General features: G+C 36.6%; 5 protein-coding genes across 33 annotated transcripts; 3 read left to right on the top strand and 2 right to left on the bottom strand.

Moving 5' to 3' along the window:
- Positions 1–2,930: 2,930 nt before the first annotated feature.
- Positions 2,931–6,763, bottom strand: LOC18446517 (uncharacterized). 3 transcript variants are annotated; one of them, XM_088851502.1, is made up of 4 exons: positions 6,240–6,763; positions 4,564–4,770; positions 4,280–4,471; positions 2,931–3,491 (listed from the first exon to the last, which is right to left on the bottom strand). In XM_088851502.1, exons 2-4 carry the CDS (start codon positions 4,738–4,740, stop codon positions 3,423–3,425), a joined length of 438 nt encoding a protein of 145 aa, XP_088707628.1. In that variant the 5' UTR covers positions 4,741–4,770; positions 6,240–6,763; the 3' UTR covers positions 2,931–3,422. The 3 variants fall into 3 exon arrangements, with proteins under 3 accessions (XP_088707628.1, XP_088707627.1, XP_088707626.1); XM_088851501.1 differs by having other exon boundaries at positions 6,283–6,762; XM_088851500.1 differs by having other exon boundaries at positions 4,564–6,762.
- A 3,325-nt stretch (positions 6,764–10,088) lies between these two features.
- LOC110006355 (receptor-like protein EIX1) lies at positions 10,089–13,448 on the top strand. The gene is given in 3 exon segments (XM_088851703.1): positions 10,089–10,638; positions 10,640–11,195; positions 11,198–13,448. Coding segments are annotated over 3 exon segments (2,112 nt in total). The 5' UTR covers positions 10,089–10,209; the 3' UTR covers positions 12,325–13,448.
- LOC148779812 (receptor-like protein 41) lies at positions 12,505–13,290 on the top strand. Its single transcript, XM_088850610.1, has one exon. The coding sequence runs from the start codon at positions 12,505–12,507 to the stop codon at positions 13,288–13,290; it is 786 nt and encodes a 261-aa protein (XP_088706736.1).
- An 11,530-nt stretch (positions 13,449–24,978) lies between the features above and the next one.
- On the top strand, positions 24,979–27,933 carry LOC18446520 (aspartic proteinase Asp1). 4 transcript variants are annotated; one of them, XM_020675019.2, is made up of 9 exons: positions 24,979–25,240; positions 25,762–25,879; positions 25,952–26,181; positions 26,394–26,624; positions 26,780–26,834; positions 26,940–27,140; positions 27,235–27,307; positions 27,453–27,540; positions 27,632–27,933. In XM_020675019.2, exons 1-9 carry the CDS (start codon positions 25,065–25,067, stop codon positions 27,771–27,773), a joined length of 1,314 nt encoding a protein of 437 aa, XP_020530678.1. In that variant the 5' UTR covers positions 24,979–25,064; the 3' UTR covers positions 27,774–27,933. The 4 variants fall into 4 exon arrangements, with proteins under 4 accessions (XP_020530678.1, XP_006856698.2, XP_088707828.1 ...); XM_006856636.4 differs by having other exon boundaries at positions 26,696–26,834; XM_088851702.1 differs by having other exon boundaries at positions 25,952–26,185.
- Positions 27,934–32,790: 4,857 nt separating this feature from the next.
- LOC18446524 (P-loop containing nucleoside triphosphate hydrolases superfamily protein) lies at positions 32,791–116,419 on the bottom strand. Of its 24 annotated transcripts, none has more exons than XR_016044250.1 (26): positions 115,706–116,419; positions 115,328–115,425; positions 111,027–111,116; positions 109,099–109,151; positions 99,873–99,938; positions 99,713–99,766; positions 92,268–92,327; positions 85,491–85,569; positions 83,815–83,882; positions 82,712–82,771; positions 82,376–82,480; positions 79,506–79,610; positions 79,213–79,320; positions 78,959–79,105; positions 77,653–77,835; positions 77,274–77,444; positions 75,485–75,727; positions 67,630–67,770; positions 67,402–67,530; positions 66,837–66,887; positions 66,691–66,738; positions 66,316–66,606; positions 65,441–66,181; positions 64,663–64,752; positions 62,320–62,398; positions 32,791–33,025 (listed from the first exon to the last, which is right to left on the bottom strand). XR_016044250.1 is itself a non-coding variant. In XM_088851691.1 (26 exons), exons 1-25 carry the CDS (start codon positions 115,933–115,935, stop codon positions 62,360–62,362), a joined length of 3,420 nt encoding a protein of 1,139 aa, XP_088707817.1. In that variant the 5' UTR covers positions 115,936–116,419; the 3' UTR covers positions 32,791–33,025; positions 62,320–62,359. The 24 variants fall into 24 exon arrangements, 11 of the variants coding, with proteins under 11 accessions (XP_088707817.1, XP_020530675.1, XP_006856702.2 ...); XM_088851691.1 differs by having other exon boundaries at positions 62,320–62,368; XR_016044251.1 differs by lacking the exon at positions 32,791–33,025 and adding an exon at positions 51,738–52,160 and having other exon boundaries at positions 62,320–62,527.
- Between the last annotated feature and the right edge of the window lie 27,760 nt (positions 116,420–144,179).

Here is a 144,179-nt window from a genome sequence, read left to right as displayed (position 1 = left end):
TAGGTGCGACTTACTAAGATGTACACATAGTCCAAATTTTAGATCATTACGATGTAGACGAAATCACTGTTCATTTTCACCTATAGGCACTGGGAAATATATATATATATATAGAAAAAGGTCATGTCAGCCCACGGGCTGATAGGTACAGTGTCAACCAATGGCCCAGATTGAATCTGAGTCGATCTGACCGTCACGTTATGTTGAAATTTTAATTATTTTTCTACAAATCCAAATCATTTGAAATTTGGATCGTCTATTCTTCAAAAATAGAAAAATCTAATAAAAATATTAAAAAACTAATTCGTAAAACATAAATTGAACAAAATTCCCCCCAAATTATTTTAAGGGTATTTTGATCAATTTATATTATACAAATTATTTATTTTATAATTTTAATAAGTGCATCTTGATGAGAAGAATGAACGTCTAAAATTTTAAAGGATTTTTATTTGTATAAAAAAAATGAAAATTCAAATACAAAAGGAGATTGTAACCGTCAGATGAATCCAGATTAAATCTGGGCCATTAGCTGACACTGTAGCAGTAAGCCCGTGGATTGACAGAATCCACTATATATATATATATATATATATATATATATATATATATATATATATATATATATATATATATATATATATATATATAAATAGAGAGAAAGAGAGAGAGAGAGAGAGAAAGAGAGAGACAGAGACAGAAAGAGAGAAATGGTCCTATAAGACCTTCCCTCACCCATGTGTGTAGGACCCCAAAGGATCAACATAAAATTTTGCACGGATCTATACAAAAGAGGACTTCAGATCACCAATAAAAAAGAGGACTTCAGATCACCAGTAAACTCAGAAGCTCCAAATAGCCAAATCAATATGGCTCAAGAACCCCAAATAAATCAAGGTTTTTGGTGTAGAATGTGCATTTGGCTCCAAATAGCCGCTTTTAGTGTAGAAGGTGCGATTTTTCTGTAGTTTTTTTGTATTTTTTCTCTTCTTGAATTAATAAATAGTGAAGATGGTGGGGAATTTGTTCTTTAATTTCATTTATTTATGTAGAGATGGCTTGTGAACAGCTCCAAAGAAAATAATTAATTGGAGATAAGGGGGAAACCTATTGTTTCTTCGCACTGTAAAATGAAACTCTTAAAGCATAAGGAGAATGGAGGAAATGTGAACTTGATAGAATGGTTTTTTGATATTATATTATTGTAGTATTTATTGGTTTTATTGAAGATGTAATTTTCTCCGCTTGCTTTTTTCTTGATATTGTCTTTTCTTTATTGGCGGGAATGCTTGAAATTAAGTGGTGCTGAGAAAAGAACGAAGAATTCTAGAGGATCTAACTATGCTCGTTAAAGACTCAAAATGAAGATGAACCAAACATTGAAAAGGTCAAAAAGGACAATGAAAAGGGATTTTACCTAGAAAATCTATAGAAGTTTGCAAAAAAGTCATTTTGTATTATTGTGTTTTGTTTACTCAAAAATATTGAGGTTAGGTTTGCTAGAGAGAGAAAGAAAGGTAGCTGGTATTTTTTGCTAGGATTTGCTAGAGCGAGAGAGGAACCTATTTTTGGATTAGGATTTGCTATAGGGAGAGAGAGGTACCTGGTTTCTTGGGCTGAGTTTTGCTTTCCTTTGGTTCATGGTTCATGGTGCTTGTGCTTTACACTTTGGGTGTTATGGTGCTTGTGATGGACTGGTTTTTTGCCAAAAGATTTTCACATTTCCCTTCACTTTGATAATTTTTTGAAAGCCATGTCAAGTTGATATTCTCTTAAAACTTATTATCTCTCTCTACAACCTCTAGTCATATATGTGTTTGGAAAATTTAAAAACTGCAAATTCCTCAATGGAATGATTTTTCCTGCACAGGTTATTTTTGCATATATATTGTCATGGATATTGACAAAGATCAGAGTCATACCCTCACCAATGTTATTGATGAATTCTTGGGACATTACTCCTATTGTAGGTGAAGATGAGTATCGAGCGTAAAATCCAATTGCATGTGTACAGGAAGTTGCTCTTTTGGTGATATCTTGGTCTCATGATAGTCAACTTATCAAGAAGAACGGAAAGATATCTCATTAGCACCATTTCTTGTTCTCAAGAAATTGCTCTTTTGATGGAATTTGTGATCTCTCATTAACACCACTTTTTGTAAAGAATGCTACCTCAAGCTTTTTTTTTGTACATGTTGCCCTTTTCTAGAAGGTACTTTATTTTATATAGAATGTTGCCTCTAGCACCATTTTTTGTATATGTAGCCTTTTTCCATGAGGCCTCCAACAAATATAATTTTGGACTAAATAGAATACAATCCAAGGTTTACTTCATTGAATAGTTTCTCTACAGTTGCTGGTAAACTTTTAATAAGTCAGTTACATTGAATCAATAGATGAGAAGCTTGTCAGTTACTTTGAGTTATCATTCAATACAGTCAGATGATATGCGATCCATTAAATTTATGATAAGATCTCTCTCTCTCTCTCTCTCTCTCTCTCTCTCTCTCTCTCTCTCTCTCTCTCTCTCTCTCTCTCTCTCTCCATATTGTGTAGAGCATCATTCTGTTTTATGTCTAGAACAACCTTCTCTCTCTCTTGCTTTCTCTATTCATATTGTGTAAAGCATCATCCTATTTTATATATAGAACAAATATCCTAATTTATTCAAATCATTAGCTAAATCAGATTTTTTTTATATTGAATTGTATTTAACCTAACCCCAACAATATAATGAAATATGGTTTGTCACATGTAGGGACCACACAATGAATTTACACTTCATGAAATGGCAATTTTATTTTAATCAAAGCCACAAAGTACACAATTAGAGAGAGAGGGTGGTTCATTATGGAAGCCATGTGAAATTGAAACTTGGATAGTCACATGTAGGGACCACACAATTGCATGAATGAAATTCAAGTTGTACAGAACAAAATAATCCGAATGACAATATATTCATAAGAAACTTCTTTACAATGAAGTACTGAAACATAATTTAGGCTGATTACTGCTAACTTGGATGAAATACAAGAAAAGAAAGGGCAAATTGTTTAGTCATTTCTCTCAAATGCTGCAAATGTCGATTTTCAGGACATGCTTCCTAGAATCCTCCATTAAAGAAGCTTGTGTGCATGTGCCCTCTTTCCTTTTCAACACATGCTTCTTAGAAACCCCTTACAAAGCCTTGCTCTAATATTGACAAAATTCCTTAAGATACTTGCTTGATGGATTGGTTTGGAAGAGAACCAACAACCCCTATCTTTTGATGGTGGGTAAACATCGTGGAGATTTGCAGGTCTTGCCTCTATGAAAGAATGTGTAGGGACCAGAGAATTTAGGGCTTCTTATTTCTCTTGACCAGTTTCGATCTTTTGTAACATTGAAATATTGCAATTTCACATGGATTTTGGTGCCTCCACCTATAGGCTTACGGTCTTCATCACAAATTTCAGACCATGTATTGACTTCATTACTATTGGCGCCTCCAACTATTTTGAGTGCAGAAAGAAAATCAAGACAAAAAATGAACTAAATATGTACAGGAGTGACAACTATCATAACATGTATAGCAAATACCAAAAGTGATGTCCATTTCAAATATAGTGGCATTTTTACCTAACTTAAACTACAAGTTGAGTGAACATGATTATCCCACAAACACCATGGGACGACATGTGGAGAGAATGGAAGGAAAAAGGGCAACCAAGTCAACTAATATCATGCAAATCTCAACAAACAGATCACTCTTTCCCATAGGTAATTTCTTATCTTTCGATCAATATATGTTGTTTACTCATGAATAAAAAGCATTTCGATCAATATATGTTGTTTACTCATGAATAAAAAGCATTTCGATCAATATATGTTGTTTACTCATGAATAAAAAGCAAAAGCAATTGCACAACCTAGAACTAAAGTCAAATACTAGGCAATCATTAACATAGAAATGGAGCTAACAACAATAAGCTCTATTTTGAAGGGCCTTGGCATATCAATTATAAAGATAAAAGGGGAACTTGGAACATCGCTTGGAAAACTTTATACCACAACAGTGAAATTAGCCTTACCTTGAGCTCAACAAATGCATATAGTTAGTGGCCAGGTTTTCAGTTTTGCAACTCTTGCAGAAAGCATTTAAATTATCATGAAGTTGTCTTTTCAATGATGATATAAACACCACAAATTGACAAAAATAAACATAAGTTTATGTGAACAACAAAATGTGTCACCATAAAGCAAATCAACAGCAAGACATACTAAAAGGAGTCATGCAAACCTGCAGACCATAGCATATTATTCCATGCAGGTCAGGCTCTTTATAAAGTGCATCATTCAAGGACTTTGCTAGACCCTTAAAGCTATTAGCAGTGTTGGCAAGATAGTTGCAAAAGGCAGGCAACAGGGACCATAAACGATACACAAGTGCTTTTGCAGTCCTTGATGCAACGATGCGACTTTCATTCTCAAGCTGCAAATGATGAAAGATAAGATGGTACCAAACCTCACAAAATGAAATGAAATCAAATAAATTTGGTTAACTCCATAAAGAAAACTGCCTACCACTTGAGCTCTCTGCTTCAAGGATGTGACCAAACCCAAAATATGGGATGTAAAAAAACTTAAGCGAACACCAACTATATGTTGTTTCAGAATTGGAATCAACCAAACATTAGCCAGGGATAAATCCTCAACATGTAAATTCAGAGCCAGGAGACTCAAGAAATTCTGAGGTCCCATTGCGGCAGTTGCAGAACCAACACAATTTTGCTGTTGAGCGTATCAAAAATATCAACATCAGTAAAAGCAAAAGCACTAAGGACACTCCGATTAATAGAAATATACAAGGGGAACATGCCAATAAAAGTTGAGAGGGTTGATAGCCAGGGATAAATCCTCTCAACTTTTATTACTTATTTGATCAAATTAGGCATTTTCCTGGAGGACTAATCCTTAAATGTAAGCCCAAATGATCTTCTTTTTTTTGTGTATATAGGGAAGTGATTTCATGCAACTGTCTTATAATAATATAAAGAAACATACATTCAAAAACCATGTTAGAAGCACTTGTTTAATCCTAAGTTTTGAACATAGAAGCAGTTCACTATGAAGAAGAATCTCAAAAAAAAAAAAAAAAAAATGCATAATAAAAATTGCTTTGTTTAGCTCAATAAACACATGTCATTCATTTGATGGGTTGATTAGATTTAGTCATTAGAAGGATTCTTTTCTTTATCCCAATTTTTGAAGATGATCTTATGGAAATTGGATGAACAATTCCAAGAAATAAAAAAAATGATTTTTAGTTCAGCAGTAAGATTCTATGAATTCTAAGTCTCTCTTCCGCTGTGCAACCAAATAAGGCCATCATAGTGGATCACTTGACTGGATATGTCATGGGGGTATTATGTCCAAAGCCTGATTGCATCGTGGAAGATCAAGTAAGGGGGTGTTAAATACCTCAAAGACAATGACACCACTGAGTACCTCCAGGCCTAGAAAAAACATCTGCATGATATTGAGCTTAAAGATTTATGTTCCCCAATTGCTACTTTGAGCTTAAAACATGATTTTCCTCATTTGCTACCTTGAGCTTAAAACTCGTTTTTCCAGTTTCTAATTTGAGTTTCAAGCTCAATTTTCTCATATTGCTACTTTGTGCTTAATGCAGGTTTTTTCCGAATTGGTAGCTTCAGCTAAAATCTTGTTATCACAAATTACACATTGAGCTCAATGCTCTTACTTTGACGTTAAACCTTGATTATCTCAAAGTTTCAAAGGACACAAAACCCACATATTCAACCAATATGTTGTCAAAAAATCTCAACTACAAGAAAAGGAGCCACTTATTATTCATAGCATTGGGAGGATTGGTTGTTAGGCACACAATTACTAAAAAATCAACAAGAAACTCCAAAAATTTCAAAAGACATTAAGAGACTTGTACATAAAACCCCAAAATTAAGCAAAAATCAGACATTCGATTTATCTATACATAATCAAAATAAATAAAAGGACTCATCAAGAAAAGATAGAACAACAAATTACCATAAAGAAGAACGAGAAAATCCCATAATTAGCAACCCATCCACAAATAAGCTTTTCTTCTACGTGATATGATATATTACTAAATAAAACCACAGAAACCATAAGAAAAGAAACAAAAACAATGAGATCTTTATACAAACCAGCGCATGAACCTTTTACTGATATTCAAGCAGAAGAAAACAAAACCCTACCAAAAAGAGAAAAAGAAGAGCTAAATTCCATCAAGATCATAACCTATCACAAATCACATTGAGTTCTCTCCTTCTGCTTCCGAAGATTAGAAGACCAGGGCCAAAAAGAAAAAAACCAAAGATCAGCCGCACAAAAATGCAGCAAAATCCACCATTGCCTTGAAAAACAGGAGCTGCTTTTTACAATTGTAAATTAGAAAAGAAAACACCCTTAAGTCCCTCTCTCTCTCTAAGGGGACCAATGCTATGAGCTTTTTTGGGAGCCTTGAGAGAGATGGAAGAAGAAAATGAGTGAGGACAGAAGAGAGAGAAGGCTTGGAGAGGGAAGAAGAGAGAAAGAGAGGATCTGGGGAGAGAAAGATAGACGAGAGAGGGACAGGAGGAGAAGTCGAGAGGAGGAGAGTGAGAGGAAAGCGTGCTGGTAGAGAGACAAAGGTGGAAAAAGATGTGAGAGAGGCAGTAGTGAGGAGAGAAGAGCAGGAGATAGCGGCACACAGATTTTGGGGTTTTCAAATTCGTACAAATAGGTCTTAATCTTACCTATTGGATTGCTCAAGAATCCAATGGCCAAAATTTGGCCAACTCACGTTTTCATCATAGTATGATACAACGGTTGCACCAAATCTCATCTCTATATATATATGGAAAAGTCTTCCCAGCACCTATAAGTGAAAATAAACAGTGATTTCACTTACTCTCATTACCGTCAAAAGTCCATACGGTCACGATTATCCGATAGTGTTGTATTTTTCATTTTTTTTTTTTTACAAATCAGAATGACTTGAAATTTGGAACATTATACATCTTAGTGAGGCGCACTTAATAAAAATATATAAAAAAATAATTCGAAAAATAATATTGACCAAAATACCCCCGAAATGTTTTGGGGGTATTTTGATCAATTGTTTCATGTAAAATATTTTTTTGATATTTTTCATAGATTCGTCTAGTTTTTATGAACATACGCTCCAAATTTCAAGTTATTCCGATTTGTAGAAAATAAATGAAAAATTAAACACTATTAGATAATCGTGACCATGCAATGAACTTTAGATGGTGATGCGGGCAGGTGAAATCACTGTTCATTTTCGCCTATAGGCGTTTTGTAGTATCTTCATATATATATATATATATATATAATACTGGAAATATTTGACAAGCCCTAAAATATATTTTAATATTTAATTATAAAATTTAAAGCTTAAAAAATAGTGTAGATCAAGCATATCTATGAAAACTTGAATAACTTAATAATTAACGATCCAAAAATACGTTACAATATGCACTATTTCCAACACTTGAAATCCATTTTTTTCTCAAACATATGCATCTTGATGTCGGGATGATCAATTTGAAGATATTTGGGCATCAAAACAACCTCTTCTAGTGAAATTTTTGAGGTAGGCTCTAAGTTGATTGTTTAGAGTCTAGGCTCTCTCTCTCTCTCTCTCTCTCTCTCTCTCTCTCTCTCTCCAGATATATATATATATATATATATATATATATATCAAGGAAAATAATCATTTGAGCCAGTGGGCTCACAAGAAAAAACGACCCAACGGCCCAGATTGAATCTGGGCCGATCTGACGATCATAGATGTCTAGTAGTGTTTGAATTTTAATTTTTTTTTTTACATATCCAGATCACTTGAAATTTTAAGTGTGTGTTCTTCTCATCAAGCCCAACCTAATAAAAATACAAAAACAATAATCCATAGAAAACAAATTGATCAAAATACCCTCAAAATTTTATGGGGGTTTTAGGTAAAATATTTTTTTTATATTTTTGAATATTCACCTATTTTGTACGAACACATGTCTAAAATTTCAAGTTATTTGGCTTTGTAGAAAACAAATTAAAATGCAAACACTATCGGGCATCTGTGATCGTTAGATTGGCCCAAATTCAATATGGGCTGTTGGGCTCATTTTTACTTGTGGGCCCACTGGCTCACAGAATCACTTTCCATATATATATATATATATATATATATATATATATGGGTTTTTTTAGGCTACACCACTTGTGGCGCATACCTTAAAGTCCCCAACATTTTCGGACACTTAGATACCCTTATCCTTTAGTGTAGGAACTTGTTGTCTAAGGGTATTTTAAGTAATTAGTCAAATGTAAAGTAGAAATTTCTAATAGAAACAAAAGCATTTATTAACAACAGTGGACAGCGGCATCAGTCACATGATGCATTAACTATTTCTTAACTATTAATAGAATTTCACTATTTTTTTATATAAATATCCATTCTACCATTCTAAATGACAAAAAATTCCCCTATTTGAAAATTTCGTATTACAATTCAAAGGTATTTACGTGTTTAAAAATGTTGAGGACTTTAAGGGTATACACCACCAAGTGGTGTAGCTTAACAAAACCTAATAAAAAAAGTATATTTTTTTGATGAAAATATCCTTTTTTGTATATAAAAATTTAATTTTGGTCGGACATTTACATGGGCTCACATGGGCTGCCGGACCGCTCTTTGACATTGCCAGACCTTGTTAAACTATGAAAAGTGTCGGACTGCTTTTTGACATTGCCAGACCACACTTCAGATCTGTTGCAAGACCGCACTTTGGGTCTGTTGTTGGACCGCATGGGCCTGTAGCCGGGCTACATGGGCCTATTGTCGAACCGCTTTGTCAGTGTCGGACCGCCACTTGTACTGTCGGACTGCCTCTGTTATTTACCATTCCGACATTACACTATCAGACCGCCCTAAGAATTTGTCGGACCGCCTTTTCGTGGGGAAAAAAGAGAGAGAGGCGTGAGTAAAAATAAGGGAGGGTAGTTTAGAATTTTTTATTATTTTTAGATTGGGGATATTTGTTAAGAAAGTGTATTTTGGGGAAAACAAGTAAGAAAAAAGTTTGATTGGGGTAACTTACATGCAAAGTCTAGTTTGTAATTTTCCTTGATTCATTTCCAACATGTATCCTATGCTCCCTTACGAGCATACTGTGGTACTGCTCCCTCATGCAAAACATCAATTTAGGAAGATTATTTTAGTTTAAAATTCTGGGAACCATATAAGAATTGCTAGATGATTATTTTCAAAAGAAAAAAAAATTGGATTTTGAGTTTTGAAACACTTAGATCTAGCCCTTCAAAAATAGAATTTGAGTTTTGAATTTTATTTTCATTCTTGAAGTTTTGTTTTTTTGGTATAAAAATAGTTTACCTAGGAATTGTTTTTATTAAGATTGATTTGTAGAATACATCCCCAAAATTTGAGATCTAAAAAAAAAGTACTCTTAGCATGTGTTATACCCAAACAATAAAGGAATAGTATACTCCCTCTAAAGTAGGAAATCTTTTAGCATTTATAAATGAGGCGAGTCAACAAAAGCGCTAATAATATGAACTCTCAAATGAGCCAATTGGAAGATGGCGCCCTAATAAATTTAAAATGGAAAAAAGGATGAAGGCAGAGGGTGTCGTTGACTATATAGCTCCTCATTCTTTGTCTTTACTGTTCCATCTTAACCATAAATAATAATAATAACTTTATAATGCAAATCCATTCAACGTTCAAGCTTCATTGCCATATTCTTAATCTAAATTCTTTAAATAATTAAACATAGATGGTCCTTCCGCATTTTCCGTGAGGCCAGTCTCTTTTACCGATCACTGTTTAGAGTTTGTTGCCGAATTTCATTTCTCCTGTTTTATTTCATGATTTGATCACTGTTCAGCGTTCCTTGCGAAACTTCATTTGTCTCGCTTTATTTCATGATTTGTCCCGAGGGTTAAATAAAAAATAAAAATAAAAACCTTCAACCGTCTTTATTTTAAAATATTACCACAAAAACGGTTAGGGAGCTTCTCCTTTATTGACTTACCAAACAAAAAATTCTTCAAGGTTACTTCCTGTGTAAGCAATTAGAAATGCAATATTGATCTCTTATCAACCTCTATGATCAGAAGTGTTTACTCTGTGAATTTGGGGAGCTAATGGGGAAGTTTTGTGGGTGCAAACTCCATGCTCTGCTCATTGGGCTTATCTGTGCAATTTGCATAGAAATTTCATTTTGCAGAGCAGATACAGAGGTGGGTTGTTTGAAAGTAGAGAGAGAAGCACTTATCAGATTCAGAGATGGCCTTAACGACCCCGAGAATCGGCTTTCTTCTTGGCAAGGACCCGATTGTTGCAGATGGAGAGGATTGAGCTGTGATAATCGATCAGGAAATGTCATCAAACTTGACCTTCGTAACCCATATCCAAACGATGCTGAAACTCACGGGTTTTGGAACTTGAGTGGGCAGGTAAATTCTTCATTACTGGAACTGAAATTTCTTAGACATTTGGATTTGAGTCTTAACACATTTGAAGACATCCCCATACCAGAATTCATTGGTTCTTTAAGAGAATTGGGGTACTTAAAATCTTTCTAGAGCTGGGTTCAGTGGAACCATACCATGGCAGCTGGGAAACCTCTCTAGTTTGTGGTCTCTCGATCTCATGCGGGGTTTCTCTTTCTTGACAGTGGATAGCTTTGAGTGGATTGGAGGTCTTTCTAGCCTTAATCAACTTCTGATGAGTGGGATGGACCTTTCAATTGTGGACAAGGACTCGGTAAAATTCATCAGCAGGCTTCCCCATCTTATTGAGTTACAGTTATCAGGTTGTAACCCAACTGACATAAACCAGGCTCTACCCATCCTTAATTTGACCTCTCTTAACATCCTTGATCTTAGTTTAAACAGCTTGAATTCAAAGATACCAATTTGGTTGGGCAATATTAGTGGACTTGTATCATTAAATATCAGTAGTAGTGGTTTGTTTGGTCCCATTCCAGGTGGATTATCTGAACTTCCACATTTAGAAGAGCTAAATCTAGCTCTTAATAACAATCTTACTGCTGATTCTTCTGAGCTTTTGAGAGGAACCTGGGGAAAGATTGTAACTCTGAATCTTGCGTCAAATTTAGTGTATGGAAGCAACCCCAACGAATCGGTAATTTGACTTCAGTTGTTGAGCTGGACTTTTCAGATAATCAAATTGAAGGTGGGATCCCAAGAACCATAGGGAAACTCTGCAACTTGAGAAGACTTGATTTATCCGGGAATAGCATGAGTGGAGAAATAGCTGAATTCCTTAAAATAGGTGTGTGTGATAAGTCCCAGAATCCGATGCCAAGTCTTATGTACTTGTGGTTGAGTAATAATCAGCTTCATGGGAAATTACCTGAATGGATCTTTCAGATTGAGACTCTGGTGGATCTTGAGGTGAGCCATAATAAGCTGCAAGGCCAAATTCCCTTATCTATGGGGAGATTGACAGCCCTAGAAACTTTGGGGCTTGGTGGGAATGACCTTAATGGTTATGTGCCATCTAGTTTGGGGCAGCTTTCCAAGCTGGCTGTTTTGGATATCTCTTCAAATCATTTAACAGGCTTAATTTCTGAAACCCATTTTAGAGACCTACTCAACCTGAAAATATTGGACATGTCTTCCAATTCATTGGTTTTCAATTTGAGCTTAAAGTGGGTGCCTCCATTTCGTGTTACAAAGCTTAACATGAGATCGCGCAATTTGGGTAGCCAGTTTCCAAATTGGGTTAAAAACCAAAGAGAGGTCATGTACTTGGATCTTTCGAACACCAGCATTTTTTATACAATTCCCAACTGGTTTTGGGATATTTCTACAAATCTTTCTCTGTTGAACCTTTCAAACAACCAGATTGAAGGGCAGCTGCCAAACCCCTTCATGATCCATGCATTTGCAGATGTTGATCTGAGCTTTAACCTTTTTGAAGGTCTCATTCCTATCCCATCATCGGATCTTACAATGTTTGACCTCTCTAGCAATCATTTCCATGGTCCAATCCCCTCTAGCATTGGAGAATCAGCGCCTAGTAATATTTTCCTCTCCCTCTCTAACAATCGTATTACAGGCCCCATTCCAATGTCTATTGGTGGCATGATGTATCTTCAAGTTCTTGATCTTTCACGGTATAATTTGACAGGCAATATCCCTCCAAGCATTGGGAATTGCTCGTATCTTAAAGTTATAGATATGTCAAGCAACAAACTTTCTGGAGGCATTCCTTTGTCATTCATTCATTAAGTCCAGCTTAAAAGTTTGCACCTGGATGCTAACAATCTTTCAAGGGGTTTCCCTTTACCATTGAAGAATTGTTCTGCTTTGGAAACTCTAGATCTTGGCAAAAATAAGTTTTCAGGAAGTATTCCATCATGGATAGAACAGAGCATTACAGGCCTAAGAATACTGCGCTTGAGATTGAACATGTTTACGGGAGAAACCCCCCCAGAACTCTTCTTTCTAAGTTCTCTTCAGGTCTTCGATCTTGCTGACAACAAACTCTCAGGCAGCATTCCTTCAAGTATTGGAAATCTCAAGGCCAGTATGCAAACACAGAGGAGCAACCATTATCTCTTGTATGGGCGGTACAGGGGAGTCTACTATGAGGAGAGCTTATTTGTGTCTATGAAAGGGGAATCACTCGAATATAACCGGACTCTTTCCCTTGTAACAAGCATTGATCTTTCTCGCAATGGTTTAACAGGTGAGATTCCTGAAGACCTACTGAACTTGAGGGGACTTCTTGTTCTAAACTTATCTGGGAATCTCTTAACTGGTAAGCTGCCTGAAAAGATAACATATTTGCGAGGTTTGATGTCCTTGGATGTCTCAGAAAATGGACTTTCAGGTGTCATACCACCTGGGATGGTAAGATTGACTTCTTTGAGCTATTTGAACTTATCATTTAACAACTTCTCAGGGGAAGTCCCCAGTGGAGGTCAACTAACAACTTTTGAAGAATCATCCTTTGCTGAGAATCCAAATTTATGTGTACCTTGGGTTCAAATAACTTGCAAATTCAATGTTCCATCTAACCATCCCATTGGTGAACAAGAAACTGTTGAAAATCCATGGTTTGGTCTGAGTGTAGACCTGGGGTTTGGTTTTGGTTTCTTGGGAGTTTATGTAGTTTTGTTGATCAGAAGGCCATGGAGTGATGCTTACTTTCGGTTCATGGATAAAGTTATTGGATTATGCTGTCGCAAATAGTTAAGATCATTGTGATGCTTGTATGATGATATTGGAAACTTTTAACTCTTTCTGATTGTAGAAATGCATTCAATCTGAAAAAAATCCCAGTGTTTCATGGTTTTCGTGGGATCTTGTTCTGTAGATTTTTAGAAATTAACAACTATTAGAGACTTGAATACGTATTGTGGTCGTCTGAATCATTTTCTTTCCTTATTTCTGCTGGCAGGTATTTTCTAACATCAGTTTCATTGCCATGATTTCTCTATTCATTAGTTAAGTGAGGCTTGGCTCAATCTCCCCAATATGATACTAACTAAATAGAATACACATACACATAGAAAAAGGAACTGTGGTTCACAAGGTGAATGATAAGTCCCTTCCTTTAAAAGAAAATAGAACCATTGTACTATTGTTGTATTTGACCGTAAACAAAATCAAGAGGACTTTATAAAAGATAATCCATAATACCACAAATAGATTATCAATACTCAAATACATGCAAAACATAAAAAGTTAAGTCTGATATTCTTTTATTATCCTAAAACAGAAACAATGGTTAATTAATATGTGTGGGATCCAAGTCCCCATGATTTCATATCCCTGTGTACAAATTCAGTGAAGTTTTGGATTACCCTTTTCTTTGAGTTTAGAAGAGGCAGTTAGGATGGTGAATCAAGGATGCCTCTTTTCTTCCTACCTGAAAAAGAAAAGGTAGAAATATGAGATAGTTGCTCGAGGAGGTGATTGTTTTGCAAGTCACAGTTGTTGTAAACCGTTGAATAATGACCAGACTGTTTCTTAAGTTGAACTTTTTCTTCTCAATTTCTTCAGCTTGGTCCTATAGATTGGAAATGACTTATGCAAGACCATATATTGCCTTTATGTGGTCAATTTCTTTGTTTGGTTCCCCTGATCCATAAGTATACGGCCTTCTGATGGTTGAACCTAGGGATCAAGCCTACTCCTTCTAGCCTTAGATTCACGTGTTCCTTTTCAACTAGGGGAAAGGCTCCAAGAATTATGTGTATTTATAGCCATGATTTACATGATTTCGATAATGAAGTAACAATTTTGGAAAGTATTTTCCAGATGTGACTTGAGTATATGATACAAATTGTTTAGGACTTAAAGCAACAAAATGAACATGTCTGTAATCTTTACATCTGCCAGTTTGTATATCTACCTATTTAGTGTAACTAAAGATAGGTTCAAGGTGGCTGGTACGGAGAGTGGTTTTCAATTTTGGATATTCAGTTTGCTCCTCAAAGAATGTGCATTGCGGGGCTAGCCAAGAATGAGCATTGCAGATCCTGCCTTTGTTTAATCAGATGGTCAACCTTCACAAAATGAACAACGTTATCAAGGTTTGTGGAAGCACTTGAAAATATGTAGGTGTTTTTTATTTCGTCTAACCTTGATGGCGTTAATGACCCAACAAACAAGAAATCCATTCTTTCAACTAGGACATAGACATGAGAAAAATAACTAGATGGCTATAAAATTGTGCATTTATTTTCTTCATGATCATTCTCTAAGGGGGATTTCAGAGTTCTTCTGAGGAAATTTAGGGAGTCAGTTGGACAGTCGATAAGGTCAGCATCCTAATTCTCTTGTTAATTTGGTTTCAACATGTATGAATAATAAATGTTACATTATCAGATATAATCAGTGAGTATGGAAATGTCATTACGAACTAATTCTCAAACAAATACAGTATTATAGACTAATGACGAACTAATTCTCAAACAAATACAGTATTATAGACTATGTACCTAATTAGATTATAATAGAAACTAGTAGAGTCTTAACTATTGCTACTTCTTTTAGTTGCATGTCGCTTGAAAGATGAGTGCATTGTGTTATGATGTTTAAGGTGCCATAGTTATTGGTCAACACATTGTAAAATACACTTGCATTATGTTGGTTTAGAGGGAGTCTGCCCAAGTGGATGGACTGACTAGCAGTTGCCAATTGGATTAACTACGAAAGAGAGAAGTTAATCCTTAATTTTTAGGATTGTTATGGGAGAGAAATATAACTGGATAAGGATTTTTGAAGTTCTAATCCAGTATGCATATCCTAATCCAATTCTAGTTTAGGATAGGGAAGATCAACTCTAATCAAACTAGAAGTATTTGAATGATTGTTGGTTTAGGTGGTCCACCCCTTATGGGTGACGAATTATATGGTATTTTGAATATTGCCATTGGAAGATTGGAAGAGGTTTAGAATTGATAACGAGAGAGAAAAGATTTGAATAGGGATTTTGGAAATTCTGATTCAATTCTAAATTTAAGGAGATTGATGATAATTCTCATTTAAATTGAGGAGAACTAAGACCAGGGACCTAGAGCATTTTCAAATTAAAAAGGAAGAGAAATCCAATCAAATTCAGAAAGCTGACAAAAGGGTAAGGGTCTTTATTATGAAATGGAGGAGGGATATGCCCTTCTCTCACCAATCCTGTCTCTTTCTCTTAAAAATGGGAGAAAAAGCGATCTGATATTTGGCTTTCGGGTTAGGAGCTCTCGAAGGCTCGGGGATTTGCGCTATTTATACTAAAGTTTTGGATCTACTAATCAAATGACCGGCCTACAGTCGGATGCATTGATCTCTCATTTCTGAAAAGAAATATATGAGCCTGTGAAGGGCAGAAAAGTCCCTAGGAATGGTGATGAGACTTTGAAAAGTATGTAATCTCTATAACATTCATTTATGATTGTTCCGTTAATTTTGTATTTCTTCTGTGTCATGACTCGCGTAGCAAGCAAGTATTAGTATCAGAGCCTCTTATATAGATTCAGCTCTCAACCATGAGGAAATCATTTTTGGATCTCTTCATAGAGGTGCGCCTCTTGACGATACAAAAAAACATCTCTTAGATCTCACTGTTGTCATGACGAATGTGAAAAATCACTCTCTTCGATTGTCCCCTTTAAGATAGCCTTTTGTTTACGTTTCAGCACGAACACATATGGTCACTGGTGCTTGCGTTGGCCTAAATGGGGGCACATGTGCCATAGAGTGCGCCTCTTGACGATGCAAAAACCGATCTCTTAGATCTCACTGTTGTTGTGACGAATTTGAAAAATCACTCTCTCCTATTGTCCCCTTTAAGATAGCCTTTTGTTTATGTTTCAATTACTTAGGATGCACAAACACATATGGTCACTAGTGCTTGCGCTGGCCTAAATGGGGACACATGTGCAGGGCCAAATACCTATCTTGCACACAGGCAGCACCGGCCCAGACCCATAGTATGAGCGCCACCATGAAGACGGAAGTGAGTGCAACAGTACGTGGCCACATAGCATGGGCACAGTTATGCGTAGTCAGGTAGCAACTAAAAGTTGGACTTATGTGATCTAGCCAAAGTGTATATATATATATATATATATATATATATATATTTATTTATTTATTTATTTATTTATTTATTTATTTATTTATTTATTTATATATTTGTTTATTTATTATTTTTTCTTATTATTTTCTTTTTGTTTTTTCTTTTTTGGCTTAGAACACTCGCAAGTAGTCCATTACAATAAATTGACTTAAAAAACAAGTAGTCTATTACAATAAATTGAATTGAAAAACAATAAAAAAAAGCAAATCTAGGATCTAAGACTTGATGCCACTAAAACCACTATTTTATCGATAAAAGAAAGCCGCAATAATATCTTCGAGAATAACAAAAGATATATCGATAAAAAAAAACAACAATAATATGCTCAAGAATAACAAAAGATATAATAAATAAACATGGCAAGAAATAAGAAACAGAGTACCAGAGATTACATCAACCAGGCTTATTACACCCCACACTGAGTCACTACCTTCCAATGGAGCGGGATCATTAATCAATCTTCAATCTCAAATACGGGAAAGCAATTAGGTTAAACCCTCCAATGGAGCAAGAACTCGTTTCAAAACTTAGATCTCAAACTAAGGCTTAACCATTTGATAACCTAGTTGAGAGAGATAGTATCTTTTTACTAAACCCTTAACCCTTTAGGCCATGAGAGATGGGAGATGAGAGATAATCATAAGTGGGGTGAGCCCCCTTTTCAATACAAGAGAGGTATTTTCAAGAGGTGGGGCATTCCTCCCTTAATATAATCTAGAGAAGAGACGTGCCCCACTTTTAGCTTATGGGAGAGAGAGAGGGAGAAAAAAATTAGGTGTAGGAGATATGGGTATGGGGCACCCTTTTTTATAGTGCTTCAATAGGTTTGGGGTTTTTTGGGGTTTTCCATGGTTTGCCTCTTCTAGTGAGATTGAATATGCACTATTGATCTTGGGTGACTTTTGAGGTGAGAGATATGGGCCCTCCATTCCATAGATAAACCATTAATATGGAATGTGCTAAAACCTTTATCCCCTATTTTTTAAACTATTTTTTCATCAATTATTCAAATATAAAAATATCAATAATAATATTATACTTGCCAATTTCATGTGCAAGCCTCCTCATACTTTCTATAGTTTGATTTAAACACTCCATAAAATCAAACTTTCCAAAATACAATATCGTTTCCGTCAAGCCACCAAACTTGGTTCAATAAAATAGAAAGTGAATGAGGTGGGGCATGCCACCATATGATGGCTTCCATGGGCCCACCAAATTGCCATGGCAGGCCCATATGTACTATTGGGCCTCCCATGCAATATTAAATTATGATTTTTAGAATTTCATAAAATCTCATTTGAATATTTAAATCAATATAAAATCAATAACTCTGCTTTTATAAATCTAAATTTTATAAATAAAATACCGAGATATTTAAACAAAAGGAAATAACAATTCTAAAAATCAAATATCATTAAAACAAATATAATAAAATAGTTTTGATGGGAAACAGATCCATGTAGTCTTGGAATAAATAAATAAACATTGGGGCACTCCACCTTCTACTATGGACTACGATTCACACTTGCTTTCTTAAATCAACTTAGTGTTGCCCATGACCCATAAACTATGCAGGGGCTCATTAGTGGGTCAACAAAGTATAACCAATGAGTAAGGGATCGTAATCACAGTTTGTGGATTTCAGGTTCTCTCTTGGAGATGTATCAATGTTATTTAGACCTGATGCAACCACAACTCTATGGTGCATAGGGGTAAGCTCTCGCACATGCACAAGCTTCACCCATACAGGTGGGTCGATTTTCTGAAATAGCTATCATATGTGCATGTTGTTTGATGGTACGCAGATGAGGCTTTGGCTCCCGTCTTTGACGGCCTCCATCACATATAAGGCCCATACAATCCCTCGGCTCACTCATTCAGTTCATACTCTGTCCTCATCAAGGGAAGACTCATTATAACGCTTATCGGTTTAATCTCTATGCCTAGTTAACATGGGATTTTTCTAACCGAATGACCTACCTCGTAAAGCTCAGTCCGGTATTAGCAAACATCATTTTCTTAGTATGGTCCACATAGGACCGCACTCCCATTGAGTTCATGTTCTATTATATCAAAAACTCAATTTCAAGCACTTATAAAGCCTTTAATGGCTACACATACCAAATATCTCTCACTTGGCCTTTGAAGGCCTTACATTTTCTCTTCCTCACTTTTTTTCATCTACATCTCTCTTCCTTATTTTCTCTCATCCCCATCTCTCTCACATGCCTCACAAAGACATTAGGCGCAAGCCCCTTTGTAAGAGGGTATGATATCATTACCTTTGTGGGTATATAGCTAATCTCGATCGCTCACAATCTTACATCATTTCACATGTGATAGAAGCAATGCTTCATGTGCTTGGAGTTCTTATGAAAACGTGGCTCTTTTGACACACAAATTGCAGTCGTATTGTCGCAAAAAATCCTCACTGCCTCACAATGCACGAGGTCAAAGTCTAGTCGATTAAGAAGTTTCTTAATCCATATGGTCTCCTTAGCCGCCAAACAACATGCTACGTACTTAGCCTCCATAGTGGACAGTGTTACCACATCTTATTTCTTTGACTTCTAAGAAACAGTTCCTCCTTCAAGTAGGAACATATATCCAGATGTGGACTTCACATCATCTGGATCTCCTAGGTAACTTGCATCCGAGTAACCTTGAATTGCAATTTCAGATCCTCCTCTAATTACAATCTCTCTCTCAAGCATTTTAACTTATTCTCTCTCATTACATTAATCATGACTTTCACCATCAATCTTTTCACAAATGATTTATGGAGGCAATGCCTCTTTCTCTTTGCTGCTCGAATTTCATCACGAGAGTGGTCATAGTCAATCTTTCATGTCGCATCGTGAATCATAGACATGTTGTCATAGAAGATCATCACATACCACCATCACATAGGATCGTATCTTCAAGGGCTCAAAGGAGTTCTTCAATCAAGTTGTTTCCTTTTGTAGTCATACAACTAGCATCACCTATTCGGAGTTCACGGGTGAACATCATTATAGTCTATTGTTCCAGCTGGCCTGTCAAACACTAGCAGGTACTCCTACTGGAATAATTAGTTTATCTGGATCTTTCATGATAAAGTACTTGTATATCTGAATACCAAGCAGCTAAAAAGAATCGTGGGACTGTATGAGCTCTTACTCAATTATTGCACATATAACATATACATTCTCAACATTATTATGCTTGCATCATGAAGTAGTACAGCAAGTCTTATGCAATAAGTAATTCAATGCCCATTGGTTTCACAATATGCAAAACCTTCCTGAACCACAAAGGTTCAGCCACACTAGCTAGTCTTCTTAGTAGTAAATATATACAAATCAAGTTATTTAATCAACATAATATATGTCAAGAAAACCTACCAAGATGGACTTCCTATGATATTTCCTATTGTTCATCGTATTATGTAATCGAGGATTCTAAATAACTGAAAGCATAGGTCAAGGCATATGGCTATTTAAAAACCAGTGCATGAATAAATGACAGTTTTATCCCAAGTTTATAAATACCTTCAAGACTCAATATTTTTCCTTTTTATCAAAAAGCTATTGACTTGGTATATATATTTTCACAAGCAATAGTTAGATAATAATATGGCAGATTAGAATGATTTTTCATGAGGGTTTTCTCAAAACCATATTCATAGACTTAGGTTTCTCTCAAATTTAATTATTAAAAATACATACTTAATCTTCATAAATCATTTTACTACATTCACCTTTAATTACCTACCAAGTCATGTTTATGGCCACAAAAACAAATCATAAAGTCCATATTATAATTTTATCCAAAATAAAATATGACTAAATAATGGTTATCAAAATCTGACAAAACAATTTCTTTTTGGCAAATATGGAGACTTTATCATGAGATCATCATCACATGCAATACATTATATTACTGGGCATTATTAGGAGGATGGTCACTATGACTAAGTTCCATCGGAATACTCCCTTCGTGCATACAAATTTAAATGAGCCACACCCATCTCTTGTGTTTCATACTAAAGCTTATAGTCCATGATCAAACCATATCTCCATATTTATCCCTACCTTAAGTAGTTCTTACTCAAGCACAAGCAGGCACAAAAACATACGGTAGTAAAAAACTGGCTCTTTCAAATTTGTTAGCACTTATCACCTAATGTTCATACACTCCATACATATTCATAAACGTACAGCCAAAATATAATCAAAGAAGTGTATAAAACATAAAAAGTAATAATTATTGAATCCTCTTTTCTTGTGTGATTGGTCGATCCGAAATGTGGATGCGTTAAAAGAAATGTGGAATGTTTAAACAAACATTAGACTCCAGATGGAAAACCAAAGGACATCACATTCAGGGTCAAATTCACATGTGCACTTCATATCAGAAACACATGCTTTCTTATTTATATTATGTACTGAGAAAATCCAGTGGTTTAATCCTTTATTACATTTACATCGACTTTGAGGAATTAAAATAAGCATAACACCTTTGATTTTGACTTTGAAATATATACATTCGTTTCTAATGAAGATAATACAGACATGTTAAAGAGAAAAGATAACGTCGAGGGCATATCGGCCTATATACCTGTAGAAATAAGCAGGTACTTGTTATCCTTCAAGTCTGGTATTCAAAAGCGAACTAGTCTCAAGTGAATCGTAGGAGATGATTATCTCTCTCATTCGTTTTGAATATTACTCTCTTTTCTACTCTTGATTCTTACTGAGACACAACCTCTGAAGAACTATTTATCTCTCTACGAGACTGTGTCTGACCTCCTCAACAACCAAGAAGTACATCTTTTTATAGTGCTAAATTATGGTTATTTACGGATAACCACACACTTCGCATCTCCAAATCTTCACCCTACATCCTCATTTGAGTTTATCCACTCATTTGAATCATAAATCTTGCAGGGCACGATCTTTATCTTCATAACGCGGTTTACCTTTTCGTGTTTATCTTTGGTTTACCTCTTGTGTTTATCTTCTTACGCTGTTGATCTCGCTGCTAGCTTTTTCTCACAGATACAATCGCTGACGCTTCTCGAACCTTTGAACCCCTTTGATCTTTCAAGAGTAAATCAAAGATTCATCATTATCATCAATGTTTGTGCTAGTGGGCTGTAGCCACTTTTGTTGTTCAACTCAATCCATGCTAACCTTTTAAGGGTGATAAGGCAAGGAGTCTAGAGTTCAACGGTATTGATTAAATGAGAGAATTTCTTACGCCCGAAGAAACAATCCCCTTCTTGCGATAACCAATTGGCCGCATAATCCGTAAACCTTTTAAGGCTTGAATTGTCAGTCAATAATACTGATGATGGGTTAAGCCATTGTCGGGCAGTTCATGACTTTTGTTTGCAAACGGAGATGGGTTAAACCATCTCTGGACAGCTTTAGACTATCGTTGAAACTGAGATGGGTTAAGCCATCTTTGGGCAACTTGAGATTGTCGTTGAGACTAAGATGTGTTAACCCATTTCTGGGTAGCTTCAGACTGTCGTTGGGACTGAGATGGGTTAAGTCATCGCTGGGCAGCTTCAGACTGCCATTGAGACTGAGATGGGTTAAGCCATCTCTGGGCAGCTTCAGACTACTATTGAGACTGAGATGGGTTAAGCCATCTATGGGTAGCTTCATACTGCAGTTGAGACTGAGATGGGTTAAGCCATCTCTGGGCAACTTTAGACTGCCGTTGAGATTAAGATGGGTTAATCCATCTGTGGGCAGCTTTAGACTGCCGTTGAAACTGAGATGGGTGAAGCCATCTCTAGGCTACTTTAAACTGTTGTTGAAACAATCCTTGGCCTATTCTTGAAATCTATAGACTAAGTCATGCTTCGATCATAGTCAAACATGGGACACTTGAATGATGAGAACCATACTTATCTTCCGTAAGTTCACTGCATCTCTCCAAATGGTTTTATTCTTAATCTTTCATTAGGAGTAAGTATCCATGCTTTCCAAAGGAAAAGTATGAGTCATTAACAACTCGATCAGTGTACCTAGTCTTGTTTGTGAGAAAAGTACACCCAACAAAACCACCCCAGACGCTTCACACATGAGAGAGGAAAACCTCGAAAGGGGAGTAGTGTTTGGCCAATCTCAGGTGGACTTCTAATCATCATACAACTTACACCTTCTTCATTAAGGTAGCGCATGTGCACGCTTGAATGGATAACCATCTCATACATCACTTCCTGATACAGCCGTCATCATTTCGGGGAAAAGATCTTCGGCTATCCTGGTAGTCAGTCCATCCTCCTAACGGTATTCAACTCTTCATTTTCTTCTAAAATTTCTTCCCTAGTTCTTCCTAGGCATTTCTCCATCTCTCTATATTGAGAATTTACTGTCGCTATTCATGGTAGTGAGAGCCAAGAGGGGCAACATACTAATACTTATATGGCTGCTGGCCTAGCTGATGGTGAAAAAGAATACTCCACAACTTTTACTGTTGTGGGTCTATCTTGTTCTTCTGAGGAAGCTATTGACATTGCCTCCATGCCCGTGAAGGAGGTTCTTAATTTCGAGCTTATACTGGACCCAAAGTCTAGGAAAATTGAAGCCCTCAAGCGAATGGTGGTTCATCTCCGCAGAGAGGTGGAACATCACCAGAATATGTCCGACTTCTATCGACTAGAAGTCGAACGAGTTAAAGAGCTTTTGGCCTCTGTGAAGCTGAAGCTGACGAGGGTCAACAAGGCAATCCGCCTAGGGAATAATGCCCCAAAGTGTAGACAAGTGGAGCTTCTCTTTCTTCTTGCTTTTCCTCTTGTATGGACTGACTATCCTGGTAGTCAGTCCATCTTCGGTTATTCTGGTAGTCAGTCCATCCTCTGGGGTTCAGCACACCTTTACTGCAGAATGTTCTGGGTATTCTCATTCATCTCTAGTTTCCGTGGTTGCCTAAGATCGACAAAGCTATTTGAAAAATTACCTCGGGAGTTAACTTGTGGGAGATTTGGCTGGAACGTAATAGGCGCATCTTCGAAGGTCAGAGCTTACCCTTTGAGAGAGTACTTGCTAAGATCAAGCATACGTTGTGGTGTTGGCTTGGCTACAACAAAAGAGGGATGGGGCATCTTAGAGATTGATGTGATGCTTCATCTTCATAACATGTTTGATCTAGATTTAGCCCGATTGAGGTCTCGAAGTGCTTGGTTTCGCCCCCCATTAAGGTGTGCTAAAGTTGAATTTTGATGAGAGTTCTCAAGGTAATCCTGGGGTTGCAAGGGTTGGGGGTGTTTTTCGAGATTCCAATGGTTCTATGATTCTCTCCTTCGCAAGAACTATTGGAGAAGCATATGCAAACTTTGCAGAGATGGTTGTTATCCTTCAGGGTATTAAGCTTTTTCATAGTCATAACTTGGGGCAAGCGCGTACCATGAGAACTTAAATCTCTATTGCATATCCTTGATTTGGTGATAGGTTTCAGGGTTTCTTTTCAGCACGTCTTTAGGGAAGCCAATTTTATAGGGGACTCTCTTGCCAAAAATGGCGCTTCCTTATCTTCTATTTTTGTGTCTTCTCTTAATGTAATCCCTCTTGGGTAACTTCCTTTATCAATAAATCCTTTGCTATTTGTCAAAAAAAAAAGAAAAAGAAATTGGGTTGTCTGCACTTTTTAATGACATTGATCCTTGAGCTTAATAAATTTGGGTTTTTGAGGTGCCATCAGGACTCCTTAAGTCCTAACCAGGATGTCGTTTTGGGCCTTCTAATGTAACGCCCATGTATTTAAACTTCATTAAAGTATTCCGACCTTTTAAAGATCCTCTCTGATGCAAAGGCCTTTTAAGCAAGGAATTTACCAATGAAAAATGCAAAAGAAACTTTGGGGCATCTTATATTGAATCGCTTGCCTTTCACCCCATCTTTAGCCTTACAATGCCTTGGAATAAAGAAACCGACCAAGACACCTCTTTTGAGCTTTATACCACCCCCTTTCCCCCCTAAGTCTCTCTCTCTTGGATTGACTCCAGCCTGCCTTGAAGTGGAAAAAACCTCATATTATTCTCTCTTCTTCCTTCACCGAGAATAACATTAGTCCCAAGCATCCCTCTCTTTCTCAAAGTCTTAACTTTGGCTACTTCATTACTCTCTGCCTATTTCAGCACTACTGTTGTTTGTTACCGAGAATAACATCCTATTCTTTTTATTCCTCATTCTTGGCCCCTTGTTTCACCGTATTTTAATTACTCTCCCTTCCTTTCCCGAGAACAAAAGCACGTTGCCCCACTCTCAACTCCTCATGTTTTGGGGTTAGATTCTGAACTCTCTAAGACTGAATTCGTCTCTATATTGAGAGAGAGAGAGAGAGAGAGTGTGTGTGGGTGTGGGAGGAGCTCTCTGGTAGGTGGCTAGTGATGGGGTTGTGGGGACTGCTGGTTTTGGTGGGCATCCTCCATGTCCATGGCTGCCTCGCTGCTCTCAAGGGAGGAGGAAATCTCGACCTTGGCCCTAACTCCCAACGCAACCAGCGCACACTCTCCTCCACTACCACCCTCCTCTTCCCCCTCGTCGGCGATGTTCATCCTACTGGGTAACTCTCTGCTTTCTCTCTCTCTCTCTCTCTCTCTCTCTCTATCTCTCTCTCTGTCATTACAACTTCTCTTCCCCCCACCCCTTGCCTCCTCCATGTCTGTTTCTCACTCGAACTTGTATTGCCCCGCCTGTATTTTCTCCTTCCCCTCGTCTTTCTCTTTCTAATCTCTCCTTCCCCTCGCAGTTCTTTTGTAGTTTCTCTGAAATTCTGCTTTTAAGGAAACCCATTTCACTTCGCCTCCTTCTGCAATCCCCCGTTCTCTCTCTATCTTCTCATTCCTTAGCGTCTCTTTCGCCCTTAATTGCATATGTTGTAACCCACCATTTTCAATTTCTTTACTATTCTACTTTTCAGCCACTCTAATCCATTCTACTACTTTTTGTGGTGCAATTTCTTTATTTCTTGGTTCTGAAAAATTCTCTTCAAGTTTTGAACTGTTGGTTGGGGTTCACTCACGAGAGTGAGAAAAAGAGAGAGAAGAGAGAGTTGAGTTTGTAAGTTAACCTTGAATTTTGTAGGGTCTATTATGTCTCTATTGACATTGGGAATCCTCCAAAGCCATATTTCCTCCATGTGGACACTGGAAGCGATCTCACATGGCTCCAATGTGATGCCCCCTGTCGCAGCTGCTCCAAGGTACCCCACAAGCCCCCTTTTTCTTCCCCATCCTTGATCTTACTGACTCTCTCTCTCTCTCTTTGCTTTCAGGGGCCACACCCATTTTACAGGCCAACAAAGAACAAGTTGGTCTCCTGCAAGGACCCACTCTGCATATCTCTAAAGTCCCTACGCAGTTATCCATGCGATGACCCTACCCAACAATGTGATTATGAGATCGAATATGCAGATCATGGCTCCTCTCTTGGTGTTCTTGTTCGTGATTCTTTCCACATACGCATCACCAATGGCTCCCTCATCCATCGCCATCTTGCATTTGGGTTTGTGCGCATTCCTCCCCTCCTTTCCTCTCTACTACACAAATTATCAATAATTATTGAGTTCCATCTTTTCTGTGTGTCTCGCCGTTATAGATCATCAACAATTCAATTCAACTGAAGCTTTATTTTTTCTCTCTCATCACTTTGTCGACCATCAATAATTCAATTTAACCTCTCTCTGTCTCCCTCTCACTCTCTCATCGCTTTTGCAGGTGTGGATATGATCAGCAAGGTTCCCAGGCTACTTCCACCACTGATGGAATTCTCGGCCTTCGTAATAGCGATTCAGGCATTGTTTCGCAGTTTTGGAATCAGGGTGTAATCAGAAATGTCATAGGCCATTGCATCGATGGCCAACTTGGGAGGGGGTACCTCTTCTTAGGGGATGATCTGGTTCCTTCTTCGGGAATGACATGGGTCCCCATGACTCAGAGTTATCTAAGGTAAGATAGGAGTCTCTCTCTCTCTCTCTCTCTCTCTCCACATTTCTCACTTCTCCTTGATTCATTTACAGGAAATACTACTCCCCGGGATGTGCAAACATTCTATTTGGTAGGGATGTCCTAAGTGACAGATATTTTGATGTTATTTTCGACAGTGGAACCTCCTTCACATACTTCACTTCTCTGGCTTACCAAGCTCTCATATCAAGAGTGAGTAAAAGGATAACAAAAACAGATATTCCTAAGAACACTCATACGCTCTCCATGAATTATCACCTCTCAATCCTTTGAACTGATTTGAATTATTATTATCAGTTGAGGAAGGATCTTGCCAAAACATCTTTGAAAGAACTCCCCATCGGCCCACATTCAACGCTTCCCCTATGTTGGCGAGGAACCAAAGCTTTCAAGTCTCTTTCTGAGATCAAGGGCTACTTCAAACCTCTTGTAATGAACTTCAAAAATGGCAAGAGAGCTCGATTTGAAATATCCCCTGAAGGTTTCCTTATCATTACGGTGATCACCTGAATTCTTTAAAACTCAGTAAACTTCATTGACCTGAATCCCCTCTCATGGAAACTATACCTAACAATCTCCTTTTGTTTTGTAGTCACAAGGTAACGTATGCTTGGGGATATTGAATGGCAGTGAAGTTGGGTTGCTAGATCATATTTTAATTGGAGGTAAAACACCATGACTCATGATCATAACAAATGAGAAATAAAAAACTGCCTTAGTTTTACTTGATTCAGGTTCCTGATTCAGGTTCCTGTTCTTCCTATTCGTGAAAGAAAGAGAAGTGAAACTTGTTTTTTAATTGCTTGGCAGACATATCTCTGCATGGATACCTGGTAGTTTACGACAATGAAAATCATCAGATTGGCTGGGTTCCTCAAAACTGCAACAGGCTTCCGAAGTTGGATTCTTTCCTTCTAAGGATTTCTTTGTGTTTTTTGTATTAGTATTTGAAATTTTGAATATTATGTTATTCTATGCTTTATTTACAGGTTGGAGGGAAATGGCTTTGGGGATCTATTCTCTAGGCCTTATGCCTCCGATATGGGGATCTTCAGTGGAGACCAACTGCAATGCCCTGCCACTCCTACTCGTGAAAGATCAAATACAAGTAGGAGGAAATCAGAAGGATAATTGTAGGGAACTTGCAGATTCATGTTTTTTTTTTTGTCTTCTTATGTACACATGTCAACACCAAAAATGAGGCAAAAGAAAGCTCTCAATATATTGCAAAATACGCAATCCATAGTGTAAAACAATGTTGTAGGAATAAAAGCTATGTGAGTTCTACAGACTTGGATTTATTGAAGCTTTCTGAGTTGTTGTGAGACTTTAATTTTATGTGCAAAATATCTGTATTCTGTAATTCTGACCTGCCAGACTGTCACCCTTCATGATCTTACCTCTTTATACTGATCAAATTCTCCTCGGAATGTATCTAATTAGAGTCTATGCCACATCAGAGACGCAACTGGTTGTATTATTGGAACTCCATAAGTAAATCTTCCTAGTCATAGTTAGCACTGTGAAATCGGCATTGGAATCAGCAACACCCATCAATTGGCTAACTCCCAACTAATGGTATCACTAACTGGAAACCCTGCATCTTCAAAAGTTTTAAATTTATATATGTAAAGGTTTAGTGGTTGGTGGTGGGTGGTTCACATTGTTTGTTCATGGTGATGTATGTAGCCTGAAAACTTGTGATTGTTCCTACAATGGCATCTTTTGGCATTTGACTGAGAAGAGGAGACATTTTCAGGGAAAATGCTCAAGATTTAAGGAAGATAGACCAGACCCAATTCATCCCTGGTGCCTATGAATCATTAACAAGGCATAATCAAATGGCTTTTTGGGGCCCGTCTCTTACAATTATGTAGTCATTGTTTGAAGTCAGCAGCAAGTGAAAATGCCTGAACATAGAACTTTTGTTAATGATATGGTTGACAGTTGGGAGAGTACCTTGCAGAGTATTAAGAATGGAACTTTGGTTGGACGGCAGCTATAAGTAAAAGGTTCTCCAAATCATCACCATCATGCGCTATGACACCATGAGCCTCGCTGATGCTACGTTGAAAGGTCCTCTTGTTTGGAAGTTAAGGTCCTTATTTGCATATCTGATTTCAGAAAACATACAGGGTACAGTTTTTCCTTTATGGAAGATAGGGGTGTTAGGGGGCTCACTTTCTTGAGCTCTGTAGCAGCCTTGCTTTTGATCTAACCAACAGGTTTGGAAGCTTACAAACGCACAAACGATTGTAACTGTGGCGCAGCATAAAACAGGGGTAATTAGGGGCAATTCTTCTTTCTCGCAACTATGGTCAGTACTGGTGACTTCAGACCAGCCTGCAAATTTTACTGCAACATTTAGTGCTCGGTGACCAGACTGAAAATTTTACTGCAACATTTAGTGCTTGGTGAACCATAGACCGTGTAAGTAGGATAGATTGACCCATTGTTGCCACGCTTGAAAAGATCGTGAAAGTTTTGACTGCTGATGGGCCTGATTTTTGTCACTCATCCGTGACAGAGCAGAAAGAGAAACACAAAAATGTAATTGAGGTAGGCATACAAATTTTATTCAATTCAAATTGTCCCAGATGGGCTCTGTTTTCACACTCTCTCACGGTTTGATTCTTCTTGATTAAGCACCTTAATATACAAAAACTCAATAAAATAACAAGATTTTTATGGAAAGAGCAGTAGAGAAGGAAGAAAACTAACAAAAACAATGACAAATCACCTTAAGTTTTATTGACTAAAGTGATCCACAAAAGAAATATGGATCTTCTCCTAAAACCTTGCAGTACCAATATCATCGAAATACTAAAAGGCTCTTAGGAAATCCTAGTCGTCCATTCTCTTTAGTCCTAGCCAACTATTATTAGTTTAAACGTAAATAACTAATCCTGCCTCTAGTAAAATCAGAAATAACACCTAAAATAAACTTGTTAAGCCCTAGTAATCTTAAATAGAAGATCACCAAAAATAAGCCTTCAAATCCCCAAATATCCCCTTAATCCTCTTAATTAAATTCTATAGGAAACCCGTATTAGATAGCAGATTTATTTACTCCTTGCCTTCTCTTTCTTTAGGAATTTGCTGGAATTGATGGTTGAAAAGTTGGTTTAAAAAAATTTAGGCTTTTTAGGGTTTAGTTTCCTAGATCTAGGGTTTCTAGGGTACGAAGAAGGGGTGAAGATTGCCAATGCCCTAGGCTAGGATTTCGTTAGCTCTACGATGAACAGGCTCATGATCTCAAATGGACCTGCTAAGTCTAGTTGGGTGGCTACGCTACCTACCATATATTTGCAAGTGTACATCTTATATGGTATTTGTAGCATTTTTTGACAACTTATTATTACATCAAGCAATGTTAAGACCGGTTTTGAGTCCATCAAACTTCTCTCTAGTAACTTCAATCTCATAAAAATATTGAACCTCTCGCAAATCGTTCATTTTAATTTCTTAGGAGAGAGTCCTTGATTTTTCTATTTTTTTCCTTGATTTTTTTATTTTTTTCTTTCTTTTTATGTCATTACTGATGCTTCTATCCTTTTTGATAAATCATCAACTTAAATTCCACAAATAACTATTTTCTTTGAAAGAAGAATGATTGATAATATGCATGTATCCGCTATGTTTATCAGAAAGCCAATGTGTTGGTAGATTTTTTTTTTGCCAAAGGGGTACTCCGAAGAATGATGGATACTTTGCATGTATCTCAAAGGGGTACTCCAACTAATGATTGATAATATGCATGTATCCCCTATGTACATCGGGAAGTCAATGTCTTCACAGATTTTGTTTTTTGCCAAAGGGTACTTTTGATAGTTGTCTCCAACTCTATAATTTCTTTACGGTCTCTTCAAATAAAGTTTTGAATTCCTATTTAAAAAAAAATAGGGAAAATTTCATATAGAACCTGAATTCTTCATATTATTTCATAATTTCTCATATTATATCATGATAGACCCTCTTTCTATTTTTCTTTCAAGCGGCATAAAGAAATCCTTAAAGATTTCGACGTACATCGTCATCTCTTATCTCTATCTTTTATTGACTTTTGACCATGAAAATTAGCTCCAACAAATATTTTTATATCATTTCATCCCAAAAACGTTTTTAACCCCTCTTTCTCTTTTCACCTATTACAAAAGTTTTTGGATTGAAATAGAATAAAAAGATTTATTAGGGCTAATTTTATAATCAAAAGTCAATAAAAGATGGAGATAAGAGATGAGGGGGTATAGTGAAATCTTTAGTGGTTTTTTTGTGCTGCTTGAAAGAAAAACAAAAAAAAGGTCCACCATGAAATAATATTAGAAATTAAAGTTCTATACGAAATTTTCTCGAAAATTATGCATGTATCAGCCATAAGTTGATCGACCCTTGTGGGTCAAAGAAATCTTACTTTGTCAGAATTACTCTCAAAGTGTTTCTTTCAAGCCATTAAAAAACCTTCTTTTAAGTTGCACACGTGGAAAATTTTCATGGGATCTTCGGAGCCCTCGGCATGATACATATAAACCTACTATTGGTTTCCCTAATCAAGAAGACGTTTCTCACATCCATCTAAATGTCTCCCCAAAATATTCCCCACTAATTTGAGATAATTCTTTAACCACTCAGCCCCTCTATAACCCAAGAAGGAAATAAATTTATATAGAGTCGAGGCTCTAAATAATCAAATTAGATCGCACCTCAAAAATTTCATTAAAAGAGGTTGTTTTGATTCCCAAATATCATCAAATTGATCATCTCGACATCATGATGCACGGACATGAGAAAAAAATGGATTTCAAGTTTTAAAAATAATGCATCTTGTAATACATTTTTGGCCATCAATTTTCAAGATTTTCAAGTTTTCATATATCTACTCGATCTACACTATTTTATAAGCTTGAAATTTATAATTTGATGTGAAAATATATTTTGAAGCTATCACAAAGATTTCTAGTATTGAAACCACATTTTTTGATGCTATTGGAAGGTGCGCTTTATTTTGATTATTTAGAGCTTCGGCTCTATACAAACCACACCCAAAGAACAATTAGCTTCTCTATTGGACTTAGGGTTTTAATTTGGAAGTCTACTTGCATATTACAGATGTTATAATCATCAGAACTTTTAACTTCGTCCTTTTACTTTTTCTGGAAAACAATTGATTTTCACTTGTGAACTTGAAGGAATAATATGATGCTCATTTGATCGTTAGCTTAAAGGAACCTTTTGATCCTTGGTAAATGCCAAAGAAAGACTTTATATAACGTGCCAATCTTCTACTATAGACATAAGGAGCATCTCAAAAACCCACAGGGCTCCAATTAATTATCTAGTCCTTGAGATGTAATGAAAATATATGGATATGAAAAAAAAAAAAAAGATTTCGATTCTTAAAAGTAAAGCATCTTACAATATATTATCTAAACCGTTCAAGATTCTCAACCATTTACGAATTTGTTTGATCAACACCATTTTCTAGCTTTGAATTTCATAATAATTTCGTAACTAAGGCTAGAAATAGAATTTCAGGTACTCGTAGCGAATTCCAGTACCACAACTGCATGTGGAGGCATGTCTTAATTTGATTGTTTAAGGTTGGCAACTTATAGAAAAAATACACACATATATATAGGGAAAAGCTAGCCCACTAGCTGATGTAATAGTATGTGCCCAACGACCTAGATTCAATATGGGCTGATCTGATAGACACGACTGCATTTCATATTATAATTTTAATTTTTTTTGTCTACAAATCCCACTCACATGAAATTTGGAGTGCTCACTCTTCTCATCAATACGCACCTAATAAAATATTAAAAACATATTCGTAAAATTTAAATGGACCAAAATACCCCTAAAAACTTTTAGGGGTATTTTGGTCCATTTAAATTTTACGAATAATGATTTTAATAGTTTATTAGATTCATCTATTTTTAAAGAATATACACTCCAAATTTCAAATGATTTAGATTTTGTTAAAAAATATTAAAATTAAAATACGAAATGTAGTCGTGATCATTGGATCAGCTCAGATTGAATCTTACTTGTTAGGCTCACTGTTCCATTAGCTAGTGGCTTACGCCAGCCATTTCCATATATATATATATATATATATATATATATATATATATATATATATACACTGTTGAACAGTTAAACTGTCAAAATAGTAAATCTGTTCTTTTACATCAATAAGTAGTATGAGATAAAAGTTACATCTTGACTAGCGAAACTAAGTTAAATTTACATCCTAGAAAGTTGGTCCGAGAGTTAAGGCAAGAGACAAGTGAACGCCTATTGTAAAGTACCGCCAAGACCATGAAGAGCCGCTTAGGGAAAACGCTGGGCCACTGAATGTCCAGATTGTCATTATCCGCAACCTACGGATGGCAAATTTAATAAGGAATCTAACTAGTAAAAATGCAACTTCATCTCAAACACTTGGAGTAAAAAACAAAGAACAAATAGTAATAGATGACATTGAACATAATATTCAAAATTGGAACATACCTAAAGTACCAATTCATGACATTTATAATAAAGGATCATTCAGATTCAAGATGGGTTATGCCATCAAGACTGTAGAAGAAAGTTGTCAGTCACTCAAAATCAAGAAGACTTTCACCTACTGTCAAAGAAAATCATTGAAAAACATAAAGAACTTAACTACAAATATTTACATATTGGATTAATTCAAATAGCCGTAAAACCTTTGACCCGACTAGGGTTGAACACGTCTGTGCTTGTATGCCTAAGAGATACAAGACACAATATATTCACCGACTCGCTACTTGGCATGGTCGAATCCAGCCTTTGTAGTGGTCCCATATATTTTAACTGTTTTCCAAATTTTTCTGTTTCTTTGACTGACCCAAATATATTAGATATATTAACAATTAATTTGAAAAACACATGGGTTCCATATGACCCAAGGATCTCAAAACTTAGCAATAGTTTATAGAATATATTACAAAGTCATGAACACCTTATGTCCAAATATTATGCAAATTGATCAAAAAGATCAAACTATTTTATTCCAAACAAACATGGAAAAATCAAATATGATTGTTCCCAAAACAATAAAATGGTCAGATATCAGACTACCACAGTCATGGGCATTACAACATGCCAATCAACCTCAAGAGGTTCCTCAACATCATATTCCTAATCAAATCATAGAACATCCTGATGGTAATATTGAAATTAAATTCCAACAATTACAAATTCAAGATGATATAAATATAAACAGAAAAAAAAATATAAAAAATAAAATACCAAGTAGAAAATCCTATTCTACTGATCCGAATGTCATAATACTACCACCCCCGACTCAGTCTTATTCAATACCTAGTTCAGACCTACAATTTCAAGGAATAAGGAGAACAACAGATCATGTTGTTATTCCCAAATATACTCTTGAAACTAGTACTACAAATACCACTGAACCTAGAATAGAAGAATTACAAGACTTTCAAATATTAACCTTACAAGTAGAAGAATATGACAATCCTCATGATAAATATTCAAACGAATATATAGCAGCATATTTAGCCGCTAAATTAGAAAGAAAAAAGAAAAAAATTAATCACAATTATATTAAGCAAGACTTTATGTCACATGAAAATAGACATATCAGACAATGGTATCTTACAAATATACCATTGCAGTTAAGAGAAAAATTACAGGCTAAATATAATCAATTCCTTAAAAAGGAAAGGGCAACAGAAGGATATTTTGTATGGTTAATAAGAAATTATCAACATAAACTTCATATTCCTTCTTCCTTGGATGAAATTCAAACAATAGAAGAAAAAACCTATATAAGCACTGATGGTACTACCACAGCTAGTACAGATCCACCTGAAAAAAGTATTATACTCAAAACAAAAGTCCCTATGAAGGATGAGCCTACTCAACCTTCCTCCTTATATGATATAATTGCTACTCCATATAAAATCTTACCTAAAGAACTTGGTAAAAAGCAGGAGTTGATACCTCATATTGTGGAACAAAATAATTATACCAATCTATAATTATTGTATATCTGAATCATCAGTGGAGTCAGAGGAGTCTGTCCACATGAGATCATTATCTTGAATTTGATCAATATAAGAATCAGAAGAAGTGGAAGATGAAGAATCATAATCAAATATATTATATAATTTAAGTTTTATTGATTCATCTAAATTTAATGATTCTATTTTCTTTTTTAATTTACACTGGTGTTTATAGTGTCCTAATTTACCACACTTATAACAGACTGGTAATTTTCTCTTTTTCTTTGTATTAGGAGAAAATTTATGAATTAGTTTCTTTTTAGATTTTTTATAGCCCTTTCTGTCTTTATCTTTATTTTTCTTTTTGTATTTTTCCTTTTTATATTTTTTCTTCTTCTTATAGAGCTTGTCAGGCATATTGTTTTTATCAAGGTAATATCCAAATTGTTCGCAAAAGTCACCAAGCTCTTTTCGCTTAGTGATTTTTTGTTTATCTAATTGTCTTTTTAATTTCATATCGGTGCATAAGGCTAAACCTTCAGTACATATTTCTGAGGAGAGTTCTCCTAATGTATATGATGAATAGACAATAATTTCATTATGTTTTTTCCTTAATCTTTCCTTGATTTTTTCAGCAAACAAATATGGTAGACCAGCTATAAATTTTTCTTTCCAGTGGTCTAGCTGACAGTCTTCTCTTATTAATAATCTTGAGAAAAATACATCTTTATACCATTTGTAATGAGATAGGGTAGGACAGCGTAAATTAGATAGCAGATCATTTGATCTTGCTGCAAGTAAAGCTGTACTGCCTACAAAATGAAGTGTAATGGTATATATTAGCGTATTGACAGCATCACTTTCTGTATATATTATTTCTTGGTTTTGTTCATTTCTGGCTGTCCATTGCCTAGTATTATTGAGGATTCTTTGTTTGGTGTTATCATCTACATAGAAATCCCACCATCCTCGTAACCAGCCAGTAAATCCATTAACGATTGCTTTTGCAACCTCTTGATCAGGGTTGCCTGCCATTTTATTTGCAGAAGCATACATAGTCATATGCCTCATAACATCCAATATTTTTAATTCTGATAATCCATCTATTTGCCAATTTATTATTGATCTTCCTGAGTATGATACTACCTGTTGTATGGCATCTTCTTCCATTTGTATATCAACAGGTGTGGGTCTCTTATGATATGGTAAGGCTGTTACTGGTTTCCAGTATTTGCCATAGGCTATTCTATTTATGGTTTCTGTAATGGGGGTAGTATCCATAAATGCTTTTTCTTGATTTTGGATTGTATCTTCTATTATTGGTTCTTCTTCCTGAAGCATCATTGTCTCATGTTCGGGTAAGATAGCTTTGCCTTTATCAGAGGACTCAAGTGGTATATTTACAATAGATGGAGGAGGAATAGTTATTGTTGGAGAAGGAATTCCCTTGATATCTAGTTGGGATAATTTTGATATCAATTGATCCATAAGGGATTTATTATTATCTCCAATATGAAATTTATTCTTATTCAATTCTGGAGGTGGCTTGAACAAAACTGATTTAGGTATATTTGTAGCAGAAGGTTGTTCTTTGGTGACAAGTCTTTCTATCCTTTCTGCTTGCTTTCCTAAAGATTGCATGTATAGATTGGTATAATTATTTTGTTCCACAATATGAGGTATTAACTCCTGCTTTTTACCAAGTTCTTTAGGTAAGATTTTATATGGAGTAGCAATTATATCATATAAGGAGGAAGGTTGAGTAGGCTCATCCTTCATAGGGACTTTTGTTTTGAGTATAATACTTTTTTCAGGTGGATCTGTACTAGCGGTGGTAGTACCATCAGTGCTTATATAGGTTTTTTCTTCTATTGTTTGAATTTCATCCAAGGAAGAAGGAATATGAAGTTTATGTTGATAATTTCTTATTAACCATACAAAATATCCTTCTGTTGCCCTTTCTTTTTTAAGGAATTGATTATATTTAGCCTGTAATTTTTCTCTTAACTGCAATGGTATATTTGTAAGATACCATTGTCTGATATGTCTATTTTCATGTGACATAAAGTCTTGCTTAATATAAATGTGATTAATTTTTTTCTTTTTTCTTTCTAATTTAGCGGCTAAATATGCTGCTATATATTCGTCTGAATATTTATCATGAGGATTGTCATATTCTTCTACTTGTAAGGTTAATATTTGAAAGTCTTGTAATTCGTCTATACTAAGTTCAGTGGTATTTGTAGTACTAGTTTCAGGAGTATATTTGGGAATAACAACATGATCTGTTGTTCTCCTTATTCCTTGAAATTGTAGGTCTTAACTAGGTATTGAATAAGACTGAGTCGGGGGTGGTAGTATTATGACATTCGGATCAGTAGAATAGGATTTTCTACTTGGTATTTTATTTTTTATATTCCTTTTTCTGTTTATATTTATATCATCTTGAACTTGTTATTGTTGGAATTTAATTTCAATATTACCATCAGGATGTTCTATGATTTGATTAGGAATATGATGTTGAGGAACCTCTTGAGGTTGATTGGCATGTTGTAATGCCCATGACTGTGGTAGTCTGATATCTAACCATTTTATTGTTTTGGGAACAATCATATTTGATTTTTCCATGTTTGTTTGGAATAAAATAGTTTGATCTTTTTTATCAATTTGCATAATATTTGGACATAAGGTGTTCATGACTTAGCAATATCTATATATATATGGTGCGCAACCTAGTGTCTACAAGCTAAATACGCTAATGGCGCAGACTGAATGTAGGTTGATCTGACAATCACGGATGCTCGGTAGTATCCAATAGTATTTGAATTTTAATGGTTTTTCTACAAATTAGAATAACCTAAAATTTAGAATGTGTGTTTATCAAAAATAGTTGAATCTACTAAAAATATTAAAAAACTTATTTTATGTGAAAAATAATGACCAAAATACCTCCACAAAGTTGTAAAGGTATTTTGGTCAATGTCTTCATGTAAAATATTTTTAGTAGATTCGACTACTTTTATGAACACATGCTCCAAATTTCAAATCGTTCTGATTTGTAGAAAAAAAATTAAAATTCAAACACTATCGAACATACGTGATCGTCAGATCGGCTCAGATTCAATCTGGATCGTTGGCGCATTAGCTTATCTACACTAGGCTGCGCACCATATATTTTTCCATCTATATATATATATATATATATATATATATATATATATATATATATATATATATATATATATGGATTTTCTAAAGTTAACAACCCTCCAAAAATCATAGGTTCAAGTTAGAGTGACTTATGTAATATCTGTTTAAATTTACTACCCTCATTTTATTTGATGACCAAAGCCTATATGCAAGGATATTTCAGACTTTTAGCTAAAGAACTTAAAAAGACGATTACAAAAATGAGAGAATTTTGAAGTTTGGCCCTCCTACTCTATCCCCTCTCGAACACGTCTCTCCCCTTGCCTTCCCCATTCTCTCTCCATCTAACTCTCATGCCTTTCCCTCCCCCATACTCTCTCTCTCTCTCCTAAGAAACTCAGGGAGAAATGCAAGATACTATCCCATACGCTCTCTCTCTCGCCTTAGCATTCTCTCATGCCTTGCCCTTCCTCTCAATACCTCTATTAGAGATGTAATAGTAATGATGGAAGACACCCTTTTTTTTGTTGAAGAATGAATGGAGAATTGCCTCTTTGAGAACCCATTATTTCATTCAAATTCAAAGGTACTCTCAAAATCTGGATTTTGAATAAAGTATGGATTAATAATTATGAGATATATTCACTTTTAGTTTAACTGGGTTATCAAGGATATCCGTACAATATGATGAAGGTACAACGAAGAACATTCTTGCTTTAACTGGGCTCTCAAAGATATCTGTAACCTTCAACACCATTGCTTCATCTAAATCATCCTTGAATGCCTCTACGACACCATTTATACTAAGTGTGGGGGTGGGGGCAGGGGTAGGCGCAGAGGTGCTCAACTGGGTCATGGCGGCAACCATTTTATCTAGTGCCTTATATGCATGATCTCTCTTCTCACGACTGTCTTGCGATCCCCTGGAACGTTTGTGCCTTTTGGAAGATTTTGAGGTCCCATCATTACCATTTGAAGGGGAGGACGTAGCCACCTCCTCCACTAGGTCAATGTCATGAGAAATGAAGTTGCCACTAGTATTTTCATTGGTAGCGACATCTTGTAATGGTGCTCTTTCTTCAGGGATAGCATCATGGGCGGCTCGATTATATTGGCCATCTGCAATCAAATCTTCAAACATATGTCCAAATCCTGGTAATTACGCCTAGCCACATCCCTAAACTTACTAGCTCATGGGTGTTCTTGCATATTTAAAGGTAAAGACTTGTGTCCCATGAACCTAAACCACTCATAAGCGAATGAAGCAATCACATATATGAAGAATGAGATTCTCACTACTATAAAATCATCCCAAACTGCCTCTTCGATAGTCACCATTTTTGCAGCATCATTCCAACCAAATCTTGATCCAAAAATGAGGAGGTCTTTCACATTACTATATTTCTCCTTTAGTGTTGTTAGTCTATTCCTTAGCCTATCTTTATCAAACTCCTCGCCATATTTCTCTTTCATTGCCTTCTCCACGTCACTCCAAGCTTCTTTGGTAAAACCTCCTTTTGACCTCATTTACCATAACCTCGACAAAGGAATCATCCTAAAGGAGAGTCCAAAAATGATTTTTGCTTTTCTTTTTGGGGCAAGGGATTGAATAAGAATGTTGTGAATCCATGAAGAAAAGAGCACAAGGATATAGAATCAATACTTCATATTCAGTTCATATGACACATGGACCCATTCATTAGATAATATTTATCTTCCCAAACGGAGAAATTTGACAAGCTCAAAATCATGGCAACTAGGACAAATGTAGTTAACTATGACAAAACAACTCCATTCACAAAAACTTAGATTCTACAACCAACTGCATCAGTCAAACATGCATCAAAGTGAGTAACTAAGAACATAGATCTTAAAGTCTACGTTTCACTTCCTAAATTCTCAAGTTTTGCAATTTAATCGATAGTATATTGTTTCATGGAAAAGGATCACAGAATCTAGTCCTAAATTCCATCATAAAAAATAATGAATGTTAGTAATAGTAAGAAAACTGGGCAGTTCACTTGGGTTATTTGATGTTCCAATGGGTCCAATATCTCTCCATCATTGTCCATCCATTCATAAAATGATCGTCACATTTCTGACAATTTCTTTATGTACCCATTTGGATCATTGTTCACGTTCTCATATTTTATTTTGACCCCAGTCCTTCACAAAAGATCAACACATTCAGTCCCTAGTACATTCTGAGACAACCACCAAGTTCAATAAGTATAGGGAACTAACTGTAATCAGTTTTGAGGAATTTATGGTAATGCAACTAGCACCGCCGAGTAGCCAACAAAAGTCAGCGATAAACAAAGGAATATATGTTTTCAATAGAGAATACATTTAAGAAACAAGTGCATGTCTAACGGATATACCAATTTTCATAATCTTTGTAACCAGTAGCAGGGGCCTGAGGGTCATAACAATACAGTCCAAGGTGTTTTTCCTTCTAAATACCACAGCCAAGGCCGCTCTTAATCATGTACATGGACCTATGGTAATGGCCATTTCTAAAAATTGCATCACCAACCTGTTAATAGACATTGGCCCGATGTAATCTAACATGGTGATATTCAACAAATTCATATCAACAAACAAGATGTAAAGAAGGGAATAAAAAAAAATTACATATGCAAAATAGATGATATCAAGTTGGTATTCTTGAAAATCAACAAATATTGATATATTGGTCGGAGAAACTGATTGAATGTGGTGTAGGATGACTATTGAAACCCAACACTTTTTAAGGTTCAATGTGTTTGAATTATGTTTTCTATAGAATGGGTGAGATTATTTTGGAGGCTAGCAACTCCCTCTCCCTAGAATGGGTGAGATTGGTTGGAGAAATGGTAAGAGAAATGATACAATATAGAGTAGTATGACTATTGAAATCGAACAGTGAGACTAATACCCTAACCTCCAGATTTTTATATTTATTTTTGTCATTATTTTTTCACAAGTAAAAGAGAGATTTCAGCTCCCTCTCCATTATCTCAGGCATCCTTTTGAAGAAATTCGTTCAATAAAGCTTTTTGCCTTCTTCTTTTGTTAATGTTTTGATTGATCATATGAAACTTTGGGGAGTGATTTGAATGGAAACGAATTTTTCAATGATACATACTACCCAAAAATGGGTATTTGTAGAGAATAGAAGAATTTGAAATCCCATAATTGTAGGGATCTATACAGCAATACAAATCCTAAAGGTTGCAATCCCTTAATTGTAGGGATCTATACATCAATACAAATTGAATGAGATATGACTCATTCAAATGTAGGCTGAGAAGGAAACAGTAAACTGAGGCTTATCGAGTCTCTAGCCATAATACTCCCCCTCAAAGTGGTGTGTGTAAGTCGATGACACACAACTTAGATTGTAAATAAGTAAATTTCTCTTTTTGGAGACACTTGATAAATATATATGCTCGTTGATTACTTGTTTGGAGATATTGATTTTGGATGATGCCTGCAAGTAACTTCTCACGAACAACATGACAATCCAGCTCTATGTGTTTGGTGCGTTCGTGAAACACATGGTTGGATGCAATGTGTAAGGCAGCTTGATTATCGCAATAGATGAGCAAGGGCTGTGAACGTAGAACTCCTAAATCTTGAAGGAGATTTTTAAGCCAAATGAGTTCACACGTAGTGGTGGCCATGACCCAATGCTCGGCTTAGGCAGATGAGCAAGATATGGTGGATTGTTTCTTGGTTCGCCAAGAGATGGGGTTGTTTCCAAGAAATGTACAATATCCGATAACAGAACAATGAGTAATAAGGCAGCTGGCCTAGTCTGAGTCGCAATATGCAGAGAGTTGCAAGGAATTTGACGATGGCATGAGGATGCCTTTTTCGAGATTTGATTTTAAATATTTGAGAACACACATAGTTGCATCCATATGAGGTTGTCTCGGTGTTTGTATGAAATGACTGAGGACATTGATAGAGAATGTGATTTTCTGCTGGGTAATGGTTAAGTAAATCAAGCGCCCAACAAGTCGTCGATAAGAGCTTGGGTCTGAAAGAAGGGCTCCATCGTCTGCATTAAGTTTCAGATTTTGTTCCATGGGAAATACGAAGGGTTTTGCCCCTAGTAAACCTATTTTTTCCAAAGTGTCCAAAGTGTATTTCCGTTGGGAGAGAAATATTCCCTCTTTCGATCTAGCTATTTCGTGCTCAAAAAATACTTAAGGAATCCGAGATCCTTTAATTTGAACTGACAGTGCAAAATCTGTTTTATGGAATCAATTGTAAGAGGATCATTCCCGGTGAGAATGATGTCATCAATATAGATAAGAATGACTGTAATCCGGTCTTGAGTTCTGAGAATGAACATGGAATAGTCTGCCTTGGATTGTTGAAAACCTGCTTGAATAAGGGAAGTAGAGAATTTGGAAAACCAGATTCCAAATGCTTGTTTGAGGTTGTATAGAGATTTCTTTAGGCGACAAACAAGTTGTTCTCTATGCTCCCCCTTTTAAGGAAATCCAGGAGGCAATTGCATGTACACTTCTTCAGTTAAGTCATCATGGAGGAACGCATTGTTGACATCTAATTGGAATAAAGGCCAGGAATTAGCAGCTGCAATGGTAAGGAGGCATCGGAAGGTGACAAGTTTGGCCACAGAAGCAAATTTCTCGTGGTAATCAATGCCTGCGGCTTGGGTGTAACCTTTTACTACAAGTCGTGCTTTGTAGCGTTCAACACTTCCATCTGCAAGGTATTTCATTTTGTACACCCACTTGCACCTGATGGCATATTTGCCGTGTGGCAAGGGTGTAACGGTCCAAGTATTGTTGGATTCAAGCGCTCTTATCTCTACAGTCATGACATCTCTCCAGCGGGCATCTTTCATGGCAATGGTAAATTTCTGGGCTCATGGTTAGATGATATGGAAGCAAAGAAGACACAATGTGAGGAAAAAAATCTATCATAAGGGATGTAATAAGCAAGGGGTTAGGTGATACCTGTTAGTTGACCATGCGAAGATGTGGTATTGGTCGTAGGTGAAGAGAGTGCTGGAAAGCATTGACAATCTACAAGCCACCGGGGAGGACGAGGCGTTCTTGAAGATTTGCGAGGTTGTTCATTAATAGGAGGAATTGGATCCAATGGCGTTAGTTCAGCTGATGGAAAATCCGTAATTGGGGTAGGTGGTGGCAATTCGGGAAGTTGAGTAGAAGGGTTGGGCAAGGAGAAGAAGGCACAACAGAAGTTAGTTGAGGAGGTGAGCGAAGATGATTTATCTCAATCTCCTCAATGAGTGGGAGGGGCATAGACGAAGAAGGAGAGAGGTCCTTGGTTTTGCTTTTCTCAATAAGAAATAGGAAGATATTTACTTGGAAATTGACATCTCTACTAACAATGAATTTATGGTCATCTAAGTCAAATAGCATGTATCCTTTCTGACCGTAAGGGTACCCAGTAAAGATACACTTACGTGCACGAGGAGAAAACTTATCATATACTTTGGTGTGAGCATAACACAAGCAGCCGAACACACGTAGGGTATTGGTAGGAAGTTCTAGTATTAAACAAGGCCTCATGGGGTGAATATCCTTGTAAAACAGAGGAAGGTAATCAATTGATTAGGTATGTGGCAGTTAAAACACATTCTCAACAGAAAATGGGTAGGCCAGCTTGGAAGCGAAGAGCTCTTGCTTTTTCAAGTAGATCCATGTGCTTGAGTTTAGCCACTCCATTTTGTTGGGGAGTGTTGATACAAGATCTTTGGTGTAAGATGCCTTTCTCACTCATAAAACTTTGCATTTGATGAGAGCGAAATTCAGTGTCATTGTGGGATCTAAGCGTTTTAATGGTCGAGTTGAATTGGTTTTGAACCATAGCATAAAAAATTTTGATATGGCAAAAGGTCTCTCTTTTGAATTTCATTAAAAAGGTCCATGTGCAGCGGCTAAATCATCTACAATAGTTAAAAACTAGCATGCTTCAGTGTGTGTTGGTGTTGAGTATGCTTCCCAAATATCACAATGAATAAGCTCAAAAGGAACAAAACTTTTATTAGAACTCAAAGGAAATGGATTTCTAGTTTGCTTAGCTACAAGGAAAATTTCACAAAGATAACATCTATTTTCTGAAAAAAAAAAAAAAAGATAAGTCTTTGGATAACTACCTCAAGTGTTGGTTGCATGGGTGACCAAGGCGGTTGTGTCAGAGTTGAAAAGAGGAGGTTTGATTGCATAAACTTTTATTCCTATAGAAATAAAGTCCGTCACGTTCTTCACCCAGAGTTATCACTGTATTCGTTGCTAAGTCCTAGAATAAACAGTAATCAGGGAAAAAAATAGCAGCATAATTATGAGATTTGGTTAGCTTACTCACGGATAACAGGTTCAAGTCAAAAGAACGTGGATATAAAATATCAGGTGACAAGGAGCAATTTCCTTTTTGAGAAATGTTAACTATATCACCATTTGGAAGTCCGACATTATGGTTTGGATGCATGGTATTTTTTCTTGACAAAAGATCTAATGAGGATGATATGTGATCAGATGCCCATGTATCAATGATCCATGATGATAAAAGAGATAGTAAAAAAGTACGAGACATAGTCATACCTACCAGGTTAGCTGATGATAGGCTATTGTCAATGTTCAACAAGGACATAAGTTGGGAATGTTGCTCTAAAGAGAGGTGAACAACTATAGAGTTTTCGGCCAATCTATTGTTGTCCTTATTGCTAGCGTTTGCAGTAATGGCAATGTTACGAGGAGCTTGCAATCCATGAACTTTGCGACATTGATCCCGGACATGCTCAAAATATCCACAGTGATCACAACAGGGTTTTTCGCATCCTCGGCCTCTACGTCCATTGCCTCTTCCACAAAATTGGTTGGCGTAATTGTTGTCTGCACGAGCTCTGCCACGACCATTTCCACCGAAGTTACTCACAGCCATAGCAACTCCTTCCAAGGGATGTGCGGAACGAAGTTGAACTGCTCATTGTCATTCATCTTGAAGAATCAAAGCATATGCTTTGTTCATGGAAGGCAAGGGATCCATGGTGATGATATTGCTCCTCACATTGGAAAAAGAGTAATTCAGGCCCATCAAGAACTGAAACACCCTTTCATTTTGTTTCAATTGGGTGATTTCTTTAACAGAACCACATTAGCATTTTGGGGTGAGAGTTAGGGAATCAATTTCATCCTAAAATCTTTTAAGTGTGGTGAAATATTGCAGGACAGTCAGCTGATTCTGAACATGATTTGAAATGTCATGAGTAATGCGATAAATCTGAGCAGCATTACCTTGTGAAAAGCGTTTTTGCAGATCCTCACATGCTTCTTGCACGGTTTCAAAGTAGATAACGCTGTTGGTGAGATCCTTGCAAACAGCGTTCCAAATCCAGGACAAGACCATGGCATTGCAACGATTGCAGGAAGCGTGGTTCGATGCACCTTCTTTCGACTAAGAAATGGTGTCGTTGATGAAACCAAGTTTGTTCTTGGCATCGAGAGCAATTTTCATGGCTCTCTTCCAGAGTGGGTAATTTTATCCGGTGAGTTGTTGAGAAACCAGCAACATTCTCGGGTCGTCGGAGTGATGAAGATAGAAGGGAGAAGATGGATCGATGACTTCTCCATGCAGTACAATGGACGTGATTGAAAAAGAAAGAAAGTTGCAAAGAAAATAACAGTAAGACTTTTTTTTTATGACTTGCTTTCTCTAAACAGCAGCGGGTAGAGAGAAAAACCCGTGCTACCAAAAAGGGCTAAGAAGATGCTCCAAGTAGCAACGGAACTTGTTTTCTCTAAAGCAACAGCGGGTAAAGAGAGAAACTCGTTCTACAAAAAAAAAACACCGCCAATTTTGAAGACCCAATAACAAAAAAGGTGGTTTCGAAAACCTTAGAGAGATAAGGAAATGGTAAACTGAGGTTTACCAAGTCTCTAGCCTTAATAGATCTTGAGAATTAGGTTTGCATCATAATGACCTTTAGTGTGGGATTTATGCTCGTTTCTCTCTTTCCATGTCTCAGATGATAATGCCCTGTTCTTGAACCCAAAAAAAAAGGTCCATTTTACTGGTAATAAAATTAGAAATTTATCATATTGATCAAAAGAAGCTTCTAAGGTAGACAGTGAATAATTTTGTTTCTCCCCAAATAGGTTTATGGGTTTTATTATAAAACTGAAAAATGGGTGCATGGGTATTCATGGTGATTGTTAAGAATGGTTGTTCCATATTGTTGTTTATCAAAGTGTTGTGCTCCTATGGGACACCTTTGATCATGATCTTCCAGGCATCATTCCCTTTAGACGTTTAAGGTTGAGTAAATCAAAATATTGTAATACCTTTATGTAGAATGTGTGAAGTTGATTATTTTCACAATCTTGAGTTGTTAGATTCTCTTTTTTTCTGTTTTTTTTAAAATGTTAACTGTTTAGATGCTCTTTTTAATTGAAGTTTTTCATAGTTCCCATGGTTATGTGCCTTGGGGAGATTGATTTAGTGTAATGCATATGGTCAAATGGGAGTTCATGTTCCTTACCCCTATTTTTAATGTGGAGAAAGTAGTGATTATGAACTTTCTCCATTGGTCTCTTGGCCACCTTCACTGAGAATACATTGTACGAGTACAACTTGTTGGGTTCCTTCTTTTATGACTTGTCCCAATTAATCTTAAGTATAAACATGTCCAGGTCTAAGATTCTTGATAATGAAAAAAAAGAATTCAATGATTTGCATTTACAAAGTCACTAGGCTTCAAAATCAAAATGAACCAACAAAGACAGTGATAGAGAGATGCTATTTATTCACTATAAATCACTAAAGAAATGATATTTAATCACTGTTTTTTTTTAATGAGATATTTACTTTGAATTTTTTTTTAATGAGATATTTACTTTGTATAAAACTCATATCACTATAAATCACTAAAAACTCTGCAAAAAAGTTATTTAATCAAATTAAACAATTGCAAATCGCTAAATGCAATTTAAATCACCGTGAACCACAAAAAACTGTATAGATGGTTTCATTGCTCACTAGTCAAACGTTAGTTGCAAATAACAAAACAAGTATTGGAAAAAATAACTAGAAAATCCCTACAAAAATCACTAGAAAAATGTACATGATGCTTGAATGTTTCTTTGAGGGACTTGAGAGCAAGGTCTCGGTTCAAAGGGATTTGAGAGACTTTAGTGTTATAAGACGGGGAGATTGGGGCTTTTAAGATTTGGAAGATTTTAGGGTTATAGGACAAGGAGATTGGGGCTTTTGAGAAAGATTTACGCACAGCGAAAGAGAGAAAGAGGGGTGGGGTGGGAGCTCTGGTCTAATAGCGAGAGAGGGAGTAAGATAAGCTAGGGCTGCATTTTTGCAGTGGAGAGAGAGAGAGACAGAGATAAAGAGAGGTAGAGAGAATGCAGGAAACAGAGAAGGGAGCAGGAGGGACGAGAATTTCTGTATAATGTTAGTTATGTACCAATTGTCAATGTCCATGCAATAGCAGCTGGCGACCCTATTTTGTACAAAAATGTTTTAGTTTCGCATTTCATGCTTTTCACATATTTGGCCATATCACAATTTTTTATTATTTTTATAAGGCCGTGACTATTTAAAGCTCAAATTCAAACCTTATGAAATTTCAAGCTCTAGAAACCCTAGAGTTGATGTCTTAACCTAGAAAATTAGGACAAAAATAGATTTCAAGCTAAAAAATAGTGCATCATACTATATATTATCTAAAACATCTATTTTCAAAAGCTCGGTATCTCTAGATCTGTATTATTTATGGTACTTTAAATTTCATTTCATAATCAAAAGCAAAATAAATTTTCAAGCCATTATAGTAGCTTTTGATGCTACAATTGCATTTTTCATAAAGGTTTTGGCCACATAATTACCCTTATATTTAATCAACCTTATTTTAAAATGTGTCGTTTATATAGGCTGAGGCCCCAAGAAATAAGATGCACCTCCAAATAGGGGTATGGTTTGTATAAGGCTATGGCTCTATAAACAATCAAAATAAAACGTGCCTTCAAATAGTATCAAGGAATGTGGTTTTATTCCTGAATAGCTTTAAAAATAGAGTAATGATCATATAAACCCCTCACATATATGAGCTGCATAGACCTCCTTCAATCACTGACAAATCTTCTTACACATCGCAATGATATATGGGCTGCTGAGTCACCCAGTAAAATATAGATACCAACCCTCTTAGAAATGACAAATGGGGTACTGAGTCACCCCGGTAAAGATAGAAACTAAATGATTGAAATGGTTAATATATATATATATATATATATATAATCCCTCTCTCTATAACCAGGTAAAAAGCTAACTTTCTTCCCTAAAAAGCTTTTGGGTATGTTCACCATTTTTGTACCTATGTTTGTCAATTCAAGAACCCCCAAACCCTAACTTTCATCTCAGAGGAAGAGAGATGAAAAGTGTGGCATTAGAGACAGAAACTTCAAACCCAACTTTTTTACCCATTCAAAACTTTATTCACTTGGTTCTTGTCCATTCCAAATAAACCTTAGCCTATTACACACAAATGCCCCATCATTCTCAATATTTTTTGTACACTTGCATAGGCATATCCCTACCACTCATTCTCTCACATCCATCTTACACAGCCAGCAAATCCAAAAATTTGGCTGGAAAATTGAGAAATCAGTCAGAGATCTCAATGGATTTGACATTAGGTTTTGGGGTTTCAACTTTGGGAACAGTCAAAGTGAGAACCCCATCCATGGCCGCCTTCACCCCATCTACATTCGCTCGCATTCTCAGGGAGCTTGAACCTCCTCAAAACCTTGCCCTGGCTTCTCTCAACCATGTGCCACTTGTTGATCGTCACTTCCATCTCCTTCTCTCTCTCCACTTATCTTCATCTCCTTCTCATCTTCTAACGCCACCTTCACCTCATCTTTCTTGAGTTAGGGAGATCGGCCTTGAACACATGGGCATTGCCGGTCTTTATGATGCAAGGAGAAAACAAAATCCGAAAAATAACAATAAAACAAAAAAGAAAGCTTGAGAGACGATACCTTATTTTCAAAGCTTTGCGCGGGAAACCACTCTAAAACAATTTATTGACGAGACCAAATTTTATTCAATTCATTCATTGATTTACAATAAAAGGAGATTTTCTTTTAAATATATTAAAAAGAAGATAAACAATAACTAAACAAAAAAAATCTCTCTCTACACAAACTTCTCCTACTTTATCTCTTCTCTATATTTTTTCTCTTTTAACTTCACGAGCCAAATATTTGTTTTTAAAATAGTTAGCCCACATTTTACTCAAATCCTTCCAACCTTGGTTATTGTTGAAAAGATAAACCCTTTAGATTTAATCTTATCCTATTTATATTCTTCAACCTAACCAACCCAATTGTTGCAAATTAGGGTTAATTCTTCACAAAATCAACATCCTAATAATCTAAACTAAAATAATTTTTAAAAATCCCCAAAATATAACCATTAATAAAAGTACATAAAAAACCCAAATTAGGTCATTCCATGACTGCATCAATTTCCTCTACTGGAAGAAAACTCGTCCTCGAGTTTTGAAGAGGACTAAGATGAGATCTACATCAAACCCACATGTTTCTTTTACCTTCTTCTCCTTTGGGTCTAAAAATATGATGGTTGTAAAAATACATGGATCAAAATATGAAGAAAGATGGATTAATCCAAATATTTTGAACTCAACCATCCTTTCATCACTTATGGGCTTGTGATTGACATTGTCCTCAAAATCCAATGCCTTCTCTAAGATAGGATTTTCCACATGATTTTCAACATGAATAGAAAACTTAATCTCAGGAATATCGCAACGAGATGAAAGTCACCTCCTTCACCTTCATTGCCTTGATCTCCAACACTACTCTCCAAATTCCATTCACACCAAAGCTGAGCGACCTTCTGCGTGAGCTCTTCTACTCTATCAGCTAAAGGCATAAGTTTTTCTTCTTTCTCTACTAGGGCTTGAACTTTCTGAGTCAACAACCACAACTTTAGTCTTTCGAGGGATACCTCCATTGAAGCCATCGTAACCCGCTTTGATACTAATTGATGCAATGAGAAAATAAAACCAGAAAAATAACAACCAACACTACTCTCCAAATTCCATTCGCACCAAAGCTAAGCGACCTTCTGCGTGAGCTCTTTCACTCTATCAGCTAAAGGCATGAGTTTTTCTTCTTTCTCTACTAGGGCTTGAACTTTTTGAGTCAACAACCACAACTTTAGTCTTTCGAGGGATACCTCCATTGAAGCCATCGTAGCTCGCTCTGATACTAATTGATGCAATGAGAAAATAAAACCAGAAAAATAACAACAAAAGAAAGAAAGATTGCGATATTATACCCTCTCTCAAAGGTTTGCAACGGAATCCACCCCAAAACAATATCTTCACGAGACCAACTTTTATTCAATTTATTCACTGATTTACAATGAAGTGAGATTTCCCTTTAAATAGATTAAAAAGAAGATAAATAATAACTAAACAAAAAAACCTTCTCTCTAGACACATACTTTTTCTACTTTATCTCTTCTCCCTAATTTCTCTATTTATCTCTTCGCCCTAATTTCTCTATTTATCTCTTCGCCCTAGTTTCTCTATCTTAACTTCACGTACCAAAGATTTGCTTCTAAAATAATTTGCCTACATTTTACTCAAACCCTCCCAATGTTGGTTATTGTTGAAAAGATAAACCCTCTAAATTTAATCTTATCATATTTATATTCTTCAAACTAACCAACCCAATTGTTGCAAATTAACGTTGACTCCTCACAAAATCAGCACCCTAATAATCTAAACTAAAATAATTTTTAAAAATCTCCAAAATATAACCATTAATAAAAGTACATAAAAAAAAACCCAAATTAGGTCATTCTATAATCAATTTTCAATCGAGCCTCGCATTCAAGAAAGCACAGGTTGCAGAATCACATGGATTGAAAAGAGAAGAAGAGGAAATGGTGTTTGTGTGCATCAAAGGACTCCCGAATGCCAACAGTTTACTGGTTCTCTAGTGGAGAAAATTGGTTTTCCCTCGTTTTTATGGTTTTTATGGAGACAGAGATCGTATTTTCAATATCGATTGTTACAACTGATGAGAGAGAATTGGAGACGATGGGTTTCACAGAGAGGGAGGAAGAATATGGAGATTAGTGAGAGAATGCGGAAGAAATTTATCGGGTGACTCAGCACCTTATATATCATCCGTATATGTAAGAAGATTTGACCGTGACTGAAAAAGGTCCTGAGCAGCCCGTATATACGAAGGGCTTATAAGATCATTATTTTAAAATATATTTATCTCTAATTATAAATTCAAAGCTTCAAAAAAATATTGTAAATCGAGCAGATCTATAAAAAGTTAAAATCTTGACAATTGACGGTCCAAAAATGCACTATTTTCAAAACTTGAAATCAATTTTTTTCTCATGTCCATCCATCTTGAAGTCAAGATGATCAATTTAAGGATATTTGGGTATCAAAACATTTGAGCTACACCCTACTTTGATTGTTTAGAGCCTCACACTTACATAAATATTTTACTTAAACTAGTGTCAAAAGACGCGTCTATAAGGAAAATCTTTAGGATAGCTAGAAAATCATTTTCACCTCTATTATACAATATAAAGTTTCAAAAATGGTATAGATCTATGAACACTTGAAAATTGACTTTCCAAAAAATGCATTACAAAACGCAGTATTTTCAAAACTTAATATTTATTTTTCATGTCCATACATCTTGATGTCGAGATCGATTTGACGATTTTTTGATATCAAAACATCTTCTAGTAAATTTTTGAGATGTGCCCTAATTTGGTTGTTTACGGCCTTAAACGTTTTCCTATTCTAAAAGCCGGGAACCTTCTGGCGTTGTGTGCATGTCAAGCACCACGCAAAAGGTGTCTGAAACAGACAAAAGGTAAACATACAATATTAGCGAAAGAAGAATAAATTAATTTATAATAAAACTTAATGAGCACAAAAAAATTGCGGGGAGCACAAAAAAAAATGGGGAGCAAGCCTCCAAAAAGGTAAGTCCAGTTAACATGTACAAAAGGCTCAGTGCCAAAACTCTGTAAAATCAACAAGGGTGGGACTTCTGAGCATAGGGACACAGTCCTCGAAAAACAAAACGCCTCAGATGAACACGGCATGGACTACGCCATAAACAAAAACAATGCATGGCACACGAGTGAGTCCCTCTTCCCCAATCGTGCCTGATAAAACCAAGCAAAGCAAACGTGGGGACTCTATCCGCCACCGCCATGGCCCCTTCACCTTTCAGTGTGACAACACAACTTGCTCCAGGAGTTTATGTTTGGAAATCAGGCACCATCACAATGATAAATTGCCTTACTGCTGTACAAATACCCCAGGAGCCAATCAAAGTTTGATAGTAATATTAATACATCAAGAATAATATCCAGGACAAAATATTCATCAATGAAAAACAAATTCCAGGGAAAAAGACATAACATGGAAGGTGTATGTTCGAATTCTCGGCTTTTTGTTGCTTCCCTAAAATACAATTTGGATGCTACTCTCGCTCTCTCTCCCCACCCCCAAAAAAAAAGGAAAGAACAAAAAAGAATAATAACCGAAGTATGTCAAACATCTCAAGCAACGCCCATAACCAACCAAGGTTACAAACAAATTAAGTTTTCCTCATTTTACATGAATTAGGATGTAAAGCTACATTTAGAACAAACCAACGATTCCTTTGTTCTGGCTATGATTTTGACTACCGGGTCTGCTACCTTCATTGCACAAACAATAACCCCATTAACGTTCATCTCATACCAACCAATGGAACTCTTATTGGAACCCACACCGTTAAGTAGGGCTGGTAAAGAAAAAAGAGGACCAGGGCACCAACCCTGTTGTGCCCTGGCCTGCCCGGCCCATAGGCCAGGTTTTGGGGCCCAAGCCCTGGTATTTTAGGGCTGAGCCGGGTCACCCAGCACATTGCCACCCCTACCATCAACACAGTAGAACCCCATGGACCTCTGCAATACAAAACTCTTATCCATCAAGAAGCGCTCATAAACCACAACAACCTCCACCATGCCTGAGCCAACAGCCCATCTCAGCTGCCACTCCATTACTTCTACTTTTTTTCTTTTTTTTTTTTAAACTGTTTTTTGTACCCTCATAGCGGGTGATCATATACAAAAACCCCTACAGGGTCCAAAAAAAAATATAACAAAAGATCGTGCAATTGACGTTTAGAGCTCAAAAAGGTGCTCAAAAGTCTCGGAGCCACTCTGCTGGGTGCCTCCTCCTTTAACAAGGGCATCGGCTACGGTGTTGGCCTCCCTCCAAATATGCCGATAATCCATGGATGTAGCCATGCAAAGTTGAGAGATTTCATCAAAGATGTAAGTAGGTCTCCAGGGGCAAGATGAGGAGCCAGAGACCCAAGCAATGACGTTTTTGGAGTCCACTTTGATGAGGGAATTGCTCCAAGAAGGATAAAAATGGCAGAGGACCACGAGGAGGGCTAAAGCTTCAGCCACAGTTGGATTGGTGTGTCCGAAGAAGAGGGAGAATGAGGATGGTGTTTCCATTAGAATCTCTGCAAATACCCCGGATACCGGCAGGGCCAGGGTTGCCAAGTAAGCAGCCGTTGAAGTTTAGCTTCACTTGGCCCAGCTCAGATGGTCTCCATGGGGAGGAGTGAGAAATTTTCGCAGGTCTAAGGGTCAGCAAGAGTCTCCAGTTGAGTGGAAATCCGTGAGGGGGCAGTGGGGAAAAGGCTTGTGATATTTCGCCCAAAAAGTGACCAGGATGTCACTTTGTGTAACATGGCCTGGACCAACGTGGATTCACCTATGAAGATCTGACTATTGCGCTCCAATCAAATTACTAAGTATAGCTGCAACCGAGGTGCGCCAAAGGGCAATGTCGTGCTTGGTCCAAGGAGGAGAAAGGAAACCTTGGATGCGGTGTGGGAAGGGAGCGGGCGTGACCCACTCCCAGACAAAGATTTGAAGTATCAGGCCCCAGAGCGTGTGAGCAAACCTACAGTGGATAAACAGGTGCGGGTTGGATTCCTCTTCCTCCTCGCACATGGAACATCTGTTATGGAGTTGGTGGCTCCTTTTTTTGGAGTTGATCTACAATAAGTGCTCTCTCAAAGAAGGTTATCCAGCTAAACATTTGAATTTTAGGTGGGATGAGGGGGAATCAAGCTCTGGCTACAAGAGAGAGTGAAGCTTAGGAGGGGGAGTAGGTTGAAGGGTCCTGTAAAAGGAAGAGACCATGAAAGTGCCCGAGGTAGCATGGGACCAGATGAGCCGTTCAGTCCCATGGGAGGAAAGGAAGGTAGAGTGGAGGATGGAGGAAAGAGCAAGGAACTCAGGGATTTTCAAGTTCGAGAGAGGTCTTCTGAATCAAGGGTTCCACACTTTCCTGGGGCCAGTAAGTTAGAAACTATCTGCTACCATGGCGAGGGGATACGAGGCCACCCAAAATAGAAGGGGAAACCTTTGAGGAGGGCCTGTCCTACCCACATGTGGGACCAAAAGAAAACCCAATAGCCTTCACGGGTACAGAAGCGAAGGTTGATGGCGAAAGAAAGGAGGCAGCGGAGAAAGGATCTGCAGACTCCAAAAGGATGTGGGTCAGATCTCCTGGTGGGGAACCAATTGCGAGAGTTGCACAACAGATTTCCAGAGATGGTTGTCTTTTGTAGCGAAGCGCCACCTGCATTTGCCTAACAAAGCCAGGTTGTTGAGCCTCAGACTGCGAATGCCCAAGCCACCGTGGGACTTGGGGCTACAGACCCTGGCCCATGAAATCTGGTGATATTTGTTGCCGTCATCCCCTGCCAAGAGGAAATTCCTCATAGGTGGTCTGCAATAGAGGTTGGCATGATGAACAAAGACATCTAGAAGAAGGGGATGTTAGTGACGGTGGCTTTGATGAGGGTGTGACGACCCACAGGGAGAGATATCTGCCCTTCCAGCTTGTGAATCTACGATCAAATTTGTCAACTATGTAACTGCACTGATTAGCCTTGGATTTCCCGTCACAAAGAGGCAGGCCGAGATAGGTGGAAGGTAGGTCCTTGGTACTACACCCCAAGACGTTTGCAAGGTCTAGGACATGGGTTGCACAACTATCCCCATCATCTTGGTCTTATGCAGGTTGACCCTAAAACAGATTCCAAATTCAAAGCATTTGAGAAAAAGCTTGAGATAGCGCGTTTGAGAGGCATCTGCATCGCAGAACAACCTAGTATCGTCTGCGTACTAGAGGTGGGAAATTTCAAGTCCACACCCCACCCACCTTGAAATCTTTGAGAAAACTGGCTTTGTATAATCCCGAGATGGATTGGCTGAAGACCTCAGCTGCTATGGTGAAGAGAAAAGGCGAAAGGTCCCCTTGCCTGAGGCTCCTTTGGGATGGGAAGAAGCCCCTGGGAGAGCCATTGATGAGGACCGAGAAAACGGGTTAGAGATGCAATCAGAGATCCACTTTCTCCAGCACTGGCCAAAACCCTCCTACTCATAATTTGGTCAAGGATGTTCCAGTCGACATGGTCATAGGCCTTTTCCCAGTCAATTTTGATACTGATCCCTGGGATTTTAGATATAGGGCGAGAACGGATGCATTCGTGTGCCACTAGAGCGCTGTCTAGGTTTTGCCTATCTTTAACAATAGCCCCTTGGGTTGGTCCAAAGAATGACTGATTTGTGTCGAGAGGCCAAAACCTTGGAAAGCAGTTTATTGGAAAAGTTTATAAGGCTAATGGAGTGAAAGCCTTTGAGTTCTTTCGCACATTCAATTTTGGGGATTAGGGCGACGAAAGAAATGTTCATAACCCTACATATTATCCCACAATCAGAACGCATGGAACATCTCTAAGATTTCAGGGTGAAACGTGACCCAAAAATGATTGAAAAAGGCAACATGGTACCCATTAGGGCCCAAAGCGCGGTCCTGGCCCGAGGCTTTTTAATGGCCGAGACTATCTCAGCATTGGAAAATGGTCTTTCAAGCCAGGCGGCTTGGTCAGGAGGAAGGGTTGAAAGGAGAGTGTGGACATGAAAGGTTTGGGCCCCGAAGGGGCAGAGAAGAGATCCTTGACGAAGCAGGTTTGGGGGCCCCGAGGGGCAGTCTTCCACAGACAGGGCTTACAAGCAGGTGGTCGAGAGGAGGGCGAGAGGAGGGAAAGGTTTAGAGAGAGAGAGAGAGAGAGAGAGAGAGAGACCAGAGCAGGCAAGGGATGAGAAGCAGCTAGGGTTAGAAAGGGGAGAGAAAGAGATATGGGAGGGGGGAGGGGGGAGGGGGGAGAGAGACCGGAGAGAAGAGGGATCATCCCAAGGGGTCAATGATGGAGAAACGTGGGGAAGAGGGATGATCCCAAGGGGCCAATGATGGAGAAACGTGAGGAAGAGAAGAGAAGGTCGACCCTTCAAGTGCACCAGGGTGAGAGATTGTCCAAGGTGGACTGGGGGGGGGGGGGGAGTGGACAAGCGAGAGGGTGAGTAGGGGCAGGTCGTCAGCAGAGGACAACGAGAGAAGGGCGACGGGGTTAGATGGGTTGCCAGGAGAGTCATTAAGAGGTAAGGCACTGGAAGCCACGTGACACTCGGGGGACACGGAGGCATGTGAGTACTAGGGGGAGGAGAGGGTGGAAAATTTGAAAGAGGTGGTGGAGTTGGGTTGGCACATGTCGAAGAGGAAGGGTCCCGGGGTGGAGCCATGCCGAGGTTCTTGAGTGACACGTGTCTAGATCAACACCGTTTTAAAAGAGATCGGACTATTGTGGTCGACTCCGAAAGGCGGGGATGAGGCAGGGCATGCAGGCCTAAGCCGGCGGCAGCGACGACAGAAGACCGTGGTCCACTGGTTCTTATCCTCAACAAGGGTCAAGTTCAGGGAAGGGCAGTGGTTCTCGAGGAGAGGTTGGGAGAAATGAGAAGGAGGAGGAGAAGCCGAGACCCAAGCCAGTCTGATGGAATAGAAATCAAGTGTCTATTTCTTGCTCACCCTCTACAAAATGTCAAACCTTTCCTTGCCAGACCTTCACAAGGAGCAGCAGTTGAACACACCATATTTATGTGCAGAAAAAAGTAATCGAGAAAAGAAAGGTTGTACTAGAATTAACACCCCAAAGGAGGAAAAAATAAATAAAAAAAGAAAAAAACACACTTGAACAAAGGCGATACTGGAATCAGCACTACTACCCTGGAAGCCCAAGGTCAAGGCTGCCAAGTGGTGGAATAATCGAGAAATCAAAAAAAGAAGAAAATCACTAGAAATCTGCAAATTCCCGCGAACAGCTGAAACAGGGGAAACTGATGTGGAGGTTCGTAAACATATATTCACACAAAGAAAGCCACCTAGCATAGCAAGTCACTTAGGCTTTCAAAAATTTTCCTCATTGCATATCCCTCACCCCCTTTATTGCCATATTCCATTGAGGCCCCACTTCATGTCAATCAAGAACAATATCCTAAAACTTTCAGGTCATAGTTGATTTTTTTTTTTTGATGAGAATTTCGCTATTTCTCGACATCCCATGCAGACTCAACACACGCAGTGGCCTAGGATGACTCTACACACCCAATGGCCAATGCTTCCATCCCTCCCTCGCTGCCTCCCTCCTCCCATCCCTCCACTACGCTCGCCCCTTTACAAAATCAATACAATATTTGCAGGTTTTTTGCTACATATTTTGGAGGAAAACAAGAGGCATTTTTATTGTTTTATTCTTATTTTTTAGTCATGTAGGATTTTGTGATGATACGGTTTGTTAATTAAAAAGTTCCAATACAAATTAAAAGTTTGCAATGACCAATTGGTATGCGTTTGTGTATCTTTTTTTATTTTGGTTGGTGATTCGTTTTAAATGTGACTGTGAAGTGTGAACAATGAATGGTGAATGGTAATTTATTTTGGTGGAATAAGGCTCAGATGATGATGATTTTGTTAGATGATTGATGATTTGGGATTAATAGGCCATTGGTTGTACAATTGGTGGTTTGGTATAGGAGAGGGACTAGGAGATTTCGGTGGTAATTGGTGATTAATTGATCAGGTATTTGAGTTTGGAGATTGAATTAGGAATCATAAATACTAGTGGTTCTAAAAAAGAAAAATCAGATGTGACATGAGGGTATGCGGATGGGGTAGTGAATGGAGAGAATATGGGAATCTATGCATATATTATAAAAAAGAGATAATAAAGGGAGTGGGCATACGATGGGATAAGGAGCATTTGACTCGAGGCTGGGAATGTAACCAAATGCCCTAAAGTTCCTCCTCATTTCATGCACAACATGTGGAAAAACATGGAATCATGATTCAAATGCAAAAACGGCAAGTAATTACTAATGAGATTGGGAACCCTACCCAAAACCTACGGGGACTTTTGATACAACCGAAGACGACCCCCAATCTGAAGAGCAATCTAGGAGGATAAGTAGGGAAAGAATCTGTTGTGAGTGCTCCTAGCAAGCTTAAAAGGCAATGTGTGGTAGGAGGTTATTTCCTATCTAGGACAACATCAAGTTCCCAACCAACCATCAAAAGTGTGTGGTTTGGGAGAAAGGCAAGAAAAACGGCACACTGTCTAGTTGGATGCAGCAACATCTATAGGCCCATGTATAAAGGCCCAGACTTCCACAATAGCAGGAAATTGTTGTTGAAAAGGAATGTGTAAGAGGTTAAGGGATAAATTGAAACTTGCAGTGACATATGGGCCGATCATGGATTGCTCCATCATGGCTTGTGGGAAGACCAACCGGAGAAATGAGCAGTTGTTTAGTTTTTTTTTTTTCCTTGTGTTTTTCAATCAAGACAAATGAGACACTATTTGGATTGTTTAAGGAGATTCTTGAGGAACTGGGGCCATAGCATGTCGTCCAACTTTTTACTGATATGCGGCCAACTAGTCCCTTTGGTGTCAAGTTGCTGCCAGAGAGGTATCCCTATTTTTTTGGACTTTCTGTGCCGCCATTATATTTATTTGATGGTTGAGAATGAAAAGAAGATGTCAGATGCTCATTTGGTTCTAGAAAAGGCAAAAGATATAATAAAATTTATCTACAATCAGTACTTTGTCTTCAATCTTATGAGAAAGCACAGAAACTGAAGGGAGTTAGTGAGGCCAGTAACTAGAAGATTTGCAACTAATTTCCTCATATTACAAAGTAGTGAGCAGCAAAGGATGCCTTTAGAATCCTGATCCTCAAGTGTTTGGCTGGATCATATATGAGCCAAGAAGAGACATTGGTGGGAAAGTAGACTGGGTTGAGTAGCCAATTTTGGACCTTTGTTGCTAACATAATTTGAGTGACACAGCCCCTGGTGACGGTATTAAACATTGTTTATAAAGATTCTAGGCCAGCCATGGATTATATCGACGAGGTAATGGATAGGGTAAAGGATGCTATTGCAACTTTTAAGCACAAGAATTCCAAGTACAAGGACTATTTGAAGATTAAAGATAAGAGATGGATAGTCAGCTGTATCACCCCATACATGCAGTTGCTTAAAGACTCGGCCCTAAATTCTTATACAACAAAAGCCATGTTCTCAACCCATCCTGAGATTCGAAGGGCTTATGCACTGTGAGATGCTGTATCTTAACAGACATATGCAAGGGACGAATGCGGAGGAATGAACTTATATGAGGAGGCGCAGCAAGATTTTGGTAGAAAGATGACCACGAGGACATGTGATCATAACCTGATTCATTTTATTAATTCAATTCTTATCCTCAGTCTAATACAAACAATAATATCTCATCATGTTGTTTTCGATATTTTTACCATTCAAGTTCAACTAAATAGTGGTAATGATTTGGGGGGATGTTTCCAACCTTCAAAAGTTTATCGCTCTTATTCCTAGCCAAACTTGAAGCACAAGTGGAAGCAACGGAATTGGAGTGTGTTTCAAAACATGCACACAAACAGGTAAAACAAATTGGAGCATAAGGGGCTTTAATGACTTGCTCTTGGTCCAATACGACTTGAGGTAGATGCAAGGGTGAGAGCTCTCACACTATATTTCTATTTTTTTTTTAAATTGTTAACTGAATGCTATATTTCTATTATGTATTCAATTTTAAAGTTTGCAATTTAGAACCTCAATATAATATGAAATATTATGAAATGTAGGACCATTCAAAGACCCACATGCATAGACCCAATCTAGTGAGAATCCTAGCTGTTTCTACTGCTTTCCTTTGCTGTTTCAGATGAACGGAGAGAAAATAGGATTAGGGTCACACGGACAGATGAATTGTGATGCCTATGCCCTAAAACGGTGGAGGATTGGAGGAAAAACCTTAGAAAGAGGACCTATGGCAGATGGGCTTTGACGAGGGTTTGAGACATACCTTTGTTGGATGACAACCTTGGTGGTTTGGATTGGAGATGGCATTTTCTTGTGTAGATTGAGAGAGAGAGAGAGACGCACATGCACACGGACACGCACAGGCACGCATGGACGCACGCACACGCACAGGCGCACAAACACACACAGTAGGGGAGTCTGTCACCGCACAATAGAAAAATGGGCACAGCCATAGAAAAAAAGTCATTTAAAACATCCAAACAACATAAGACATGAAGAGAAACTCCAAAATTTTCCCAGGAACTTAAGTTTTTTGGATGATGAGCTATTCTTAGTTAACATCCAAATTAGCCCTAAATAATTTCAGTTTCACTTCTATGTACTTTTTATTCCCACCATTGGGCTTGACAGTTGATCTTATTTTGATTCTACCACAGATTTCTCAACAAGAGAAAACAGCCATCCATAACACGATTTTCATTAAAATGATCACAAGTAATAGATTCATAATTCAAATTTTCACTTCCGAATAAAGGTATTAGGTCTATGCAACAATTTTACATCTAATAGAGAAGACAAACAGCAATTGGTCACCCCTCGCTCTATCCCCCTCGTCTTCTCCACTCTCCACCCCTACCCCTGGGCCAAATCAAGTATCCTGCTTTAGAAGGCCTCAGTGGCAGCCTTACTTTGGATGCTCTAGATCGAACGCAACAGTAGGATCTTCCGAGAAGATTGCTCTTCTGCGGCAGCCTTATTCGAAAAACTCAAAGCAATGATAGTTTTTTGGGCTTCAAATCACTCCACCTTCAAATGTTTTCCCCCATCGGCCTTTCATTAGGACTGGCGGGCCTTGCTTCACCTCAATCAGTACCATATCTCTCGCACCACTCTTTGGAGACCACCTGACCTTGGCTTAGTTAAATTCAATTTTGATGGTTGTTCACTAGGCAATCCTGAACCCACAGGAATTGGAGGCCTCTTCCGGAATTATGAAGGCAACATCGGCCATGCAGATGCTCAAACAGCAGAGGCTCTTGCTCATCTTGAAGGCCCTAAACTCTTCGACCCCTCGTGGAGCCCTGGCTTGGTGATCAAAGGTGACTCACGGAATGTAATCCCTGGGCTCCAAAGCATGTCCCTGGTACCTGATACACATTCTCGACGAAATTTCCCACCTTACCAGGGTTTTCCCACTTTATTGGAAAAACGTTTGGTGGGAGAGATGGGGATACTATAGCCAAAGCTGGGGCAATAACTGCTAGTGATTAACTGGAATTTATAAGACTTAGTCACTCCATAGACCTCCGCTATGGCTACCATTTCTTGTTCTCTCTCCCACCTAAGGTGGTTTTGTACAGAGCACCCACTTTGCAGTGAGCCAATTTTTGTTATAAATAGCTTCCAATCCAGGAAGCAATTTTTTGTAATCATATTCCCCTTAATACAAACTGTTAACATTCTCAAAAAAAATAGAAAAGACACACGCATGCACACATACACACACGCACGCATAGAGATATGGGCCATGAATAACTGGGAGGACCCTCCCTCCAATTATTATAGGAACTCCTCAAAAGTTAGATCTAGGACATCAGGATCGGAAAATTATTAGATCTCATGGAAAGATCTAGCATAATCCATCAGAGGGCCGTCCCACATAGTTGTTGGGATTGGAAGCGAGATCAGGATCGCATAGAGAGGGATTGTGAAATTTTAGGGATCCCCAAATGTTAGAGATCAAGATCCAAATCTTTTGCGGATTTTGCTCACAACCTTAAAGGGTATGTATAGTTGTCATGTGAGTCTTTAGGGTTCGGATCGACATCTCTAATAGTAGGAACTGGGATCCCTAACAATGAGGATCGAGATCCCAAATTTTAAAAGTTGAGATCCCATGAAGATCCCTTTCCCGGAGTGCTAAAGAGAGATTCTGGAGTGGAACGCCACTTATGTTGGGAGATCTTGGGAACTTCCTATCTAATAATTGCCATGTGTATCGCATGTATATCTATCTATCCGAGTGCTTAGCTATGCACATGTGCATGTCATGTGTGCGACCACCACATAGACCAAACTTAAAGTGCAACAAGTAGTGTAAAAGGTTTATTTACCACTAAACAACATCCTTTAGGGTAATTGCAAGCATGAAACAACAGAAAATGATGCTTGAGAATAAAACTGAAAGAATTAGTTGCTAACTGACCTTTAAAAGTGATAGAGAACTCTACATCATAAGGTTTATGTCAGGAGATCTGTACAGGTCACAAGAGATGGTTTATGCACTACAAATTATAGACAACATCATTAGAGAGTATAATAATGTTTGGTGAACAAAAAGAGTATGATAAGTTGTCTTATAAACTATAAGAAATCATACTTAACTTTCCATAATGCAACAACAATAGTCAGTCCTAGCAAAATGAAAAACAATATTCCAAATGAATAATTAACACTTTTACATTATTTAGAATTGATGTTAAAGCAAGAAGTATCTGTTTGAAATGGTGAAACTCATATAATAGGAAACATTTCACAGAACGGCAGAAAAACACAGCTAATTCTCTGACTAAAGCGTGCTACAAAACCATACATGTCCTGCACAACACAAGAGTGAATGTAAATTGGATAAGTTATCTGTTAGCGCTTAGTTTCTCTTAATAGCATGTCTTTTTTTTTCTTTTTTCTTTTTATATGTTAAAAATGGGAATGGAGGGTGGAACATTATGTTGAGGCATCTGCCCCCCAACCACCGATGCCCCAAGCCCATTCCACTAGAAGAATGATTTACGTACGCACCCTAAACTTTTAGGTAAAATACAAAATGCTCCACTTATATGTGGAAATTACAAAAAAGGTCAGTCAACCAGTTTGTTTTTTATAATAAAAAACTAAAAAAAAATCAAAACTTTAGCTGAACAAGGGGCAATTTTAAAAAAAATAAAAAAGTTGGTTGGCCGACCTTTGTAATTTCCGCATTTAAGTGGAGCATTTCGTAATTTATTTAAAATTTTAAGGTCCATATGTAAGTCACTCCCAATAGAATGTTTAAATTTCACTTCAGGAGAACAAGATCAAGGGACTTTTGCATTCAAATAGAAATTTGGTAACAAACAAAAGTGAATGAAACTAACATCTAAAATGAGAAAGGCCAAGTGTGGGACCACCTTGAGCCCAATGATAAGCTACTACTTTCATCCTTGACATGGAAGAAGATTGTTTTACGTGAATTAAATGCTAAAACATGAATTGAGCAAAAAAAGGAATGGGATTTCCGAGAAGAAACCAAAGGTAGGCAATGACCATGACAGCATCCAGTATAGTTTGTCAGAATAAAGTTAGGTAATGACCACGGCAGAGCTCAAAAGAGCTTATGCATGTTTAACAATTTCAAACTAATGAAATGACAACTAATCATTAAAGAAAAAAAAAAGTTACAAAAAGACAAGAAAAAAAAGGCTCTAAGATCTTCCCAGACCAAGTTGGGAGGGTTCGGTTTGCACCCTTTATTTTTATTTTTTTTTTGGGTGAGCGGGGAGGGGGGGGATTGATAGAAAGAGAGAGAGACCTAGCAAAGTTCTAGAGAAACAAGAGCTCAAGATACACACAGAAATGTTATGTGTATATATTTGAGTTCTTGAAGTAAGGACATGCATTTGTCTTTGTGTATGTTTGGGTTAATGTAGGATGTTGATGGACTTATAAGTAATAAGGTAGAAGTTGTTCGAGAAAAAGGACCTGGTTATCCTTCTCTGTTGTTTAGGGAAAATGTCAAATGTCCATAGAAACGTTATATGTGTATATGTTTGAGTTCTCGAAGTAAGTATATACATTTTCCTTTGGGTATATTGTTTGGGTTAATAGTAGGTTGATGGACTTATAAGTGATAAGGTAGAAGTTGTTCAAGAAAAAGGACCCGGTCATCCTTCTCTGTTGTTTAGGGAAAATGTCGAGGTTCCATAGAAAATCCCAAGCGGAGTTCTGTGAATGCATAAGATTCCCAATGAAGCAAGAATACCAGTGTAGCCTTTAGCCTCCATCATGCTATCTCCTTTCCTTCCTCTCCCTTCTCCCTGAGCCTACTTCATCCATCTCATTATCATAATCCAATGCTTCACTTTCATAATCAAATACTTTATTAACAACTGGACCCATTAAAGGGGGTGATGGTGGGGAAAAAAAATCATAATTCCCACGAATTAAATCAGAATTTAAATCTTTGAATGTTAACTAAAGTATTAAATAACATCAAAAATAGCAACAGATAATTCTAGGATAATGTTTAACCAAGGCATGCGACATTTTAATACAAATGTTTGCCGTCATCATGTTATTTCCAATAATGATCATTACAGTCAGCTTTTAAAAGAAGCCTTAACAGAAAAGGAAACCATGTTTTGAAGAAACCACAGGAATGTTACAGTACAGATCATATATTTTGCTATAAAATCAAAAGCATTTGAAGAAATGATTCGAGACTATATGAAAAGTGAAGTCATGAGAAAATAAATTTCAATGAACAAAGCAAAACACCAAACTAAAGAGCCACCTTTGTATGGCAGATTTTTGTAATTGCTTCAACATGGAGGCTTTGCAATGCTTCAAGAGAAGTAATATCTAGACCAGTGAGATCTTCACCCTGCAATAAAAGGATGAATGACCAAATATTTAAAACAAGCATTCCACTTTTTTATGCATATCTATAAAATAGTCAAGTGATACATGCATGTTTTTTTTATAATTATTATTACTATTATTTATTTGATTGGTAGATATGTAACTCTTCCAGGGGAAAACTTTTGCCACATCATAGCCAATCCCAATAGTTCGAATAAGGCTTTGATGATGACAATGATGATGAATTGATGATCGGCAGAAATGTGCCATAACAATAAGGGAATACATTAATTTTTCGTGCAGGCATCACTAGAGATGTAACGAACATCACATATAAATATGTCCTCATATGGCAATGCTTATGAGGTTCCCATGCATCAGTACATCTGTATAAGCAATATCCAAGTAGACATCAAGTGGAAATGTGCAGAAGATGATATGCATGCTTTTGCACTGCAAAGTCCAGTTCTATGAAAAACATGAGCACATGCAGACATTGACAACCAATCATTAGCCTAATCACAATGAGATGCTTTTGAGTAAACACTGTGGGGATCTTCTTATCAACTGCTTCTGTGGCATATAAGGAGAGGTAGCATACAGTGAAAATCCGTAATTCTGTTGGAAGTATTTTGTTCTTTTGATAAATCATTTGGTTGCAAGCATTACAAAGTAAAAAAATCTCCAATCTAGCAGTTTTAGGGCCATACCTTGATCCTGGAGACGAGAATTTCTAGCTCTTTGCATTTTCTCTTTTCATTCTCATATGAAATGCTCAATTCTTCAATGGTGTTAAGATCGTCCCTTACCTTGCTAGTATCATTTCCCACAGAATTTTTACAAGCATAGCCGTTAGACATTGATAAACCTTTGTGTGCCATGCTTTTCGATGAATAAGAGGCATCCATCCCTTCCACTGGAAAATCATTACTTGTGGCATCAGACTTCCTCAATTTTGCAACAAGGACCCACATATTTGCAAGCTCATTTTCTAAATCTTCTTCTTGATGTTTTGCCTCCTCTATTCTTTTGAGTAACTCTTCTTCTTTTCTGTTTTTCTCAGATAAAGTAGCCTCCAGTGACTTTTCCCATTGACATCTTGATTCAAGCTCCTTCTGTAACTTGATCAAAACTTCATTTTCAGATTCTCTTAAGCAAGGGTCACCACTGCTAAGCTCTCGCTTCCTATTATCAAGGAGAGGCCTCTGGAAGGAATCAGCTTTATGATGTGCAAGATCATTTGCTGCAGCCAAATCAGCAGTCAGCTTCGCATTTTGGTAAGAAAGTTTTGTGACTTCCTCAGCCAGGTTTCTAAGTTCAACAGCTGCAGCGGAAGCCAACTCCTTGGCATAAGATGCTTCTTCTGCCAATTTCTGGCTATGAATTTCTAGTCCATCCTTCTCTTCCATGAGTCTAACTTTTTCTTGCTTTAGATTCTCTATTTCAGCAGCCTGAATCATATGGAATTTATTTTATCAAGGAAAAGCTCCAATCCAAAATACCAAATGAACGTAAACCATTTTGGTAAAACTTAAATTTTGAATAGCAAAACCAAAAGCCTAATTGACAAATCCTAGCCAATGACCTGAAGAAGAAGTTGAGATTGTAGATTTGTATCAGCATTGCCTCCTTTATAGTCTTTATAATCTTCCTGTGAAAATAGGCTTGGCAAACTTGACAGGCTTGTAGGTGTATTTCCATCAAGACAAGTCTCATCAGATGCACCACCATTCATGTCTGGCCACCCACCAATTTCTTTAGAAGCCTCAGTCATGGAATTGTTTTGTACTAGTTGATTGCAGCTTTTAACGGACACAGAACTAAGCTGTTGTCTCAGGAGAAGAATAGTCTCCTGCATTTCTGCATTTTCAGATAACTGATTCAGCAGAGAAAAATGTCAGTGAATGATAAGTGCTATTAGCCAGCATATAACAGAAACAAAGGGTATAACATACTTCACCTTCATTTGTAGCTGCTCTTGAAGGATCCTGTTGTCTGCTGATTTAATCTTCAAAAAAACAAAACATCACAGGACAAATTAAATTTCAATCATAACCATGGAAACTGTAAAATCTCAAATTTCTGTTCACCGCAATACACACATACCTCAAGTTCGAAAGTTTTTTCATTCAACTGAGTAGTCAACTTTGAGAGGGTCTGCAAAGAAGTATCAGACGGTAGTAAGGAATGACAGATTTATCACAATAAAAAAGAGCAATTTGAGAGCAAGATAAAGTAATTAGAGATAAATTATAGCCGAAACCATAACCAGTTACATACATGACCTATTCCCTAAATCCCATCATTTTGCAATGATCTACCCTCCAAAAATGTGTATGGGTTGGAATGATGTAAAATAATTATATCCAGTTCACTAAATAGGCAACGTTTTGCTAGTCAATGATTGTTTTGTAGAGGCATCCAGACGCCTCTTTATTCAGAGTGCAGAGAGCAAGTGAGCAGCCTAAGATATCATTGTCCAAACCCCAAACCACAATAGAGAAGCATTCCAAACAGATCCTAAGATACATATACTAGGAATCAAATCCCATTGTGAATCAAGAACCAGATGGGATATCCTTAATCATCAAGAGACAAAAGAAAAATCCTCTGGATAATACACAAATGCGATTGACTTGGAACATTACATACAACTAAGAAGATAAGTAACCTGAGACAGTTCACCACTGGTATTAGCTGATCGTGGAGTAGCTTCAATAGAACCAATCATACGCTGCTCAAGAACATGCATTTGGTGTTTCTTTTCATTGATATCATATCTTAGCTTTTGTATTTGTTCCTGTAACGTAAGGGTACAACCAATTAATCCTCCAGATAACATTATTGATAATGGCAAATTTATCCTGCAAATATCACTTTTGATAACAAATTTACACACCAGAAGTTGCAAATCTTCTGGATTTGCTGCTGCCTGCTCTGATAATCGTTTCATGGCACTCTTACACAATGCTACCTCCCCTGCCAGCATCTTAACCTGCTCTCGGAGAAGATCCATCTGGTCTGTAATAGTTGTCCCAGTCTGCAAAGGACAGAGATACCACATGTAGGTCTCAATATTCTATTAGTCAACTTAACTTTTGTTTTAATTTCCTTGAGTTAGGAATCATTGGACTTCTATGTCCAATAAAGACATTAAATATGGATGAGAGCAGCCTACAATTATGTGGCAAGTTTATTAGTACACATACATAAGTAAGAGTGATGAACTTCACATGAAGGAAAAAGTTTATATAAGGTTGCAACCTTAAAATGTAGAACTACAGATACACCTCAACAATCCATCGGAAAAGGTTATTTTAATGTTGAAAAACCCTATGATTGATCATCTCGACATCGAGATGTATGATTATGAAAAATAAAAAGATTTTGAGTCTCATAAATAGTGCATCTTACAACATATTATATACACCGTCCATTTTCAAGATTTTCATATGTTTATAGATCTACTTGATTTTAACCATTTTTGGAATTTAAAATTTAATAATTATATATGAATATAGATTTTCAGATAATCCTAAGAACATTTTACATCAAAATTATATATTATGATAAAATTTGAAAGTGCACCTTAGTTGGATTGTTTAAGGTTGCAACCTTATGGAAACCACACCCTTATATGAATACATATTAAAGAGCTGGAATCTCCAAGACATTCAGATTTGGACATGTTGCAGGATGCTTCTAAAGCAGAAGCAGCTCAGAGAATACCGGATTCTACATTCGCTTTTTGGAGAAATCATTCTTATTTAAGATACTGCAGTACCATTTCCAACCTTGATCACAAATACATACATATATCGAGGAATGAGAGTTAAGAAAAACTTCCCTTTGGAGCACAAGGGTGAAAAAAGTAACTAATTACATTATAAAAGGTAAAATCAGGACACAAGTCCAAAACAAAGAGAACAAAAACAACCAAAATCTCTTAGATGATCACATATGACTCTAAGAACTACAAACGATACAAATAAAATGTGCGAAAAATTAACAATTATATGATAATAAAGCAATGAGACATTATTTCTTTCTTATATTTCTATGGGTAAGTCGTGAGTACAATTTAATAAGTACAAATTCACAATCATATGCAATTTTATACTAGAAGAGACTATAAATACGCTAGTTATGAACCGGGCAAGTAAATACCGATTAAAATTTTTATTTCCGGATCACTTATAAGTATCCAAATACAATATATAAACCAATAAAAACCACAAAGAATGTCAAGGACTCTCACTTACTTGCCATCAAAACAATTTACATTCAAAACATAAATCTGAAATTACATAACACTTTGAATAAACTCAAGAAATAAGAAAATACCGCATACCTTGCCTCAAATTACCGCCAAGGACTTCATAGACCCTACACGGGATCTCCTCCACCAATGGTGCATGGGATCTCGGTCGAGCCTCATTACATAACTCGAAAAGCCTTGGCAAAACCTCTTCAGAGCACGACATGGGATAAGGCTTGACCAAGGCTTAACACAGAATCAAAAGCATGAGTACCTAGGCTTGGGGCATGCCACCCTTGTGGATTGGGCATGGCCCCTTTTAGGGTTTCTAGCTTCTAAAAAAATTGAAAACCCTAACTAGTGAGAGAGAAATAGAGAGAGAGTGGGACGTGGCTGCCTTTAGGGTTTAGAGAAAGAAAGAGAGAGAGAATTCAAGTTGTAGAGATTGAACCCCCAAAGAGAGTACATATAGAATAGTGGCTCGGGTTCATTATGAAACTCAATCTAGACCTTGGATTATGGAGACCTGTATAGTGAAGAGATCACATCCATTCATTTCTTAGATCAGCATGATTAAAAAGAATGAAATGCAACCATTATCCCTCAGTTTCCCATCAAAAATTGTGTAGAGAAAATACTATGTTTTTGCAAATCAAATTTCAACCAATCTCTACACTTGCTCATAAATCAATCAAATCTATTTTATAATACTTTCCTTTTATTTTAGGGTGTGGTTTGTATAAGGTTGCAACCTTAACAATCAACGTAAGGTGCACCACCAAATTTTATTATAAATATAATTTTGGTATTGAAAATTCTTAAGACGGCTTGAGAATCCATTTCCATCTCTAATCATAAACTCTTGGACCCCAAAAATGGTTCAAATCAAGTAGATCTGTAAACATATGAAAATCTTGAAAATGGGTGTATTTTTGGATTCAAAATCGTTTTTTTTTTAATATTCATACATCTCGATGTTGAGATGATCAATTAGGATGGTTTCCAACTTCAAAAAACCTTTTATGATGGATTTCTTAGGTGCACCTTAATTCTAAGGTTGCAACCTCATATAACCTTTTTCCTTTATTTTAAAACATGTGGATGGCTTACAACACAACCCACTCAAAATAAGAAAGAAGAGGAAGTGCGGCACCCCACACATGGATAGCCATGCGGGCTCCACGCCCCTACTAGTTGTATTATATGTGGTGGGCCCAAAGTCCCAATGGGCCCCCACACCCTATATTATATTTTAGAATAATAAAAATATTTTTATAATCCATTAAATATTTTATTTTCCTCTCTAAATTAAATAAATCCAGAAAAATGATTTTTTCTTATTTAAAAATCCTTTTTTAATAAAGTTAAATATCCAGAGAGATAAAAATTCATTTTAATTATCTAAAATATAATTAAACCATATTTAAACATATTTAAAAAGATTTGATGGGAATTGAATTCATAGAGTTAGGAATATAACAAATATATTGAGGACTCCATCCTTTCTAGAAACCGCATCTCAATACATCTTCTCAAATTGACCCAATTGTTCTCATGACCCACAGCCCTTCAAAGGAGTCATGATTGGACTATCAAAGACAGCCAATAAATGAAGGAGACACAATCCTAGTCCGTGGATTACAAATCCCTACTTAAGGACAAGTTTAAGCCCCATTATAGCATGATACCATATGGGTCCCTTCCACCAAATTCCAGTGTTGTAGGAAGTCATCTCTTCGGCACATGTACACAACACACACTCTCATTCGAAGGGCTGCTTCCCAGACGACTATCTAGTGTACATATCATGAGATGGTAATGATGAGGATTTTGGCCTTTGTCCTCTCAAGCCAACCATCACACACAGGGATCCCCAAACCAACCACCTTGGGCACTACTCCAACCTCATCAAGGGATAACCCCCAGTTAGTCCAATCTAGACCAGAATCCCACTGGAGCCAACATATCGCCATAGTCATAGTTTTACATATTCTCATAAGGCCTTTAAGGCTGCATAACCCCAACAAGTTACATATGAAGAATAAAAAAATGTGATGATGGTGATCAGAGCACAACAAGTAGCCATGGGTATCTTCTTTGGTAGCAACAGATTCATCCTAATTTTCGCTCACATTTGGAGGATGAAAACCCTAAGAGGGCTTTCAAGAAAAATAAGAAGAGTAAAAAATAGTTTGAATGTTTTTTTTAGCTTTTGAGGCACATTTCAAATGTTTTATTTATTTATTTAATTGCTAGAGGGACTTTTTAGATAGTTTAATTAAAGTTAGGGAGTTTAGTTTCAAGTTATACTTAAGTTACGACCTTTTAGTCAAAAGCTAATTGTATTGACAAATATTGAACAAAACAATAACTTTCCAATATAAATAAGAGCATGGATGAGCTGGCAATGTATTCCTCTTTAAGAAAAGAAAAAGACTTTGTCTTAAAAAAAAGCCTGAGGCTTGAACCTTAGGTGGAAGAAGGCCTTTAGGGTTTCTACAAAATTGCTTGTGTCAAGGTGCTTTCTTGCTGATATTTTTACGTTTCTTCAAGTTTCCTACATTAGAAGGCCACTCCATAGTTCAATTAAGCAATGAAAATAAGCTAATTAGATGAAAACCGAATTTATGCTACAGATGATGCCCAAAAGAGATGATGTGAGCTCCCCAATGTGGGTTTTTTTGGCAGAGAGACTGATTAATATGGCAGACCATTTAGCATTGGAATGTAGCTTCCACAGGAGGATTTGAAAAAGGCCACTAAACCACTAGACATGCTTCTTTTGTGATATTGGTCTTCTAAGAGGTAGCTAGGGGTAGCACCATTGTATTAGTCCTGTTTTCTACGAGTTATTCCAAGGATATCAAGGAAAATTCTATGCTCTAGAAGCACTACAAGAATAAAGGTCCACTAAGATTAATAGAACATAATGATGCTTTATGGTGATCTAGTTGGGAGTTGGGACAATGGGGGTTACATGGTAAGCAATACGTGAATCAAGATTTCACAATTTTTTATAGAAATATAATATCTCATTGACTCAGTCTGAATAATCACATCAGAATTACCTTTGCATTATATGAAAAAAGCAAAAACCCTACATGCCCATTTGAAAAGAATATTCTTGTAGAACACAGAAAAAAGCAAGTATAATTTCCCTATCTTGAAGAACAATCAATACTATGCATAGCTGAAGAATGAGAGAATAAAACAAAAACCACCATTTGAATGTTTCATCAAATCAAGGAATATTATATTATAACCAACTCTAATCTCAATTAACTTATACCAATACTTGAATACTCACGAACTCGGGATTTCCACAGCCAAATGACTTGTGCACCTCATGGACCTCAATAGCAGAAAAATAATAAGAAATGCAAAAAAATAATAAAAAAATAAGAATAAAGCAACTTGAGCGGATCCCAATAGGACGCATTGAGCAGATAGGTGTCAACAGGTCTATGCCATGGGGCATCAGGAAACAAATCTATGTTTTTCAGTATCCAGCGAAGTGCAACACCAATTTAGGGAATTGAATGGAACCAAAAATAAAGGTGTTGTTCACTATAGGTGAGAGCTTCATAACCCATCAAGACAGAGAGAGAGAGGGAAAGGAGTGGGGGGGGGGGGGGGGGGGGGGGGGGGTTATGCTTATCAGTTCTAATTTTCAACATCTTTTGGGATGAAATAATGAGAACTCAATATAACTCCTTTTTGAACATGCAATTTTTACTCTAGCTGTCAGTGCCTCTGCCTCTACCACCTCTTCGACTGGTTGGTTGGGTATAGGGAAACAAAGTAAATAGATATCTGGCTGGATTTGCCTGCCACTGGACGATCGAAAGTGGAACTCCAGCTAGCTGGCTGGCTGTCACTGTGGTTGGTTGGTGCATATGCACATTTCCCTTTGAAGGAGGCAGCCCTGTCCTAAATGAATGCGAGTAAATGCAAACCTAGTGCCTTGCACGTCTAATGAAAAAATATGCAAGCTATGAAAACTCATTTACTAGCAAAATGCTATTACTCAAATGCACAAAGAAAATATTACTTTACCAAGTAAATTTCTTTTTGAGTTTCTTGTAGAATTGCCAATAGTTAAAGAACTCAGGATAGTGAAATCTACAATACAAAAGTAGGTTGGCAATGGACCGGGCGGCCTAGCCATCCCATCAGCCAGGCCCTGAAAACTTTGGGCCTGCACCAAAAAATATGGCTCGAGAACCAAGCAAGACAAGGCATGAGTTACAACAAGGCAGGCCCGGGCTGACCAATTTTTCCCCTTATATTTTTCTCTTCTTTGTATCGTGGTGTATGTTATTCGCAGACAGCATAGTTTTGATCGATGAGACTTGAAGTGGCGTCAACACAAAGTTATAACTTTGGAGGAATACCCTAGAATCTAAAGGTTTTAAAATTATCCAGACTAAAACAGAGTATATAGAATGTATGTTTACTAATAATAGCAGTAGATAAGAGGAAGCAATTAAGATTGACGGCCAATAAATACCCAAAAAACCACACTTTCAATATCTTCGGTCGATAATCTAGGAAAATAGAGAGAATGAGGACGGTGTCATACATAGAATTAGAGCTAGGTGGATGAAGTGGAGATGTGCAACTGGAGTTTTATGTGATCATCGTATACCAATGAAGCTAAAGGAGACGCTCTATTGGACAGTTGTGAAACCTGTTTTGCTTTATGAGGCGGAATGTTGGGCAACCAATGTTCAAGAAAGCGGAAGCAGCTGCCTAGGGAATGGGGGTTTAGGCCGCCTAGGCGCTAAGGTAGCGGCCCAAACCCCATTTCTGCCAAGGTCATATGTGTGTGAGAAAGGACTGTAAATGGAGAGAGAGTATGCCAAATGGGGTCATTCGTGGATTAGAGAGAGAAACTTGGAAATGGGGGATCATTTGTGGATTAAGGACGAGTGCACTTCTCAAGGTTTGGGGTACACCACGTCACTCTTATCTTCACTTCACACCCTAGAAAGTTCTTTGTGTGTGTAGAGAGAGAGAGAGAGGAGTCTCTTTCACTTTTTGTGGCCTCTGAGAGAGAAAGTGAGCGCAGATTGTTTCTTTATTATTTTATTTTTTTTTTGGTGTCATTCGACCCAGTGATTCAAAGAAATAGACCTCTTGGAAGAGAGAGAGAGAGAGAGAGAGAGAGAGCTTCTTTTTATCGTGAGAGGGAGAGAATTGAGTTCTTTTTGACTTTTTGTGGTTTAGGCCAGTTGACTTTGACTTTTTGTGGTTTAGGCCACTCGACTCTACTAACACCGAGTGATAGACCTCTATGAGAGTGAGAGAGAGAGAGAGAGGGGATCATTTTTGTTGTCTAAGCCACTCAACCCAACTAACCCAACGAAATAGTTGTCTTTGTGAGAGACCACTCATTAAATACAGCAAGAAAGGTGAGAAGAGAGAAACCAGATCTAATAAATTAAAATGTAGCCAATAGATAAGAGACGTTTATTATCATCACAAAAAAAATTTCCACCAAGGTTGAGGTGACGCCTAAGCACCCGCCTTTTAAACCGCCTAGCCAGGCGCCTTGGACGCCTAGGCGGGCGTCTAATTTCTTCCGCCTAATGCTATCTGACTTGTCAATGCCTAGGCATTTTTTGAAAAAGTCCGCCTAGGCGGTCAGGTAGCTAACTTTTCGTTCATTGTGGGCGACCAAGAAACAACATTCCCATAGGATGAGCGTAGCTGAGATGCGGATGTCGAAATGAATGAGTGGCAAGACAAGAAGGGATAGAATTCAAAATGAATACATTTAGGAGCACTTAGATGTAGCTCCAATAGGCACTAAGATGAGAGACAATAGACTCAGGTGGGCTGGCCATGTGCAACGCAGACCTAGTACAACACCTGCCAGGAGATGCGAGTTGGTTCAAGTGGAAGGCTCAAAAAGAGCAAAAGGTAGGCCCAAAAGGACATGGTTGGAAGTAGTGAGAAAAGATATGGGAATTTATGGCCTCATTGAGGGTATGGCCCTTGATAGAGCAGAATGGTGGACCAAGATTAATGTAGCCGACCCCAAATAGTTGGGAAAAGGCCTGTAATGATGACGATTTTTCTCCTCTTTTTGCATGTCCATTGGAGCCGACCATGACAAGGCCGGCGCTAGGCCAAGAACAGGGGCTCTTCGACCCTATCCGGGCCGGGCTCGACTACCCCTATAGGGGCCAAGGTCACGCTAGGCCCACGGTGGACCCTACCCAGGCCCAACCCATTGCCAGCCACCCTACACAAAAGTGAGTTTCATAATATATACAAGCACATAATTGGCAACAATATGTGAAGATACTAAACCTAGAATAACGAAAGCATATATATATAAGACTTGTGCCACAATGTTGCAACTTACAACAAAATGATTGTTATAGAATGATTAAATCTAGAGTCTAACCCATTCAGCAAAAGCGTTTTAGCATCTATATTTTACTTATTTGAGAACGAAACATAGCAAAAGCCAAAATTATATACTTACAGGGGGGAGGCGACGTCCTCTAGCTGTTGCACTAAACAAGTCACCAGCTTGCGTTTGTTCTGAAAATGAATCGATCATAGACAGAGCATCTTCACTTTTTCGACTTATAGACTTTCTTCTATTGTCTTTCAAATCGGGAAGAAAATCCTTTCTTTGGGATGAATAAGAACAAGATGCAGGAGAAGCACTAGCAGAGCTCCCACTATCGATACTACTAGACAGACCGCCAATGTTCTCTTGCTTCTGCACAAGCAATTATTTTTAGAAAAAGCTATGGTCTTTAATACAGTTGTCATTGAGTAATTGCAAAAATGCAATTTAATATATACATATAAGGGCAAGAGACCTAGCATTACAGCTGCTTAATCTTTTAGTATCTCAGGTCAATATTTTTATATAGCTGTAAGCAGACATTTGAACAAGTTTCATAAAGCTCATCCCACCTTGTTGCACTTCATAATTATGCCTCATGAATGAAAACTCTACAAAGACCACCAAATCCTTAAAAGAAAAAGAGATTTTGAGAGCAACTCAGCAAGCAATGAAGAGAGGGGGAAATGGTGGAAACACATACAGTTGCCCAGGGTTCCGAAATGTAAAATGATGAGAAATCAATATTACAACTCATAGGCTATGTTGCTACTATAAATTATAACAAAATAAGGGGCAATAAGGTTGTGACACCCAGTCATAACCTGCGAAGTACAAATTAAGCCTGGTTAATTGAGGTGCTTCGTGATCCACATTGCGGTGTTGTTTCATCTCAAAAGAGAATCATACTTCAGCTCAGCATTTAAAGATACATGGTTTCAATGACTCATACAATGTTTCAGATAGAAATGCTACAGAGAGAGTGAAGACTACAATAATGGAACTGTATCATGGACTTTCACCTCATTCCGGAAGACATTCATTTGATGAAGTTCCAACAGAATTTTTAACCTCATTCCTACTGTCATGCTGACATACCCACGACAAATAATAAACAAATGAGCAATGATCCAATGCAACGGTTGTATTATAGTATAATGCAACGGTTGTATTATAGTATAATGCAACGATACTTCTAGAAAACCATGTTTGTGATATTTGTATAACCCCAAAGTTTGCACACACACTCTCTTCAACGCAATAATCAATCCCCAAAAAAAAAAAAGTTCAATTTGAACCCTAGATATTGTCAAAATGAGTCCCCTCCAAAAACGAATCTAGACCATTCATTTTGTGAATTTCAAGATCCTAGCCTGTATAAACCCAAAATCATTTTTTTCTTTTTTAACATTGTTCATCTAATGCTATAATAAACCCATCCAAAAAAATTGAAAATGAAAAAATCCTTTTAAAGCCTAGATCTAAGCATCTCACCAAAATGAACGGCCTATGTTAATTGGGCTAAAACAATACTTTTTAGGTTGTGTTTTCAATTTCTTCTGTTTTTGTGATTGCTCATTAGAATGAAAAAAGTGTATGTTTTAAAATTTGGATCAAACAAATGGCTATAAGATGGTTTTTTAAGGTTATTGCATCATATTACTATACAACGGTTGCATGAAATCATTGCCCTAAACAAATAAAACGAACTAATCCTAGAGTTCAAGGTACAGGTTTCAACAGACTTCCAAACACATTTGTATTATGATCAGTCCTGTTAGTCCAAGTCATAGTCTCATCCTCAACAGCAGAAATCAAGGGCGCTTGGAATAATATGCAACCATTTTTAGAATCACCAACAATATAAACAAAAGAAGCAACAAATCTGTATAATAATCTGAGAGAAACAAATGGATACCCTAGGTTTGAACCATCCAAGCATTCCACGCCTTCTGTTCTTCTTGTTATCTTTAGTCAGATCTTCTAGGGTGCCATATTCAAGTCTTCCTTCTGCTGAAAAGTCTGAATCAAGGCTAACATGGTCGTCATCAACCATGTATTCTCGCTTCCTATCTGGAAGGTATGCCAACTGTATCAAGATGAACAGATAACACGTAAATTCACACAGAAGGCCAAAGATGAATAAGAGTGATGCAAAACTTATAGAAGATCTCGTCAACACCAATTTTGATAGAGATCCTGGAAAGGAAACCCCCGAAAGTAATCAATTGAAGCATCCTATGATGGTATGCACAGGATTTTGAAAAGGAAGAAATTACAAAAACACATTCAAGTACCTCATCTTCACCAAATGAATGGCGTCGCCGATGACCAGCCTTTTCAGGAATGTTTGTCGCAATAGTGTTCTTTGTAGAAACGAGGATAAGTTTTGTCAGCCGTTGGATCCTCCCCATCAGAGCAGCTTTTGCTTGTTCCTCCTCTTCCAATCTTGATTGCAATTTGACTTGGCCAGCCTCCAGCTTAAACACACAAATAGCGTAAAAGATATCTCAGATAGAAAAAGAATTTGCAAGAAAACCCAACTGGCATAATTTATTCTCAATTTTTTTTGGTAAAATAGAGCATAGTTAGACAGCAGAAATTTTGGTTTTTGGCGCAACAGTTGATTAAAATGAAAAGCAAGCATACTCCAAATCTAAAGCTGCAATTTTTTTAAACAGGTTAAAAAATTCTTTTAAATGTCAGCAGGAATCTAGAACAAAAAATGAGTATAGATATTCCAAGAAAAAAAAAAAAAGCATAATATGCATGAGTCATTATTTATCAAAAAAATCAATCCAAACTAATCAAATAAGTTAATGAAAACCCATTCGGAGTCAGAACAATCCACCACCCCAGTCCACTATTTGGTGGGCAATTGTTGTATGTCAAAAACATGGGATGTCTCTGAGATTTTGCTTCCATGCAATTTCGACATACCAATGGTATCATCTAATGTGGTAGGATTGAGCTTCAAACGTGTGACAAGGGGTCTGCATAAATCACGGCCACATGTCTTGACAAGTTGAACTGGGTTATCTGTTTGACTTGGTGACTTCACTCAGGCAGTGACCAAGTAGGAGATCGAGTTAAAGGCTTTGACCAAAGAATCAAATATTACAAGTAATCATCATTTCTTGCAAAATATGTGTGATGCACCGCACAATTATTGAGTAGGTCTATCTTCCTCTTAGACTCCATTTTCTTTATGAAATACAAAAGTATGTCTGGATTTTGTTATTACTAAATTGCAATTATCAAACAAGAGAAAAATAAAATAAAAATAAAATAAAAATAAAACAGTGAAACAATACAAAGTGGATTGTCAGATCTGTCCTAGAGCAACCGCTTCAGCAGCCAATTCAAGCGCATTACTAATTCAGTTCTGATCTGTTAAATTTTCATTCCTCCAACCTTATGGGACTTGTAGATACTTAAATTAGATGAATATCTTGTTAAATTTCAAACTGATTGGACAATCTGCATCGTAAGAACCATAAGTACAATCATCACAAATAATCTTTTATACAGCAAAACAGCATAAGAAATTGTCCGAGTTCTATGATGAAGGAAGCATAAAAAGAGATGGTTGATAATGCATACCTGAAGCTTCAGATTGACAAGATCCTCCTGGCTAGATGCAGTCAAATATGGCTTATCAATTATGCCCCTCTTCAGCTGCTGAAGCTCTTGTTTTAAGCTGGAAATCTCCTTCTGATACTTCTTTATCAAAGACTTCTCATCCATTATCTGGAACCGGGATTTGGTTCTAATATTAAAATGCATCCATGGACAAAATCGTTACAAGAATACTGAAAATCTCAGAGATCAACCTTTTCTTGAAGAAACATCCTTACCTTATTTTGTGAAGCTTTTATTTCAACATGCTTGCTTCGATGTGCAAATTTCAATGTATTGTGCGTCTCCTCGCTATTGCTAGAAGCAGGTGTTAGTGTACAAATTAGCTGCACAAAGGAGGAAATTTTCAGGAAACATCTAAACCATAACACCCATAATTTAATTAAAGAACTTTAAGATTTCAAGGCTTCTGACCAAGTAAAAGAAGGGACTCAGAATGCCAGGAGCTAGTTTAAAATATACATGATATGATATTACCAAAGTGGATAAAGATAAAACTTCCAATACTCACTGACACTCGACCATGTCCACTCAAAGAGGATTGCAGCAAGCGTGTTAGTTTTGAATCTCTGTATGGTATATGTGTCGCCTTACCATCAGTTAGTTTAGCAATTACCTGCAAATATTTCATATTAGGCTATGGAATTCTATATGATAGGTAACAAATGAGTTTGATATATAACAGAAACATAAAATCATAAAATTAAATCTACCGATTGTTCAGCAGTAACACAAAGTCCAAAAAACAGGCAAGGGAAAATTGATTCAGCAGATGTAAATAACGTCAGCCAAATGTGATCATTTACAAGAATGGAAGCCATCTTGTAATTATTACCTATGTACGCTAACACATCTGAATTTTGTTGAAGAAAATGATTTCTTCATATTGTGAACTCTACATTGCACATGTCAACATCAACAAATTATACTATCACATTTGTTATTACTAAGAACGAAATAATATCAGCAAGGACATCAATAAAGACACGCATGCCATTGCTTACTACAAGATCCATACATTTTCTAGGATAAAAAGGGATGGCCAACTATCCCACTTCTATTACATAGTCACCCCCTTAAGAGCAGATTCATGAATGGGGAATTCATCAACAAATTCCAGTATATGTTGCCCGGTGGTATTACCTGGGTTGCATCAATGAGGTTAAGGTTTCAAACATTGAAGTCAACCAACTACGAACTAAAAACAATGTGTAAATAGAAATGAATTCAATCTCAGAGATATGAAACTAACGACATCTTAGATGTCTCCTAGTCTACTAGAGTTCTAGTTCCACCGCTACACTACTCAATTATAGGTAAGAATCCTTTTTTTATCGTTGACGTAGTGTTTTTTCTCACTAATGGTATAAATTTACAGAAATTGTATTACTGCCAATATAGGAACTTACAGAAACTATGCTCAGTATGGAAAAAAACAAATAGGAGTGTGGCACAATTGCACAAAAATTCCACAAACAAAAATGGCTACACAAAACTTCTATTAAGGACAAGATTAAAGGGGTCCTACATTCTCTAGGCTAATAGCAAGTGAGCTGGCCATGGTTCCTTCGATTTCTATATTTTTACATACGTCCGCCTTCTTTGAAATATCATGAACAGTTACTGTAGGCTGAGATCCTTTTTCAAGGAAATATAGAATAGCAGGAACGTTTGAATAAGTTTGATTCTTTATCGGATCGTTATCAGCTTGAGCATTTGCTTTTCTCTCTTGAGCATTTGCTTCTCTCTTCAGATGTGTTTGAGCAGCACTGTGATATTGGAGACCTCTCCAAAATCTCAGAGATCCATCAAGCCTCCAAATCAAATGACGAGATCTGACTTGGAGAGCTCATTATTGCCCAGTCTGCCCATGAACAGCCATTTTTAGCGGTACTCTGGAAGAAGTCCCAAGGGATAGATTTGAGAAGTTTCACAGTGAGGCAGCCGAATTCAGAGAAGGATAAGGAGGCTGATGGGTTGAGAGTGGGGCTTGTATGCAACGCATTAAATAAGGTAATTGATCCAGCAGGAGTACTCATGCATCTTTTTTAGGTAAGACTCAAACAGTGAATAAATGTGCACCAGTAAAATATTATTCCAAAGAGACAATGCAATCCACAGAAATGCCTTAAATGCGGTTAGAAAACACAAAATGATACATTCCACCTTTATCATAGCTATTGATGGCATGAGATGATCCGGAGAACCTTCTCAAGCCAATAATAGCTTCATAGTCCATATGTCGTAATTCAATATTCTAGGTTATGAGGCAAAACTGTACTCTTTCAATAGTGCAAAAGAAGTTGATTTAGAACGTAGCCTTTCTCACACATTTTAGGTACCCACCAAAGATTCAAATCACTGCATATATCAATGGAAATTAACAGGTATATTACACCAATAAAGGTCAATACGTAGTTTGAAAGCTAACAAGTAAACAAAACAGATGTATAGAACAAGTTACAACGCAATGGAAAAGTAAATCATAAAAGTAGCCCATCTGCCCCTATGCTGAATGCATCTCTTGACTCCCTGTGCTGAATGTATCTCTTTGAACCAACTCCCTTGAAGGAGTCACAAGGTCCTTAAGAGTAATGAAAATTACATTGATCCGCTACTGCAGGGTCTATGGATGTCCTCCAATTCTGTTGGGTTATCCTCCGCAAAAGGGTGTGTACCAAGGTCCAACATTCAGCAAGTCACTAGCACAGGTTCCAAAGAGAGAAACACCCTTTTCTAGTCGAGAACTTTAAACCCAATTGGAATCAGCCTTGGCCAAAGCACATACATTTCCACTCATATGAAGTCCTCATATCCCAAAGAACAACAAACCACAGAGGTGAAAGCCAGCTCAATCAAAATAGGTGATGTGAAAACCTAAAATAAATTGATTTCCATTTATGCATCTACCACGGTTTAGCATAGAGTATCCCTTCGACAAAGAAACCAATTTTCCACCTTTTTTCATGCTAAGGCAAAATACATTGCTGGAACCAGCTTTACTACATACCATTAACACCTACGAGCAGTAGATGGCTACTAGTTTGAAATCTAATACAACATCACTACGAGATCATGAATTTAATATATGGAGACCTCAATAAAGCAATTGAGACGCCCTCGCAAGATGTAAAATTGTGCAAACTGAAGTCATTCACGAGAATGCCTCCACGACAAACAAAATTGAAATTCTACAGCATCAGTTGAATAACATACGCATCTTAATTTCAAAAGCGTGAATGATGAAAGGAAGAGAACAGCTAATGTAAAATTGGCTACAAATGAAAATGATTCACAATATGTAACAGATGAAAATCAGACATAAGTACTGCAAATAAAAATACATAGAAGAACTTTAAAAGGTGAAGTCATGTAGCTTACAGTCCCAAGTGTGAGCAGGCTTTTATTTATGTAAGAGCCCTCTTTCCTTCGTAACCCAGTTGTTTCTGTCTTTGAACTTTCAGATCCTGCAAGATCAATCAAGTTCTGCAAATGAAAATGAAGTGAGCAAGGGTCAATAATTAGAATGCTTCATGAAGAGCAGTAAAACCATCTAGGAACATACATTGTCAGTACTAAGAGACTCGCAGGAACCTCATATAAGTTTCTCCTAGACTTATACATAATAAATGAAGTTGAAGGCAGGTAAAACTATAAGATGTATAACAAGCTCGTAGGCGTATTCTTGAAAGATATACACAGAAAAACATTCATTACCAACTGAGATAGTGTGACATCCTCTTCTCCCTGATCATCCCGTGCACTACTTTCTATAGTCTGAAAGAAACAGAGCTATATTACTGCAACATTAAGAACTATGTTTTATTCAATTCAAAAAGCAGGTAATCAAAGGGAACTAAAGCAATGACATGTGACTCTTTTCCAGCAACTTTATGAACAGTCACATCAAAGGAACTGCAAGTATTCAGTAAATAATTCTCAGTCGATCTATTTTACTCATGATATATTAGGCTGAGTTTGGAGAGTGTTCCAACTTTGTTGCTTAGTAGGTTAATATGGTAATAAGGGTAAAGCATGTTTTATTTGTTGGAGCATTGGAAGCATTTAAGGGGTTTTCCGAATAAGGAGGGAAGTGGAAGAGGCCCCACTCACAATAAGCTAGAACAGAACAACCATTTCATAAAACTATTTAGTATTAGTAAAGGACACGCGAGAAAATAGTATTACTCATGAGTTAGTGCATAGTCTTTGATGGGATATTTTCCATTTTGGAAAGGTGAGAAAAGAATGCAAAAGTCCAAAAGGTCATATTGAGCAAAACCGCAAACGACGGCGTGTACTATTATTTAGTCAAAGGATGTATTGTTTCCTTCTCAGTTCTCTTTCAATCCCAAAGATGTCGGAATCTTGATTCCATATTGATCGATTCCAACTGGGTCGGAAACTTAATTCCAAAGAGCTAGGAATCTTGATTCAATCTATGCAGGGATCTCAATTCTATTTTGGTCGAATCTCGATTCCTAAAAACAGGAATCTCATCCTCCACAATTTCTCTTGTATGGACGTTGATTCCGAAACTAGGAATCTTCCAACCAGCAGCAATTTCACGCTTCCACGCTTCCAATTCCTAAATTGATTTGGTTTCCCCATTGCTTCAGGTAACTATAATGTAACCCTTGCTGCACTACATAAAATGACTCTGTGGAACGACATAAGGCTTTGAACTTTCATCTACCAAAATAATAGATTGCAACTCAAAACTATAAAGTAGCAATCACCAAGTGATAAATATGGTCAGCATACTAGTGCAAATCAGAGAAGTAGTTGGCACAAACTCATAGTAATGTGGGTCAAGTTACCAAGGTAAAAATCGTATGGCTCCGACTGCTGAGCAAATTAAAATTATTCGATCCCACATGCCTATGCTCTGCAACAACAAAGTCAACTCACAGATGTATGTTATCAAGTGTTCAAAATCACCAATAACATCCGCAGATTTTTATCATGAAATGGAAATAACAAGTGGTATCCAACCAAGAAAAAAATCTGAACTTTGTCAAGGTTGGTGGAATTCCAAGATCATGACCATGGAAAAATACAATAAAAAGAAGGAAAAATGTTGCTATCCTCCTTGTATAAAGTTACTCCGCAAAATACCCTCGATGAGTTAGCAGCCTCACCAAAAACCCCACTAATATTTTTTTCTCACGTAACAACCAATAGGTTTCTTCAATGTGCTTTTAGATAAAAAAATGAGCCTGCTCTCCCATTCTCTCTCTAGCCTCTATCTCCAATATACGCTCCTGTTTTCTCTCTTGGGCCTCTCTTTCGGAAAATCTTGAGAGAAAAGGTTACAGATTTAATTCATCATTTAGACAGTGGATAAACAGTAACATAGGATTTTGCTCTGCAAGTGCATTAGTAAGCCACTGATACCATTAAAAAAGTTTTTTTTTTCTGCTTCAATTGTGAATTATAGAGAGCCAGTCCATACCTCCTCCCATCCTCTGGGTATCTTTCAATGAAGATGGCAGGTTAATTTCCTTCCTCTCTCTCTCTCTCTCTCTCTCTCTCTCTCTCTCTCTCTCTCTCTTACAGACACAAACTCCCTCCCTCCCCATTTACTTGTATCACTCTCTACATGAATGAAACCCAGGGTTTCAATTGTCCCTCAGTCGTTTTGTTAGTGGTATGAATGAAACCCTAGGTTAAACTTTGCTTCTTTGGTTTGGGCATTGAGAGAACTAACTGGAAAGAAGCTCCTACCTTTAAGTGATGAGTTTTTCTGAAAAGATCCCCATTTCTGGCAGCAAACTCCCTTTGGTTTCTTTGGTTTGGGCCTTCACAACTGCCACATTTTGGTGGGAATCTTTTCCCTGTGGTGGCGGAGAAGGGATTGAAGTGGCTGGAAACGTGGGCAGAGGGGCAGGAGACCGAGCATCATTAAAAGCGGGAGCAGAACTAGAGGGGAAGAATATCTCAAGGTCTTCAGTGGAGGAAGAGGAGGGGAGGGAGCGAAGGAGATGAGGAGGAGAAAGAAGAGAGAGATGAGAGCCGTGAGGAAGACGAGAAGTCGGGGGTAGATGAGTTGTTTCAGAAACATGGAGGTTTGGATTGATTGTCTGTTCGGTGAGCAATTCTGAGGCCTGGTTTAGACAGAGAGAGAGAGAAGGGGCCCAGTTCAGAGAAGCAAATCGGTACAAAAGGGAATAGCCGGGGGCCCTTTTGACTGAAATGTTAATATTTTTACTTGCGTGAAGGTTTCTTAAGAAAAATAAATAAATAAAATAGTTTTTGGGGTTTCTACTGATAGCACCAATTCACTAGGGAGTTTGCTGTTAAGTAACCTTATATTGGAGGAAAACTGTAATTTTACCTAAAACAACATCAGTAAGACATAAGACATATGCACTGAAGTTCACCACCAAGTTAACTTAGTTCCACCTATGGAAGGGCCAAGGCGATGCCATTGCAGAAAAAGCAATCAGAAAAAACATCATGTTTAAATTGAAGTATGACATGAATGGACGCAAACCTTCTCCTGAAGCTATCAATGAAAGAGCATGGGCAGGAGATAGAACAACCTCTTCTTTAATACCCTCCACATATGTTCCCTACATGAGAAGGAAACTTGACATCATAAAATCAACTTACAAAAGGAAAAACATTTATGGGAATAATTATAAGACATTCCATGGATTATTTAGCACAACAAAAGATATAAAAGAGGCAAAAATTAGTAAAATAGAAGTCCCAACTATCCTCAACAAAGACCAACTAGAAATGGCACAGTCATCAAGGAGAGTCAAGTTTGAGGGAAATAGATAGGCATTTTAAGCAATCATGCACATTCCACAGTGCAAACTCCATAGGAAGAGCTCTCTCTCAAGTCTCAAGTACTTTCATCAGAAACAGGAAACATTATAAGTAATTCTCTACAAACAACTCTCTTCCAGATCATGAAATAGAGTGGTCTAATCATATTTGGTGCATGCGCATGATCACTTGCATCCTCAGAAAATGCAGCATCCGATTCCAATGATTCACAAGATCTGCCTCCTTTGATATAGAAAGTAATATGATGCCCTTATAATTGAAAGCCACTTGACTACCCCAAATACTTTTATAATTGAAAGCCACTTGACTACCTCAACTAATAAGATACAAAACAAGAGATTTTATTGTTCCCATCTATGAAACATGGACACGCGTGTCCTGGGTTCTAACCATGTGTCTACACTTGGTGGACACCGACACGCATGTCAACATTATTGGTCACACGCATACAACACCTTTATTTATGTCCACTACAGTATCCAGTTTTTTAGACACGTTTCGTTTTTTGAAAGTGAAGTTTAAAAACTTTATTTTTCATTGAAGAGTATTTAATTTTAAAAGTAACAAGTATTTTTATTTATTAAATGAGGGTTTCTATAAGTTATTGTTACTATAAATATAAAATATGATTTATTTCAATTACCATGAAACTTTCTAAGGTTTCTCCCTCCCCAACTAGTTTCTCCCTCTCCAAGCCCTGTGGACCACTGATATCTAAAGGAGAAACACATGACCCCGCCCTTGATCTGGTGGAGTAATTGCGGATCACAATATCATTGCTTGCAAAGCCTGCCGATAGGTAACGTTTTCAATTAAAGTGGTTCAATAATCATATGCTAATCTATAAATTGCATGTAGGCATTTTACTTATTAAAAATAATTTTTTATGCAGATTACAACAATAAACGGTTTCCTCTTCTTGTTGTAAGAGAAAATGGAGCACATTCTCTGTTATCCATTCAATGAAGTGCAATCGTTTGCAACCACAACGCGCAGAAGACCTTGTATCTGTTCATAGCAATCGAAGATTGCTCACAAGGAGGCAATATGATTATAAATCAAGTCCATGCAAGTATTGGGATGTGGGCATCAATGAAAATAACATAGATGAACCTAAAAAAAAGTCTAACATTGAGAACATGGTGTCTAATGAATCAATCTTAAAAAGGGATGGATATATTGAGGGTGCAAGTAAGATGACCATGTGATTTTTGATGAATGCATGACGACTCTTTTCAATAGCCATACAATAAGGGTGTTACATTCTGAATTAATAATTAGCTACTACTTTATAGGTTTTTTCTATATTGTTACAATGCAACCTTGGATTGGTGTATAAGAAATTCTAATGAATAAAATTCAAATTCAAAAAGTAACCTTTCTTGGACTATTAATTTCATTATTTTTATTTTTGAGATGCTTTACTACTGTTGTATGACATGAATTGTTATATGTGCAAATGTAGATGTGAACTACACATATATTTTTATATATGCATATATAGACGTACGTATTATGCAGATACTTGTATATTGTACGGACATGTCGTTAGTTTTATTTTTTCGATGCTTTCTTATTGTTGTATGATTGTATGTGTGAATATAGATATAAACTACACATTTTTTTTTATATGCATATATCGGCATACGTATTTATGCAAATATGTGTATATTGTACAGACTATGTCGTGTCTAGATGTCATTTTTTGGGGTTCACATTTCTGACACTCATATCCATGTCATAAATAGACACACATGTCCGTGTCTATGTAACATAGATTCCCATTAAAGAAAACCTTAGGCACACGGTGATAGAGACACCACCCATTTCTTGACTTCAACTGAGAAGTCAATTGTACCAACTAAAAAGCAAGAAATACAATAACTGAGAAGTCCGGACCAACCAAACAGCATATCATCAACAAGGACTGGCAAAAGCATGGTAAACCATCATTAATTCTATACCTACTCTAGGAACACCGTGTCCTCTGACATAATGATCAAGAGAATCATGTCCCTCAACGAGAATACTAGCATGAACATCTAAACTACCTTCCTCGCAAAGTGCACAAACGCGAGCACGAGTGCATCGAAACAAGCACAGACATACACAAATAGTATATACACAAACATCTATCCATTTGTATGTGCACCAAAATCTTTGGACCAACGATGTTCTTGCCAACTTATGCAAATCAATTTTTGGCTAGAGAACTTTCATCAGTGCAAAACGGAAACATAAGAGATTCCTTTGAAATACACGCAACGCTCAATTATGACTAAGGTTGGATGTGTGTCAGCCAAACCAAAAGAATTCCACCCAAAAGGCTAGATTCGTGAAAAATAACCCTCCTCTCTCTAGAAGATGATTTGCCAATAGCAGGGGAATTTTAAATCCCAAGAGTTCTAGAGTAGTCCACAAAATTACCACTTTTGTAAGAACACGTCTAATCTATCCAGATAAGGCCTCGCATCTAAAGTCCCGTGAGTGCCTTACTACCTATATATGTTCTGTTCTTTCATTATTCTTCCCGTTCAAACCTTTTCCAAGAATTGTCTACCTCCTATTTTTTTTTAAAGTGCTGCATTTTCTAGAGCCATTCAAGGAAGACAATGGTAATCTTGCATTATTTTTAATAGAGTTTTCAGCCGCTCATCCACAAGGTCAGATGAAATATCTAGACAACCTCACCACTTTCCTTCCAATGAGAGCAAAGTATGAAATGAGTTTCTTAGAAGCATTGACTCTAAAACGTTACTTGAAACTATGAGACTCAAAATTGTGCCATTTAGTTAATTTTCAAAATTCAGCAAACTCTTTTCAGATATGTAGACAAGTTCATTATCACATTCATACTAACTATCAAAAGCACTCTCATTAACAGATTTGCCTACCAGCATCCAAGAACTCAATTGAGAGTTGCTTTCTACCAGAAACCCTAAAAATAAACTTTCCTTTCAATATGTAGTCATCCAAGATGCAAATTTTTAAGACATTAAAAAAAATAATATATATATATATATATATATATATATATATATATATAAATTTTTAAGACAATTAACTTATATAGATATAAATTTTTAAGACAATTAATTTTAGGGAAGTTTATGAAAAAAATTCCATTTTATTAGCCGAATTCACAAATAGTCCCCTGTTTTTTTGCCGCCTAAGTCCCACTTTTTGAGAATGTGTATCGAATTTTAATCTTAATTCCTTTTATATATAGAACTAAGTTCAAATTTTGAGAGTTCATACCTGTTTGCATCGTACATCTTTGAAATACACAAAAACTAATTCAATTGATAAAAGTTACCCTTACAAGTTTCAGCGGAGTTTTTTGTCCATTTTATTTCTTTTAAATTAAAAGTGTGTGATGGTGAGAAGTGTTGATGCCCCAAATATGAGCTTAACCTAATGTATAGAAAAAAAAAACAAAATTAAAATACAACATGAGCAATAAAAAAGCGGGACTTGAGTGCAAAATATAAAATATAATGGGATTATGTTTAAATTCCCAATAGTAAAATGGGCTTTTTCAGTAAATTTTTCTGAATCTTAGGCACTAGGTGAGCAAACCCACCCACCCAAGCTCAGGCACTCTGCCTAGACAAGACTACCTCAAAGTGAGAAACTGGCTATGTCGAGCTGTGGCACATGCCACAGTCCTGCTACAACTGAGGACGGAAAATGCCCTTCAATGAAGAGTCTATAGGCATCAGACACTCTAATGCAAATAAAAATTGGGATTTTTTATATTTTTATTTTCTAGATTTAAAAAAAAAAAAAGGATGCTATTTGGGTTTTTAGTTTTCTATAAGGTTATTATTGTTTTTTTTTTTAGTCGTAGAGATTTAAGGGGTAGAATGGGATTTTTTTTTTTCTTTTTTTTGGGGGATTGGATAGGATTTTAGTGGTTGATTGGTTAGGACTTTCTCTAGTAGATTAGGCTTGAAGTTATGTATGAGAGAAATTAATGAGATTAACATGAGTTAAAGGGGGGAGTCCTATGTTAATGGACTTGAGAGATCTAGGGAGAGATTTTTAAGGGGCTCATGTTTGGTTAATAAGAGAGAAAGAAAGATAAAAAGTGGAGGTTAGAGAGAGAGTTTTGGTTTTCTTTTATTTTGTTTTTTTATTTTTGTTTCTTTGAGTTGTATTCAAGCGAAAATGTCTTTGTAAGGAGATGGTGAATAGAGTAAAGAAAGAGGTTTCTTTGATTTTGTGAAAAGAACTTTGAGGTGGATTCCCTAACAGAACCTAAGAGAGGCACAACCTCTCAAGCCTCTTATTTTATTTTTTATTTTTTATTTTTTATTTTTTTCTCTATATCAGTTGGTATCCGAGCAAAGAAGATCCAACCATCACAATGCTATCGAAACCTAATCTTGTTATGCATAATCACATGCTACAAATTTTAGAAGGTTGAACCAAACTCGTGTAAGATATTAGAAGCGAAATTTGCAAAGTGAATTAGCAATGGCAAAGATTAAAAAACATCATTATTCAAGAAGAGCAGGCTCGCAACCATGAAGATCCGACCCGAGATTTCACTGTAGAGACGAATCAAGTCCAACGACCGACTCGAGGTACCTTTCCTGAATCTAATAATAAATTTGTGATGCAAAAACCACGATGGTAAACATCCACATGATCTTGGTATTAAGGTCAATTTTTCATTGTTTTATGAGCAATTTGAAAAAGATATCAAGATTAAAGGAGTTTGTTATTTATTTTGTGAAGAGAACTTTGGGGTGAACTCTCTTTTAGACCCTGAGAGTGGGTATAATCTCTCACCAATTTTTTTTTATTTATTATTTTATCCTTGCATCACACCCCTTCCCCCTTTACCTTTCGAGTTGGAAAAGGCTAGGGGAGACATTCCAAGCCCCCTACTACTCTCTACACCATTGTTTGTAAAAACGAACCGGCCTCGGAAACTAGCCAAGGGCCAAGTCCGAGTAACCGGTAGAGCAGCCGGTTCAACCGGCCTAACCGATCAAGTCCTGGTCGGTCCAAAAAGTATTAAAAGATAAAAAATAGAAAATAAATTTAAAAAAATATGAAAAGTATATTTAAAACATGATTAAACAAAGCATATCTACATGAAGTTGAAAAGTAGTGAAAAAAATGGATTTTAAAAAATCGAACTGTGCCTAGGGGTATTTTAGAAACTTTCCAAAAAATATGGGAAAATGTAAAAATAAGTATTCATGGCCAAACACTTTCCAATCTTTGCCAAAATGATAAAAAAAAACATTCAAAGACACAATACAAACAAATCCTTTATTTTTCAAGATTTGTTTCTTTTATTTTTAAAAAATACTTAGCCGGACCACCAAAACCAGATCATCCAGTGCCTAGTTCCAGTTTGAACGGCCGGCTCCAAGTTGGATGGGCCAAGTTGGCGAGCACTGCTCTACACTCTTTTTTAGTATCAGAAAATAGGATCAAACCTAAGTATTGGCAGGTGTTTCATGTTTGTGTCATTTGCATATGAGCACATGGATAATAGCATTTCCTAACATCGTCTGCGATGATTCATGGATGACAGTTGTTTCTTATTTAGTTTTTTCACATTTACACAAATACAAACCCTCCATAGGCACAAATAGTGACAATTGTTCATGCCAAATTAGCAATCATGCATAAAGGAATGGATATATACGATAAATTAAATTTATCTATTTTTTGAAAACACAAAATACAATTCAATAATTTTTTTTTTTTTTTTTTCTATCCTGCAGATGTCTCAAATGCCAGGTAGCTGTCTCCTAGGTGCCACTTACAAAAGCAAGAACACAAACTTTTACAGAAAAGCAATACATAACAGGTAATAAATGACACATTAATGTTCAATAGGTGAAACGAGCATGAAACTGACTCTAACCAACCTAAGAAGTTAACCACCATCTCTTTGGTAATTTGCAGAATAAGGAACATAGTTTCCAATTAATGGTGTCCAATATTTGGCAGTGATATCACTCATGATTTTTCAACTCCTTGCCGATTAAATGATGCCAGGATGTTACTGCTATTTATGGTGCAAAATGTTGCTCAGCCCATTACTGTTTGCTGGATAAATGAAAGCAAGGATTCGAATCAACTAGCTTCAGGGACATACTAACATACCATTATCAAAGAAGATAAGCACTAAACCTAACAAAGAAGAAAAGTACTAAACCTAAGTCATCAGCCAACTAGATTTTTCTTTCTCTTTTTCTTTTCTTTTTAATGAATAACTGCCCTGTATTGACAGAATTACTAGTAACAAAATTGAGATGCATGGATAAAATTAGTCCAGCTAAAAAATGAGTCTCTCCATGTACATTATCCAGCAACTAGATTAACCAAACAATCAACAGAACAAGGAGCCTCTCCAAGTACAATATGCCCATCCAGAGTTCAGGAAAAATTAATAATCAAGAAACTAATTGAAATTGCAATGGCAACTAAAAAATGCAAACTCATATACCTGTGCATCTTCACGAATCCTTAAATTCTGGCCTGTGGGATCTAACAAGTCATTAATAACCTGGAGAAGAAAAGGAGGCCAAATAAAATTGAAACACCACAAAAGAATAGAAAGAATGAACAAATTTACTATGAAGGGATAAAGCAATAAATGACCGAATAAAATCTAATCCTTTGCCCATTACATGAAAGCAATGTTCGAAAAAACAGATTAGGGTGCCTAGGCAGTTTGGGTGCCTGGCCAACTAGGTGGGCACCCAGGGACAAGGTGCCCTCACCAACATCAAAACCCCCCACCCCAAACATAAAAAATTGGGGAGTTCTTAAGGCATGGTTTATAGCCTTAGGAAGTTTTTAGGGCAATTTTAGAGACCCAAACTCCTCGTGATCATGAAATAGACGAAAACATAATCGTACAACAATACAATACCACAATAAGTACAATCACATAACATATTTACGGATGAGACAATCATACAAACCTCAAAGAGAAAACACGTGATTCATAACATAATATGTTGTAGCAAAATAAAATCAAAACCCTCTTTCAAATATGATAATATGATAATACTTTAAAACTATCAAAATGAAATCAATGTCGGTGCAAACCTCATCTATTGGGTTGCCAAAAGTACTCAAAATCAACTATTAGAAGCTCCAAATCCACCCAAGAACTATTTCCTTCATTTTGGGAAGAAATCGAAAAAATAAAAAATTCATCGATCTTTTGATAAATCACAAAATAGTTGTTTTTTAGAGGTTTTTCACACCCTAAAGGTCACAGATTTCTATTGGGTGGTTTAGAATACCCCCGATAACCCCTTTCCCCCCTTTTTAGGGGGAAAAAATTATGTATTTTACCCTCACCCGAGGGTTTTTTCCGCCACAAGTTCTCACAGGGCGGCACGTAAGCGGGCGCCCAAACAATAGCGCCTAGGCAGGCGCCCAGAAGCAGAAACACCTAATGCCCCGCCCAGACTGCGCCTAGGCATTTTGAAAATTTTTTCGTCCAGGCGGTTGGGCAACTGAATTTTCGAACATTGCATGAAAGTAAATCCCTATGCAACATTTCAACTTTTAAGTCATTCAAACAACAAAAGATGTCTTCTCAACATTATCACCTACAATTCAGGAAATTTAGACATGATGATAGGGTTGCTCTCATAAGATTAGAAATCACTCAGTATGTATATCAGGCTCACTTGATCCCTCAACTCATTGCAATCCTACCTTGTGAGGGTGCTCCTCTGTTGCAGATTTCAGTTTCGCTAGTGCTTGAGTTCACATTTTTTTTATAGGTACTAGTCTTCAAGTTCACATTCTTTGTCTTTTTTTTTTATTGTGTGTGTGAAAGAAGGTTCACTGTTTTGTATTGAAACTAAAAAATGAAGGTTACAAAAGGACTATAAGTCACAGCTAGCCCACAAAGCAAAAAGGTCGGCAGCAAGCAAAAGACATACAAACCACCCTTAGCATAAAAAAGCACTGGGAGCACCAGCTTTGGCAAGGGCATCTGCAAGATGGTTTGCCTACCTCCGTGTATAACGGTAAGCGATCTGTCTGGACCTACAAAGATGGACGTACTCATCAAACACATGTTGTAGATGCCACGGATAGGGAGAGGTCCAAGAAGCCCATGCAAGTACATTCAGCTTGATGCCACCAAACCCTAAATACAAATGTTCTCCGATTCCTATCACCATTCAATTCTCTGTTATCATTAAGTTTTCCTCTCCAGGCATACTGGTATATGGAGCTCTTACGGAGTTAGGTTAGCCACTAGCACAAGGTTCACCTCCTTTGGCAACGGACAATGACCAATTGCCCAACCAAGAAAGAAGGATTTACGACCTGTTGAGGTGATCAAAAATAAGGATATGGGGCTCAGCATCTAAATCCTCGAAAGGGAAGACAGGACTTCCCAAAGGTAGCAAAGGACTATGAAAGGGTATTCCTGTAGGTATATAGACCATTTTATGGGTTAACATAGTTATATCGGTGTCATAGAGGCAACTGAACTAGATAGGCCAACAAAGGCTGGTCTGTTTAGCCAAGGACAATAGGGAAGGAACAGGGAATGAAAGTTTTGGAAGTCCAACCAACTCCAGGGAAGGTAAACTAGTAAAGGTGCACAAAGGACAAGAGGTACTGAAGTTAACGGTACATAAGCAGGTATTTCAGTGATCAGGCAGTCCTGGAACTATGTTCGGCAGGGATGCTCCATCTACATTACCCATATAACTTTTTCTAAGGGATGGAGTGAGGACGACATAGGGTATGAATACACAACAAGGAAACAGAATCTAGAAAATGGAGGCAAGATGGCTTCGAATTTCTGATCTTCCTATTGATTGCCAAAGCATCACCTTCATCCAACAAGTTTATGTTCACCTAGAAGATCATGGGTTTGAAAGCATAGAATAGAATTGAGAGTGAACACGTCATTGCCCACAGGATCCCAGTTATATTAGATGGCACAGAGTCTAGGCCTAGATAAGAGCAAAAGCCAAGGTCAGAAAGTACTAATTGACAGGAAGAAGCAAGGTGCCAAAGTACTTGATGAGGGGATAGGCTTACTTGAGAAAAGAGCAATGTTTAAAAATTCGTCCACCTGGTCGCCTAGGCAGCAAGAGAAAATATCACAAAGTATAGCCCTAGGCGGACGCCGCAAGCAGACGTGCAACTAGGCACTCGCTAGGCGCCCAGGAGCGGCCTAGGCAGCCACCTTAAGACACGCACCTAGGCAGCACCTCAATGCACAAGGCCGAGGTTGGAAAAAGGCCCACAGCCAAGGGCAAAAATGTTAACTTTTGGGGCGCATTCTAGTCCCAAAACCCTTTTTGTGCCTTCTTGAGAAAGAAACATCTCAAAATTTTGTATTTTTGAAATTTTTCCCAAGATCAAAAAAATATTTGGAGTTTGCAAAATCGAAGGACTTCTTGCAAAACCGAATGTTAATCTACAAGCTACTTTTTGGGGTTTGGAGTGATTGCAGAAGAGGACTTTTGACAAACAAAGGTCATTGATTCAAGCCTATATCGATCTGATTGTGGAAAGGATAGTGTATCACAATATTTAAACGAGGGTCTCATATTTTGTGTAAATTGCATTATGATTTGTTTTTCTTACCCTTTTGGTTTTCGTTTTTGTGATATTTTTAGAAGTTCGGCTTTGGATAACTCTCGCATATTCAATCGTATGTTTTGGTTTGAGTCTCATGAAATTTCTTTGGATTGGGAGACCGAATCTTCAGAAGTGATGTCATGCTTTGAGTCTTGCAGGTTTATCTGTTACAAATTCTATTTACCAATTGATTTTTTTTTTCTGCTTTATGTATTTTGACTTTGCTGTGAATTATGACTTGAGTGATTCATGTGTTGACTTTGTGTTTGTAGTCTCTAATGTTGATGTAACATTACTAATCATGGACCTATGGCATACGAGCATTTGATGAATAATGAAATTCGACCTTGTATGGATTTGAGGAAGTGATCTACCGACTCCTACGCGTCCTCCCTAGGACACCTCTTCAGGTAGACCATTTGATTCCACGTATATTGCCTTAAGTCGTTCATCAAGAATTTCTCATCCATCTGATAAATAAGGCCTGTCCCAAACTCTCCTCACCTTGATAGAATCCATTTATGTACCCACTTCTTATAAGGGTGCTGCACATGAATGTTTGCGGATGGCAATGGCCGATGGCTAAGGAAATAAACACCTTAGAAGAAAACCATACATGGGGGATGGTACGTTGCCCCACCAAATGTCAACCCAATTGGTTGCAAATGGGAATACTCCATAAAAATAAAATCCGGTGGCTCGTTAGATACATATAACACTCATGTTGTTGCCTTAGGCTACAAGCCATAATATGGCATAGATTATGACAAAACTTTTGGCCATGTGAGTAAATGACAATAGTAAGGACCCTTCTAGCTGTCGTCGCCTCCAACCCATACTACAAATGGATGTCAAGAATGCCTTTCTACATGAAAATCTAAAGAAGCAATTTTTTACCACCACCAAGATACCACACTCAAATCCAAACTATGTCTGCCTACTTAGATGATCACTCTATGGGATTAAACAAAGACCTAGGGCTTCGTTTAAAAAACTCCAACCAACCATCCAGCGAGTAGGATGTCTCAAGAAGACTGCCAGAGGACTTGCCATATTGGTAGTCTATATAGATGACGTTCACATTTCCAGCAATGATTCTATCGGTATTTGAGAGTTGCATAAAATCCTTACATTTTTTTACAAGAAAGATCTTGGTAAATTGACGTGTTTTTTGGGCCTCTAAGTTCAATATTCTTACCAAGGTATCTCTCTTTCATAAAAGAATATAACCAAGATCTCATTCACCTCGCCCGAATAATTGATGCTTGCGTCGACACACCGATCAAGCTGAATGCGAAATAGAGTCACAATAGTGGGGATCCAATAAAAGATCCATCTATCTACGAATGGTCAAAAGTCTTATCTACCTCACCTTGACCTGATCTTAAGGGCAACCGATTTATGACAGCCCTACCTTTACATGATTGGACAGTTGTCCATAGGATAATGTCATATTTACAGGGCACCCTTGGGCGTGGACTTCTCTTTCAAAGGACATCACTGCAACTCTTAGCATACACTGGTGCCGATTGGGCAGGATGTCCTAACACATGACCCTCCATAACTGGATGGTGTGTTTTCCTTAGAGATTCCCTCTTATCCAGGAAGCACAAGTAACAAGATCACATCTCCGAATCCTCAACAGAATCTGAGTATCAATAAATGTCCTCCGCGTGTTTAGTAATCGCTTAGGGTATTCTTCGTGAAATTAGGGTACTAATCATTGCTCCAACTCCGCTTTATGGTGACCATACAAGTGCAATTCAAATCGCTTCTATCTAGTATTTCACATACAAACCAAACATATAAAAGTTGATTGCCACTTCATCCGGGAGCCATTTAAAATGGGAAAAATCAATCTACCTTCTTTTTTTCTAAAGGAAAACAGTTTGATAGGGCTGTAGCCCTATCAAAGTAAGTAAAGCCTCACCTCATAACTAATTGAAAATTGCAATTCAAGCATTGGAAAGCGCTTATATCGATCAGCTTGGCTTGAACATTATGATTGTGGAAAAAAATACGATTACAAGCTCTAAAAATAGTGTACATTGTAACAAATTAACAAATTATCTAGACCGTCCATTTCGCCTTAAAAATAAGTGTTCATAGATTCGCAAGATCTTTACCATTTTTTAGTTCCAAATTTTATTGTATTGGAAATTGATTTAGAGCCATCATAGAGATTTTCATTGCCGAAAGTGCTTTCCGGATGAGGATTTGAGTTAAGGCTTTAGTTTGTTTTTAGAAAGCCTAGGCCTTCTTCTAATCTTCAAATAGTAGATACATTCACCAAACCCAAGACACATGACAAACCCAATTTCTTGGTTAGCAAATTGATGCTCCATCATCATCCACATCAATTTGAGTGGGAGTGTGAAAAAGAAAGGACATGTTGGATATATGAAGCACTGAAATATTGTATGCATGAAGAGCACTAAGACTTTGTACACATGTCATCATTTCATACACCACGCATTGCATTAGGCACCTTTAGTACGTACAAACACTAACACAACACTCATATCAGTGTCCACGTAACACTTTCAAGGAAGTACGAGTAAGGTCAGGGAGAGAGCTGGAGATAGGAAAGAAGCTCCTTCAAGCTCTTCACAAACCTTCAAGCAGGATTAAATGTCCCTAAAGATCCTTCAAGCTCAATTTTGATGATTGTACATAGGGCAAATCCTGCCCAAGAGGGGTCTGGAGGCATCCATAGGAACTAATAGAGGCATGCAATAATGTCCTTCACCAATCCCATAGGCAATTGTGATGCTACAAAGGTTGAGGCTAGAGCACTCCTCAAGGGCATAATCCAGTTTTCCCAATTTTGGTGAAGGGGACTCCTTTATTCTGATTGTGTTGAATCGAAAGTATCACTTGTTCCATGGCGTTTGGTTTCTATCTGTTGAAATAATAACACTACATGAGAGACTGATGTGGTCCCCTTTGGCCAAGGCTGATATGGCAAGAAACACTAATAGAGAGAAGATTGCAGCCTTCAGGTGTTGACATGCATTCTCAATATATCTTTGACATTTTGCTTCCCTTTTTTGTTGATTCCTGTATGATTTTTTTTTTTTGATGAATTCCTGTATGATATATTGTGCTTTATGGTGTATTGTGCTCCTATCTTCAAGAAGCACGGTTGCTAAGAACAGACACAAACCCATCTCATATTTTCATGAAGCAATGTTACTGAAAAAGATGAAAATCTCTACGAATCAACAGGGCAGGCAAAGTCCGGAATGCAAATTTTGAAAATTGAAACACGAGACAAGTCCATTCAAAAACAAGTAGGCGCTGCATCACGAAATTATGGCCAAATTTGGCAGAATCCTATCTAGTGCAGAGAACAAATATGTCAAACTCAGCAGAACCCAATGAAATATTTTACTCAAAGAAGGGATGATCTGGGTTGACTTAGATGATTCCGAGTAGGCTGAATTTGTTTCCAGCAATGAGTAATTACCATTAATGATAAAAAACCAAAAGACTTAACGCAAAATCAAAACATCCAAAATGAAGCCTTCTTCCTGGTCAAAAGAAGCACTCTACAATCTATTCTTAATCTTCACAAAACGAGAAGCTAAGACAACCTCTATAAAGAATAGCTCACTCAATTAACAAGGATGCATCTGTATTTGGTCATATGGCCACTACAACAAGGAAAGAGATAAAAACATAGGGGGGGGAATCATGTTAAGTATGATAGCGTCACAGATAAATAAAAAGGAATTTTAGTCCAAATGCACTAAGATACATGATATATTGAATTCTTAAAAACATAAATGCGACTCAGATGAGAAAACTATTCATGAGTCTTTAGGTCATGCAAGCGAGGCACATTGCATGAAAACATTAGTGGCAGAAGTGACCTAGGAATCCAGTAGCTCCATGTATCCCTCACATTAGAAGAGCTCCCAGCTTGGACTTAAAGACCATGAATGTAGTCATTATCTTATTCCCTCCACCTCCTTAGAAGAAAAAGAAATTGGATGGAATTCTGGCAATAATAACAACTACCTCGATTTCAGTTTGAAAAAGGCCATAATGTCCCCCAAAAGGTAAAGGATCAACAAAATAAACTCAATATCTAATAAAATACAAGTATGCAGTCACATGAGATATACAACTTTTTGGAAACAAGCATACCTGAAACATCAGGAAAAAAAAAAAAAGGCCCACAGTGACATATAAATCTCATCTCAATCTTTAATAATGTTTATAAATATCATACGTCCACAATATGCAGAATCATCAGCCAGCAACTGAAATGAAAAGCTCAAATATGTACATCCAATAGGTAAAGGAACATGCACTGACCTCATTGTATATTTCTAGGTATGAAACACGCAAAAGAAACTCCCTTCCAGGTGTCTAAAAGAAAAAGTAATTAAGTCAGCAAGATATCCATAATCAAGTCAACAAGATATCCATAATTCTGTTTGTGCACGTAATAAGGGAACTAAAACCAAGTAGCGACCTCCTGTATGATGCCAAATACATCCTTCACTGCCAATGGGATTATTCCTGGTGACTTTTGTTCACCCTGCAAGTTCACTTATAAAAATGTGTAACGATTCTTGACACTCAGAAGAACATAATGAATGATAAAAAACTGATTAAAATGACACGAGTATTCACATGAAGGGAATTCTTATGCCAATAATACAAGAAAAGCATTCCCAAAAAAGTATTACAGACAATGTATAACTCAATGCTCCATACTCTCCCTTTTTTTCTGGGTAATTCAGCTTGGTTTACAAGAGAGGTTTGAACCCAAAACCTCTCCAACTACAAACCAGATATCTCACTACCAAGCCAAAGCTTTGTTATGCTTAACGCCTTTTTTTTTTCCCTTTTTCGATGAGCAAGATATATAAGCACCTTATTAATTCAGCAGGATGTCAAGATGTGTTCTTGCAGATAAGGTTCTACAAAACCTTCTTGTTAATACTGCCATTTGCTCAAGGGATTGTATACTGTGAGACCATTTATCTTTGGCACAAGGACATCACAACTACTTTTAGCCATTAGATGTCAAATTGGATGGCTTAGTGTCTGTCATGAAGTTCGAGAAACGTTTTTTGAATTTTGATTCTAGTCAACGACGCTCTTACAACCACCCAATTTGAAATTTGACAAACACGAGCGATTGTGACCTCCTTGTACCAAAAGTAAATGGTCCTTTGTATACTTTCCACATCCTGAATTTGCAGCATTTAACACATGACCAAATGAAAACAACACTTCAATGTTAATGATAAAACATCTATACATGATAATAATGAACAAGGAGAAGAGTGAAATAAAAGGTTGATTTAAATGATAAAAAGATAACCAAATTTATAATTGTACAGTAGTTTTCAATCTTTATTGGTTCATGAAAATTGATACTCCATAATATTTGTACAGATTTGTTGCAACATTTCATGCGCAACATAGATATGATGCCTCCAACTCGTGACTTTTCCCATTTCTTACGAAGGGTTCAAACTTAGAAAATTAACAATTGGCTACAAGATTAAATTCAACAAATCATACATGGGAAACATTCTTGTTCTTGAGAGGAAGGTTAATGTAGATCAGCAAAATATGGAAAATCAAAAAATTCAAAACATTGCGCACAAGAGAAAATATGAGCTACATAGCAATCTAGGAGACGTCTATGTGAAGCCTGAATACATGAATGATCAAAGAGATGAATTTCCATTAGGAATCACCAAGGAACCAACAGTATTGGAACCTAACCAACCCTTTTGTGCCAATCAGGATGCAACACTTCCTCCTAGTGCACTTCTCCCCTGTGCAATATGCATCTGTCCCTGTCAATCCTCTCCTCCTTCTCTGTGCTATCATTCATTTCTCAAGAGATTCTAGACCACCCTTGCCTAGGGGTGAGCCTAGGAAAGCAGTGAAGCATCATTCAAATAACATAAAATCAATCTAGATGCAAATGTTTAAGAAAGCAACGTGCCCGACTTGGCGCTTTGGGGCTAGGCTGGCCCCCAGGAACAAGGAAAAACAAACCAATCGCCCACCCCCCCTCCCAGCAAAAACAACACAAACAGAATGATGCTCATCGACACAAAACAAAAAAAAAGAAGCTCCTCGACACATTGTGTGGCTTTTGCACACACAGGATTTCTTATGAATGAGAAAATCACTATGCTTTTGTCCCAAAAAGTTGTCAACTAAAAAATTAAAGAGTCCTAGATGATCTGACACATGGTTTGACCTTTGTACACCCAAGGATATCATTTATGACAGAATTACCAATCTGTCCTAATCCAATAATTGAATATTCAACTGAGGACAAATTTAGAAATCAAAAATAGTTCATAGTCACTTCATAAAAAAATAAAAAAAAATGGTTCATGGTTAAAATGGTACTTTATTACATTATCAAGTAAATGATAAGAAGTCTAAGAGTAGTGCTGCAAATGACACGTGTATAAGAAAAGGCCTGCTGAAGTGACAAAAAATTGGAGGTTTTTCCTCTTGATTATTACTCTTACATATAATATTATTGTTTAATTCTCTTTTGCCCTTCTTCTTTTTTTTTTTTTTGTCCTCTTGTTTTATTTTTTTTTCCCTTCTTCTTGTTTGTCTTTTCCCTCCTTCGTTTTTTATGCCATTGTAATTATCAGAGAGAGGAGGTCATTAATTATAGTAATTTATAATTAAATGGACGAAAAAAAAAGGGCAACCTTTGCTAAGGCGCTAGGTGCCCGCCTATGAAGGAAAGGTACTGCATAGGCAGCAGCCTAGGAGCAAGGACACCAAAGGTGCCCGCCTAAGCCCCACCTAGGCGGCTGGTACGACATGACCAAAAAGTAATTGATAAAATCGAACCTCTAAAGACAAAGCAAATAACTACCTACACAAATCCAAAAATAAAATATAAAAGCAAAAAATATATATCAGCTCATGGGTTTCCGCTTTCCAAACCTAGACAAACCCAAACCTCATAGTAAAGTAATTGGACCTAATGAGTTTCCATTTTGCACCAAAGCTTTTCAAACCAAACATGGTCACAAGCTAGGTCAACCAACCAGCACACAAGTTGTCTTGGTCAGTCAATTGTTTTTTCTTTCTTTTTTTTTTTTTTTTTGAAGAAGTAGTTGACTATATTATTGTAATTTATGTTGGGTTTATATAGTCATTTAAAGGCCTTACGAGAGTATGTAATGAATTATATGATAGTGGAACAATAAACTCCAATAGGAGTATGGTCCAGAGGGATCGAAGTTGGCAATATTGATGTCGAGACTCATACTAGGCTTGATGAGGTAGGCCAGTTGAATTCTAAAGCCCTATAATACTTGGGCATAAAGCACAACCAAGAAGGGCTATGAGCACAACCAAGGGCTATGAGGTCGGAGAGATCCCAGGGTAGTTAGCCAAGGGACTTTGTGACCCTTGTGTGTGATTGATAGGCCTGAAGGGACAAGGGTCAAATCCTCATCATAGACCATCACACGGTATGTACATATGATAGCCATACTAGGGAGAGAATACCATTGAGGGTGTTACATACACATGTGCTAGAAGATAGCCCCCATGCACCAATTGCAAGATGTACGCATAGGTCTGTATGACCTAGGCTTGTCCCTAAGGGGAATCTATAGTCCATAAACTAGAATTGTGTTCCCATCACCTATTGGTTGGCCTTGGTCGCGCAATCATGAACCTCTGTGATGGACTGTAAGTCATGAAAACTACTCGGTCAATTTGAGAAAGTGAATGTGCGACATGGTCATTAGTAGAGATAAAGTGCCTCAGTATTTTTGCATTTTCCTTAACAAAGTTAGATCCGATTCCCATCAAATTAATTTGAAAATAATTAATTTGATTATAAATGATCTTTAGAATATTAAAACATTTTTTAGAAGTCTCTGGATATTTTATTTCTTCAAAATTGATTTTTAAATAAGATTATCTGTATTTTCAAGTATTCAATTATTTAGAGAGAAAATGAAAATACTTATTATTTTCTAAAAACCATTTGATGAATTTTAATATTATTTAAATACATGGGACCCCATTATAGTCCATGAGCCCCACGTTTGTAGCATACATTGGGGCGTGTGTGGGGCCCACAAGTGCCCGATGGGTGTCACGCCCCACCTCTTTCCCTCTCTTTCTATTTTGGTTGGCTTGAAATATGGACCTTTCAAGTGATTGAAATGAAATAGGAAGGGTTTTGTAATAAAGGTTAGTTGACTTTTCAAAAGAAGCGTGTGTAGATATTTAATTGAAATAAAAGACAAGTGCATTATATTTTTCTACACTAAATATTTGACAGGATTAGGTTAAGGAAGCCGAAGGAAAATATTTTAGCACCTTCCATTAGATCATGATGGTTGATCTATGGATTGTATGGCTAAGATCTCTCACCCCACAGGTTAACTTTGATCAATGGTCAAGATCAAATTTTTATAAAGATGGCTAAACCCTAACCCTAACCACAAGTCTATAAAAGATCTCATTGGGGGTCATCTCTCTACACCTTATGACCTAAAGCTCTCTCTCTCCCCTCAAGGTGGCAAGCTACCCTCTCTCTCTCTCATCCCTCTATCTTTCTCTCTCAGACAAAGAACGGGGGAAGCCCCAACCATTGATAGCGATCTAGAGGGGTATGGCCCACAAATTGAAATTGAGGAGATAGTCTCATAGTTGTTCCACATGCTCTCATCTGGATTCTAGCCAAAGCTTCCCATACTTGTAAAATCTAAGAAAGACCTTAATCACATGCACCATCCATGGAGGAGACCTGGTGTGGGGTATATCATGTCCAAGTGAGGTAATCTTTTGGCACGTTTTAGTTTACGTGCATTCTATGTTTCTTGTTCCCAAGACCAAGTCTACATAATTTTTTATTTATGTAATAAAGAGTTGTTAAAGTGACAGCAAGTGAGAATCCATTTTTGGAGTTTTATTTGTTTATTTGAGTTCTTACTGTAATCTTTGGACTTATGTAAGTGTCCTAGCCGGTTTGGTAAAAGAAAATTTTCAAACTACATAAACTATGTTAGTTCACATTGTCCACTTTCAATATAAAGTTTATACAAAATCCCTAATATGGCTACCTACAAAACCTGGGCTCAAGTACAAAAAGGGTTCCAAAGAGCAAACCAAGAAACCAAACAACATCACATTCTATCATCAGCAGCCTACAAGCAGTAGACTGCAGGCAATAGTGAAAGGAGGAGAATAGAGAGAAAGAGAGGTGGTAGAAGTTAGGAGAGAGCGGAGGTTATAGAGAAGAAAAGGAAATGAGACGTTTTGACAGAGAGGAAGGGTGAACAGGATAGAAGAGATAGAGATAAATTAGTAGGCAGAAAGACAGGAGACAGGAGAGAGAGACTAGGAAAGGATGAGAGAGAATTCGGAAAAAGATCTCAAGCCAGTGTGTGGGTGGACATAAAGCCTGCCGTCTCCCTACTTTCCAACCTATCAACAAGTATTTGCTTCCCTTGGGGTGTGGTTGAAGGTGACTTGAGTACCGCTACAAAGTGCAAATAAGTGATCAAAGAAGTGTGCCAGTCTCCAAGGGGGTTGAACCTTTTTTGTAGCTCATGAGATCACGTTCTTGGAGTCTCTCTCCACTATTTAAGTATTTTATGTTGGTGATAGCTCGAAAGGTGCATTTGAGGCCTTCTAGAATAGATACAGTTTCTGCCAGGGTGGAGCCTGTTTTCCCTATGAACCCTGAGAACGACAGAATTTAAGAGTTCTGGTCTGTGAGGCTTACTCCCAAACCCGAGGGTACAAGGTCTCCTAGGGAGCATCCACAAACATTTAGCTTGAAAGGGGGACCCCCCGGGGAAGGGGGTAGGTGGGAACCACAAGATCCAAGAGGTCGGAGGACTAGTAGTGAGATGCAAAATATAGATAGAGGAGCTCAAGTTGAGAGGAAGATAGAGGATCTCAAGTTGCTGCACAGCAGTCATCTCTTAGTCCAATAGATTGCAACATTGTTTAGGTGCTCGAGAAGGAAGTGGGTGGGGTCTGAGAGTGCTCAAAAGATATGTGTGCATCTCTCATTCCAGACCACCCATAACAAAGCGAAAACAGAGGTTATCCAGAGGTGACAGCCAGTTTTTGGCAGGGGTAAAGGGATAAAGGCAGCAAGAAGCTGTTGAGTGATCTGTGAAGTTACCAAAGATTGGAAAGTAGGAGTTCAGCCCGCAGAGAAGATGTGGCCTGGCAGTGAAGAAACAAAGGTCAGCTAACTCCTCTTCCTCCATACACATGACAAAGCGATTTGGCAATTGAGACCACCCTTCTGTAGTTTGTCACCTGTCAAGGCCTACCATGGGCAAGGATCCAAGCAAAAGCCTGAACCTTGTGGGGAGTCTTTAAGCAAAAGAATTGAAGAAATATGTTTTCGATAGAATAAAATGAAGAAATACCATAGTTGTTGAAAACGCCTAGGAACTCGAATCGTTTTAGGAACTGAAATCGTGGAATTGCGGCTGGCTAGAAGATTCCTGCCTTAGGAATCATTGTCTGTACAATAGGAATCGCAAGGAATGGGATTCCTAGTTTTTGAGATTTGTGTTTCGACCAAAATAGATCTAAGTTTCATACACATATGGAATCGAGATTCTGTCCTCCTTGGAATCGAGATTCCCTTCCCCCTGAAATCAACATTCTAAGAGTCAAGATTCATTAATATGCGGAATCGAGTTTCCGACATCTATGGAATCGAGTTTCTGACATCTGTGAAACAGAGATATGTTGTTGTTTCGAATCGTGCTTCTAACATATTTGGAATCAAGTTTCTGAAATATATGGATCAAAGATCCATGCCAATTTGAGATCGAGATTTATAATAATGTGGACTATGGAATGCATTTGACGACCCCTATCAGAAATAGAGATTTCATTTTTATGAAGAAGGAAGCCACAAGCACATCTTGAGCCTCATCAACTTTAGAACCTATATTGGATGTTTCTTATTAAAAGGTTTGCCAAATTTTAAAGTGATTGTGTTGATTATTGAACTTATGATCATTATACAAAAGGTAAGCATTTCTAAATTGTGATTTGGACTTCATTATTATAAAAACAAAATAGGATTATGTCTACGCCATGGTTTTAAATTTAATTGTATGTGTTGTATTTACTAGTTATATTTTAAATTTAAAGTAAAGGCCATCCAAGGTCGCACAAGTAAAATAATGAAACCCTGCAACAACTAGAAGCATTTGAAGGAAGATTTCTACACCAATTGACTTGGAATCCATATTTAATCCTAGCTAGAATCCAGATTTGATATATTTGGGAACGTCTACCCATAATTAATGGGTTCAAGCTTCTAAATATGTGTTGGATCGAGATTTCGAAATTAAGAAATTGAGTTCCCTCGGTTCTGATAAATGGTTTCTAAAGATATATTAAATCAAGGTTCCGAAATTAAGGAATCGAGTTTCGTTGGTTCCGAAAAATGGTTTCTAAAGATGTGTCGAATAGAGATTCTGAAATTAAGGAGTCGAGTTTTCTTGGTTTCGAAAAACAGTTTCTGTGGAGATTCCTTAACGGAAATGCGGAATCAGATTTCAGAACTGAAAACACGAGGTCGATGGAGAGATTCCAGTAACTATGAGAAATACTCAAACTTTTAAGAAGTCAATTTCAAGACAAGCTCAGTCTTCTTGAAGATTCTTCAAAGTTCTACAAGATTAAAGTGAGTCCAATCTAGAGTATTGTTTAAGAACTTATAAAGCTTTGTCAAGCAGGCATCACTTAGACAACTCTCAAATCTCTCACCAGAGTCATATAAACCATAGATTGCACTTTCCACTAGATAGCAATCCAAATTTCTTAGCATACATGAAAACTAACACAATTAGCCCTAAGAATCACTCACACATCCATCATATTGTCCATCACCAAAAACTGCTCATATCATCCAATGCAATCAAATTCTTGAGAAGGTAACGAAGTCCCCAATGAGTAAAAATTTATATCAATATCAAGCTACATATGATACATCCAAAAAAATATCAAACTACAAAAATTTGATCTACAAGCCCTATGAAAGTATAATCAACCTTTCTTGAAGAAAGTTTGATGTGACATTGTATCTCCCAAATAGGGATGATGATTCCATTTTTCACAATGTTATCAAGATAAGGCCAGTCATAGAACCATTGAGCGCACTAGTTTGGCCTAAAAACGGTCTGACCTCCAAGTTCGCTTGTCAAATCAGTCTGTAAATTAGTAATGAAAAGTATAAAAATTGAAAATTGCCTCTCAAAACCATTCAGTTCTGAATAGTTTCAACCAAGTAGACATTCAGTGATCACATTAGACCAGCTCAAGGTCAGGTTCTCGATCCTAAAAATCAAAACGACTATTTTGGTTTGGTCCATGATTGTTGGGAGTAGGAGCACGCAATGTTCAAATATTCGCCCACCCAATCGCCTAGGCGGCTGCCTAGGTGGAAATTTTTAAAAACAACTAGGCGCTTGCAAGGCAAGGTCATTATGTGTCTTGCATCTGAGCGTCCGCCTAGGCGGGCAAGGCCCCGCCTAAACACTTCAGTCTGGGCACCTGCCTACGCGCCGCCTCATGACAAGTTGAGAAAACGTGGAAAATGGGTCTTGTTGAGGGTTAAAAAAAGTCATTTTTCCCCCCTAAAAAGGGGGGAAAAGGGTTTTAAGGGATATTCTAAACCCCCAAAACCAAAACCATGGCTTTTAAGGTGAGAAAAACTCCCCAAAAACAACTATATTGAGATTTATCGAAAGATCGATCACTTTTTTATTTTTTCAATTTCTTCCTAAAACAAAGGCAAATAGTTCATGGGTGGATTTGGAGCTTCTAGCAGTTGATTTTGAAGCCTTTTGGCGACCCAACAGACCGACATCAATTTGATTTTGTTATTTTTAAAGTATTATCATATTGGAAAGAGGGTTTTGATTTGAGACTTGTATCTGTAAATCTGTTATGTGAATGTTTAATTACATTTTCGTCTATTTCACAAGGAGTTTGGGGCTCTAAAATTGCCCTAAAAACTCCCTAAGGCTTAAAATTATGCCCTAAGAACTCACATGTTTTTAATGTTTTTTTAGGGGGGGAGGGAGGGTTTCAATTTTGGTGAAGGCACCCTGCCTCTAGGCGGGCGCCTGGGCGGCCGAATCCACATTTTTAAGCACTAGGAGCTAGAATAGGAGAGTGTTGGAGTGAGATCGTGAGTATCAATATGAGCCATGTAACCGACATGTAGAGATACACACAGACGAGCACACGCACTACCATAGTATAGTGAGTTAGTGACTATTGTTATGTCTATAATCATACATCTAATGACTATGGACTGTGATCCATGTTAAATGTGATCAATATCCCTTGCCAAATGGGATCGAGATCTCATGCCAAATGGGATCAAGATCTCATGCTAAATGGGATGGAAATCCAATATAACAGGAGCAATCTTCTAAGGAGGATCAGCTCAGGGAATGCAGAACTGTGTCCACGGAGAAGGAGCATCTCCTAGGGATCGCACCCCCATAACTGTGGACCAGTCTTGATAACATTGATTTTTCATAAGAGGCACATATCTTTGTAAAGCGAACATGAAAACAATATATAACTTATCTTGAACCTTCTCTTCAATAGTGAAAACATTAATTGTGAAATTCAGGAATCGACCATCTAAAGTTTTGAGGATATTGGAAGAAAAACCAGAAACTCACATGCATTGTATGAGTCTTTCCACTGCTAGTAACACCATAAGCAAATACAGTGCCTGCAGAAACAACTTTTGTCGTCACCATAACATGAAATAATTTAACTAGATCTTAGAAAAACTGAAATAAAAAATTGCATATGCATGTCTCCATAAGAATGCCACACAATTTCATACAATTTAACAGTATTGTAGAACTCATAGGCAAAAATGCTCCATGCAATAAATCTTTTAACAAATGGGAAGCATCCTACCAATCAGAAAAGATAAAATAGATGGGGAGTATCCCAGTTATTTGATGAGAGACTAAGACAGGCATCCTGTCAACACAAAATCATGAAGACTAATTTTCAAACAATTTCACATCTCGAACAATTCATATGGAAGAGCTAAAGGGGAACAAAGAAACATGATTTACCCAAATTCCCTAGTGGAAATATGACTATTAAAATCAGCTAAATCTATCTGAAGCAAATAAGTAGAAGCTTCCAAAGGTAGCAAACCTCAATTGAAATATTCTTATTTATTTTTTTTATTCAATTTTAGAGGATATATATTATCATTTTAGTTTGAAGGTTTATTTCTAGGGGTTTATAGTTGTTTAGGAATTCTAAGGTTTTTAATTTTTTTATTTACTTCATGAGAACTATTCACAATTACTGTTTATAGGTACTGTTCATGGGGGTAGACTGTCATTACAATTTTTAAGTTAAGTTAGGATATATAAGTCAATGATGTGGGTACTTAGTGATACACGTTACTGAGATGAGTTTGGATTGAGTAGGAAAAGGGAACATGACACATGCAAATTGAAGTCTGATAATCAGGAACGTGTTATGGGCCATTGTAAGTTCTCTCCAATAATGTGGGTACTTAGAATAAGGAACCCTGGTTCAATGCATATTTGAAGATGCAAATAAAATTTCTTTCTCAAATGTTTAAACTTAGAAAGAATGTTGAGAACACTCAGAATCCCTGAACTTATAAGATATATAATATTATTGACGATGTTAAAAATGAATCTTAGTGTTTTAGTTCACAATTATTCACAAACAAGTCCATGAGATTGGATTCACAATCTCCATCAACTTTGATGAAGTAGCATCCCTGGCTAGTATTTGATATCTATATGGTTTAAGCGTGCTTAAGAAACTTTCACTATGAAACAGTAGCTCAGTCTTTACAAGATGGAATCTAGAATGCATTATTGATGTACATCTCATGGACATAAGTAGGAGAAATATAAGTTTTATAATTGTATAATACCTTAATGTTCTGATTCTTATTGTTTTATGGTTTTCATATTCTTTTAACCTTAATACCAAGAATCTCATGCGTCCACAAACAGTAATTCACTTTCTACACCTTCACCTTGACCTGAATTGAGTTTACACTCTACGCTTTTTTTTACTGCCTTTGCATCTGCCAATGGGATGAAAAGGAAAGTAAAAATAAGAAAGTCGTAACAAACATTCACAACAGTCAAAATGAACCTTTTCTCAAATAAAAACATTCACAACAGTCAGCACTCATTGTCCCAGTCCTTTTCCTTGAAGGCACTCATTTAACTTCGGAGTTGACTATAAGTTTTAACAACATCTAGTATTATGTTTCCTAGGTTGTCTTTCAGCCTATCATGATCCATGCACCTGAAGACCAAGTCAAAACAAGAAGCAATTTTCAGCATCACATCAAAAATATTTTCCTTTTTGGTAACTGCCAAACAACCTTGCCAGTAAATCAACTAACCTCATGTCTGTTTAAATCTCAACTTAAGACAACAACATATTCATGATGTATTGTAGTTTAGGGTGTAGCATCCCTTTCCATGTTGTCCATAACACTCATGAAAGTGACATAGCTAATACATTGACCAGCGAGAAGCAACTCAGATGTGGCAAACAAGTTCAACATATCATAAACAATATTAATTACCATTAATGCCTTCCATTGCACCACTCACAACATGCTGAGCAGCAACATCATACACATGACGAGTGGTTGTCGCTGGACCAAACACTCTATCTGCAAAGCAAGGATTTCAGGAAAGTAAAATCCCTGGAATAAAATATATTCGCAATAGATGAACCTGCCTTGATTCTAAGCATATAAAATGACAAAGTGAAGAAACAGTTAAGCAAGAGATACAAGTGTAAGCAAGAAATACAAGTGGAAAATGATATGAACGAAACTGAAATTACAGCAAAGAGTACAGGAGACCTATGTATTGTTGACATGTCAACATCAATCTCACGGACAGCACATAGGCAGTGACCCCTCTTTGCCTACCTCCATCTATTAACAATATCGAGACATAAACTAAGGATGTGGTTTAGTTAGTGAATACAATGAGCCAAACCTCAGGAAGGGCAAATTTGGGAGATAGGTGATATTGCATCAGTGAAGACCAAAACAAAGACAAGTTGAAGACCTGAGAAGGTTTGTTCCTTGGGGCAAGTAATGGAAGTACATAATGCTGGCAGTGAGACTCATTTTCAATGCCAAAGTCAGGTGACAAGTCCTTTTCCAAGTTATGAAGGGATTTCTTGCAAAGTAGGGGCAACCACAGAATCAGATGTCATCAATTCCAACAGAAGAAGTATTGTTTGCCAAAACAGCAGGGGGCACTTGAGTAGACAGACATGGATAGGATAGTCACTTCATTTACAAAATGACAGAGTGTGAAGGAAGGTAACCCTATGGAGGGTGATTTTTCCACAAGTTTTCAATTGTAAACCATAATACGAAATATAGGAAATGAATTTGGCAATGGATAGTACAGAAAAACTGGTGTCACCATAGAGGGTTTTCAATTTGGTGCTTTTAAACCTCTGCAGGTTCAAGATAGCTTCATTTTGTAGCTTCCTTTGTTTTCCTATGAGATATTTATTACCTATCAAAAAAGAGTGTGTACCAAAAATTCTCTAACACTTGAGGTTGGATGGGAATGGTCTCAACCTACGATACACGTATAGTTAAAAAGGACACCGTATCCATGTCAGATACCTTGATATTATATGTAAAATCATAAAAAATTGGTATTTTAGCTGTGTCCACAACCATTTCCATGTATTGTAAGTCTCAGCATAATATGAGGGCTGAACAACGAAGTCTTCATGGAAAACAGTGCTGAAGTTTCGCTTCAATGCAGCCCAAAAAAACACTTTTGGCTTCAGCCTATTCACCTAAGTAAAGCCACAAACAATATCCTATTCAGGATATTTTACAGGCTGTTTTGGCTATTTCCACAAAGAAAACTTGATTTGGCTGATTCGGCTATAAAAAATTGGACAGAAATTGTTTATTTACCCTTGTTTAGTAAGATAACATATTTTGCCTTCTTACTTCAAATAAAGATCGTTGATACTTTGATAAACCCTTCTAAATTAAGGTTTCACGGCTACAATATTTGTTTGTATAGTAGGAAGTTGGATCATGTGCCCAATTACACTTTGGGGTGAACAATTAAACTCATGATTTCTAATTGTTATATTTTAGATTTTTAGTCGATTTTGGATGGTGGTAATTTGCTCATATTTTACAGTTTACTTCTAAGTTGTGACTAGATTGTATAACACCACGCAATGAAATTGCATATAAAATCATTTTTACATTTTCTTTCCTATGATGCCAATTTTATCATCATTATATATGATGATTAAATAAAAATCCTTGGACCTCCCACGAAGAAGCAGAAACCCAAATCGCTCCTTTTCAAATCAAAGCAGGCCGCTAAGACGAAATCCAGAGTTTTCATAAACAACTGAATAACAGAAGCTCTTCTCTTCCCCAACACAGCAGAAACAGGCTCCGAAGTGAATTTTAACACTGCTGGAAAGCGAAATACAGTATCTTGAAAATTATTGTAATTTGGTAACAAAAACTTTAATGCACATAGGATCAGGGGCCAGACGTGGTAGATAAGTTGTCAATCAGACCCATTAGATTGTAGGGAATAATGTACACTGATGAGCATCCCTGATTTTCAATGTAACATATTCTTCTTTCTTTTTTTTTTGGAAGAATATCACATATTCTAGGTTTTAACATGTAACAGCCATGATGCACCAATACCTGAAAGTGAGTAACTTTTCCATGCCTGTTACTTTGGATGTTGAACTGGGTACAAAATGCTATATATTTATATATCAAGTTGTCTCACGAGTACAGACAAGTAACATAAGTGAGGGAGAAAGAGAGACTATCATGGATCACAACAAATACATAGAACACATAGCCTCACGACACGGTAAACTTTCTAACAATGTGATCTCTTAGAGCTCAGTCTTTGGCCAGAAAATTGCACCATTATTTGCCTCTCTAAAGAAATGGTTTTTTTTTTTTTTAGAAATTCTCTCTGAAGAAATATTGGAAAGAGATATCTCATGCCCTCTCTAAAGTATAATATGTCATCCTCAATGGAAGTTGTTTTTCACCAGTGGCCCATGTTATCAAATATAAAGAGTCTCCTTCCACTATCAATGGTCCCAGAATCGAAGTACGATCTTTTTGACGCCCGTAACAGAGCCATACTTTTTGCAGTCATAGAATCACAGAACCAGCAGGCACAGAGCTATGTTACATAGATTATTCTATTTTCGTTTCATATCCATGCTGGACATTACCTGTAACAGCGCATGGTCTTCTGGATTCTCCTTCTTGTTTATTAATTACAGCATTCTTGAGATTTGATACTCTTTTCGTTTTGAGTAAGCTCACATAAACTTTGAAAATATTTATAGCACTTTGAAAGTTATCTAAGGATTCAGCCAATTAAGGTATAAGGGTTTTTTTCTTGCTACTCAACAAAAAATGGAATATCAGTAAAACATTATTGGATTTGGTTGTCTCTTCACAATATGCAATGTCGCCAAATCGTCTTCTTCATGGCAAGAGGAATCTCACACTCTGCACCCATGTCTGCGACTAAAACACACGCCCATATCCGTACAATATAAGTCCTAAGTAAGAGAACACTGTTGTACCCGAACTATCTCTGACAACACCATCCACCTCATCACGCCCTGGATAGCCCCAAAGCTCCCATAAAAGTTGGACTTAAGAGTTCCCTCCAGTAGTGGAACCCAAGTAACTTAACAACACAAAATTTTAGTGTTCTAGATGCAATTCTAGCATTGACATCTAAAACTAAGGTGATCACATAATTTATCTCGTAGCCAGTACATGATCTCATTATGCATTCAATAAATAAATAAGTGGGGACAGTTCCACTAGACCAGCCAGATAAGTACCATGAATGCATATTATACTCCCCATATGGGTGGTAGTCACTCTTACTATCAAATTGTGTTCCAAGTTGAACAACTAACCTACCTGCCATAAAATGAAATATCAGTTTAAATGTTATACAATAGAATATTAGTATAACACTGTTGGATTTTATCTCTTCAAAACACTTGGTGTCGTCAAATCATCTTCTTCATGGCATAAGAAATCTGACACTCTGTACCATCTCTGACACTAGAACATGTACCCGTTGCCCAAGCTATCTCTGACAACACCACCCACCCCACCGGGCCCTGGATTGCCCCAAAGCTCAAATTGACCTTAATCCAATGGTGGAACCCAAGTGACATAACAGTCCAAAATTCTAGTGTTCTATAAGTAATTCTAGCATCAAAGTCTAAAAATTGAGATGATCAAGAAGCCAGTACATGATCTTATCACGCATTAATAAAATAAAGAAGTGACGGGAGGTGATTTCCACTGGAACCAGACAATCCCACATAAGTGCCATAAAGATATGCTCTCCATAGCTACAACTTTGGGTGGTAGTCAACTCTTACTATCAGACTGTGTTTCAAATGCGAACAATTAACCTCACTCCCACAAGGTGGTTCCATACAGTAGCTTTGCATAAAACCCATCAAAAAATAAGTCAAATGAAACGAATTCTTGGTGAGAAATGACCATGTTCGAGCTCCCAAGGTGCAAGAACGACAGAAAATTGCAAGTAGGAAGTATTCCAGCTGGAAACCAAAAGGCCACAGAGAACAAAAAAGAAGTTCAAAATCCTCAGGCTCACAAGAATGCAACAAAGGGAACATTTACCACTTAATAATCACCGAAACCTACCAGGATAGTAACTTCAAGGAAAGAATGCATCATTCATATGCTAACGATGACAATTTGAGTAAAAATCAATGTATAAATTCCCATTGCAAAGAACAAAGTAAGAAACAAGCAAGAGAAGATAGAAGGGAAGGACTACCAACCAAAACCATATGCTACCAATGGATTATACTCATTCTGGACTGTGTAGTCTCCATCAGCATACCAGGCGATCTCGTCCCCCTTGTTTATCTCACGAGCACTATTCCAAGAAATGCCCCAACAACACAAAAAATTAAAAAAATAATCATAATAAAGTAAAAAAAAAAAATCAGAATGAAAAGACCCACAAATGCCCCAACAAAACAAACCCCAAAACAAGCTACACATTAACCACAGCAAAAGCATTTAACAATGCCCCAGCAAAATAAATAAACAAGACCCAACAAAAAGAGTACAGCTTAATCAGAAGTAAAGCACCCGTAAGGAACAGAGAGGAAGAAAGGGGGAACATGGGGCGGAGATAAGAAACGGCATTTTACCTGAGAGGGCGAAATCTAACAGTAACAGTGACATTCTCCTTGGATTTACCGACTTCAAGCTTGTCATAAGATGGAGTGGAGGGAGAGACAGAGGACTTCGAGGGGGGAGGAGGGCGCGTAGAAGAGGTGGAGGAGGGAGGAGTGGCGGGCCTCTTAACAGAAGAAGGCTGCTTATTTCTCAATCGAAATGGAGAAATACTGCTCGAAGATCGCTGAGACCTCGAAGACATTGTAGAGTGACAAAGAAAGAGAGGGAGAGATAAATTCTTCTGATTGAGGTCTCACTCCCTCAAGAAGAGCCACAAGAGAGAGGAAACCTGCGATAAAGTGGAGAGAGAAAAATGATGCGGTTGTAGAGAGAGAAAGGCCTGCGATCAAGTAAGAGAGAGAATGTGTAGCTTGAGGAAGAGGGGAGATCACAGGGAAGGAGGAGAGAGATAATGGCGGGCTGAAATGGGAAAGAAGGGAAAACAGACGGTTAGAGAGAGATAGTCAAGTTAGAGAGAGAAAGTAGTATGATGCGAATGGCACAGGCCCTGCAGATGGCCGGCTCCCTCTGTCATCAAATTCCCATCAATCCTGTTTCCACCGCTTGCAGTCGTATCTTTTTGTTTTCTTTTCGATTTTGCAAGTGGTATCTTTTTCTACTTGGCCCCGCTTTTATTTATGGGGTGCGGTTTGTATTCTAAACAATCAAAGCAAATCTCACCTTCAAAGTTGAGAAATGTGGTTTCAAGTTTTTATTGCGGCACTTTCAAAATATATTTTTATCTTAATTATAAAATTTAAAGCTTTAAAAAGAGTGGAAGCGAGCATATCTATGAAAATCTTTAAAATCGACGGTCAAAATACATTATTTTTAAATCTTGAAATCTATTTTCTTTTCTCAAGTCTATGCATGTGGAGATGATCAATTTGATAATATTTAGGTATCAAAACAATCACTTTTAATAAAAAAAATTTAAGGGGGCTCTAATTTGATTCTTCAGAACATGGGTTCTATATAAACTTTTCCCTTATTTATGCAGCGATAACATTTATTTCCATCTCCAAGTCTTTCTTAACGTTTGTCGAGTTCGTTTTGGACCGGAAAAAATCACATGTATATATATATTTATAGGAGTTTACATGAGTTCCAACCTCTCATGTGTAAAAAGAACGTGCACCCCAACTACTCACCAGCCCTACCCTAATATGTATGGATATAGAAAAAAGAAGAATTGAAATCCTAAAAATAGTTTATTTTCTGATTATCGATTTTCAAGATTTTGAAATGTTTATAAATCTGCTTAACTGGCACAATTTTTTAAACTTTAAATCTTATAATTAAAGTCGGAATAAATTTTTCAAGTCATCTAATACTAAATTGCATCTTCTTAAAGGATACAAATATGTACTTTAGTTGTTTTACTGTATATCTTGAAGAAAAGTATACCATGAGACCATTTATCTTTGGTACAAAGTGGTTACAGTTAATCTTGACCATTGAATGTGAAATTAAATGGTTACATTTATTCCATTGATTAAGCTCAAGCTTCAAAATAAAATTTTTCAGACTTTGTGATGCACCCAAGCTATCAGATTTCACATTGGATGATTGTAAGTAATTGCGACATCTTCATAGTAAAGGCAAATGGTCTCATTGTAAACAATCCTATATCTTAAACCTGGCCCATATATATGGGGTAATCTAAAATTTTCAATCTTTCAATATACATAGGTTAATGTTATAGTGAGTTATAAATGGTGGGGTTACTAAGTGTGTTTTTTTTTTAATTACTTTTTGTAGTATATTGTTCCTCAAATAAGGGCATATGTATAAATATCACTCAAAATCAAATGATACTCTCATACAAAGGTATTCTACAAGTAAAGTTTTATGATACTAACTTCAAAAATACTACTGCACTTTTGGAAATTTTCAAATTTACACTTATTTTATGATTAAGTTATCTATTAAAATAATTTTCTAAACAAAAAGTAATGATTTTCTTTTATAAATACACCTATCACAACATATTCTAACATTAAACTTTGTATTTTGAGGGGTTGTTATCTCTAAACAAAATGCTGAGATTAGTCTATTAGCTTATATGAACATATGAGTCACGACCTCATGTCGTGTTTGAATTTTAATTTTTTTTTTATACAAATCCAAATAACTAAAAATTTTAGGCGTACATTCTTCTCATCAAGATGCACCTAATAAAAATATTTAAAAACTAATTCGTAAAATTAAATTGACCACAATACCCCTAAAACTTTTCAATGGTATTTTGCTCAATTTATTTTTTGAAAATTATTTTTTGATAATTTTATTCAATTCCACTATTTTTGAATAACACACGCCTGAAATTTCAAATTATTTGGATTTTTAGAAAAAAAATTCAAATACAAATACAAAATGAGGTCGTGACCGCCAGATCAGCCCATATTCAATCTAGACCGTTGGGCTTATATGTTCATATGAGCTAATGAGCTATCTCAACATTAATTTTATATATATATATATATATATATCCAACTTTTTCTAATAGATTATCAATGTGTGCGTTAATGTTATACTAGAAGGTCAAGGCCCTAGATAAACGTTTTCCCTATGTGCATTTATTTGACCCTGGGCTACACATGATCATTATAACTCACCGTCCCAGTCCCACCCTCCACAGCACAGTCCAACCATGATAGATGGTGATGATATTAGATGTAAGATATTATATATAATGTGATAGCGATGAATGCACAGTAAACACCACTCCATGTAACCAATATATAAAATGGGAAAATTGTTTCACGAGTTATCGGCCGCAAGTCCCCGCTGACTTATAAACGTCCATCCTAAGGATGGGAGTTATCTAAAGTGTATCGTCTATAAATAAGATATGGATGGTGTATAAAAAAATTAAAAAAAAAATATTTTTTATTTTAAAAGTTATTTTTCTTTTCATATTTATGATCATCTTGGCTTAGATGATGAATCTAAAAAAAAAATTAGAAAATAAATTTTAGTGGGGGACCGCATATGAGTCGGCCGACTTATAGAAACCCTATCTTATAAAATGTGATGATTGCTCTGACCCGGCAATGAAAACCCCTCTCATAATTTGCTTTCTTTTCCTCTTTTTCTCTCAATTTCCAAGGAAGTTGGGTGGGAACAAGAGTAGAAGCTCAAACACCAAAGAGAGAAGAGATTTCGATGGGTGGGTTTTAAGTAAAGCAAAGCATATAATAATAAAAGTTTGGAAAGTACGTTTATTGGAGTAAAGGTGAAATAGCAGCCGGTAAAAGAGTTGGAGATGAGATGAGATGAACACCTTCTTTCAAAGATTTGATCAGTGCTAGTAATTCGATGTAAAGCATAAGAGTTTTACTTTTTATTTGTTGGGTAATTTAGCAGTAGGAATCGAACTTGAGATGTAGCGATACAACACATAAAAGTGAAGATTCAATAATTGTTCCTTTTTTTTTTCTTTTTTTTTCTTTTTGCCGTGGTTCCTTTATGTGGGACTCGTGGTTCAGTAAAAAGGGTAACATACTGGATTCATAGATGGAAATGCTACATATTTTCCTAAGGACCCTGGCAGTTAAATTGCTTTTAATATGGTGACATGTCCCAATTGGGAGTGAAAGCGTGCCTTGTTAAGTAAAAAATTGTCCTTCAAGTTTAAGCTTTATGGAAAAGTGAATAATTCGGTTTGTCAGTTTTGATATGAGGAAATAACAATTATTCTTAGTTTTAGCTGTGTAATTGGGAATTGTGTGTGGTCATGGAGCTCAAAATCTAAATATATATATTTTTTAAAAAATTTTGTAGCATAGTCCAAGCTGGTGATCTCAAATCATAAAAGGTAGTAAAATTGTTTGGCTCCATGAGAACAAAATTTTGTCAGGTTAAAACCTGGTTAATCAAGTACAACTTGTTTGGATGGATGTACCCAAGTTATGCAAATATTATATTTGCATCATCTTTGATGTATAACATGTTTTGCTATTAGGGGTCATTTGGTACGCATGAAAGTTTGGCAGGAAAATATTTACAAATGAAAACCATTTATAGAAAAAAAATACTTGAGCATGCTTTTTCCCATGTTTGACAAAAGCTGAGAGAAGACATTAAACTTGAAATTTTGAGATAGTTTATCTTTCTAAAAAATTAACGTTTTATCTAATTTATCTCTCCAAAAAATTTGACAGTTTGTCTATCTAAAAATATGAAATTTTAGATAGTAGACAATTTCTCTATCCCAAATATTTGAGATAATCTCTCCAAATTTCCATGCGTTTTCTTTCTCTAAAATTTGATATAATTTCTCTCACTAAAATTTAAAATGCTTCCCCTATGTAAAACCTAAAATTTGAGATAGTTTCTCGCTAAAAATTTTAAGATAGTTTCTCTCTAAAAACTTTTACGTAATTTTACTCTATAAAATTTGATATAGTTTCGCTCTCTATAATTTTAAGATACTTTCACTCTCTAAAACTTGAAATTTGATATAGACAATTTTAAGATAGCTTCTCTCTCTAAAAAATTAGGTTGATCTCTCTCTAAATTTTTGATATAGTTTATCTCTCTAAAACTTAAAATTTGATATATTTTTAAATAATTTCTCTCTAAAAAAAATTACGTAATTTCTCCCTATAAAATTTGATACAAATTATCTTTCTAAATTTTTAATAATCTCTCTCTCTCTCTAAAACTTAAAATTTGAGAAAATTTATTTCTAAAAATTTTGAGATAGTTTCCCTCTCTATAAATTCAAGTAGTTTCTCTCTAAAATTTTTAAGATAGTTTATTTTTCAAAAATTTGCTATAGTTTCTCTCTCTAAAATTTTAAGATACATTTTCTCTCTAACACTTGAAATTTTGAGATAGTTTATCTATAAAAATTTTGAGATATTTTGTCTCGCTAAATTTTTTTGATGTAGTTTCTCTCTCTAAAATTTGATATAGTTTTACTTTTTAAAATTTTAAAATACTTTCTCTCTCTAAAACATAAACTTTGAGATATTTTCTATCTCTATAAATTTTAGGCAATTGTCTCTCTAAAATTGGATATAGTTTCTCTTTCAAAAATTTTAAGGTACTTTTTCTCTCTAAAACTTGAAATTTGAAAAATTTTCTCTCTCTAAAAATTTTGAAATAGTTTCTTACTCTAAAAATTTTCAGGTTGTTTCTCTCTCTAAAATTGATATAATTTCGTTCTCTAAAATTTTAAGATTCTTTATCGATGTAAAACTTAAAATTTGATATTGTTTCTCTTTTTAAAATATTTTAGGTATTTTATCTCTCTAAAGTTTGATGTAGTTTCTTTTTAAAATTTTAAGATACTTTTTCTCTTTAAAACTTCAATTTAATATAGGTCCTCTCTCTAATATTCTTGAGATAGTTTCTCTCTCTAAAAAATTTCACGTAGTTTTTCTCTCTCTTAAATTTGATATAACTTTTCTCTCTAAAATTTTAAGATACTTTTTCTATCTTAAACTTAAAATTTGATATAATTTCTCTCTCTAATATTTTTGAGAAAGTCTCTCTTTGAAAAATTTCATGTAATTTCTCTCTTAAAATTTGATATAGTTTCCCTCTCTTAAAATTTTAGATACTTTCTCTCTAAAACTTGAAATTTGATATAGTTTCTGTCATGCCCCAAGATTTATAACACTAAAATTCCTGAGATGTAACAATTTATTCTTAAGGAACAAAATAAATTCTAAATTTTTACTATATAATACTCCAAAACAAATTTTCTATCCACATGCTTTCAGATTTGTACAAAGTTTATTTCATAGCTTATAATAACATAAGGATTTATATATATACATACATACATATATATATATATATATATAACGCTTATATAAATTACCCAAAACATCCCCAACAATTTATATTTTACGAAATATTTTTTTCATATTTTTATTAGGTGCGCATCACGAAGAAATACACATTTTCCAAATTTCAGATCATTCCGATTTGTATAAAAAACAAGAAAATTGAAATACTATCAGACAACTATGACTGTGCGATGAACTTTGAACGATGATGAACATAGGTTAAATCACTGTTCATTTTTCGCTTATAGGTGTTGGGAAGACTTTTCACATATATATATATATATAATTAAGCCCAACGGCCCAGATTGAATCTGGGCCGATCTGATGATCATGGATATCTGGTAGTACTTGAATTTTATTTTATTTTCTATAGATCCAAATCACTTGAAATTTTAGGTGTGTGTTCTTCTCATCTAAACGCACCTAATAAAAATATAAAAAAAATTATTTGCTAAAGAAAAATGACAAAAATACCTCTCGAAATTTTCGGGGGCATTTTGGTTAATTTATTACATGTAAAATATTTGTTAGATAGTTTTTGAAGATTCATCTATTTTTGATAAACACATGCCTAAAATTTTAAGTGATTTGGATTTATAGAAAAAAAAAAAATTCAAACACTACCGGACATCCGTGATCGTCAGATCGGACCAGATTCAAATCTGAGCTGTTGGGCTCATATGTTCATATGACCTAGTGGGCTAATCCCATTATATATATATATATATATATGAAAAAGTCTTCCCAATGCTTATAGGCGATAGGGAATAGTGATTTCACCTCATATTATCCACCGTCCATTTTGATCGAACAAAACCCCTTTACCTGCGCATGAAAAATATAGGCCCAACCTAACTTTATTTCAACCCGTACACCTCTCTTTCGCTAGCTCTCTTCTGTGCTAAAGAAGAACCCATACCCCTCTCTTCTGCTCGCTCTTTCTCTGCCACCGACGCCCCTCTTCTCTCCTGCTGCCAAAGATGTCCTCAAAACCCTCTCGACCTTCCTGACGCCCCCAAAACCCTCTCGATCTTCCTGGTTGTCAAAGACGGTACCAAAACCCTCTCGACCTTCCTGATTGTCACATAAGTTGGAGCTCCGCCACGAAAAGTTCTTCGGCATCAATTCAGGTGATTGAACCTCAAATCTTATCATCATTTGTGTGTTTTTTTTGCTTGTATCCAACCGACAATTTCTGAATAAATTCTAACACTAAATCAAGAATAAAACCCAATCTTTTTTGGTAGATCCCAAAATGATATATTCCAATAAAACCCTACGTTTTTTTCAAAATAAATCACCAAAAATGGGAGAAAAAATCACCGCCATAGAAAATGAAAATTGAAGACAAAAGTGTATGTGGGATAGGAAATTTTTGGGTTTGGTTAACAAAAATTTTGGTGATTTCAGTTTATCATTCAGAGTTTAAATCCTATCTTTATCACCAATAAACACCAATATTATTCTTTCGTGTCTAAAACAAAGCCGAAGTTTGTAATTATATCCAAAAGTCAAATTCGTGAATAAAGCCCTTTCTTTTGTTCTTCCTTCTTGTTGATAGAAAATGATTTTTTTTTATGGTATTTTTTTTGTTAATTTTGGTTTGATTTGTGGATTTTTACTGATCGTTCATTGGGTCAAATAGGTGGTTTTCGTTCCTTTCTCTTTTGTTGTTGTTTTTTTTTTCCATTTTGAAATAGTCCTAACGTGATTGTAGAGCAAAAGTTTCCAATGGTTTTTCGTTTTTCTTTTGCAGATTGATTGCTTGTAGACCATTCAATGTTTATGAAATTGGAAACATAACAAAGTACTAATCATGTCAAGCTATGCATATTTGTTTCGTTGAATGCTCATTATTTTATGGTAATGTTTCTGAATTGTATTCTTAACCAATTTTATTTTGTGTTGTGAAGTCCTAACCATACCAGTACTTCTGTTTTTTTTCAAATTGCATGCTGTAGAGATCAATCATAGAATCCTTGCCACTTTTTTTGTAGAACGGTATAGTTAGCATTACACACTCTTCAACATCCACTTACAATTCTCTACTGTTGATTAAGTGTTTTCCTTTTGAGATTGATGTGGGTCTAGTTCTGTGGATTGAGTTGGTAATTATTTATTCTAATTCATTGGATCTTAAATTGATTTTGTTAGCCAAAAGTTCCTTATCTATGTTCAATTAATTTGGATTGTCCACAACCCTTGCACTGAAAATGTGAACCCTATGCATTGTTTAGAAATAATCAGAATCTTTACTGTTCTTCTACAATGGGCTCCATTGTTTAGAAATGATCAGAATCTTTACTGTTCTTCTACAATGGGCTCCATTGGTTTGTTTACTATTCTTCAACAATGGGCACCATTGGTTCTTTTTCATTTCTATCTGACCATCATGTCTTTTAGACATTTGAAGGATTGTCTAATATGTTTTGATTTAGAATAGCGTATTATTATATCTCTTTCTATCAAATGAGGGTCTTCTTCCTGCTGTATAGGGAATTACCACGTGGATATAATAATTGAAGATGCTAAGAGTGGTTAGATAACTCAGAACCCTGATTCCATCTTGGCTGGACCAAAGAAATATATCAGAAAAGCTCTATCAGAAAAGTTGAATGGACTAGTCATTGAAAAGGTACCCATGGAAAATTTTAAGAAAGTGAAGATCAATATCACCCTTGAAACTCCATGCTCCACTATAAAGGATTTTCTGATGGACCCCAAAAACAAAGACCTACATTTAACCCGGCAAGGCCTGAAGAAAACGGAAAAATTACTAAAAAGGGCATTTATAGAATTTTATTTGAAACTCCTCATTTTGAAAAATTACCGGTAAATATTTACTCTTTTCGTAAAGTTTTTAGTATATCTGCTCTTTTTTTTTATCTTTTGTTGATAAAATAATTGAGTAGATCTGCACTCTTTTTTATATACCTTTCTTCCATTTTTGTTGGTTTGTGAATAAATTCATAAGAGTATGTGCTTGCTTTTGCGTCACTATTAGAATTTTATTAAATTTAGATACTTTAATTTAATGTATCTAGTCTCTGGCAATGACTGCAACAATGCCTTGAATCTTTGCCATTCCCCAAGATCATAAAGAAGTATGGCAAGGTCAATCAAATCCCTAAAACTTTTATGATTTCTAATTTTGGATCCTAAGATATGTTTAATCAACATAAGACATAAGTTCTACTAACTCTATGCATAACTTATTTAGAAAAGGAGTTAATATCTAAACAAAGGAAAATGATAGTCACTTACCCAAAGCAATACACACACAAGCATCTGTAGAAAATCCCACCCACCCCCCACCAAAATAAAAAAACTCAAAATTAGAAAAAAATCAGCAAAAAACAAAGACACGTTATTCATTGCCAAACAACAAACCGTTGGAAATAAAGAATAATACATTTGATGGATGATTTGCCGCAATGATTTCTTGTTCTAACCTTTGGCTGAATGAAAGTAAAACCTAGAGTTAGCTTCTCTCATCACTATCAGAGCCTTATCCCAACTACTTGGGGTCGGCTACGTTAACTTCTCTATGAAATGAATTTTATTAAGCAATTAATATGCCCTATTGTTCTTAGAAACTCTGATTGATCTTTTTGCATAGGGAATTCATGTTTTGGTAATGCAAATTGTATGGGAGAGTTTAACCTTAAAACACTGCAACTAAACTATATGATTTTGTTTCACTACATATAGCAGAAAGGTAGGTGCCACGGTCTTACATGGTGATGGTGGATAGGTCTTACCTTGGCAGTTTTGAGGAGGTTTGTTTTCATATTTTGAGAGATACAAAAATAATACAAATTTACCTTTACTCTTGGAGATGTTACTGAAATTTTCTAGTGAAATTATAGATTATGTTTATATTTTGTTATTTTTTATCATAATTTTCTTTCATTAGTAGTTCTCCCACAAATGATCATTGTACTTAAACTTGTCCCTGGTCTGTGGACTAATTCACCTCCTCTTCTTTCAGGTTATCAGACTTGTGGAAAGGGTCGAGACTACCTTCATCAAGAAATTTGCAAAATCAAATCGTGCAAAAGGGATGATGGCCTTAAGACCACAAGCCAATGAAGAAAGTCATAAAATAATGGGATATAGCAACTTGCAAGGCTTCATTTGCACATATGCATAAAGGATTTTTTGTGTTGACTAATTTTTGAAATTTTGGACATATGTAAATACCTCTTTTTGTAATTGACTTTCGGGGTTATGTGAATATTGAATAGTCATATAATTTTGAGGCCATGTAAATGATCTATTTATAGGGCATGTACATGACCTATTTATAGGGGCATGTAAATGACCTATTTATGAGGGGATGTAAATGACCTATTTTGGGATCATGTAAACCTATTTTTGGGGTCATGTAAAGGACCCATTTATAGATAGTGGAATCAATTTATAATGAAATGTGGTTTGCTTGGATGTGACCTATTTATGGGGCATGTAAAGTATGTTTTTGTAAAGGCCTTATTTTTTCATGTATGGCATTTATGCATGCAATGTGGGTTTACATGGATAGTGAAATGCATTTGTATCCAATAATTCCCATTTTTCTTTATTTGGTAGGTTGAGTGTTTGATAACAGGTTCGTGACAGTACGCCACGGCTTTGCTAGAGCCGTAACGGACTTTACCCTCTCTTCGGCACTAACCAGAACCCTCCTAAAGGTTTCCAGCTGCCACAGACATAGCAGGTCCGTGGCAGTCTTTGCTCTGTCTTCGACGCTCTCGGCATTGACCAGACCCTCTTGGAAGGTTTCTAGACATCACAAACATCGAACAACCAACCATATTTTCGCAACTTTGCTAACGAGATAGGTTGTGGGCACAATGCATCTCACAATAAAGCAAAGAAAAAGCCTCATTGAAAACTCTCTACCTTCCTAGGGCCATATCCATATCAAGACATGAAACGTGAACAACACCAAAACATAATGTGCTATCAATGTAACTACCCCAACCTGATACCATATAGAAATAAGCAAATGTCGAACTTAAAGATCCAATATTCATTGCCTTCACAAACAAATAAAAGGTCAAAAGTAATACAAAAATGGCCACTCTTTCATTATCAAAAGAACCAACAAACACCATATACGTATTAGATTGCTGCAAAAATACAGTTACTAGTTCATAAAAACTTATCAAATTTAGTACTAGTTCCAACTTTACACAAAAACGACTTCAAAAAAATCAGTAACACTATTCGACATGTACAATGCTCCACTACTTGTGGCCCCTACGTATTGGCTTAAGATTCTGCACCCTGCTTCATAACATCCCCTTCCCTTTCCCAACGGGACCATCTACATTGCTCCGGCTACCATCTGGATCGCTGCTCTTAACTGTATTGTCTAAGTATCTTCGATGGCACAACACCCATCCAACCTCCTCTATTAGCATTGGTATAGGAATGGGCTGTGTCGGGATTTGATCCTTCGATCGGGAGCTACTCTCTCCAGTGTCTCTAAGTACATCATCATTTGAATTGTCATCTTGGGGCTCCTCTAATGGGATTGGACAATACTTTGACAGGTAGTCGAATGCCTCAATGACCAAATCCCAGTCCTTGGATCTGATACCATCTCTCAAGAGCTCTATGCCACTACATTATAAAACCGAATGTTAATTGGCAAAAATAACACAACAATGAATACTAAAGCAATTCAACATTAATGATGGGATGTGGTGTGGGTAGCCTACCACATTGTCTTCACCCTGGTAACCTTGATGATTGTATTTTGGAGTCTTTGGTTAGTCCTACCCAACCCTGCCAAACGCATGAGTAAGAGTCCTGCCCAACCCTGCTAATCTCACCAGAAGATAATAGAGCTCCTCTATATTGGGAGGCTGCATTTCAAAAAGTGCAACATTAAAAAAAAAAGTTCATTTTACTTTTATACATAAAATGAGGCCAGAAATTCATGTTATTCTAAATCCAAGTTAATTTGCCTAACAATTGTAATATAGAAACAAATCCAATATCATCCGTTCAAAAAGTAGCTAAAAGCTTACAAATAAAACTAATTATGGTAATGAAAATCTAGAAACTATTTATTGAAGTCAAAATTTCTAAATTTAGGGAGAGAAAAAAGTGTCATATGCATACCAACAAAGAATGTATTTTTTTTAAGAACCAACAAAGAGAGAGAGAGAGAGAGAGAGAGAGAGAGAGAGAAAGAGAGAGAAAAGAACAAAATAGTACTAATGATAGTAATAACAACATCAACTCAGTATCATAAACGTTCCACATCGCTGCATCTTAGATAAGCTGAAGCTTGGAATACGATGATTTGGGGGTGTTTGCATTGCCAAAAGCCTGAAAGTTCCATTAGATATTTCAGAAAAATGGTATTATCCAATGCCATGCCAGATTCAATAACTCTATCAATCATAATTTCAGCCTGCCATGATTTAGGGAACCCAAATATTGGAGAGTCTGTTCATTGTTGGGGATTCAAAAGAGGGTTTGGGAATACTCATATTTCTATGCGTAATTCACTCATTTCATTTTACTCAAAAATCAAATGATATTGAATTTGCTTGTAAGGTCTTTGAAGGATGGGTTTCTAGGGACTTGGTCATTTGGAATTCAATGATCAATGTTTTTATAGAGAATGAATGAATTTCAAAAGATTTTGGCCTTTTGGAGGAGATGGAATTAGATGGTTTCAAGCCTGATTCAGTTATTGTGGTGACTCTAATTTTAGCTTGCTCCAAATCAAAATTGTTGGAGCATGACCAGTTTATACATGGATTTGTGATTCGAAGATAATTGGGTTTGGATTTGATTGTGATTAACAATTTGATAGACATATATACAAAATGCTCTGATATAAGATTAGCAAGGTTGCTTCTTGAAAATATGGATGAGAGAGATTTTATCACATGGAACACCATGATTGCGGGGTATTCAAATAATAGATTTTCAAGAGATGTCGTGATTCTTGTTCGAGATTTGCTGAATTCTAATAAGAGATGTAACCTATCTATACTCTAATAGTTGTTCTTTCCTGTTGTGAATATCTACGATCTCTCGTATCAGAACACATAATATAACTTAAAGGTTAATTTCAGTGAATTTATCCCACTGCTAAATACTTTATAGAGTTACATGTTAACAACAGGAACTCTGAAAGGCTGAGGAATGGCCTAAAAGCGGAGATCATACCTTTAACATAGAGTAAAGGAAAGTTGGCCTTTCAACCCAACATCAAATTACAGTAAAAAAGTTTAGATATTTTCGAACTCATGGCAGGAGAGATTCGTCAGATGTAAGTCTAGATACTTCTCGTTCATCCACTTCTGAACCTATGTTTTCAAAACAAGAACATCTTTTCGAAATTACCTATACTCTTGAAAATTTTGTTGAAACTCAATCTCAGTTGATCAATCCTTATCATGTATATGATAAATCAAGCTTAAACTGGACTAAAAGGATTAAGAAACTTTGTGGAAAGAAAAACCCTGAGTCCATAAAAGAATATGTCCAAGCCTCTTCTTTTGATCAACATCATATCCCAACCACCTAGTCTGAACAATATGTTACAATAAACCTACCAAAACATCTTTTCCCTTTATGGTTAAAAGAAGGATATCCATTTTGGAGCCATAAAATTAGCCTTAACCTTTCATGCCAGAAAAGGGATGGAAGCAGTAACCAGAATTGCTTTGCTAGATACAAGATTTCTTGAATACCAACATGCTTATAGGCACCATTCAAACAACTTTAAATGCAGGCACCATCTTTGTTACCTTCTTCCCAAACTTCAATATCCCTATAAAAGACCCCAATCTGAGTTCAGCGTTTAAAGTCCAGTTACAAATAACTGGAACTAAACAAATTGAGACCTCTTCAGTAGCCACTCTTCATTATCAAATGGTCTATCGTTTGCAAAACCATGCATTCGATATTGTTACACCTTTAACCCCTGAAACAGAAAACACTGCTTGATAACAATTCTCAGCCAGTTTTCCATTATGTCCCCAGACAAATATCCAGGGAAAGACTGATTGAATTAATACCTTCCACTTGGGTTACAAACTATGAGAATTTACAAGCTCAAAGCCAACCACTGTTACAAACTGAGTCCATAATGACTAGATTGACAGATGGTCAGGTCCAAGTTGATTTCCTACCCTCAAGCAATGAAAATCAAACCAGAGATATTTTTCCAACCCATTTCCAAGGAATGCTCGAAAAGGTTCCAATTCTTGCATTTAACAAATTTGGCCAACCCATTTATGAATAGAAAACCATAGATGGCCATAACTGGTTTGACTGCTGCAACTGTGATTCGTGTCTTCAATCTAATGATGAAATAGAGGTAAAGAAAAAAAGAGCCCTAAAGAAAAAAACTTCTTCACAATGATTGCCTTAGAGATATCAGGATGGAGATCCTACAGTTGATCTCTTAAGAGAAAGTTCAGGAAAATGGGATTATTATGTGACTTATGGTACTTCTCCCAGTTCAGTCCCACAATCTTCTCCTATCATTCCCACTGGATGGGATGATAAAGATAACGATTCCGAAGTACAAAATAGCTGTTTAATGTTTGAACCTTCCAGTTCAGTTCAAATTATGCAGATAGCTTTCCTCCTCTTCGTGATTTTGACAAGATACAAGAGAATGAAAAGCATGTTTGGAAAATAAAAACCCCTCCGTCAAGAGACTCCTCTGGAAATTCTAAGCAGATTTCATCTGCCGAAGCAAGCCTAAACTGGCAGGCTGAGAATGCTAAGTTTCAAAACTTGGCATTACTACGTCTAGAAACTACCCAATATTCTATGAAAGCCCAGTTGGAAAACACCTAGAATACCTTTACGTCTCACACTCAAGGATTGACACGCATAATTATGGAATTGAAAAAAAAAATCCAGCTGTTACATGAAGAACTTCTATAAATATTATATAGTGTCAAGGACATGCATGAACAATATTTGTTGTCCATCAAAGGAAAAGAAAAAGCATTTTTGGAAAAACAATTGCAAAGCCTTGAAAAAGATTGTTGGATGAAAGCCCAATATCATTCTCCATACCAAACCCAATATCAACATTTGCCAACCTATGTTCCTCAACCAAGTTATCCTACCTTGAGAAACCCCGACCCTTTTCCTCCAACAAGAACTTTGTATCCCCCTACTAGGACTATTCACCCAAGACCTTTTAGACTAAGATCCTATAATCCTTATGAAGATGAAAGAAGATTTCCAGAAGAAATGTTCTTTCCTCAATTACGGAAACCACAAACTCAACCAGAACCATAACCTCGACCAGAACCTAGTTCCTCCCAAACCAAAACACCAAACCAGCCACCTCCTACAGCTAAGCCTCCCAAACAAGAAACCCAGATGTTCCAACCCTCAGAAATTGATTCTGACATTGTTGCCTCATCCACTTTTCGTCCAATACAACTACCTGAACCCGAACCTCTTGGTGATATGAGCACTTTTTTAAAGAATCTTACCAAAACCTCTGAGATAAACCTTCATTCTGAAACCCAATCTTCCTCAGAATCATTATCTGAAACTTCTACAGATAAAACATTTTATGAAACTTTTGATACTTCTGATCCTCTGTACATGATGAACCAACCAGAAGCAGACCCTCCAGAAGAACCTATGGAACCAGACCCCGATCCCATACCTCCAGAAGAATTTAGACTTCCCAATCCTCCACTACCAACCTATGGAGATTCCTCGAAAGGCTTTACTATAGATGACATCCCTCCTTCGAAATGGATAGACAGATTCAAAGAGATCCAAGGATGGATGCATGCTGAAATGTTAAATCCAGCAAATACTTTGATCAACACAATTGCGAAAGTCATTGTTCGGTTGCGTGGCAGACTATTTGACTGGTATGTCAGCCTTGGAGAATACAGGCAAACTAAATTAAGAAATAGTCAATCCAGTATTGACTTTTTCAGCTATCTCATTGCTGAATTCACCGGACAAGTCCGACATGAACAAATTACTGCAAGAGAAGAATTCTTTCAGCTTAAATGCTATTCTTTCAAACGACATGATCAGGAAAGACACTTTATGGAAATGAACAAGAGATACCATAAAATTGGAGGAATCGATGATGTCAATCTCAAGCAATATTATTTAGAGTCTATTCCTCCCACATTGGGCAAAGAGGCCACAAAGACAATGGAAAACCAATGACTCACAATTCAAACTGTTAGTTTTGGAGAAATTTACCAGTTTGTTTTACATGCTTAGAACGGTTATGCAACCAAGTAGAATTTGTCAAGCAAATGGAAAAAAACAAATATCGTCTTGGCAAATCCTTTGATAAGCCGCATTTAAAGATTAAATGTGACACTGAGAAACATTATACATGTCCTTCTCTTGGAAGAAAAACAAAACAGAAATATGGCCATACTATGGACCACAAGAAGAAGAAGAAGAAGTTCAAAACTTATAAATTTCTTCGACGATCCAAATTTCGAAAGCATCGAACCAAAGGAGACCGATGTTATGTTTGTGGCCAACAAGGACATTTTGCAAAGAATTGCCCCCACCAACAGAAAAAGAAGAAGCTCCTCCATCTTCTTTCACAGGTACTAGACGAAGCTGTTATTGATGATTTGGAATTAGTATTTTCGCTAGATGATGAACACAATGATGAGACCTTGCTCTCAATCTCTTACCTAGTGGACTCTGAACTTGATGAAATCTCAAATTCCGTCATACTTGAGGTATTTTGTCCCCCTGAATATTCCCCTGAACCTCTTGACCAAATACCTGCTGACTCTTATCCACTCTCTCAACCAACCCCAATAGCCTTGGTTCAACTCCTGCATGAACATTATTCCAAACCACTTACCCTACCTGCCTTTTTTGACACTGGCGCATCTGCAAGCATTCTAAAACCAGATCTGCTACCTAAACAATTATGGGAAAACTGCACCCAGTCCTTCAGAGCTGCCAATGGAGAAAAGTTTACCATCACCCAAATTAGCAAACCTATTCTCATAAAGCTTTTCCCAAAAGTTGTTATCCAACATAGACTCTTAGGTTCATTTTTACCCAACAAAGACCTCCTGATAGGATTTGATGTACTACACCAGGTAAAACTGCACTGGACTTCCAAAGGTCTGCACTATAGAAACCTCACACTTCCATGGATAGCCAGTCTAGATCAACCTTCAACCTTAGAACAGGTCAAAAACAAAATTGTTTCTGACTGTTGTGCCACCTCTCATTCAGAATTCTTGAACAAATGCACAAATCTTTTATGGAGAAACCAAAACTTCTATGTCAAACTTCCGTTCAAAAGAAATGAAGACATAAACCCCACAAAAGCCTCTCACAGAGGACTTAATCCTACAATGTTAGAACATGCTAAGCAAGAAATACATGACTTGATTAAGGAAGGATTAATTGAACCAACTGAGTCCCCATGGGCTTGTGAAGCTTTTTATGTCAATAAAAGAGCAGAACAAGTTAGAGGGAAACTTAGATTGGTAATTAACTACCAACCCTTAAACTCTTTTCTTGCTGATGATAAATTCCCTTTGCCTAACCAAACTGCATTATTTTCTCAAATTTCTCATGCGCATATATTTTCAAAGTTTGATTTAAAATCTGGTTTCTGGCAAATAGGGATACATCCAGATGACAGACACAAAACTGCTTTTTGTTTACCAAATTACCATTTTCAGTGGACTGTCATGCCTTTTGATTTGAAAAATGCACCAACATATTTTCAAAAGGTTTTAACTACCATTTTTGAATCAATCTCAACACAAGCTTTGATATATGTTGATGACATTCTCTTATTTTCTACAGACTTGCAAAGCCATATCACTTTGTTAAACAAATTCCACTCTCTTTGTTGTCAATTTGGCATTATGCTTTCTGAAAAAAAAAGTGTCTTCGCTACTACTAAAATTGATTTCCTTGGGATGCATTTTCATAATGGGATGTACAAACTTCAACCTCATGTTGCCAATCACTTGTCAGAATTTCCTGATACCTTATCCTCTGTTAAACAAATACAACAATTTCTTGGCATTGTCAATTATATGTCACCCTTCATCCCAAGATTATCTCTCCATACCAGCCCTCTTTATTTGCTGTTAAAAAAGAAAGCACGACCATGGACTTATAAGCAAACTAAGAGTGTTCACGCATTAAAATCCCTTTCCAAAAATTTGCCTTCACTAAAAATACCCTCTTTTGGAAAACGGATTTTGCAAACAGATGCCTCGGATGAATTTTGGGCTTGCATTCTTCTTGAAGAAATTGACAAAACAAGGATGATTTGTGGTTATAAAAGTGGAAAATTTAAAAAGTCTGAATTATACTACCATTCCACTTTTAAAGAAATTCTTGCTGTAAAACGTGGAATAGAAAAGTTCCAATTCCACCTTATTGGTTACAAATTTCTGGTTGAAATGGACTTATCTGCTTTCCCTCATATGTTGAAGTTCAAAAACAAAATATTACCAGACCCCAACTTCTACGTTGGTCTAATTGGTTTTCTCAATGGGATTTCGAATATGAACACATTTTAGGAAAAACCAATGTGTTAGCAGATATGTTTTCTCGACAATAATTTTCAGACAAATCAAATCTCTCAGTCATTCCGTTCACAAGAGCCATTATCAGAATTGATGACACAGATCATGACCTTCCAGATGAAATATATGAAGTGATTCTGGATAAAACTCTCACATCCAGAAGTGACCAAATGCAACAGAAAATGCATGAAGTAGTCTTAAGAAATCATGGAGATTGCATGCATGGAATTCGATGCCATCCATCTTACCCTTATCTTAGCCTTTTTGAAACCAGGCATTATTATAACATGCCTAAAGAAGTAATCTGCCTCTTATGGTACTTAACTCAAAACCACCATATTTGTTTTATATTCCATGTAAGAAAACTCATTTCTTACCTAAGGCACTGCCATTTTCTTCAATGGAATAATTATATGCACCATAATCCCAGAGCCCTGAACTTTTATAGATTCCTCCTAAAACACTATCATTATACTCACTGGATGGATTCTTTCAGACCCTTTCTGAAACCTTATGTTATTATCAGTTTTCACCAGACTCTCAAACCGCTTCTTTATCTAGATTATACCTATATCACCCAACATCCTCTTATAGAAACCATTGGATGGTATGATTCTGATCTCCTGAATTTCTGGCCTAATAATGTAGAAATTTGGTTTGAACTCAAAGCTACAATGTGTTATATTAACAGAGTCTCTCCAGACACTATTCCTCTGAATGTTTATACAGGACAAGAAGTATGGAAGGACACAACTCTTAGGGGAGCAGCTTTACTTCACCAACTTTACCATTGGCTTGCTGACCATCCACCCCCAGAAGACGCACCAACTGATAGCTCAAGTGATGACTCATACAGTGGACCTTCTCATAGCCCATCTGCAGGAAGCTACGACTCAGACGGTTATCCATACGACATGTATCCAGATACAGAATGAGACACTGTGGAGCACTATTTTGTCGGCAGACACTGTGGAGCACTATTCTGTCAGACCCACCTGTCTGTTACTGTAAAAAGACTTTTGCTTTTTACTGTTTCCTTTTTACTATTTCCAGATGCCAGCTGTCCTGGCCAGTTGTTTGCTTTTTATTTTGATTTGAAGTCCGGCTTTCACGTCCGACGTCTATAAAAAGCCTCATATGGCCTTGTAAACGGCAAGGTGCTTCTAGAGCCTCTCAGCCTTGTAGTTATTGTGTGTGCTTTTCTTGCTTTCAGTTGTTCATATCTTATGCTCTATGTTCATATCTTATGTTTGATGTTCGTTCTCTTATGTCTATTCGAATGTCTGATTATCTCTCAGTTGTTCATTAATTTAGAATCTGGGCGGTCAGTGTTCGAGGACATTTCTGTGTGAGATGTGGTTACATGGAACATAGTTATAGTTGGATGTGCACAAACTTGATCTGCCAAAGAAGCCTTGGAGACCTTTGACCAAATGCTTCTTATACCTATAAATTCTGACCCTCTTACCCTTGTGAGTGTTTCTAGTGCTTGTGGTGAGCTCGAACTTCTAAACCGAGGCATATGGGTTTATGTATATGTACTCAAAACTCGACTGGAATTCAATCTCCATCTAATCAATGTATTACTATCTATGTAATGCAAATGCAAGGATATCAAAGTTGCAGAGCTTATATTTTGTAGTATCCCTAATCAAAGAAATCTATGCTCATGGAATTCAATATCTGGTTATGTATAGAACAAACAACCCCATAAAGCCAGATAACTCTTTTATCAAATGGATTTCGAGCCAAATGAGATGACCCCGGTTCTTTCCTTGCTCATGGAACATTTGCCCAATTTCAAATAATATTTGCAATAAAAAAAATGAAACAAAATCATAGAAGAAACACACTAATTTTGTAGAGGCTGGCATGCATGTTTTGTTGCTACCTAGAGACCATGAATGGAGTAGCTTGCTGCAAACTCAAGTTACGAGATATAGTAAAAAGGGAAAAAAAAAAAAAAAAGAACAATAAAAACATGGTATTGTGACTATCCTATGATCACTTGATCACTGTAGAGCTCTTATAGAGTTGAGAAGCATGTCCCTGTGCTCAACTCACTAAGAAGCATAAGAGAGAATCAATCGCTGTTAGAATACTTTGATGACACGATTGTGATAACCAACCAACTTGCCGGTTATTGAGAACCCAACCCCAAGCGTTATCAAATCATAAAACTCACTGTGAATGTTACCAAAAAAAAAAAAAAAAACTTGCGTTAGAATGGTACTTACAAATTTTCTAAAAAAAAAAAAAAAAAACAAGCAATTGATCGGCAAAAGAAAAACAAAAAGCCACTCGAAAATTTTGCTCTACAATCACTTCAGGACAATGCATAGGCATCACCTTTTCAGGACAAGGGTTGTGGACAATCCAATTAAATTGCACATAGATAAGGATCTTTTGGTTAACAAAACCAATTTAGGATCCAATGAATTAGAATAAATAATTACCAACTCAATCTACAGAACTAGACCCACATCAATTACAAAAAGAAAAAACTTCATCAACAGTCGAGGATTGTCGGTGGATATTGAAGAGTGTGTAATGCTAACTAGACCGTTCTACAAAAAAAGTGGCAAGTGATTTTGTGATTGATCTCTACATCATGCAATTTGAAAAAAAACAGAAGTACCGGTATGGTTAGGACTTCACAACACAAAGTAAAATTGGTTAAGAATACAATTCAGAAACATTTCAATGAAACAAAATATACATAGCTTGACATGATTAGTACTTTGTTTTCCAATTTCAGAAACATTGAATGCTCTACAAGCAATCGATTTGCAAAAGAAAAACAAAAACCCACTTCAAGACTATATCAAAAATGAAAAAAACAGCAAGAACAAAAGAGAAAGGAACTAAAACCACCTATTTGACCCAATGTACGATTAGTAAAAAATCCACAAATCAAACCAAAATTAAAAAAATAATACCATAAAAAAAAAATGAATTTCTATCAACAAGAAGGAAGAACAAAAGAAAGGGCTTTATTCACAAATTTCACTTTTGGATATAATCACAAACTTCGGCTTTGTTTTAGACATGAAAGAACAATATTGGTATTTACTGGTGATAAAGATCGGATTTAAACTATGATAAACTGAAATCACCTAAATTTTTTTTAACCAAACCCAAAATTTATTATCCCATATATAGTTTTGTCTTCCATTTTCATTTTCTATGATTGTGATTTTTTTTTGTCTTCCATTTTCATTTTCTATGATTGTGATTTTTTCTCCCATTTTTGGTGATTTATTTTTGGCAAAAATGTAGGGTTTTTATTGGAATATATCATTTTGGGATCTACCAAAAACATTTAGGTTGGTTTTTGGAAAAAAGAAATGGATTTTATTCTTGATTTAGGATTAGAATTTATTCAGAAATTGTAGGTTGGATTCAAGCAAAAAAAACACACAAATGAGGATAAGATTTGAGATGCACTTATCTGAATTGATGCCGAAGAACTTTTCGTGGAGAAGCTCTAGCTTCTATGACAACCAGTAACGTCGAGAGGGCTTTGGTGCCATCTTTGGCAGCCAGGAAGATCGAGAGGGTTTTGGGGGTGTCAGGAAGGTCGAGATGGCTTTGGTGCCATCTTTGGCAGCCAGGAAGATCGAGAAGGTTTTGGGGGCATCTTTGGGAGCAGGAGAGAAGATGGGCGTATGTAGTAGAGAAAGAGTGAGCGAAAGAGAGGGGTATGGGTTCTTCTTTAGCACAGAAGAGAGCTAGCGAAAGAGAGGGGTATGAGTTGAAATAAAGTTGTGTTTGAAGCTTTTGAGCCAATATTTTGCGCGCAGGTAAGAGGGTTTTGTTCGATCACAACCCTACATTTCATTACATTGAAAAGGACGGTGGATAATAAGATATAAAATCACTGTTCCCTATCGCCTATAGGCGATGAGAAGACTTTTCCTCTATACATATATATATATATATATATATATATATATATATATATATATATATATATATATATATATATATATATATATATATATATATGGGTGTGGTTTGTATGGAGCCTAGGCTCCAAACAATCAAATTAGAGCCTACCTTTAAATAGGGTCGAGAAATGTGGTTTCAATTCTGAAAATCTTTTTGATAGCCTTAAAATATATTTTCATCTTTATTTATGAAGTTTAAAACTTAAAAAACAGTATAGAGCGAGATATTTATAAAATCTTGAAAATTGATGGTCCAAAAATGCGTTACAAAATACACTATGTTCAAAAGTTAAAATTTATTTATTTTTCTTATGTCCATACATCTTGATGTCGAGATGATGAATTTGAGGATATTTGGGTATCAAAACAACCTCTTTTAGTGAAAGTTTTGAGGTAGGCTTGAATTTGATTGTTTAGAGCCTTGGCTTTATATGAACTTTTCCCAATATATATATATATATATATATATATATATATATATATACACATATAACTTTGATAGTACAAAAGTTACCAAGGCAAATTTATCCATGACTACAAACTTCTTCCAAACTACTCATGCTGCACATACAAACAATACGGTTGCGATTACTCTGAAAAATTTCACAATAGCTTGATGATGAGTTTGACTACTTAGTAAGTGACCATCATTATCCTTACAAATCATGGTTAGAAAGTGTAAATATTTTCTAAAAGATTGCATAATATGAGGAAGAACATATATGGAGAACATATTCAAATTCAAAACGCATAATTTCACATATTTCTGAAGATTTAAATGCATACTAAACCAGTATGAGAAAATACATATATAATTCTTTTAACAAAAATAACCAGTTTAACATAATACAAAGGATTTCACAAGATATCATACTAACGTCCCAAGTAGGTCATTTATATACCCCACCAGCATCTTGGATAGTTCCACTCATATCTCAGCGTCATACTGGATGGGTCCACTTAGATACACGATTCATATCAAGATTAACAATATTCTAATATTACTGCAATTAAATATCAGATAGAATCAAACAAGCATTCGCAACAACATAAGTCCTGCAGTAGAAGTACTAACCTTGGGTCCAAAGTTAAAACTTCTACCATCCAGTAGGGAGAAGCACCACCAACGGGTAATTCCATTGCATAGTGCCTCACATGCGCACACAACTTCAGTACGCTTTGGGGCTTTTGATAGGCACTGGCCTTGTAAGACACAACTCTCTCATATGCCTTTTTGGGGAGAAAGCGTTACACTACCAAAAGGGTCCCAATGAGTAGTGCCTCACACAGATTTTGGGGGTGTGACTTCCAAAACACAACTCACTCATAACTCTCATCCTATCATAGAAAGTAAGGATAAATCACAGTTGCCGGCATAAATATCTCATCAGATCATAATAGAGGCATGTTTCCATGTGCTCATATCTTATCAGAAGCATGTTGCTATGCACCCATATCGTATAAGAAGCATGTTGCCATGCACACACATCTTATCAGAAGCATGTTGCCAAGAATACATATCTTATCAGAAGCATGTTGTTGTGCATACATATCTTATCAGAAACATATTGCCATACACATAAATTCAAAATACATTATTGTATCAATTACATGCTATATATCAATGTAGTAGATATCAGAAAATAATATCGTATTTTCAAAATATCATTGAAATTATTAACATAAATTCTCATGAAGCAATTTATAACTACTTATAAATAACACTTATACAGAACACTTGCATATAACACTTACACATAATACTTGCATAAAACACTTGCTCATAACAATTGCGGATAGCACTTGCGCATAACACTTGCAACCTTTATAACACAATTATAACACCTAATGTAAGAGATGTCTCGTAGCCTTTTATGAGGCATAACGTGAGAGAGTAGCCTTTTATGAGGCATAACGTGACAGAGAGAGCTTTTAAATTATAACACCTAATGTCTTATATACATAGGTAGGGACTAGGGAGTATTGAATTGCCACGTGGAAATACCAACCTCTTTCAAGTAAAACTAATGCGAACGCTAGGATATTGAGTTGTCACGTAGGTACCAGCCACCTTTAAGGTTAAAACTTTTGTAAAAGTTGGTGGACCAAAGGTCTACACTAACAAAATAGATCAGCACAATTTTAAGTAGTTTGGAGACACTTAATATTTGACAAAGACCTAACTATACTACTTATTTCAAGATAACAAGACATCTTTCCAAACATATCAAAAAAGAATGGTCCCCACCGTGTATCACTCAAAATTATTTTTTAATATAAGTATTTTGTTATATATATATATATATATATATATATATATTATTACTGTTATTATTATTTTTTAGTTTCGAAAAAATTTGGGTCATCAAAGTTCCTCTCTCTAAAAAAATTTAAGATAGCATCTCTCTAAAAAATTTCAGTAGTTTCTATCTCTAAAATTTAATATAGTTTTTGTTTTTAAAATTTTAATATACTTTTTCTCCCTAAAATTTAAATATTTAGATATTTTCTCTCTCTAATTTGTGGGGATGTTTTTGCATAATTACTTGAATTTAACAAAGTGAGCAGCTCTGGTATGTGAAAATATCATCAGTTGCATTGTATTGTATTCCTTGTCTCATACTTACAAGGCCATGTTTGGGATAACCCAACTTTTTCTTGATTTGGTGTACCCATATTTTGGCCCTCTTTCTTGTTTACAAAAAAATATGATTGTGTCCAAAAAAAGTTGCCAAACATATTTTTATGCAAAATACCTTGGGTATACAAAATATATTTTTGGATATCCTAGGATCCAAACGACCCATAATATCCAAAAGACCCAAAAATAATTTTGTAGTATAGAATCTCATGTATGAGTGGTGCTATGGTAGTGAGAGAGCCAATATAATGTTTTTTTGAAATTTTAAGAAAATTTGACATCTTATAGAATTTTTTTCCTTTTAAAAAAGAGTGATATAGATATCTACTTTTTTATTTGTAATTAGCCATTATATAATATCTATAGATGTTTATAAACAGAGAAGGCACAATGATTGTACCCGTTGTAAAACCGATTATGTCTAACATTATCAAAAAATACATCTTAAAACGTATATGTAATAAATATTATTATCCTTTTGCGTTTCAAACCCCAACTTATGGCCACTACCATTTTATATCAGTTCGTCCCCTCCATTGCAAACCTTCTTGCAATTATTTTGATTTTGAACTTTGGTGAAACTCAAGGGAAAATAGACATTGCTTAACTGATTTAATTTTAGTGAGGACATTCGGGAAACCGAAACTTCTCCTAGTTGTCTCGCATAGAAATGTCATGAAAATAAACACGACACATTGGGTGTGTAAACCGGGTTGTAACATTCACCATGATGGAGGTATTTGACAACAAATCAAAGAGAGGTTTTTTTAAAGACATTTCAGTGTGATAAATATTTTCCATTTTTAGGATTTAATAGCTATTTTAAATATGGAAACAAGAATCTCAAAAGTTGGATTCCACCAATATCGTGTAATCATCCAGCTAGAAACAAAATAAGCAAAAAGTACGATCCGCAATGCGAGAGATAAAACATGAAACACACCTGCCACAAGAACATAAATATTTATGTGATTCACCCAGGGGGCTACATCCACAGGTATGACAAACTGAAATCCACTGCACTAATGAAAGTTACATCAAAGATTTTGGGATATGGAGTTATCTCTTTAACTATTGACAAAACCCAGTAGAGCAAACTCTTTTAGACTCACTCTCCCGACCAACACGATCTGTAGATCTTTCATCTCTATTCCACAACTAAACCACTATCCACGAAGATAACTTTGAGAATAACCGAAACGTTTTCTTACTAAATGAGAAAACCATCCAAAATCTCCATGAGAACCGCTTCTCTACACAAAATCAGCTTCTCAGTCTACAAGAGGCACCATCGCATTGTTTCTCTCTATAAAAAGATATCTTCTCTCTAAGGGGTGGCCTTGCCTCTCATGCATATCTGGCCCCCGCCTCGAAAGCCACCTTTTCCATATGTTGACTCAATAAGGGTACACATTCTTTTCTCTTTCATCCCATACATACAAGGTTATGAGTCCAAACTAAATAGAAAACTTCCAATAGATGTTACATATATTTCAACAACCAAGAGATATACGCAAGAGTTCTAATCTTTTTGGATTTCTATTTTACTTAGGAACCTTATCAATATCATTACCAACCCTACCTAATATGAGATTTCCTTATGTGGATGATTTTGCATACCAATTTACGTCTTGATATCAAAATCACTTGCTCACCATTCCAACATCCAATATGTAGCTTATGAATTCTTCATCTTTTGCCAAATTCTTTATCATTCTTGCAGGAAAAATAGTGATTGCTATCATATTTCTCCACCTAAAAAAACACTTGCATACTTTGCCATGTGTTTTTCTTCAACCGAATGCACAAACACTAGCCTTGTACTGAACCATGCACTCTGATACAACTTGTTAGAATTTAAAAGCCCTCTTAGATGCGAAAACAAGTATCCTAAAAGTTGGATTCCACCAATATTGTGTACTTATCCAGCCAGAAATAAAATGGGCGAGAGTACAAGCCATAATACGAAAAATAAAGCATGAAACACACACATTACAAGAATACAAAGATTTACATGATTCACCTTAGGAGGGCTATATTCACAGGTATTGCAAACTAAAATCCATTATATTAATGAAAGTTACATCAAAGATTTTGGGATATAGACTTTAACAATTAACGAAACCCAGTTGACCAAATCTTTTTAGATCCATTCTCCTAACTGGCACTACCCGTTAAATTCTCATCTCTATTCCACAACTAAACCACTTTCAGGAAGAGAACCATGATAACGGGCGAGACCTTATCAATATCAATCACAATCCCACATGATATGGGATTTTCGTTGGTGATTTTGATATCAACATATCCAACACCTTTTGCTAATAATTATTAGTGCACATAAGGTTCTCTTGAAAATTTATCCTCAAGATACTCGAAAATAAAAGATCAAATGCTTATCTTACCTATCCAATCCACTAGAACAAAATAACTCATAGCTCCAAATGGCCTTTGTGTAAAAGGTTGTATTTTGAGAGTGAAAATAAGTTCCATTTAAAGAGAGCTTGAAAAGACGGTTATCAATTACACATTAGTTAAAAGGGTGTGGTTTCCATAAGGTTGTGACCTTAAACAATCCAATTAAGGCGCACCTTCAAATTTGATCATAGCATATAATTTTGATGTAAAATATTCTTAGGATTATCTCAAAATCTATTTTCGTATTTAATTATAACATTTTAAACTCTAAAAATGGTTAAAATCATGTAGATCTATAAACATATGAAAATTTTGAAAATGGATGGTCTAGATAATGTGTTGTAAGATGCACTATTTCTGAGACTCAAAATCTTTTTTTTATTTCATAATCATACATCTCAATGTCAATATGCTCAATTAGACGATTTTTCAACATTAAACCAACCTTTTTTAATGGAATTTTGAGGTGCATCCGTAGTTCTACATTTTAAGGTTGCAACCTTATATAAACTTTTTCCTTTATTAAATTAGTTATAACTTGTTTGTCACCAGTCACAATAGTTAAAAATGTACCACATCGCACCAAGTATAATGTACATGCACTGTCCATCGCACATATCAACTTATAAGTAACATCGTGACTATTCAACATTGGCAACTCGCACAAAAAACAAAGTGAGCTGCACAAATGCGAAGAGCATGGAGCAACTTCAATGTCCTTGGGCACGTGCACATCACAAACTTTGTGTACTCAGCAAGAGTCTTTTCTCCCCTTTGTTCTAATAACACAATAGAAGGGAGTATTCTTACACCCAAACATAATTTTTTCTTCTAGTTTTCCAATGTGGGCCTAAAATTTTATTGCTTCTCTCTATGACAATACTTTATTGCTTCTCTCTATGACAATACTATGCTTAAAACAAAATTATTTTCAACTAACAATTAGTATTTTTCAATATATAAAATACTAATAACATAACTTCAGGAATGTTCCTTGATTATTTATAGTGAAGATTGATCCTTGAAATGTGAAGAGAAGTGAATGGGTAAGAGATTATCCTTTGCTTTTGATGTTC

Source organism: Amborella trichopoda, chromosome 11 (genome assembly GCF_054954075.1).
Source record: "Amborella trichopoda isolate Santa Cruz 75 chromosome 11, AtrichopodaSantaCruz75HAP2 v2.0, whole genome shotgun sequence".
In the NCBI taxonomy this organism is placed as follows: domain Eukaryota; kingdom Viridiplantae; phylum Streptophyta; class Magnoliopsida; order Amborellales; family Amborellaceae; genus Amborella; species Amborella trichopoda.
This window is presented reverse-complemented; position numbering and strand designations above follow the sequence as displayed.

Bases quoted from the DNA above. Each gene is read 5' to 3' on its own strand.
- LOC18446517 (XM_088851502.1), bottom strand. From the start codon at position 4,740: ATGGGACCTCAGAATTTCTTGAGTCTCCTGGCTCTGAATTTACATGTT. The intron at 4,472-4,563 runs GTAGGCAGTTTT...CATCATTTGCAG, and splicing joins TGAAGCAGAGAGCTCAAGTG to CTTGAGAATGAAAGTCGCAT. The intron at 3,492-4,279 runs GTTTGCATGACT...CACTCAAAATAG, and splicing joins TAATATGCTATGGTCTGCAG to TTGGAGGCGCCAATAGTAAT.
- LOC148779812 (XM_088850610.1), top strand. From the start codon at position 12,505: ATGTTTACGGGAGAAACCCCCCCAGAACTCTTCTTTCTAAGTTCTCTT.
- LOC18446520 (XM_006856636.4), top strand. From the start codon at position 25,065: ATGGGGTTGTGGGGACTGCTGGTTTTGGTGGGCATCCTCCATGTCCAT. The intron at 26,182-26,393 runs GTTTGTGCGCAT...TCGCTTTTGCAG, and splicing joins CATCGCCATCTTGCATTTGG to GTGTGGATATGATCAGCAAG. The intron at 27,541-27,631 runs GTTGGATTCTTT...CTTTATTTACAG, and splicing joins AACTGCAACAGGCTTCCGAA to GTTGGAGGGAAATGGCTTTG.
- LOC18446524 (XM_088851690.1), bottom strand. From the start codon at position 115,935: ATGTCTTCGAGGTCTCAGCGATCTTCGAGCAGTATTTCTCCATTTCGA. The intron at 75,728-77,273 runs GTATCCATTTGT...TTGCTTGTGCAG, and splicing joins TTGGATGGTTCAAACCTAGG to AAGCAAGAGAACATTGGCGG. The intron at 67,531-67,629 runs GTGTGTAAATTT...CTTACGTTACAG, and splicing joins CAGAAGATTTGCAACTTCTG to GAACAAATACAAAAGCTAAG.